This window comes from Pinus tabuliformis, chromosome 4_2 (genome assembly GCF_031772625.1).
Source record: "Pinus tabuliformis cultivar Carrire ecotype Pingquan chromosome 4_2, CPIR1, whole genome shotgun sequence".
Taxonomy (NCBI): Eukaryota; Viridiplantae; Streptophyta; class Pinopsida; order Pinales; family Pinaceae; genus Pinus; species Pinus tabuliformis.
This window is the reverse complement of record NC_142304.1, coordinates 833,125,310-833,269,488: the sequence shown is the minus strand read 5'-3', so window position 1 is coordinate 833,269,488 and position 144,179 is coordinate 833,125,310. Positions and strand designations below refer to the sequence as shown.

General features: G+C 39.1%; 1 protein-coding gene across 1 annotated transcript; it reads left to right on the top strand.

Annotated features, from left to right (window-relative positions):
* Positions 1-47,885: 47,885 nt before the first annotated feature.
* Positions 47,886-110,293, top strand: LOC149172265 (protein GAMETE CELL DEFECTIVE 1, mitochondrial-like). Its single transcript, XM_089424282.1, has 4 exons — positions 47,886-48,884; positions 49,112-49,350; positions 107,549-107,738; positions 109,555-110,293. The coding sequence occupies exons 1-4, from the start codon at positions 48,354-48,356 to the stop codon at positions 109,768-109,770; spliced, it is 1,176 nt and encodes a 391-aa protein (XP_089280408.1). The 5' UTR covers positions 47,886-48,353; the 3' UTR covers positions 109,771-110,293.
* Positions 110,294-144,179: the final 33,886 nt, after the last annotated feature.

Genomic DNA, 144,179 nt, shown 5'->3' with positions numbered 1-144,179 from the left:
CAACCTGCTTAATGAATAGACTAGCACAAGTTCCTCCACTTAACCGTCTCGAGTGAAGAGAACCCCCCAGAAAATCCAAGTGAGTCTAGCCGACGTCTGCTCCAGGTACAGTGGGATCTTCCCATCACTGTCACCTTAGGAAGAATCCTAAAGAATATGGCCACTAAGGTTACCAACTGAAACAAATATACCTGGGGGAACAGTCTACGATCCGATACGCACACAAGGGCAGAGTAGCAAGCTCAATCCCCTTAAAGGCTCCTTGACATAATCCAAGGTTTACCAACAAGTGACCCCAGGCTCCTCGACGATGGTTAATCCGAGGCTTACCGTTTTTAATACGTGAATATCTGGCGTCATTCCCAATGAGGAAGGATTGATTCCCACACTGGTTCGGAAACGATCTCGCGGTTCTCCTTTAAGAGGAGCTTTCCTAGAGCATAAATGCAACAATTGGATTTCTTCCCTACCACAAGATACAGCTACTTGTTTGTTTTTACTGTCTTGGAGAGTTAATTACTCTGCTACTCCAAGACACTAGCCTAAGTTATGTTGGTGTATCAGAGCCCTAGAAATAAAAATGTTGCTAAATGAATTTTACTTTAAGCATTATTTTTATTGGTTTTTTGTTTAAGTCAAAAGGTGCGGAGATGAAACTCATGGTATAAAGACTTGACTCAAAATCACTAAAAATGCACCTAAGATGATTTAAACAATCTTTTCCCTTCGATGAACTTCTAGCTAGGAAAGAGTTTGCGAATGCAAATACTTTGTAAACACAAATCTTTCTTAACAAACAAATTAAAAGAAGAGCTTTTGTCCTTTCCAATGCACTCAAAACGAGACAACTAGTTATTTTCACAAAAATTTTCCCTTTTCTTTTCAAAGCACTCAACCACTACAAAAACAAACTTTTTCCAAAAGAGATTTTTTTATTTTTTATAAAACACTCAAAACTATGCAAACGACTAACTTTGAGATCTATAAATTATAAAAACCTATTTGAAGTCAAAGCCTACAAGATGTCTTTTTTAAGGATGTTTTACTTAGCTAGATGTAAACTAAGGACCAATTTATGCAGAATCACAAATTAGTCAAAAACAACCAATTTTGTTTTCTTTTTAAAAATGAAAATCCAAACTTTTAAGCACAAGCTTTTCGAAGTTTTGTAAAGAGAAAACACAAAGCGGATTCCTCAACAAGGGTAGATTTCATTAATGGTCAGACTCATAAGAAGGCTGGTAGAAACCAAGGTGATCTGAGGTCCCTACAGCTTCTAAGCTCAGAGCTACTACAAGACCAAAATGAAAAAACAAACCCAACAAGCAAAACTCCTAGGAATTTCACCTAAAACCCTAACACCAATGAAATCAACCTAAGGAAAGCTTCTGACAGGTTATATGCAGGTCTGGGCAGTGGATAATAACTTCTAAACAAAAACTAAGCTGACTAACAGAGGAAATCTTAGGTTTTTTCAAAATTTTGACAGGGTCCGCAGGCCCACAGTTAACACAGGTGCGGTACTGCTCTATGCTAAAAGCAAAAGTGCGGATAAGTACGCACTGTGTCAAAATACTAGGGTGCGGTCCTCTCCCAAAGTTATGAAAAACGAAAAATAACCCTAGATCTACAATTTCCACCCAACTCTACACACAACAAGCCAAAAACAGAAACAAAAACACAGTTTCTCAAGTCAAAGTAAAAACAAGGAAAAAATCAAGTCCCCAGTATGGTCGCCATTTTGTCACATGGAATGAGTCGATCTTGCGGACAAGATAGACCTTCCTAGAATCTAAAGAAGACCTAATGACAAGCAAACCAATCACAAACTATCTTTCTCTAAATATGCATTTATAAACAAAGGCAAACAAGTGTTTTAGACCTACCTTGGGTCCAATGCAAGTTTGTGGAAGCCTCGCTCCTTCGATCCAAATGAGCTCCCTTGTCGCGAATCTGCAAACACAAACAAGCAAACAAATCAAATAGCACCTGAAAAGCCAATATCATAAAACATATTTAACATGAAAATCAAGGAATTCATGAAACAAATGACATGAGACAATTTGTTGAGAAAAATGAATATGATTGTATTAATTCAAATCAAAGAAGAACTTTACAACATGTGCCTTGACGCTATACAAGCTCCTCCCAGGGTCCAGCAAGAAGTCTCCTCTACTTTGACAAGTTTCACTCTCTTTCCAATGAAGCCAAAAAGGTATGTGATCTCTCCTCTCAATCTCAACTAGGAAGTCTTAATTTCACCAGCATTTACCCTCAAAAATGTTCAGCTTCTAACCTCTCTAGCAACCAGCCCAATGCCTGAATTTATAGTGCAATGGAGGGAAGTTACTAGGTCCTCCTTCAAAGGGATAAAGCCCTCCTTCAAAGGGATAGCTCCTCTCATCAAGGGATTAGCTCCTTCTCTTTTGGGATGCATGAACCACCTAAGAGCGGCCAATCCACGTCAAAATTCCTTCTAGAATCATCTAGAATTAACCCAAAGTGAGTTTTTTAGAATAAACTTGCGCCTTTTTGACTTTCACAGGGGTCCGCACCCACACCTTTAGGGACAGAGTGGGCAGGTCCGCAGTTTTTGTAAACAGGAGGTGCGGGACCACAGGCAATAGTGAGAGAAAGTGCGGAACCAGAGCTTTGTTGATTTTCAATGTCTTTCTCTCATTTTCAAAGCTTGACTTGAAGAGCTGAGGTCTGAGACTTGCTTAGGAGGTCAGTACAAGTGATGATAGACCCATACTGACTGCAAATAATCATGGTGACGATATTTTTGTGTAACAATGTATTAGTGCACTCAACTAGTGCTACTCGAGTTAATTGAAGATTCCTCATCAGAAACTCATGCATGTCGATTTTGAGAAAGACCCAATTGAGACTAGACTGTAGGGACAATGTATTATTTGTTGTATATTTTTTTGAGTTGTACATATGATGCATGCAATCAAGACTTGAACCTAGAAGGGATTGCACAATTATGGATGAGGAATTTCCCTTATAAACACAGGCTAATTCTCTCAGGAATTGCGTAAAGAATTGGAACCTTGGAGGCTTGGAATTTGGCTAAGTATTGGCCAAAGGAAGTCATCAGGTGGAGGATAGGAAATACCTGTTCAGGTTAAACTCAAGATTAGGCAAGGCATATTGTATTCATCCAAATTATTTGACGAAGGGTGCAAGGAAATATGAGGCTTGGAGAGCAGAGAAGAGGCCTGGATTTGGCTTGAGCTTGCTTGTGAGCTGGGAGATTGATTTTACTAAGTGTTGGGATTGTTCTTATGTTGGACAAGGAAGCCCCCCAAGGCATGTTTTGGGGCTTAAAGCCCAAGTTTTGACCGAATCTTGTTGTAAATATCCACGAATTGTGAGCGGGGGACGCGAAATTATAATAGATTCACATGGTTGTCCACCCTAGTTTTTGTAATGTAATGTCGGTTGGATAGACTTACCCATGGTCTGCAGACCATGGGATTGTATAAATAGATTAAGGCTCTAAGTGTAGAAAGGAGGAACTAATAGAAGCATGAGAAGTCTAAGTGATTGAGTCGAAGTGTAAAGTGTGTCTGTGGGTCGTAGAGTAGGATAAGGCTCTATAGCTGAGTGCGGAGAGGCCTAGTAGTCCACAGGTGAGTGCTTAATTAATACTGGAAGATAAATAAGATCTCGGGTAATAGCACAGAGCGCGGCACAGCCCTTGGTTAGGGTTGCGCGAAGGCAAGGTATCAGGTCGCGAGGAACAGAAGGTGCATGAAGCCACCTGCGCGCACGAACAAACAAAGGACTAATCGAGCCTCTTAGACATCTCAATGGTGCCGAAACCTAGTTCTAGCGCCCTCCGATACTACTTCAGGTGAGACCTCAGTCCACGCTCCGCTAAATATTGCCAAAAGGGCCAGTAGTACTGGGATTTGCTTGGCTAATTAACTCTAAACCTGGGTCAAGCCCCAACAAGCCAACAAATGGTTCCTTTGCCAGGACTGGGATCTTCATAGAGATTTCTGGTGTCATATCACTGGAATCTGACAAAGAAAGGAATTGAAGAGTGGTTGGACAGAAAGATTCACGAGTTCGCAGCACAGGAAAATAGGAATCTGTGACTATCAAAAGAAGAGTGGTTAGATTTTTACTTGTATACGGAGATCCACGAAATTTTCATTGCATCCTTCCCTATTGAGTTGTACGAGTGTATCACAAAGCTAGCAGATAGCCAAGTAAGGTGTAAACTCGACAAACCTATTGTGTGGACTCCTAAATTGGTGCGCAGACTAGAAGCATCAGAAGATAAGATCGCGCGCATTGTCAATCACTGGCTCGATCAAATCATAGGAGGATTCATCACCGAATTCACGGTAAATACTTCTGTCAGCTATAGCGAGGTAGAATGAAGCTTCCTCAAGGGACCGCGAGGTAACTACGTTAAATCTTTGAACACTTGGATTAAAATGCTACTGTGTGAAAAACGGGTTATGCGAATAAATTGATGCTTGGGGCTACGCGGAGTGGGAGAATCTACAAAAACGAAGGTAGCACGGAACTAGAAACTAGCCCCTTTATTTCACCTCCAAGAGGGGGCGAAGAAGAGCTCCCGAAGGTTTCGCCAAGAAGTGCGATCACTCTAATAAGGCAAAGAATTCTGCACATACCACCCCCACCCACACCACCACCAGTTTCACTGTCTTCACCCCCGAATTCGCTCATACCACCTCCGCCACCATCGCGAAGCAGTATGGCCAGCGCAATAAAGCTACCAGTGTTCAAGGGAGTAGGGAATGAAGATCCAGACCAGTTTTTGTTCCTGATAAAAGCTGTATGGGAAGCACAGGGTGTCACGGACGACAACATAAAGAAGGTGACATTGGTTAGTGCTTTGCAGGATCATGCACTGACCTGGTACATTAAGCATTCCAATGATAATCCAAATGCAGGGATAGCAGATATCCAAGCTGCGTTAAACAAAGAATTTAGCAGGCCAAAATTGGAGGCACAGTCGATCATTGGATTCAAGGAAATCACAATGCTACCAGGCGAAACCCTATGGAATTTGGATCAAAGACTGAAGTGCACAATTCACAAAGCGAACATGACATTAATAGATGGGCAACACCGCAAATGGTTTGTAGCATCGTTAACACCGCATCTACGGAACGTGTTGTCGCAACAAAGGCTAACCACTTAGGCTGAGGCTTTGGAGGTCGCAATGAGATTGCACGAGACTCCGATACAAGATCCTAACCTGGGAGTTCAGCAGATTCACGCGCAGTTGAAAAACTTGTGCCTTGAGATGCAGAGTTTGAAACAAGACAGGACGGCTCACCCAGAAGCACGCAATGAGGTATGGTGCGTAAAATTAAAGGGCCAGGGGCACAACAAGGACCACTGCCCGGTGTTCATGAATTACCTTGTGGGAGGAGGGCTAATGCCACTAAGACCGGAGGCACAAGCAGGACCAAGTGCGGTGCCTACGTTATGGTGCGTGATTTGTCAGATAGGAGGAAAGCATGCTACAGATAACTGCCATCTATTACAGAAGTATACGTAGAATTCCCAGCAGTTGTTCTGTAATTTCTGCAGGTCAATAGGACATGATGAGCGCACCTGTAGAAGTTATGAACTAATGATGGATCGAACTCCTACCTACAGAGTTCAGGCCGAAACATAGGCCCTCAATCAAAACACAGGAATGGTACGCACCAGATTTCAGGGGTGCGGACAACGCCGAGGTGGAGAGGGACCAAGAAGGGGTCGTGGATAGCTAATATGTTACAATTGCAGAGGGCCAAGACATTATGCCCGTGATTGTACAAATCCAACGTGGCCATCATGCTTGTATTGTACATTTTTTTATTATAAGATAGAGGATTGTCCAACACTGATAGTGAGGTTGTGTGATAAAGGAGCACTCCAACCTCCCCTGACTCAGAACCTGCAAATGATGAGGTCTGAGCCACACGAGGAAGACCCTAACATAAATATCGTGCTCCGAAGTGGTATTACGACAGGGGATGACAAAGGCAAGTAGCCTGAAGAAAGTACCTGGGTTTGTAAGGCCCCAACAAAGGAACCAGAATTTGATTTGGAGCGCACTAAGGAGACCTTCACAGAAGCTAAGAAGATCTTCATTGATGCCTCCACTTCAAGAAGTAAAGACAGACTGGAGCCAGAAATGGACCCATCGATGCTCACTACGTTCTTGGAGACATGCATGAAGCTGCTGTGTGACAGCAAGGCTGTAAAGGGGCTGCAAGAACTCATAACTAGATGTGTTGGGACCGCGCTAGGAGAACCGCGTGTAGTTTGAAAGCTCGGGAAGCACACGACGCGAATAGGAAGGGAGATGAGATTGACCGCATAGATCGGGGAATATGAGATGGACCAAGTGATTCTGGATCTAGGATTGGACGTGAACGTCCTGCCAAAGCAGACATGGGAGCGCATGGGCAGGCCTATGCTACAATGGTCTCCTATCCAACTGCGAATGGCGAACCAGCAAAAGATCCTACCTATGGGGAGGTTGCAGGGAATCACAGTAGACATCGAAGGAGCAAGCACGCTAGCAAATTTTGAAGTGATAGAGATTGTTGATGATAGCAATCCCTCCCCCGCACTATTGGGAATAGATTGGGCCATTGACATGAATGGAGTAATAAATCTAAAGAAGCGCAACATGATCTTTGAGAAAAAGTCACTATGCGTAGTGGTACCTTTAGACCCTGCAATAGGATCACGCTACAGAGAGCCAGTGTGTGACTACGACAGCGACGATGATTCGGAATGTATCTACAAAATAACTGCGCAGGAGCAGGGCTGGGTAAATCCAACCACGGATGGTTGAATCTCATGGGAGCGCGAAAGCTCCTGCACATCAAATTCTGACAAGGAGACAGAACGATGGCAGAACTGGTTACACGAGGTAACCACGCTCAACTGTAGCATGATGACAAGGTCGTTGTGCTGCGTAGCAATAGAGGTAAGAGATCTGCCAACGTATGACAAGTTGAGCAAGGTGGATGACTTCCTGAACAAATTTCAAAGAGAAGTACCGGAACAACAGCGTTTCGACGCTCTAAAATGGGTACTGCGAGCTACGCCCGCAAGATGGTGGGGTACGCACCAAAGAAGTTTTGAGGATTGGCGCGAATGTAGAAGGATGATGCACATGCGATTTGGGAAGCTTCAGATGCAATTGCAAGACAAGTATGACAAACGAACCAGCTCGCACACCCACCTATCCGGGCGGATACAGACATATGGCGCGAAACTTGCACGAATGCACACCGTCCTCGCGGTAGGAGACACGATCGGTAAGCAGGTGTGGGTAAGGCAATGGCGCGAACGACCTCTCTGGTTGGGACCACAAAGTATGGAAAGTCCAAGTGCGCAGAAGAATATCCACGCAGAAGCTTTTAACAAAGTACACGAAGTGCTGAACAAGGTCCACAATGTGAAGCGACTGATTGGAACATGCGTGTACCAGCGGTTCTCTGGGCTTATAGGACCGCGTGCAAAAACTTGACCACGTAGGCACCACCAACGCTGGAGTATGAAGCAACCATAGTAAGCCCTATAGTACTTGGAGAACTTAGACCACACATGATAGCACCAATAGATACGACGGTTCACGGAACCTTGGAAGCAGAAATTCGACAAGGAAATCTTAGACTCCAAGAACTTGAAGAAGAAAGGATACGATTAAGGAAGAAAACCGCTCTGGTGGACGTGGAAGTCAAGAAGCTGGAAGACGAGATAAAGGAAGATTTTCTCAACAACAACAAAAGAAAACCAGGGTGATAAGGTAGGATGCATACGATCACGATGACAGGTCTAAGGCCTATCACCACGAATTGATCAGTCTGATGCCTTAGCTTGGATTACACATTGCTAAGCGTATTGACCAGGGTAGCGTGTTGCAGATGGTAAAGGGCGCGATGTCGACCGTAACAATAAAAGTTGGTTATTCTCCAGGAAACATGATGGATGACAGGATGAAACTTTTGACGGGTGATGCGACCAACTGACTAGCTGAAGGAAGAACAGTATTAGCACTCCAGGAAGTTGAAAGGGAGCGCGGGACTATAAACTATTATGCCCAAGAGCTGCGCGATGTTGGAGCTGTGCGTAAAAGCAAAGAATCACAAGGTCCGCGATCGCGCACGGGGGGCTGCGCTGCCACGTGGGTTGACTAGAAAGTGATCGTTGAACTCACTATTCATGATGGGATGCTTGACATGAGACCAAATGGAGTGGGCGGCTGGCATTTAAGACATGATTTATGTGCAAGATTTAGGAAAACATGCCACCAAGGGAGCATTGATGAACCAGATTTGGGGGGAATGATCAAATTAAAATTCAAAAAGCACTATAAATTACAAAGCGCTGCCCAGCAAACAACACCTTGTCATTTGTGAATTGAGCTATTGAGCAGAGCCCTGGTTGTTGCGTGTCGAGCATTGATTGAGCCCCTGAGTTCGCGAGTGCTAGATTTCTAGACAGATACGATGGCAACAGTTGAGAATGTTATGGAGATAACAGTAATGACTGCCGAGAAGGCCGCGCAGGCCCTAACTATGGGGGATGCTCCGGAAGGTGCTGAGATTGTGGCAAAAATCCCAAAATCACCGCGCACGCCAAGACCCAAGAAGGACAAACAAGCGATGGTTCCCGTATGAGTGTCCCTGCAGAACCCGCTGCGCACCAAGCTATCAGTGGAGGAGAAGGGAAAGCCATCACCATAGAGACCGATGAAGAAGAGGAAGACCCGGAGGACCTAATCATTGCAAAAGACGAGGATGAAGGCATGGAGGAGGAAACTCAGCCTGCGCAACCCCCGACAAATTTGCTTGCCTATGTCCCCCCGTGAAAAGGGAAGGCTAAAGTGCCCAAGGACCTGGACGAGACCAAGAGCTCACTCCAGACCCCGCTCCTCCCAGACAACATTATGTTTAAGGGCATGCACCTGGGACAGGTGTCGAGCCTAAAATTCGAAGATTGGGACCTCACTGACCACAAGAAGTTCCCTCACCTTGAGACGAGGCACCTCATGAAGCCGAAGCAGAACATCGCAGCGGGGGTTACAGAACTAGAGCCGCGAAAGTGGTTGCGCAAAGTGGAAAAGGCTAGGCTATTGAACCTGCTTTGGGTGCCACATTTCCACCGCGCCCCAATAACCATTTTCGTCATCAGGCAGCTGCCATGCCTAGTGCATGATGGGTGTTTGTGGCTGAAGGAGCCCATCCCCATCACAACAGACTTGATTCACCGCATCTCCTGGCTTCCATGCAAAGGAGAGGACCCCGCAGACATCCCAGAAGGGAAAAGCAATGACTTGGCCATCGCAGAGGCCATGAAGAAAAAGTACAAGTTGGCAAAGAAAAAAAGGGGCTATGCCATATCCAGCATCAGTGAGAAAGCAGTGAAAGTGGCAACCCAAATACTGGCTAGTAAGGTTATGTGCAAGTGCCGTGTAGACGAAGTACCCGCACCGGTGGTCGCACTGGCTGAGCAGTGCGTGGAGGGGGTCCAGTTTAATTGGTCCGAGTTCCTCTGCAAGGAGTTTTTAGAGAATTTCCGTGAAGCTCAGGAACAGGGAAAAACGTTCCACTATGCATGGCTTCTACTGTCCATAGTGCTCGTGGCATGGGAATTACCAGAGGATAGTCAATTCCCCATAATTGACAGGGACCTGCCAAAGGCCGCGAAGTATGCTTCGCTCTAGGCCATAAAGGATGCCAAGAGGATCCGCGATAGTAAAATATTCTGGGTGTTCATGGAGATGAACCTTAGAATTGGGATCAACCGCAAGCCACGGTTGTCGCCCATTGTCTACAACACCCTGTAGAGTTTTGCGGAATTCAAAGCGGACATCCACAACATTTACATCAGAGCGCGCAAGGACCTGACCAAACAGTGGATAAATCTACCCTTCATAGCCATAGACGATGTCATTTTTAACGTACTAGAGGCATGGCCACTGGAGTGGTGCGCCCCAGACATCGCGGAGATAGAGAAGTTGGTGGCACAAAGAAAGAAATACGAGGCCAAGCTGCGCATCGCACAGTTGGCCGAAAAGCGAAGGAAGGAAGCATTGGTAGTAGAAGTGCGGGAGACGTGGGACGCTGCATAGACAACAACTGAGCAGGAAAAGGCCACAGCAGTAGCGCAGGAGGCAGTCGCGACGGCGTGTGAGGGCCAATCGTCACCTTCGCATGGGCAGGAAGCAGAGGAAGAAGAGGAAGGCATGGACCCACGAACCACATCAACACAGTTAAAGCACCAACACCCAGCCGAGCGGGTAGGGTCGTGTAAGAAGGTCAAGGCATCGAAGTTGTCAATTGATTCGATCACCCTAACTGAGGGTGATCTGCATGACATCAGCGAGACAGTGCGTGATGTCACCTCCGAGGCCCTCCAGAATTTCATGCAAGAGAACCAGATTGTGTTGGGGGCCCTCAGAGTGCAGCTACAGGAGTTGCAGGTGCGCCCTCCTCAGGCTAGTACCCTTTCAACCAGCCTCGCAGTCAGCTCAATGGCAGTAGAACAGATGTTGCGCACGCGGATGACGAATACCATAATGTTGCCAAAAGGGGCACTGGTGACAACAAATGAGGCCGACAAATCTACGGTTAGCGCGCTGAAAGGTCTCGGTATCAATATAGTTGCACTCCCACGAGAGACCTTATATGTTTTGCAGGATGGGATAACTGCAGAGCTGCGAGCTAGGGAGAGCCGCGCATTGTAAGTCCTCAATGACTGGTGTATTCGAACGGTACCAAGAATCGCCAAAAGCTAGCTGTTCCAAATCGAAGTAAGTAATGTAATTCATTTTGGCAGAACAAAATTTGGGAATAATGGGGATCCGGCCCTCTACGAAAGCAAGCGTCTCAGAGTGCTTGGTTTACCGCTTCGATGAGTTACTCAAGCTTTGCCCCAGATAGATATAAAGGCTCTTTGAACCGGATGAAGTGAATTGATCGGAGTAAGCTACTGTCTTTGGTCTAGAATCGCGCGGCTCAGGCTGAGACGGGTGAAATTAAGGGACATTATTTGAATGCTACTACAAGTACATGTGAAGAAATGATGAAAAGGGTAGTATTTGCAAGAGAATTGGGAGTTCCTATCGCAGAAAATCAATATGGACAACTGAGCTTGTAGCGCAATGAAGTGGTGTCGTAGAATCAACAGCGGGTATAGGTAATAGATGACGCTTTCCAAAGCGTACCGGAGCTGGCCATCCCAGCAAACATGCCAACAAAGGCGCAGACCCACAAGTTAGTAGTAGGGGTACATGAGGTGAGGGAAGAAATGACAAAGGTTCAGCTAAAGCTGAACCTTCAGATCGCCGAGCTGCGGTTAAAGGCGCAACCATCCACCCCCCGGAAGTCAGAGAACAGCGCGCTAGCGCTATCACAACGGGACTAGAGGAAATTGGCAGTGCAGTGCGAGACTGCACCAGCATGTTGGAAGAATCATTTGAGGTCCTCACAAATCTGTAGGAGGACCCCAACATCCAACACCTAGAGACAGAGGCGCAAGAATTCCAACAGCAGTATGACAGTCTCAAAGGAACTGCACAAACGGTGGCTCTCACTAAGAGGCTTGCGCGGATGTAACAGGCTAAACCGTTGAAAGAACAAGTGGACGCAGCACGACACAAGGAAGCAATCCTGAAGGCGCGCGTTCAGCCTTGGATCGACGAGGCCTTCACCATCACAGCAGAAATTGAAGGCAAGCTCGCACAAATGCAAGGGATGCACGCATTAATGTAGAGAAGCAATTCTGACACAAAGGTCTCGGAACAACGTATGTAGCAGATCCAACAAGTAGCAGCTCAGTGTGCTGCTGACCTTGCCACAGTTCGAGAACAGTTGGAGGGACTTCGCGCAAAGATCTCCGTGCCGACAGAGTGACTCGAGGGCGAGTCACGATGTTTGTGTTGGGGGCCTGTTGGGCATGGAATCCCCCAAGGCATGTTTTGGGGCTTAAAGCCCAAGTTTTGACTGAATCTTGTTGTAAAAGCTCTGCGAAAGTATAATAGAGTCACAAGGTTGTCCACCCTAGTTTTTGTAATGTAATGTCGGTTGGATAGACCTACCCATGGTCCGTGGACCATGGGATTGTATAAATAGAGCAAGGCTCTAAGTGTAGAAAGGAGGAACTAATAGAAGCATGAGAAGTCTAAGTGATTGAGTCAAAGTGTAAAGTGTGTCTGTGGGTCGTAGAGTAGGAGAAGGCTCTGCAGCTGAGTGCACAGAGGCCTAGTAGTCTGCAACTGAGTGCGCGGACCCCTGCAGCTGAGTGCGCAGGGCGGGTCGAGTCTGTAACCGTTGGAGAATCAATAAAGAGAAGTTTTGCTATAATTCTATGTATCTTTTCCTAGTTTAATGCATGATTGGATATAATTTGCAAGTATACTGTTTATTTACTGCGCAAACCTATATGAATGTTTTGTATTATTAAGTATAACTTAAGACATTTAAGTAGGCGAAGGTGCTTAATTAATACTGGAAGATAAATAAGATCTCGGGTAATAACACAAAGCACGGCATAGCCCCTGGTTAGGGTTGCGCGAAGGTAGGGTATCAGGCCGCGAGGAACGGAAAGTGCGCGAAGCCACCTGCATGCAGGAACAAACAAAGGACCAGTCGAGCCTCTCAGACATCTCAAGGGTGCGGAAACCTGGTTCTAACACCCTCCCATATTACTTCGGGTGAGACCTCAGTCCCCACTCTGCGGACTATTATCGAAAGAGCCAGTAGTACAGGGATTTGTTTAGCTAATTAACTCCGAACCTGGGTCAGGCCCCAACAAGCCAACATCTTGTGAGAAAAAACATTGTATTATCGGCGTGGATTTATGATTAATGCAATACAGATAGTGGGGTTTTGAGTTGTTCCTTTCCCCTGGTATTTATTGTGTTATGTGCCATTGATCTGTCTTCCTCTTGTCGATTATTGTTTTGCTCAATCTTTATGGGCTTTCGCTGTAAAGAGTAGAAGTAAATTCTTGTCTCTTACTTTAGTACATTGCATGATCTTGTGAATCTATAGGATATTATACATGGTATCACATCTAGATTTGTAGAAAATTTCTACATGATATCGGAGCTAGATTTGTAGGGATTTTTCTACATGGTATCAGAGATGAGAACAATATTAAGTTTATGAGAGATTCTTCGGCGTAAATCACATGACATTTCATTTGTCGACGCGTTTCGAACCAACCAGTGTGGTTTACCATCAGGACAAGTTGAATGAACAGATCAAGCAAAGCAAGTTAAATAGATAGAGCAGACCTCCAACAGCTATATTCTGATAACGGCTAGATTTGACCAATTAGTTAGGACAGGGAAATAACCATTATTAATAAGATAAGTTACCCCATCTAGTTATAAAATGGACTCCTTCATTTTATTTTATTTATTTATTTATTTATATATATATATTTACCAATTTTAAATATGTATTAAAATAAATTAACTTAGTTAATAAAGATTTTATATCTAAAAATTAGAGTATTAGTTATAAAGGAAATTAAATATATAAAAAAATATAAGTCAAAGGGTTGTTTCGTACCCTTATTTATAAATAAATATTAAAATAAATCAATTCTAAACTAGTTTAATTTAGAATGATCATTAATTTATAAAAGTTAAAAAATATAGAGTAATTTAAGGGTATTATAATAATGATATTATAAATATATAAAATAAAATAATTCAAATTAATGGCAAGTGATCAAAGTTACCCCAGTTATTTATAAAATGGACCCCTTATAAATATGGCATGGCAAGTGATCAAAGTTACCGGAAATATGGCATGGCAAGTGATCAAAGTTGCAAGTGATCAAAGTTACCCCCGGTTATAAGGGGTCCATTTAATAACTAACCGGGGTAACTTTGATCACTTGCCATTAATTTGAATTGTTTTATTTTATATATTTATAATATCATTATTATAATACCCTTAAATTACTCTATATTTTTTAACTTTTATAAATTAATTATCATTCTAAATTTAACTAGTTTAGAATTGATTTATTTTAATATTTATTTATAAATAAGGGTACGAAACAACCCTTTGACTTATATTTTTTATATATTTAATTTCCTTTATAACTAATACTCTAATTTTTAGATATAAAATCTTTATTAACTAAGTTAATTTATTTTAATACATATTTAAAATTGGTAAAAATATATATAAATAAATAAAATAAAATGAAGGGGTCCATTTTATAACTAGATGGGGTAACTTATCTTATTAATAATGATTATTTTCCTGTCCTAACTAATTGGTCAAATCTAGCCGTTGTCAGAATATAGCTGTTGGAGGTCTGCTCTATCTATTTAACTTGCTTTTCTTGTTCTGTTCATTCAACTTGTCTTGATGATGAACCACACTGGTTGGTTCGAAACGCATCGACAAATGAAATATCATGTGATTTACGCCGAAGAATCTCTCATAAACTTGATATGGATCACAGAAGCCTCAATACAACAATGAGAACAATATAATAGAGAATATTTCAAAATTTTGAGTTTTTAGCTATGAATTTGCAAAGTAGATCTGAAATTTTTTGTGAATTTTTTTTGAAAACAAGTAGCAGATTTGGATTCTTTGCGAAAAAATACCCGAATTCAAAAAAAAATGGGTCGAATCAGAGTTCGGATGAGGGATATATATTTGATTTAAAATCAGCTTTTTTTTCTAGAAAATTTCGTTACGGCGGGAGAAAGGAAGATATGGTGAGTCTTGCTCTTCTTAGACTCCAAAAGAGTTGGCATAGTTATCAGGATTCTGTCAATGGTCGGGATAAGTTGCCATATTGGGAACAATTGTGGTCGGATTTGATGTAGGAGGAGATAAGGAGGAACACCAAAGATGGGACCTCTTCCAAGGAAGTGGAAGAGGATTTTGTCTTAGCGAGTAAGGCAAAGTGGGCCGAGGGAAATAAGTCCCAAGGCGAGGAGGGCAGAAAGAAGATTAACTCGACAAAAGTCAAGTGTTTTCACTGTCACAAGCACAGGCACTATGCCAAGAATTGTCCACAGAAGAAAGCAAGCAAGAAGGAGCCGATAGTAGCGGCAACAGGTGAAGATCTAGCTTCACAATTCGAACTTGATTTCACTCTCATTGCATGCATGGTCGGCACTGCCATGGGAGGCATGTGGTATCTTGACAACGGTGTCTCATTCTATATGACGGGGAAGAGAGATCTTTTTAGTGATTTTGAGGAGAAAGACCTAAAGCAGAGCATAGAGTTTGGAGATGAAGAGAGGTATAGAGCTACCGAGATCGATACGATTACCTTTCAGATGGAGTCTGGCTATCCTCTCAAGATCACAGATGTGATGTATGTTCTAGGACTAAATAAGAATCTTATTTCAGTCATGGTATTGGAAGACCGTGGCTATGATGTGGTTTTTGGTAAGGGAAAGGTTTTCCTTAGACACATCACCATAGGACAGGGGACACAGATCGGTGCATGGGTCAAGAACCTGTATGCTCTTGAGGTTCAAGATGCATGCAAATCCTTGAGGAGCAAGACAAAGGTTAGAGACTTGGTGGTTGAGAGGGAGAGTAAATTACCTCTCAACATGCAACCCCAGAAGAAGCCTTTGAAGCAGCTTCAGGAAGTTGTGGAGCAGCCACAACTAGAGACGTTAAGAGGACACCGAGTGGAGAGATCCACTCAAGCAGAGAAGAAGCAGTCTCAGACAATTGTGGAGCAACCACAATTGGAGAAGCTGAGAGGAGACCGAGTGGAGGCATCAAGTCATGCAGAGACCTCCAGTAGGGGCAAATTTCGAGCCAAGTGGGCAAAGGGATCACATGCAGCCATACCTCCAAGTGTGAGGTGGGGTGATGTAAAGTGATAGTCCCAAGAAGGCTGAAATTGAGCAAGGCCCATTGAGTGGTTTTATCTCATGGATCGTACCTTGCTACGGGATCCCAAAGTACATAGTAGCGGGAGGAATCAGTGGGATTGATGCAGTCAGAGATCAGAGTGACAGAGGCTAGAGCAGTCATATACTGAAGAAACGTAGAGAGCATTGACAACAATGCAGAAAGGCAGAGTCAACAAAAGCGCAAAGTTTTCAGTCGACAAAGGTAATAACAATCAAAGACTTTGATGACAGAGGCATCATTCTGATTCAGGTTGGATGTTTTGTTTTGTTTTTTGTTTTGTTTTGTTTTGTTTTGTTTGTTTGTTTGTTTGTTTGTTTGTTTTTTTGTTTTTTGTTTTTTTTTTTTGTTTTTTGTTTTTGTTTTTTTTTTTTTTTTTTTTTTTTTTATTTTTTATTTTTTTTTTTTATTTTTTTTTATGGAGTCGCTGGAGCAACAACACTAGAGAGAAGTTTTGCATGTAGAACATTCCAAAGGTTCAGGATCGAGATCGAGTTGAAATTCTTTCTTGTTGAGAGGGAGTGTTGAAAATAGCAACAAGAAACGATACGAATAGAATCCAAAAATTCCATTTTAATTTGTCCTTGAATTAAACTGAGAATTAAAATCAAATTCTATTCTTATAGCAACTTGTAATAGTTAACTAGAGTGAGTTGACTTAGTTAACTTAAGAATTTCGAGTTGGAAGTCTCTTTGAAGTCGTGTATATGTTCTCCCTATATTATAGGGGTCCAAGATGAGTTAAGTATAAGCGGTAATTAGTTAACTCAGTTTATTGAGTTAAGTCCAGTTAAATTAGTTCCAAATTGTTTGAGGAACTAACAGTGAGTTAACAGTTAGTTGATGCATTAGTGCACTCAACTAGTGCTACTCGAGTTAACTGAAGATTCCCTCATTAGAAACTCATGCATGTCAATTCTGAGAAAGACCCGGTTGAGACTAGAGTGCAGAGACAGTGTACTGTTTGTTGTATAATTTTCTCAGTTGTATAGATGGTGCATGCAATCAGGAATTGAACCTAGAAGGGATTGCGCAGTTATGGATGAGGAATATTCCTTATAAATACAGGTTAATTCTCTCAGGAATTGCGCAAAGAATTGGAAGCTTGGAGGCTTGGAAAATTGGTTAAGTATTGCCCAAAGGAAGTCATCAGGCAGAGGATAGGAAATAATTGTGCAGGTTAAGCTTAGGTTGAGCAAAGCATATTGTATTCATCCAAATTCTTTGACCAAGTGCGCAAGAAAATAGGAGGCTTGAAGAGCAGAGAAGAGGCCTAGATTTGGCTTGAGTTTGCTTGTGAGCTGGGAGATTGATTTTATTGAGTGTTGGGATGGTTCTTATGAGAACAAGCATTGTATTATCATCTTGGATTTCTGATTAATGCAATACAGATAGTGGGGTTTTGAGCTGTGGTTTTCCCTGGATATTTATTGTGTTGTGTCATTGATTTGTCTTCCTCTTGTTGATTATTGTTTTGCTCGATCTTTATGGGCTTCCGCTATAAAAAGTAAAAGTAAATTATTGTCTCTTGGTTTGGTACATTACATGAGCCTATGAATCTACAGGATATTCTACATGGTATCAGAGCTAGATTTGTAGAAGTTTTCTACATGGTATTGGAGCTAGATTTGTAGAGGCTTTTCTACATGGTATCGGAGCTAAGAACAATATACTAGAGGAGATTTCAAAGTTTTGAGTTTTCGGCAGCGAGTTTGCAGAGCAGATCTGATTTTTTTGTGCAAATCTTTTAGAAACAAATAGCAGATTTGGGTTCTTTGCGGAAAAAAAAATAAAATAAAAAATAAATATTTAGATAAATAAAAAATCAATTGAATCGGAGTTCGAATGAAAGAGATATCGTTGATTTAAAATCATCTCTTTTTCTAGAAATTTTTGTGACAGCAAGACAAAGGAAGATATGGTGAGCCTTGCTCTTCTTGGACTCCCAAAGAGTTGGCATAGTTATTAGGACTTTGTCAATGGTTGGGAGAAGTTGCCAGACTGGGAACGACTATGGTCAGATTTGATGCAAGAGGAGATCGGGAGGAACACCAGAGATGGGACCTCTTCCAAGGAAGTGGAAGAGGATTTTGCCTTAATGAGTAAGGCAAAGTGGGCCAAGGGAAAGAAGTCCCAAGGCGAGGAGGGCAAAAAGAAGATAAACTTGACGAAAGTCAAGTATTTTCATTGTCACGAGCATGGGCACCATGCCTAAACCAATTGATTAAATGCTTCTTTTTTCTCAACTTTCTCCCCTTCATAAAGAAATTTTTCGATCTTACTTATAAATCATTCCATGACATTTGTCAATTGAGTTTAGCTGGGTGTTTGGGTGGAATAGTTGTTATACTCCCCACTCAGGTTCAAGTCTTATAAATTTGACATGTTCACACTCTAGAATAGAGTAACTTTATTATGCTCTTAAGTGAGTCTATATTGAGGATTGGCACAATACTAGCAACATCTCTCTTGCCTTCAAGCTAATAGGGAGGTAGTATTTCTTCCTTTGGTGATACCCAATGACCAAAATTTTAAGCCCTGGGGGTTACCTCAAGTGGTGCAAAGCCAGATGTGAAGTTCTTTGATGTTGTTGCTAGTTTTTGTTGATCACGAGTTCGACTCTCTTTGATTCCCTTGGGTAGAGTCCTCGTAATCATGGCCAATGGTTTACCCGGTTTACCATCCACAAAATGTGGGGAAGTACTCCAAGGTTTCTAGTCCTTTCATTCTGAGTAAAACAAAAAACAAAACAAAAAATCATTCCATGACATTCATAGGAGTAAGAAGCACTAAACAATGATAAATAGGAAGGGATGAAAGAATTGAGTTTAAGATAGTAATTTTCCTGGCAAGATTAAACCATCTTGCTCCCCATTGTTGGATTATTTTTCCCATTTTTTCCAATATAGGATTCCATATTTGTGAGAAAGGATTATGAAATGAAATGGTCATTCCCAGGTACCTGAATGATGGTCATTTCTCTACACTTTGAAATTCCATAATTCTTGAAATCTTAACAAGATTATTTGAAGACATATTCCAACCATAGACATGTCTTCTACGACTATTGATCTTCCCCTCATAAGCATTTAAGAACCAATCGGGGATGCTTTTAAATTAGCATGCTATAGTAGTGGAAATCATGCCCAAGAGGGGAGCATAATTTACAAATTAAGAGTGGCTAATTTCTCTAACCCGATTAATTTCACTAACCCGCCAAATAATACTTATACTGTGAATTATGCCCTTAAGTCTTTCCTTTTCTAGTCTTTTGCTTAAGGATCTGACCAAAATTGTATAAAGGAGAAGGGAGAGAGGGAAACCTTGTCTTAAACCCTTATGTGCTTTAAATAAGGCAGAAGGATTCTCATTGACAAGAGGAGATATCCATGGTATTCCATGATTTGGATTGGACATTTATGTTCTTTTTCATCCACATTGATGCTTTTATAGTGGAAAAAGTGGAGGAATCAACTCACATGACCATTTTTACCTATGAGACTTTGTTTGGAAAATTGGGGTTTAAAACCTTCCGGAAGTAGTTTAAGGCATCAAATGATGTTTTTGAGGGTAAAAATTTGTCACTTAAGACCCACACCCATTCGCGTTGTTCTAACTTAACTACCTTTCCAACTACACAAGAATGGCATCAATTGGAGTCCATATGCAAAAGTTATGCCACTCGGAAGCCGATATTCCTATTTTGACCACCATAATTGAAGAGAATGCCACATCAGCACCCACTATTCGTGGAAAAGGGAAAAACCATGCAATGAGGATTAAGAAGAATCTAGAAGAGATGATATTGTAGCTCTAGTTAAGATTTGAATGATTCAAATTTAACCACTATTAGGCTATTATGCTATCAAGTTGTATTGTAACTGGGCCACTACGAGGAAAAAGGGTTCCAATTTATTCTAGTGCATTTTGTTCCGTAGATGAGTAGAGTAGCAGACAATTAATAGGAAGAGAGAAAACAAATAAGATTTTTGCATTGTGTTAATTTGGTAACCCGGTGACAAATTCCAATCATCGGATTAGATTCCTAATTTCTAGAGCACCAAAATTGACCTTTGAAGCACTTGATTTGGACAAGGGAAAGTGTATTAATGAAGTGAAGCTTGCATATGCACAAATGGACTAGTCAACCCTATAATGAAATTGGACACCCTTGGAAGCCTATAAATACAAGTCAAGTGACCCTCATTTGGACATCATCATCAAGCATCTTGTTCTTCTCTCTTCTTTGGTTTGGTTCACATAGGTCTGAAGGTGGCTTGCAGATATTGGTTCGTACAGGTCTGAAATTGCAAGGTCTGAAGCTTGCACGTGTTATTAGGGTTTTTTGGGTCCTAGCCCGAGGATTGACACAATAATTTTTCAGCTACAACCACATGCATCCAAGCCTATCCATGCGACTAGAAAGCTTTAGCCGCACGCATGACCCTCCCTTCGTGCAACTGGGATTTAGGGTTTCATTTTTACAGGTGACCGCAGTTTGGGAAAGTTAACTCTGATCAATATTGTTGTTGGGATCATATGTCTAATTATTGTTTGGGTTTGTATTGGCTCATTGCACTCTGTGCTAAACATTTTATGATAATCTAATAAAAGAAGAAATGCAAAGGGTTTTCCCTCTTGTGGGGGGGTTTTCCTTGGTCATTGACCAAATATTTTGTCTCTTATCTCTTAGTTGTCTTTCATTATGTATTTGTATAATTGTTATAGCTACTATTGCTCTACTATCATTAGTTAATTGAAGAAGTGAAATTGTAATATTGAAATTTAAGAAGTGAAATTGTAATATTGAAATTTTTTGAAGTAATAGTTGCAACATAGAACAATTCTTGATGAAAAAATAATATGGGATCAAATCTAAGGTGAAGACAAGCCCAAGAGAAATCAAACAAGAGCATCCATCCTCTAGCAACTGAATTTTGGTCTAGTAAAAAATGTCTACCTCATACTTCAATTATAATGAAAAGTAGCTAATGCATCTCGCTTTGCAACTTGGAAGACCGAGATCAATGTCACCTTAGATGAGTATGGTGTCATGCAACATGTGGAAGGAAAGATTTCATCACCACCAGAAAATGCATCCCAAGATACCAAGTCCAAGTACAAGAAAGGTGAGATTAAAACTAAGAAGATTATTATTGATTCTTTAAGAGTTCATCTACTTGTTTATGTTTTATCTTTGAATAATTCCAAAGAAAGGTATGATAATATTGTGGGCATGTATGAAGTGAACAATTTGAGCCACTTTATGGATTTGTAAAATCAACTCAAATAATCTAAGATGTGTAAAGGAGAGACTATACAATCATTCTACATGAGAATCACTGAAATTAGAGATCAACTATAGACTGCTCATGAAATCGTACCTGATAGGGAATTAGTGATGACTACCCTTAGTGGTCTTCCTTCATCATGGGACATGTTTATTACTTCTATCAACAATAGAGAAAGGATCCCTACTTTTGATGAGCTACTTGCTCTATGCAATCAAGAGGAAAGATTGATGATATATAGGGGAATAATTTAAAGGCCAAATGAAGGAGATACCACTGCCTTTGTTACTTAAGGGAAGAAGAAAAAAAAGAAGAAAGGAAAGGGAAACCCATCTAATGTAAGAATACCTCAAGCCAACGAAGATTCCAAGGACTCAAGAAGATGAGATAGGGATGTTGAATGCTACAATTGTCATCAAAAGGGCCATTATGCTTGAGATTGACCTAAGAAGAGAGATGTTTCAAGAAGAAACCCTTCAAGGTCCTACAACAATAACTGTGGCTACAACAGAAATAGGTCATATGATAAAAGAGACGAAAGAAGGAATGATAGAAGAAGAAGAGATTGTCCCGACAATAATGAAGAAGGACATCATCCACAAAAGAGGTCAAGAAATTCCAGGTATGAAAGTAATGCAACTAATCAATCTGGATACATTCTTATTTCTCCACTTTCTAGTTCCTCTCCTCCAGATACTTGGGATAGTTGGTTGGTTGATAATGGGGCCTCATTTCTCTGGGTATAAATAATTTCTCTCTAATTTGGTGGAGAGGGAGTCAAGTTTGAAGATTATTCTTGGAGACAACTCCACTCATCCCATTAAAGGTTTTGGGTCTGTTAAATTTCATTTAGACCATGGGGAATATGTTTTGATTCATGATGTGAATATGGTATCTATATCTACTTTAGAAGACATAGGGATGAGGGTTGCCTTCATCAAGGGAACAATAATTACTTGGCCGATGGTATCCCTTATGAGAGATGAATTCACATTGGGATCTAGATTTGAAGGACCCTATAGAGTCACTGGAAGACATCTTCTAACATTAGTCCATGATACTAATCATTAAAGCGAGTTATGACACTGAAGATTGGGCCATCTACGTTATAATGTTCTTCCAAAAATGAAAAATTTAGTCTATGGGATCCTTGATCTTCAAGGTCAACGTGATGAAGTATGTCTAGGGTGTGCCAGTGGAAAGAAGACAAGGGGACCATTCCCCTCTGGCGATAATAAGACAAAAGACATCCTGAATCTCATTCATTTTGATATATGTGGTCCAATGCCCATATGCTCTCTTGGTGGCCATCTCTGTTACATTTTCTTCATTTACGATTTCTCAAGAAAGACTTAGATATATTAATTAAAGCATAGGATGAGGCCTTTGGTTTGTTGAAATACTTGAAGGCTTTGGTGGAAAATCAAACAGGGAAGAAAAATAAGATCGCCAGGTTTGACAATGTTAGGGAATACATCTCAAATGAATTCATGTACTTTTGCAAGAAGGAAAGAATCAAGAAGGAGACGACTATACCATATAATCTCGAACAAAATGGAGTAGCCGAGAGAAAGAACAAGTCCATTATAGAAGTTTCCCATGCCATGCTCCATGGTCAAAAGCTATCGAAGTTTCTTTGGGGAGAAGCTACTAATGCAACTGTATATGTTCAAAACAGGGTTCCTCATCAAGAATTAGACAACAATACCCTCGAAGAAGTGTTCACAGGTGTCAATCCTAACATTGGTCACCTATGCATATTTGGTTGCCCCATATATTTCCATGTGCTGAAGAACAAAAGGAACAAGATGGAAGCCACATGAAGAAAAGGTAGGTTTGTTGGATACTGTGAAAATTATAAAGCATTTAGAATATATATTCCTGGTCAAAGGAAGGTTGAAATTAAAAAGGATGTAACATTTAATGAAGATGTCACCCTTGGAAAAGCAAGGGACCTTCATCCACCTCATCCTCCTAAAAAGAAGAATGATGATATGGATATTTGAGAAGGCTCATCTGTGCCTGAATCTGAGAAAGACATTGTTGATGATCCCATGGAGCCTATGGACCCCTTGGATCCTCCTCCAAGTGACCCCCTGTAACAACCTTGGTAAAAATTTCATGTAATAAAAGTTAAAAGTAATAACTGCAGATGAATGGAACACTTATTCTAAGTTGAATGTTGGGCAAGACATCCTAGGGGGCGCTCATTGGGTTGTTTATGACTAAGAAATTGACAAAGGTAATGGTAAGGCTTTGGAAAGGTAAAATGGCATTTTTGGCACAATTATTTATTAAAATAATGGAAATTAGGAGAAAAAGGAGGTGAAAGGTCACAGGTTGCATGTGAGGAGGAAAATGAAGGAAAATAATGGAAAATGAAGAAAATAGAGGCCTCATTCATAAAAAGGCTTTTGAGGATCAGTTGGTAACCTTTTGTCAGTTTAGCTTTAGAGCCATTTCATTATTCTCTCTCTCTCTCTCATACTCTTGGACACTCAGAGTTTTCTTGGAGCAATTTGGCATTGGAACAAGAAAGGCAAAGAAAGCAAGAGGAAATAAAGATTAAACAGGGAAGGGCAGGATCAAGCCTGTGTATTTTCCTTGCTAGATTTAGCATGCATGGGACTGCATGTGTTTCTTTTCTATCATGGCATGGGTTTTTCCAGGAGTGACAATATTTTCAGCCTAGCCTTGCCATTTCCTTATAGCTTCGATGAGATGGGTTCTCTCATTCGTTTTATGTGGGATGGCTGGATTGGATTTGAAGCTGAGTGGGGTGGATCTCTAAATTGACAAACACATGATGTAGTGGTCCCTGAACTGGGCAAAGGATACACGAAGCCACTGGCCTAGTAACCCCTGAACCAAACTGTGGGTTCCGGTAAAGCTAGATGGTGTGCCTTGGTGGACCTAGGAATCCTTGTCGGTGAATGGCGGGATATACGGTAACGCCAAGAGGTGGATTTTCTCTCCATTGGGCCTAATGATTATGCGATGGAATGCACGGTAAAACCTTGAGATTATGTCTTCGTGTAGGACCTAGTGATCCTCAGATCAGATTGCAGATCCACGGTAAAGCCTAAGAGACTAGGAGGCACCCAAATTCCTCACGATGTAGGCGAAGAACTCTGGTGGCATCCACATTGATTGGTGTTTTTTATGTGTTCTATGAGTCCCACATTCATGCTTGGAATATGGCATGGGGGTGATTACCTGAAGAGAAACTTGGCTCAGCCAATCTATGGTCGGGTGGAACGTGGTAGTCCCATCACCGATTGGTTCATTACATTGATTAATGATAAATTCATTCCATTGATTTTCATATGTAAATGTACTAGTGTATATATGGATTTTGATGGCTGATATGTTTATTGTATTTATATTCCTATTATGTTGGTTATATGTACATTTTATGGCAGCACTATGTTTAGCTCTCAGCATGTTTTTACTTGTATTTGAATGGATATTGTATCTATGACCTAATAAGTGATAACATAGCAAAGACATGAAGAAACAATAATTCATGGCGATTCTCAGATAAGTATGAGATCCTGACACTTAATTATGTTGTTTACACATGTAGGTTACATGTTGACAATATGTGTTGATGATATGCCTTTCATGGCTAGTGGGGGTCTGGTTAAGGTCTTGATCAACTATTTACTTTCGTAGCATTATTTCCCTGTACTTTACTTGATTCTGAGCTTTCATTCCATTATGGGCAGTGGCCAGGGCTTTGGGCCTAAAAAAGTGGCTTAAATCCCAGGGTCGCTGGCACAGAACTGGCAAGTTTGGTTCACAGTCATTGGCATGTAGGCCTATGAGAGAGACTTTAGGTCTATGGTCACTCCCTTGCCCATAGCATGAGAGAAACTATGGCCTCTGAGGTCTAGAACAATAATGGGACCCAAGGACAAGTTGTCTGAGTGGCTGACTTGTCTCCTAGGGGTTTTGTTGATGATGTTGGATGATTGTGTGTGATGTTCCGTCAATTCCATTTCCTTAAGGTCACCTAGGAGGTCGAATCTGATCATGGTAGCCTCTTGTCCCTTGTTTACCTCGGTTGGTATTGTTACTTGGGTGGATGTGAGAGGAGGGCGTCACACACCCCCCCCACTAGGAAGAGGCCACTTTGGCTTTGTGACACATTATAGGATGCCAAGAGACTCATTCCCACCATAAGGTCATTTAGAGAAAGCAAGAAGCCATGCAAATACTAGGGATATGTTGTAGCTATGAGCAACTTGATTCAAGTTTAGCCTCACACCTTTGAAGAAGGCATGAAAGAACAAGTTTGGAAGGATGTTATGGTCGAAGAGTACAAATCAATTATGAAGAATGATGCATGGGATATTGTGCCGAGAATGAAGGGGAAATTTGTCATAACTTCAAAATGGATATTCAAGATCAAACATGGATTCGATGGAAGTGTTGAGAAGTAGAAGGCAAGGTTTGTGGCCCGAGGATTCTCCCATAAAGAGGGAGAATATTACGATGATATATTTGCTCCTGTAGCTCGATACAACACCATTCATTCAATAGTTTCCCTTGTTGCAATTCAAGGATGGACCCCTCATTAGATGGACGTAAAGATAGCATTCCTTCATGGCATGTTATAAGAAGAAGTCTATGTTGAGCAACCATAGGGATTTGAAGTAGAGAACCGAAAGACACATGTTTGCAGGTTAAAGAAGGCATCGTATGGCTTGAAGCAAGCCTTAAGAGCATGGTACACCCGCACAGATGGTTACCTGATGAAGCTTGGATTCACAAGAAGTAGCACCAACCCCAACCTCTACTTTAAATTGGTCCAAGGTATGGCATTGATTTTGGTATTATATTTTGAGGGCTTATTCTTGATAAGTGCAAACGCTCTCATTCTTGAATGTAAGAGGGAGTTGGCTACTAAATTAGATATTAAAGATCTTGGTTTGATGTATTGTTTCCTGGGATTAGAAGTATATCAAAGGTTGGGCGATATTTTCCTTTCACAAGGAAAATATGTTGTGAAATTGTTAGAGAGATTTGGCATTGTAGAATGTAAGTCCCTTCCTACACCTATGGAGATGAATTTCAAGAAGCTATGTGGAGAGGCTGTTTGACCAGACCTAGCAAACCCTTCTGAGTATAGATATCTGGTTGGTGCTATGATGTTTCTTGTGAACACTTTCCTTGACATATGTTTCACAGTCAACACTTTGAGCCAGTTTATGATCGAGCCTCACCACGTATATTGGGTCATTGCCAAGCATGTATTGAGATATATATGGGATTGTAAACATTGGACTAAAATATGTTGTTGGAGATGTTAGACTACATGGATATACAAATGCAGATTGTGTTGGCAGTGTTGTCGACAGGAAGAGTACTGGACACGATAGTTATATATTGCAAAAACAAGAGTGGAATTCATTTGTTAGAGAGTCCTGTGTTCCATGACAAGTCCAATTATAATGAGATCAAATATCATTACATCTGAGACATGGTGCAGAGAGTAGCTATGAGACTCATACACATTTCGATATATGAGAAGATAACCAATATCCTCACTAAGGCTTTGCCAAAAAGGAAGTTCTTGGTCTTCAAAGAGCATCTTGGACTGGTTGAGATGACCCTTTCGGATAAGGGTTCAAGTTGATCAAGAGCACTGAGCAGTGCTCTTCCCCCTTAGTTGAGCTCCAAGGGTGACGAATGGAGATAATGAGCTCTTGGGAATGAGGGACTTTGACTGATAGGGTGTAGAGGCCTGAGATCTCCCTTATTCATAGTATGCCCCAGTTAGTTTCTTGCTCACTTCATGGGATGACCTCCCCATCTGGCCAATGGGATGAGGGAATTGGGATAGAGTGTGATCCCTACCCCTTGTAGTAGTTGTATCTCGCCCAAGTTGGTGGATGCAAGTGTTCTACCATCTGACTCTTTAGGGTTAAGATGGATGACTAGGGACAATAGGGTAGAGTGTGATATTTACCTCCAGTAAGTTGATCTCACCTATTATCAGGGACTTTGGGATAGAGTGTGATCCCCACGCTTTGGCGTAGGTTTTATCTCGACCATTGTCTTTAGTTTAGGGTGGTATCTATGGTTTCCTAATGATGATGATTCTAGGTGGTATTTGAGTCTCCCCGATGGTGATGAGTCAAGATGGTAGCTGGAGCTCCCCTGCAACAATTCTTCTTCTTTAGATTTAAGAATGTTCAACATGAGATGAGCATAGACAAGTAGAGATGAGAAAGAATGCACATGACATGATGTAAAGATATTTATGATGATCACATGGTGCAGTTGGAATTTATCCCTAACTGAGAGGGAGTCTTAATTTTCCAACTCAGTGACAAATTCCAACCATTGGATTAGATTCCTCATTTATGGAGGACTAAAATTGACCTTTGAAGCACTTGATTTGGACAAGGGAAAGTGTATTTTTGAAGTGAAGCCCACATGTGCACAAATGGACAGGTCGACCCTAAACTGAAATTAGACACCCTTGGAAGCCTATAAATACAAGTCAAGTGACCCTCATTTGGACATCATCATCAAGCATCTTCTTCTTCTCTCTTCTTTGGTTTGGCTCACACAGGTCTGAAGGTGGCTCGTAGATATTGGTTCATACAGGTCCAAAATTGTAGGGTCCATAGATCGCACATGTCATAAGGGTTTTTGGGTTCCAGCCGCAGGGTTGACATAAGAAATTTTCAGCTGCAACTGCACGCATCCAGGCCTATCTATGTGACTAGAAAGCTTCAACCACATGCATGACCCTCCCTCTGTGCAGTTGGGATTTAGGGTTTCATTTTTATAGGTGATAGCAGTTGATCATAGGTTGGGAAATTTAACTTTGACCGGTATTGTTGCCGGGGTCATATTTATGAATATTGTTTGGATGATTTTGCTAGATAGTTTTGTATTGGCTCATTGTACTCCCGGTTGAACATTTTATGACAATATAATAGAAGAATAATTGTAAAGGGTTTTCCCCCTTGTGGGGCTTTCCCCTGGTCATTGACAAAATATTGTGCCTCTTGTCTCTTGGTTGTCTTTCATTGTGCAGTTGTATAATTGTTTTGACTACTTTTGCTCTATTGTCATTGGTTAATTGAAGAAGTGAAATTGTAATATTATAAATTTTTGGAGTAATAGTTGCAGCATAGAACAATTAATGATGAAAAAATAACACATTGTAGTAGCTTGCGGGCAACGTGCCTCACTTTTTTGTACTTGCATCCATTTTCCATTAAGAGAAAGAGACCAGAGCAACCTCACCTTCAAGTTGGGTTTTCTCCTGAAATGGTTTCCCATGTTATATCTTGTGTTGGTTTGTGGTTTGTGAGTTTTGTTTTACTCTTCTGTATTATTTGCATAAATTGTAATTTGTATGCATATGCAATAAATAATAATTTACAAATATTTAAATCTAAGGATAAATAAACCATCATAGAGTATATTTTAGATTTTTTAATATATAGTACATTAGTTGTGATGAATTGTCCAATGGAATGTCCATGGAATTCTACATATTATATTGGTGTTAGAGTAGGGTTCTTTGGGTATATTGTGGGGAGTTACAAGGGATTGAGTTTCGTTACGCTGGAAGTCATAAAATTCCAATCATGGTCGATGAATTTGTGATAACCCTCATTATCCCGCATATGAGAGGTTTTCGCTGCTGGCAACACAAGTCACAAATATAAACCATAATGTGAGCGTCCTCATGGCAACCTTGACCCCGTAGAATAGAAGTTTGCATGGCTAGAAGCACAAGTCACATATATAAATCATAATGTGAGCCCCCCCAGGGAAACCCTAACCAATAAGCTTGAGTTATTAAGAAATATGGAGTTTTAGAGTGAAGGTCGCATAAGAGGGGAAATCAACAGACTTGGAAGAACCAAAGAGGGAATATAATCAACCTGATTCAAGTGTCGTGGCCCATTCATAGTTCTTACTCAAAATAGAAGCGATGGTAGAAGTCAAGCCATATCCAGGTAAGACAAACATTATGAAGTTAAATCATTCGTGGTAGCAATTAGAAGTTTATTTTAATGTCCATCACATAGAGGAAGAACAAAATATTTCATTTGCTTGACTAAAATTTGAGGGCCATGCCTTAACCTAGTGGGAAAGCCACACAGAGACCTTGAGGTTGGAGGGTAATCCTCTAGTGAATAAGAGGGAGGATTTCAAAATGATCATAACGTTACAATTTACCCCATTGGTTATATAGAGGACTAGTGGATCTTATGGCACTACTTTAGGTAGAAGCATGGACAAAGTGTATAAGAGTACACTGTGGAATTTAGAAGGATGGTCATAATGTTGGATATCTCCCCAAAGAACTCATATGTACTCCTCAAGTATATGGGGGTTCTACACAACCATTTGCGGAAGCGAGTGATGTTGTTCAAAGCTAGATCGGTGGATGAGGCTTGTGTATAAGCACAATACATGGAAAACATAAGCCAAAAGAAACGAAAATCAAGTGGGTCGAAGCAAAAGGAGCATCGAGACACTTCTAAGGGTGTGGAAAAGATAAAAAAGGCAAAAACAACAATACATAAGTGTAAAAATCCGAACAACCACTGCAACCTTTGCAACATTGTTTGTCATTATAGAGGAGTGGTGTTGAAGTTGCATCCAGAGCTTAAACCATGAACAAAAAGAAAGATTCAATGAAGATGAACCTCAAGGCCTCTGTTTCAAGCAACCAGGGTAAAATTAGCCTGAATGTGAATGAGAATATTGTCTATACCTCAATGTAGAAGGAGGTGAATGTATGCCTTCAACAATAGTAAGAGAACAAAAAGATCAAACTCTTCCATATAAAGATATAGGTCAAGAAACAAAGGTTGATGCTTTGTTTGACGTAGGATCATAGTCGAATCTCATTATAGTAGAGTTGGTCAACAAATTGGGATTGGGAGTTCATGATCATCTAAGCCTATGTCCATTGGGGTGGATAAATAAGGGTGTGGAAATAAAAGTAACCAAATAGAACTAGATGTAGTTCCTCTTGAAGTAGAACTAGATGTAGTTCCCCTTGACGTAGAACTAGATGTAGTTCCTCTTGAAGTAGAACTAGATGTAGTTCCCCTTGAAGTAGAATTAGATGTAGTTCCCCTTGATGCATGTGGAGTGGCATTTGGAAGTCCCTATATGTACATGTGAAATACAATATTTATGCAGAGATCCAATCAATACCACCCCATCAAGGATGGAAATCCTCCACTAGCAACACACACAGGGGAAAATCTAACTTTTTTCTAGTAAGTGCCAATCAAACCAAAAAATTGATCAATTCTAGCAAGAAGTATGTTTCACTAATTTTAGGAGAAAGTCGTATTGTAGAAGAGTCAATGAGAGAAAAGTGATCCTTGGAGGGGTGTGCTAAGAAATAGAAATAATAATTAGAAAAGTTGCTATAGGCATACATGGATTTGTTATTGGATCCTAAAGGGTTATTGTCCAAGAGGGAAGTGGAGCACGAGATTCAATTATTGCCAAATTCCCCATTGCTAAACATTAGGTTGTACAGACAATCCCTTATAAAAGCAAGTGAGGTTAAGAAGCAATTGCAGTAACTACTCTAACAGGGTGTCATTCGACCAAGTACCTCACCATGTGGGTCACCTATCATCATCGTGCAAAAGAAGGATGGGACTTGGAAAATGTGTATCGATTATAGGGTGTTAAACAAAATTACACTCAATAATAGGTATCCTTGGCTATGATAGATGATATGATGGATCAGTTTTAGCAAGCCAAATACTTCACCAAGTTGAACTCAAAGTCTGTATATCACCAGGTTCGAGTTAGAGAAGAAGATACCTAGAAGACCACTTCCAAAATTAGGCAAGGTTTGTACGAGTGGTTAATCATGTTGTTTGGCCTATGCAATGCACCAACTACATTTATGAGGATAATGAATTGTGTATTGCACCCTTTTATAAATTCATTTGTTATTGTCTATTTGGATGATATATTAGTACATAGTGTTACATGGGAGGAGGACATTTCACATTTGATGTAAGTGCTGGAGACATTTAAGAAACACAAACCGGTAGAAAATATCAAGAAGTATGAGTTTGCATAGTAATATTTGGTGTATGTGGGATATGTGATAAGTGGAGGAGAGCTAAAGATAGATCCTACTGAGATGGAGGCCATCATGAAGTGGTGAGTGACTAATGTTTATGAAGGAAGGAGTTTTGTTGGGGCAACAGAGTACTTGAGGAAATCCATGGCCTCATTTTAAACAGTAGTACCACCAATCCATACTATAACAATAAGTGACAAGGGTTTCTAGCAGGGAAAGGGTCAACAAAGAGCATTTGAGGAATTAAGAAGAAGATTAGTCAAGCACAAGTTATGGCATTACTAAATTTGCAATAACACATCGAAGTGGAGAGAGATGCAAGTGGGTTTGCTATGGGAGTAGTCTTGATGCATGGAGGAAGGCTTGTATGGTACCATTTTGAAGTATTTCATGGGGCAATTCTTAAGTACCATTCCTACAACAAGGAGATTTATTCCCCTCACATAAGTTGTGAAGAAGTGGAAACACTATATGATGGGAAAGGATATAATAATCAACACAAATCACCAATCAATACAGTATCTGTAGGCCTAAAGTAATCTACAACAAACTGGGCATTATAAGTGGATGGGGTTTTTACAACAATTTCATTTAGTGATCAAGTATAAGAAGGGTAGCACAAACAAGTTGACCAACATGCTTTCAAGGTCATTCACATCGAAGATCACAGATTTAGGAACTCTAATGCACATGGAGAAATTCACCAATGATGCATAAAAAGAGGCATATTTAGAGGATGAGGACTTCAAGGAGGTTTTTTAGTAGTTGTGGAGACAGAGCCATGTGCACGATGGTGACAACATAGTTGACTACCATCTCCATGACGAGTTACTCTATAGTTTGGATAAGTTATCTATTCCTAAAGGTGAGTGACTGCAACTAATTAGAGAGACTCACACCTCCAAGGTCATAAGGGACTTTGGCGCATGGAAGACAATGACCAATTTGCAAAGGTATGTGTATTGGCCCAAGATGCAAGAACATGTAGTTGGGTTCACAAGAAGATGCACGCTTTATTGCACCAATAAGTCTAGTAACATGAAGCAGGGTCTATATCATCCCTTGCCTATAACCACTCGGCCTTGGGAAATCATTCTCATGGACTTTATGAGAGCTTCACCAATAAATAGGAAGGGACATGACTCCCTACTCGTGATAGTTGACATATTCAACAAGTGTGTGTTCTAATGTCCTATAAAAGGACCATTAACAAGGTAAGAAGTAGTCAACTTGTTCTTTGGGTAGGTATGGGTGCACTTTGGGATACTAAGGAGAATTGATTTATATATGGACACAAGGTTTCTTAGTGCATTTTGGATGACATTGTGCGAGAATATGAACACAAAGTTAAAGAGGTTTATAACACTGCATCCATGGGAAAATGGGTTGACAGAGGTAGTCAATATGACTTTGGTGCAACTTTTGAGGGATTACGATCATAAGCATTTGAAGACCTTGCATGAAAATATGGCATATATACAACACTCTTATAATGATGTATTCCAAACTTCTACTATTAAGTCCCCAATTGAAACTTGTTTTGGATATTTGCCACCTTCACCTTTGGATATTTCATATGGGTAGCAAGGAGGATAAAGGGAGGATCTCACAACGGATGTGTTAGGGCATAAGTATTTGTTAAGAATATCAAGTAGGTCCATATACATGTGCATGAGACACTTTAGAAGTCACAAGAAAAGTACAAAGGCAGACATGATCAACATAGAACATAGAGGTCATTCAAGGTAGGAGACAGAGTATGGTTACAGTTGAACAAGGAGAGGATATAGGGTCTTGGTAAGAAAATCAAGGCTCTATGATATGGTCCCTTTGAGATATTGAAAAGGGTGGGAGATACAACCTATAAATCATTTTACTCCCATACATGCACACTTACTCAGTGGTTAATGTAAAGAACTAAAACTCTATGAGCCTTCAATGGTAGATTAAGAAGAGGAGTGGGTCCTACCTTCTATAGAGGATTTGGCACTGGATGCTCAAGCAAAGTTGAAGAGGATACAATTTTGTAGAAGAGACCCAAAACTAAAAGACAAGGGTATCATTACCTTTGGTAGATTGGGTTGAAAGGATAACTTCCAAGCAAGGCTAAATGGTACTCCCAAGTGAAGCTGGAGGAAAAATTTCCTCACCTCACTCAATAGAAGATTTTAGGGACCAAAACCCTCCCAAAATGGGGATGTGTGATTGGGATTAGATCACTATGTCATTTGTCATCCTTATTGATGCTTTTAGAGCGGAAAAAGTGGAAGAGTAAGCTCGCATAACCCTTTTTACTGATGGGACCCAGTTTGGAAAATTTGGGTTTGAAACCTTCTAGAAGCAGTTTGAGGCATCAAATGTTGTTGTTGTTTTTTTTTTTTTTTTGGGGGGGGGGGGAGGGGGCAAAACTTTTTTCACTTAATATCCACACATTTTTGCACTATCCTACACAAAAATAACTTTCCAACGACGCATGAATCACCTCAATGAGAGTTCGAATGCAAACATTATGCCATTCGAAAGATGATCTTCCTATTTTGACCATCATAATTCAAGAGGATGCCACATTAAAGGAGCTAGCCACATGATCATGATGAAGAAGAATCTAGAATAATTGATATTGTAACTCTTTTAAGAGTTAAAGAAGTCTAACTTAACCACAAGTAGGATATGAGGTTGCGTTATAATCAAGCCACTAGGAGCAAAAGAGGTTCCATTCTATTTGAGTACATTTTGTTCCATAGATGAGAAGAGTAGCCAAGAGTGGACAGGGAGAGATAAAATAGAGCAGAGTTGTGCACTTTAGCAGCCCATGGACCACAAGCCTCACTTCTTTGTACTTGCATCCATTTTCTATTCAGAGAAAGAGAGCACAATTTCCTCATCTTGTAGGTAGGTTTTCTCCCGAAAGGGTTTCCTACGTTATATCTTGTGATGGTTTGTGGTTTGCGAAATTTATTTTGTTGTTCTCTATTTTATGCACAATTATAATTTGCATGCATACAAAATAAACAATAATGTATGGATCCAGAATTCTAAGGAGAAATAAACTCTCGTATAGTATATTTAAGATCTTATAATATATTTTGGTAGATTCGTTGTGACGAATTGTCTAGTGGAATATCCATGGCAGTTTACGGATCATTCTAATACATGCCTTGATCCAATTTATAAACTTTCTACTGAATCCAAACTTCTCCATTACAATAGAGAGGAAGGAACACTTGACTTGATCAAATGCATTTGCCATGTCCATTTTAACTACATTACCTTCTCTTTATTCGTCTTACATGAGTGTATAACTTTATGGGCCAGAATGATGTTGTCAACTATTTTCCTTTTTACAATAAATCCTCTTTGATTTCCTAATATTATCTCGTTAACAACTTTCTTGAGTCTCGAGGTGATCATTTTTATTAGAATTTTGTATGTTATATTACAAAGAGATATAGGCAAAATTTGGCAAGAGAAGAGGGGTTGTGCTCCTTGGGGATGATGGTCAGAAAAGTAGAATTTGTGCCTCCCCCAATTTTTTTCTTCTTAAGAGAGTAGTCAATCATCTTTTCGAGATTTACTTTCACAATGTGCCAAAAAATGCTTTAAAAAGGATTGGAGAACCCATATAGATCGAGAGCCTAATATTTTTCCACACTCCATGTCGCTTGCATGATTTCATTTTCCCTGGTTTCTTTAATTAGTTATTCATTCTCTTCTATAGAGATCAAGGCAAGAATTTTTTCAAGCATTTTGTTGACTTTACAAGGGTTTGCTTCCTCCTCTTCATTGTAGAGTCTTTCAAAGGGTATTCTTGTTGCTTCTTTGATTTCTTCGAAGTTGTCTAGCTTCCTCCCATCCTCAATGTTGATGCTTTTAATATTATTTTGACATGTTCTAGCCTTGAATTGTTTGTGGAAGGAGGTGTTACAACCCTTGATTTTAGCCACAAGCCGCTAGATTTTTAATCATCACTCTTCCTCCTCCTCCCTATATGTTGAATGTACTTTGAAACTAATTTCTTTTTCTTTTTTGATCAAATTCCTCTGTTACATGTCCTTCTTCTAATTGTTTTTGTACTTGTGCCAAGGAGGCTTACTAATCCATTCTTTCTCGACAAGGAGGAACATAAAATTCTCTAGCCAAAAATTAAGGGACCTTTTCATTGCTATAAGCTTTAATTCCCATACAAAGTAGGGTGACCTTGAGACTTGAATATTCCAAGCCTCTTTAACAATATTATAAACATTATGACAATGTAAGCAATTTGTGTCAAACCTGAAATTTATGGGCACATAGTTGAAAGGGACATCTAGAAGTAAGGGAAAAAGCTCATGATTAGATATTGTTGATGGAAGAGTACCGAAGAAGATTATCAAGTCTTGAATAAAATAAATTATTATTAATAAGAAATCTCTCTAACTTTGTTGCTGTGTACCCAAGCTTGACCTTTGTATTGCTCCAAGCGTATTTTCCATTTGAAAATTTGGTGTTGACAAGGTCCCATTCACTAATGATGTCCCCCATCTTCTCTCTCATAGGATCCCTAACATTGGATCCTCTTTTATTTTTGGAGGATGAAATGGTGGCACCAATATATCCTCTAATAATGCAATTCTCAATATTATTAGAAATTGTTATCTTCTGCAAGTAATCCAAAAAACAGATCTTTTATGGATAATGAATAGGGAAGTGAACATTAATTATATGAAATTCTATATGAAGAAATTCACTAATGATCCAATTGTTTAAAGACAAGGAGAATAATCTTTCTAAAAAATGAGAGTCCCATAAGGTCAGTAAACCTTTGGAGGCACCTCTTGATCCCATTATTGTTGCATTACAACTTTTCCAAAATTTTTGTCCCATTGTTATTGCTTCTTATGTACTTGTTTTTGTTTCTTGAATTAAAACTACAATAGGCTTTTCAGTCCTTTATTATATCTTCTTTCATTATACTTTCCATGCCTTTTCAATTCCACCAAGTTATTTTCATAAAAAATGTGACGGGGGAGGATCTCCTCCCATAGTGCTTGCCACAACAATTGAATCATGTTTTTCTCCCTTTCTTGGGGCCCACACATGTGGAAGGGTTCGTTGAGTCTCCAATGCATTGTCTAAATTAGCTACTTCATCGCGTTTATCTCTGTTGGTCCTTCTTCCAACTTTCTTCTCTGATATCTCTTCCTGAATTTCTCCCTTTTCAGTAGTTTGATAAGATTTGCCTCTAGTAGTTATTTGTTAGGTGGGGAAAGATCTTGGATCTATATGAGGGTTGTGTTTGGAAGTTTCATTGAGGGGAGGAGTGTGTCTAATTTCAGCAGTTGAGGAAGGAAGTTTAAGAGGAGGTGGAAGTTGCAAAATAATTATTTCATGGGCCACAAAACAAGTAGGTTGGATTTCGATATCATCAAGAGAGGGATCATTTAGAGCTTTGTATTGATTAACAATATATATGGGAGCTTCGATGGGGGGTCTTGAGGAAGAGGTTGATTGGTTTTTGAAGGACTTTTTTGAGATCGCCTTGGAGCAATGGAGGGGAGAGAGGTGGAGGCTTGGGAGGGCCCTTTTGGATTGCCTTTCTTCTTTAATTGTTGCGAGTGTTCTTCTTGAGCATGCATTGTTTGAGTTTCTTAAGTTTTCTCTAGGTAATTTTTGACAAAATGTCCATATTCATGACAATAACTACAATTAAAAGGGCATTGTTCATAATCCACTTGCTGAATAAAAGTATAATTATCCAATGATAATTTCAGTGCTTTGGGAACTCCTTTCTCTAGTTCTACTTCAACACATATTTTTACACAAGCAAATGGGGGGGTTTTGGCTTAGCCTTATCAATGTATTTACCCATGGAATCACCAATATATTTTAGGGCACAGTCCTTCCAATAGTGAAGTGGGAGGGTGGGGAGCAAACCCAAATAGGAACAACTATAGGAATGCCAACTTCTAGGTCAAAACAAGTGCATTTGTTTAGATATAAACCTTTGAATCCGTAGAAGTAATGCCTCCTTTGGAATATCAAATCCCACTTCTCCTTGAGCTTAAATAATAAGGCAAAGAAACCACACCCACATGAAAATGATTGACTTACCCTTTTATTAGTGGTTGATAGCTTTTGAAGATCCATGAATTGATTTGATCGGGTGAAGCGCAAAGTCCACTAAACTAGCATACGAAGCCCTTCTCTCCAAAGTTAAGAACCTTGCATCCAGTAAAGACCTTAGGTAATTGGACTTAAGGAATTTGATCAAATTTCTTCATGAATTAGTATTAAATAAAACAAATTATGAATTCCAAAAACTATTTAAATATTACTACTATAACTATAAAATTAGGAAGAGACGCCTGTCCTCCCACCATGAAAAACAATAAATATTGTCAAAATTAATATAAAATTAAAATATTGCAAAACAAAAACAATGATGTGACACTGTACTTGAGTGATTACCATCTAAAAAACCATTCTTTTGATAATCTCTATATCAACAAATTATATGTAAAGCCTTTCTCCCATCCCAAAACCCACCATTATGTTCCTGACCAAGAGTGGCCACAAACCTGAAAATGGAGGCCCGCTAGAGGTTCCAATATTGCCATCACAAAGTCCATTAAATTTTGTTTTTGATTAGACTCAATGAGTAGGAGATTAAATTTTGTTTTTGGTAGGTAGGTAGTCTGAGTGAGTTTTCACTATGTCCATGCTCCTGAGCTTTTGCTTAGTCATTCTGTCAATTAAATAAATCCAAGAATGAAGTTACAAAATGTTAAGAAACCAAATGGCAGGGTTTAAGGGCTCGGATCAGGATGTAAAGCTTTAAGCTGAAAGTTTGGTTGCTGGTTCCATTGAAATCAATGCTAAAAACTTCAAAACCTCCCGCAGACATCAACCTCAAACACCCTTGAGAGCAGAGCAACCTCACCTTCTAGTTGGGTTTTCCCCCTTGTGGGGCTTTCCCCTGGTCATTGACAAAATATTGTGCCTCTTGTCTCTTTGTTGTCTTTCATTGTGCAGTTGTATAATTGTTTTAACTACTTTTCTCTATTGTCATTGGTTAATTGAAGAAGTGAAATTGTAATATTATAAATTTTTGAAGTAATAGTTGCAGCATAGAACAATTAATGATGAAAAAATAACACATTGTAGTAGCTTGCGGGCAACGTGCCTCACTTTTTTGTACTTGCATCCATTTTCCATTAAGAGAAAGAGAGCAGAGCAACCTCACCTTCTAGTTGGGCTTTCTCCTGAAATGGTTTCCCATGTTATATCTTATGTTGGATTGTGGTTTGTGAGTTTTGTTTTACTCTTCTGTATTATTTGCATAAATTGTAATTTGTATGCATATGCAATAAATAATAATTTACAGATATTTAAATCTAAGGATAAATAAACCATCATAGAGTATATTTTAGATTTTCTAATATATAGTACGTTGGTTGCGATGAATTTTCCAATGGAATGTCCATGGAATTCTACATATTATATTGGTGTTAGAGTAGGGTTCTTTGGGTATATTGTGGGGAGTTACAAGGGATTGAGTTTCGTTACGCTGGAAGTCATAAAATTCCAATCATGGCGAATGAATTTGTGATAACCCTCATTATCCCGCATATGAGAGGTTTGCAATGCTGGCAACACAAGTCACAAATATAAACCATAATGTGAGCCTCCTCATGGCAACCCTAACCCCGTAGATTAGAAGTTTGCATGGCTAGAAGCACAAGTCACATATATAAATCATAATGTGAGCCCCCTCATGGAAACCCTAACCAATAAGCTTGAGCTATTAAGAAATATGGAGTTTTAGAGTGAAGGTCGCATAAGAGGGGAAATCAACAGACTTGGAGGAACTAAAGAGGGAATCTAATCAACCCAATTCAAGTGCCGTGGCCCATTCATTATTCAAAATAGAAGCGATGGTAGACGTCGAGCCATATCCAGGTGAGACAAACATTATGAATTTAAATCAGTCGTGGTAGCAATTAGAAGTTTATTTTAATGTCCATCATATAGAGGAAGAACAAAATATTTCATTTGCTTGACTAAAATTTGAGGGCCATGCCTTAACCTAGTGGGAAAGCCACACAGAGACCTTGAGGTTGGAGGGTAATCCTCTAGTGAATAAGTGGGAGGATTTCAAAATGATCATAACGTTACAATTTACCCTATTGGTTATGTAGAGGACTAGTGGATCTAATGGCACTACTTTAGGTAGAAGCATGGACAAAGTTTATAAGAGTACATCGTGGAATTTAGAAAGATGGTCATAATGTTGGGTATCTCCCCAAAGAACCCATATGTACTACTCAAATATATGGGGGTTCTACACAACCATTTGCAGAAGCGAGTGATGTTGTTCAAAGCTAGATCGGTGGACGAGGCTTGTGTATAAGCACAATACATGGAAAACATAAGCCAGAAGAAACAAAAATCAAGTGGGTCGAAGCAAAAGGAGCATCGAGACACTTCTAAGGATGTGGAAAAGATAAAAAAGGCAAAAACAACAATACATAAGTGTAAAAATCCGAACAACCACTGCAACCTTTGCAACATTGATTGTCATTATAGAGGAGTGGTGTTGAAGTTGCATCCAGAGCTTAACCTAATGAACAAAAAGAAAGATTCAATGAAGTTGAACCTCAAGGCCTCTGTTTCAAGCAACTAGGGTGAAATTAGCCTGAATGTGAATGAGAATATTGTCTATACCTCAATTAGAACAAGGTGAATGTATGCCTTCAACAATAGTAAGAGAACAAAAAAACCAAACTCTTCCATATAAAGATATAGGTCAAGAAGACAAAGGTTGATGCTTTGTTTGACGTAGGATCACAGTCGAATCTCATTATAGTAGAGTTGGTCAACAAATTGGGATTGGGAGTTCATGATCATCTAAGCGTAAGTCCATTGGGGTGGATAAATAAGGGTGTGGAAATAAAGGTAACCAAATAGTAGAACTAGATCTAGTTCCTCTTGAAGTAGAACTAGATGTAGTTCCCCTTGACGTAGAACTAGATGTAGTTCCTCTTGAAGTAGAACTAGTTGTAGTTCCCCTTGAAGTAGAATTAGATGTAGTTCCCCTTGATGCATGTGGAGTGGCATTTGGAAATCCCTATATGTACATGTGAAATACAATATTTATGCGGAGATCCAATCAATACCACCTCATCAAGGATGGAAATCCTTCACCAGCAACACACACAAGGGCAAATCTAACTTTTTTCTAGTAAGTGTCAATCAAACCAAAAAATTGATCAATTCTAGCAAGAAGTATGTTTCACTAATTTTAGGAGAAAGTCATATTGTAGAAGAGTCAATGAGAGAAAAGTGATCCTTGGAGGGGTGTGTTAAGAAAAAGAAATAATAATTAGAAGAGTTGCTATAGGCATACATGGATTTGTTATTGGATCCTAAAGGGTTATTGTCCAAGAGCGAAGTGGAGCACGAGATTCAATTATTGCCAAATTCCCCATTGCTAAACATTGGGTTGTACAGACAATCCCTTATAAAAGCAAGTGAGGTTAAGAAGCAATTGCAGTAACTACTGTAACAGGGTGTCATTCAACCAAGTACCTCACCATGTGGGTCACCCATCATCATCGTGCCAAAGAAGGATGGGACTTGGAACATGTGTATCGATTATAGGGTGTTAAACAAAATTACACTCAATAATAGGTATCCTTGGCTATGATAGATGATATGATGGATCAGTTTTAGCAAGCCAAATACATCACCAAGTTGAACTCAAAGTCTGTATATCACCAGGTTCGAGTTAGAGAAGAAGATAACTAGAAGACCACTTCCAAAATTAGGCAAGGTTTGTACGAGTGGTTAATCATGTTGTTTGGACTATGCAATGCACCAACTACATTTATGAGGTTAATGAATTGCATATTGCACCCTTTTATAAATTCATTTGTTATTGTCTATTTGGATGATATATTAGTACATAGTGTTACATGGGAGGAGGACATTTCACATTTGATGTAAATGTTGGAGACATTTAAGAAACACAAACTGGTAGAAAATATCAAGAAGTATGAGTTTGCATAGTAATATTTGGTGTATGTGGGATATGTGATAAGTGGAGGAGAGCTAAAGATAGATCCTACTGAGATGGAGGCCATCATGAAGTGGTGAGTGACTAATGTTTATGAAGGAAGGAGTTTTGTTGGGGCAACACAGTACCTGAGGAAATCCATGGCCTCATTTTAAACAATAGTACCACCAATCCATACTATAACAATAAGTGACAAGGGTTTCTAGTAGGGAAAGGGTCAACAAAGAGCATTTGAGGAATTAAAGAAGAAGATTAGTCAAACACAAGTTATGGCATTACTGAATTTGCAACAACACATCGAAGTGGAGAGAGATGCAAGTGGGTATGCTATGGGAGTAGTCTTGATGCATAGAGGAAGGCTTGTATGGTACCATTTTGAAGTATTTCATGGGGCAATTCTTAAGTACCATACCTACAACAAGGAGATTTATGCCCCTCATGTAAGTTGTGAAGAAGTGGAAACACTATATGATGGGAAAGGATATAATAATCGACACAAATCACCAATCAATACAATATTTGTAGGCCTAAAGTAATCTACAACAAACTGGGCATTATAAGTGGATGGGGTTTTTACAACAATTTCATTTAGTGATCAAGTATAAGAAGGGTAGCACAAACAAGTTGACCAACATGCTTTCAAGGTCATTCACATTGAAGATCACAGATTTGGGAACTCTAATGCACAAGGAGAAATTCACCAATGATGCATAAAAAGAGGCATATTTAGAGGATGAGGACTTCAAGGAGGTTTTTTAGTAGTTGTGGAGACAGAGCCATGTGCATGATGGTGACAACATAGTTGACTACCATCTCCATGACGAGTTACTCTATAGGTTGGATAAGTTATCTGTTCCTAAAGGTGAGTGACTGCAACTAATTAGAGAGAGTCATACCTCCAAGGTCATAAGGGACTTTGGTGCATGGAAGATAATGACCAATTTGCAAAGGTATGTGTATTGGCCCAAGATGCAAGAACATGTAGTTGGGTTCATAAGAAGATGCACGGTTTATTGCACCAATAAGCCTAGTAACATGAAGTAGGGTCTATATCATCCCTTGCCTATAACCACTCGGCCTTGGGAAATCATTTTCATGGACTTTATGAGAGGTTTACCAATAAATAGGAAGGGACATGACTCCCTATTCGTGATAGTTGACAGATTCAACAAAGTGTGTGTTCTAATGTCCTATAAAAGGACCATTAACAAGGTAAGAAGTAGTAAACTTGTTCTTTGGGTAGGTATGGGTGCACTTTGGGATACTAAGGAGAATTGATTTAGATATGGACACAAGGTTTCTTAGTGCATTTTGGATGACATTGTGTGAGAATATGAACACAAAGTTAAAGAGGTTTATAACATTGCATCCATAGGAAAATGGGTTGACAGAGGTAGTCAATATGACTTTGGTGCAACTTTTGAGGGATTACGATCATAAGCATTTGAAGACCTTGGATGAAAATATGGCATATATACAACACTCTTATAATGATGCATTCCAAACTTCTACTATTAAATCCCCAATTGAAACTTGTTTTGGATATTTTCCACCTTCACCTTTGGATATTTCATATGAGTAGCAAGGAGGATAAAGGGAGGATCTCACAACGGATGTGTTAAGGGCATAAGTATTTGTTGAGAATATCAAGTAGGTCCATATACATGTGCATGAGACACTTTAGAAGTCACAAAAAAAGTACAAGGGCAAACATGATCAACATAGAACATAGAGGTCATTCAAGGTAGGAGACAGAGTATGGTTACAGTTGAACAAGGAGAGGATATAGGGTCCTGGTAAGAAAATCAAGGCTCTATGATATGGTCCCTTTGAGATATTGAAAAGGGTGGGAGATACAACCTATAAATCATTTTACTCCCATACATGCGCACTTACTCAGTGGTTAATGTAGAGAACTAAAATTCTATGAGCCTTCAATGCTAGATTAGGAAGAGGAGTAGGTCCTACCTTCTATAGAGGATTTGGCACTGGATGCTCAAGCAAAGTTGAAGAGGATACCCAAAACTACAAGACAAGGGTAGCATTACCTTTGGTAGATTGGGTTGAAAGGATAACTTCCAAGCAAGGCTAAATGGTACTCCCAAGTGAAGTTAGAGGAAAAATTTCCTCACCTCACCCAATAAAAGCTTTTAGGGACCAAAACCCTCCCAAAGTGAGGATATGTGTTTTGGATTGGATCACTATGTCATTTGTCATCCTTATTGATGCTTTTATAGCGGAAAAAAGTGGAAGAGTAAGCTCGCATAACCCTTTTTATCGATGGGACCCAGTTTGGAAAATTTGGGTTTGAAACCTTCTAGAAGCAGTTTGAGGCATCAAATGGTTTTTTTTTTTTGGGGGGGGGGTGGGGGTAAAACTTTTTTCACTTAACATCCACACATTTTTGCACTATCCTACACAAAAATAACTTTCCAACAACGCATGAATCACCTCAATCAGAGTTTGAATGCAAACATTATGCCATTCGAAAGATGATCTTCCTATTTTGACCATCATAATTCAAGAGGATGCCACATTAAAGGAGCTATCCACATGATCGTGATGAAGAAGAATCTAGAATAATTGATATTGTAACTCTATTTAAGAGTTAAAGAAGTCTGACTTAACCACTAGTAGGACATGTGGTTGCGTTACAATCAAGCCATTAGGAGCAAAAGAGGTTCCATTCTATTTGAGTACATTTTGTTCCATAGATGAGAAGAGTAGCCAAGAGTGGATAGGGAGAGAGAAAATAGAGCAGTGTTGTGCACTTCAGCAGCCCATGGACCACAAGCCTCACTTCTTTGTACTTGCATCCATTTTCTATTCAGAGAAAGAGAGCACAATTTCCTCATCTTTTAGGTAGGTGTTCTCCCGAAAGGGTTTCCTACGTTATATCTTGTGATGGTTTGTGGTTTGCGAACTTTATTTTGTTGTTCTCTATTTTATGCAGAATTATAATTTGCACACATACAAAAGAAACAATAATGTATGGATCCAGAATTCTAAGGAGAAATAAACTCTCGTATAGTATATTTAAAATCTTATAATATATTTTGGTAGATTTGTTGTGACGAATTGTCTAGTGGAATATCCATGGCAGTTTACGAATCATTCTAATACATGCCTTGATCCAATTTATAAACTTTCTACTGAATCCAAACTTCTCCATTACAATAGAGAGGAAGGAACACTTGACTTGATCAAATGCATTTGCCATGTCCATTTTAACTACATTACCTTCTCTTTATTCGTCTTACCTGAGTGTATAACTTTATGGGCGAGATTGATGTTGTCAAGTATTTTCCTTTTTACAATAAATCCTCTTTGATTTTCTAATATTATCTCGTTAACAACTTTCTTGAGTCGTGAGGTGATCATTTTTGTTAGAATTTTTGTATGTTATATTACAAAGAGATATAGGCAAAATTTGGCAAGAGAAGAGGGGTTATGCTCCTTGGGGATGATGGTCAGAAAAGTAGAATTTGTGCCTCCCCCAATTTTTGTTCTTCTTAAGAGAGTAATCAATCATCTTTTCGAGATTTACTTTCACAATGTGCCAAAAAATGCTTTAAAATGATTGGAGAACCCATATAGATTGAGAGCCTGATATTTTTCCACACTCCATGTGGCTTGCATAATTTCATTTTCCCTGGTTTCTTTAATTAGTTATTCATTCTCTTATATAGAGATCAAGGCAAGAATGTTTTCAAGCATTTTGTTGACTTTACAAGGGTTTGCTTCCTCCTCTTCATTGTAGAGTCTTCCAAAGGGTATTCTTGTTGCTTCTTTGATTTCTTCGAAGTTGTCTAGCTTCCTCCCATCCTCAATGTTGATGCTTTTAATATTATTTTGACATGTTCTAGCCTTGAATTGTTTGTGGAAGGAGGTGTTACAAACCCTTGATTTTAGCCACAAGCTGCTAGATTTTTAATCATCACTCTTCCTCCTCCTCCCTATATGTTGAATGTACTTTGAAACTAATTTCTTTTTCTTTTTTGAGCAAATTCCTCTGTTACATGTCCTTCTTCTAATTGTTTTTGTACTTGTGCCAAGGAGGCTTACTAATGCATTCTTTCTTGACAAGAAGGAACATAAAATTCTCTAGGCAAATTTTAAGGGACCTTTTCATTGCTATAAGCTTTAATTCCCATACAAAGTAGGGTGACCTTGAGACTTGAATATTCCAAGCCTCTTTAACAATATTATAAACATAATGACAATGTAAGCAATTTGTGTCAAACCTGAAAGGTATGGGCACACAGTTGAAAGGGACATCTAGAAGTAAGGGAAAAAGCTCATGATTAGATATTGTCGATGGAAGAGTCTCGAAGAAGATTATCAAGTATTGAATAAAATAAATTATTATTAATAAGAAATATATCTAACTTTGTTGCTGTGTACCCAAGCTTGACCTTTGTATTGCTCCAAGTGTATTTTCCATTTTCCATTTGATGTTGACAAGGTCCCATTCACTAATGATGTCCCCCATCTTGTCTCTCATATGATCCCTAACATTGGATCCTCTTTTATTTTTGGAGGATGAAATGGTGGCACCAAAATATCCTCTAATAATGCAATTCTCAATATTATAAGAAATTGTTATCTTCTACAAGTAATCCAAAAAACAGATCTTTTATGGATAATGAATAGGGAAGTGAACATTAATTATATGAAATTCTAAATGAAGAAATTCACTAATGATCCAATTGTTTAAAGACAAGGAGAATAATCTTTCTAAAAAATGAGAGTCCCATAAGGTCAGTAAACCCTTGGAGGCACCTCTTGATCCCATTATTGTTGCATTACAACTTTTCCAAAGTTTTTGTCCCATTGTTATTGCTTCTTCTGTACTTGTTTTTGTTTCTTGAATTAAAACTACAATAGGCTTTTTAGTTCTTTATTATATCTTCTTTCATTATACTTTCCATGCCTTTTCAATTCCACCAAGTTATTTTCATAAAAAATGTGACGGGGGAGGATCTCCTCCCATAGTGCTTGCCACAACAATTGATTCATGTTTTTCTCCCTTTCTTGGGGCCCACACATGTGGAAGGGATCGTTGAGTCTCCAATGTGTTGTCTAAATTAGCTACTTCATCGCGTTTATCTCTGTTGGTCCTTCTTCCAACTTTCTTCTTTGATCTCTCTTCCCGAATTTCTCCCTTTTCAATAGTTTGATAAGATTTGCCTCTGGTAGTTATTTGTTAGGTGGGGAAAGATCTTGGATCTATATGAGGGTTGTGTTTGGAAGTTTCATTGAGGGGAGGAGTGTGTCTAATTTCAACGGCTCAGGAAGGAAGTTTAAGAGGAGGTGGAAGTTGCAAAATAATTATTTCATGGGCCACAAAACAAGTAGGTTGGATTTCGATATCATCAAGAGAGGGATCATTTAGAGCTTTGTATTGATTAACAATATATATGGGAGCTTCGATGGGGGGTCTTGAGGAGGAGGTTGATTGGTTTTTGAAGGACTTTTTTGAGATCGCCTTGGAGCAGTGGAGGGGAGAGAGGTGGAGGCTTGGGAGGGCCCTTTTGGATTGCCTTTCTTCTTTAATTGTTGCCAGTGTTCTTCTTGAGCATGCGTTGTTTGAGTTTCTTGAGTTTTCGCTAGGTAATTTTTGACAAAATGTCCATATTCATGACAATAACTGCAATTAAAAGGGCATTGTTCATAATCCACTTGCTGAATAAAAGTCTAATTATCCTATGATAATTTCAGTGCTTTGGGAACTCCTTTCTTTAGTTCTACTTCAACACATATTTTTACACAAGCAAATGGGGGGGTTTTGGCTTAGCCTTGTCAATGTATTTGCCCATGGAATCACCAATATATTTTAGGGCACGATCCTTTCAATAGTGAAGTGGGAGGTGGAGGAGGCAAACCCAAATAGGAACAACTATAGGAATGCCAACTTCTAGGTCAAAACAAGTGCATTTGTTTAGATATAAACCTTTGAATCCGTAGAAGTAATGCCTCCTTTGGAATATCAAATCCCACTTCTCCTTGAGCTTAAATAATAAGGCAAAGAAACCACACCCACATGAAAATGATTGACTTACCCTTTTATTAGTGGTTGTTAGCTTTTGAAGATCCATGAATTGATTTGATCGGGTGAAGCGCAAAGTCCACTGAACTAGCATACGAAGCCCTTCTCTCCAAAGTTAAGAACCTTACATCCAGTAAAGACCTTAGGTAATTGGACTTAAGGAATTTGATCAAATTTCTTCATGAATTAGTATTAAATAAAACAAATTATGAATTCCAAAAACTATTTAAATATTACTACAATAACTACAAAATTAGGAAGAGACACCTGTCCTCCCACCACGAAAAACAATAAATGTTGTCAAAATTAAAATATTGCAAAACAAAAACATATTTAATAACAAAAACAATGATGTGACATTGTACTTGAGTGATTACCATCTAAAAAACCATTCTTTTGATAATCTCTATATCAACAAATTACATGTAAAGCCTTTCTCCCATCCCAAAACCCACCATTATGTTCCCAACCAAGAGTGGCCACAAACCTGAAAATGGAGGCCCGCTAGATGTTCCAATATTGCCATCGCAAAGTCCATTAAATTTTGTTTCTGATTAGACTCAACCAGTAGGAGATTAAATTTTGTTTTTGGTAGGTAGGTAGTCCGAGTGAGTTTTCACTATGTCCATGGTCCTCAGCTTTTGCTTAGTCATTCTGTCAATTAAATAAATCCAAGAATAAAGTTACAAAACGTTAAGAAACCAAGTGGCAGCGTTTAAGGGCTCGGATGCAGGATGTAAAGCTTTAAGCTGAAAGTTTGGTTGCTGGTTCCTTTGAAATCAATGCTAAAAACTTCAAAACCTCCCGCAGACATCAACCTCGAACACCCCTGAGAGCGCATTTTAATGAATTAGTCCGAACTGCTGCAGCAGAATGAGCCTAAAAATCGTCGAATCCGACTTAGATTTCGCTCCTTTTTCCTTCTGAAGACATCAAAGGCCACAAAAATATGCAGAGATTGCGCAATCTCGTCCCCGTCACTCGCCTTCTGTCCCCAAAAATTATTCTAGCCAAGGACCACATCCAAACTCGCCAAACCCTCTTATCCTCCTCACGCAATTTCCTGCAAATCTTGGCCTCGGCAAACTACAATACGGGTAGAAACAACGACGGCAAAGACGGAGAATCGGAGCCAAAGGATCCATGGGATCAGGCCTGGGTTGAAAACCCTAGCCCTAGTTCGGCAGGGGAGGGGAAGGGGGAGGAGGAAGATCCATGGGGAATGGACTCTTCCTGGTCGACAGGATTAACTGAAGATCACTTTGAGGGGGAAGCTGTAGGGCGGCCGGTCGCTGAAGGCGAAGTCGTGGGGCCACCGGCCACCGCCGCGGGCGGCAGAAGGCAGCGGGGCCGAGCCGGTGCGGGCACCGATCCTAATGATGAAGAATGGGCGAGGCTCGAAAGGGAATATAAAGAAAACAAAAAATTTGTGGACAGCATCGATCAGAAGAAGACTGAAACCTTTATTTTGTTGAAGCAGGTGAGCAGTGTCGAAATTTGACGTCTGACCCTGCACTTCAAGACAAGAAAAATCCACACGATGCAAAAAACTTGAATCTCACTTCATTTATCTTTACAGTAATTTTCATATATCGACACAGACTGGCAATTTTTTCCCCCTATAAATATATTTCTACTATGTATTTTTATATTTGACAAGAAAACAGGCAGAAATGTTCATACGCCCGTTCAATTTCAAATATGCAGGTGAGGGAGCCGGGGCTCAGGGGTTCTTATTTGAAGGACTCGGAGAAGCAGGAGATGTACAAACTGCACAAGGAGAATCCCGAGGTTTACAATGTGGAAAGGTTGGCAAAGGATTTCAGGATCATGCGCCAGAGGGTCCACGCGATACTGTGGCTGAAGGAGGACGAGGAGGAAATGGAGAAGAGGATGGGCCGTCCACTTGATGATGCCGTGGAGCAGCTGCTGGATACTTGTCCGGAGTAAGTTTTTGCATCCTTCTTGTTATTTGTCATACAATGTGAATTTAATTATTCTATCTATTGACCACACCTAGGGAAGCTAGGTGCATTCATTGGTTCAGGTAAGAGATCATCGCTTTGTATGTGTATGTAAATTTTGTTTAAACAAACGAAAATAATCTGCTGACGAAAGTGGAAATGAATTAAGCACGTAAAATAAAAATCAGCATAGGTCTATGTTATCCTTGGACCTATTGTCAGGCAGGATCACCAAAGCTCAAGGTGCAAACTTTAATGTTGATAAATAGTTTACGAGATGCAAAACATTGAAGCTGGCACTTTGATTTTTGGGTCCCTTGAGACACTGGATATATATGGGGTTAAGATGGATATTTTTCTGCGAAATAGTATCTTGGAAAACCCATTGAGCACTTCTCCTCATTTGAAGGATGGTACACATGGTAAACCAAATTCTTTAGGAATCAAGGTTGATACAACAACATTCTCATTAAGAGCTCAAAGTGCCATTAATGGCGACAACAAGTAGAGAAGATCTGGGCACATGTAGAGAAGGTATGGTGGGAAGTACTCCAACATTGATTTCGGTCAATGGTTTCTGCAACAACTTTAACGACAACAAGAGCAGAATGCCTTTCTTAAATAATTTTTTACAATGGTAATGGGAAATTAGGTTAGTTATGGAGGACAGGGAAATTAAGGGTGTATACATGCCAAAAACTTAGCATGCATGCCCCACCCTAAGTTTAGTTCCAATTTAGCTACTTTTTTATATTTAGTAGTTTAGTTCTATTTCTGATTTTGCAATTAGTGAGAACTTAGTAGTTGCATGCACATTAACTTAGGGTGCTCCACGAGTGGAAAGTTTCCAAGAATAGATAGGGTGCAGATCCCTAGAAGAGAGAGGTGTATGCATACTTGCACTCTCCTCTAGTGGGCACACTTTTGTTGGAATATATCTTTCATGCAAGTTGAGGGTGCTAATTCCAAGGCCATGAATAGATCTAGGGTTTAGGTATATTTAATTGAAGGCATTGTTGTGCATGTGTCCAGGTTCATTGTACCCTCTACTCTACAAAGGAGAAGGCAGAGGTATAGGTTTTTTTCATTTAGTTTTCAAGGTAGCAACAATGGATGAATGGTAGAGTTTGAAGCTTTCAATGTATTTTTTGTTTTTAGGAGTAATAAACTCAAATCTGTGTACTTGTTGTAACTTTCTTTAGTAGAATGTATTTCAATGTCTAGTAGATTTTAGATTGCAATTTCGATAGATATTTTAATTCTCGAATTTCCTAAGTAGGTAGGTTAGAAATCATGCTAGGATTGTTACAATGTGTTGAAGAATTTCAACATGGTGTTTGAGTGGCATATCTCAAGCCTTCTAGAATTTTGTGAATGTAGAGATCAACATGAAGGAAAGAGTTTCAATGGGTAGTATATCTAGGCTTCAATGATTGAAGCAAGTTTGTGCCAGTGGTTAGCACGTGAACTTGTGAGGGATTGTGCTGTGCGATACCCCCCTAGTTGGTTGAGTGAGCTGAGATTGAAGCTTGTTCAATGGAGTTGTAGTAGTGGCCACTCATAGTTTGTTGGACAATCCCTTGTTAGAAGGTGCCTCTAACTTTGTGTCCTAGAAGTGTAGACTACAACAACTCTTGGAAGTAGTGAACTTTTGGTACCTCATGGAGAATGCACTAAACTCAAAGTGAATCCTATTGGATTCGATTAAGGATCATTTGATCCCTCATATCACTGGCAAGAGCATTGCCAAGGAGATGAATGATGCTTTGGTAACTTTGTACTAGAGTGTGAACGAACCAGGAAGATCCTCTCAAGTAACAAGCTCATCATGACCAACATGTGTAAGATAAATACAATAGCTAGTTATCTAATGAAGCTAACGAAGTTGAGAGGCTAGCTTAGTGTAGTGGTGATGAAGTCAGTTGACAAACTAATTTAGTTTGTTTTGAATGGCTTCAATTCATCTTGGCATAACTTTGTCTAGGTTATTTGTGGTTGAGAGAAGCTTCCTTAGTTTGACAAATCATGGGGTGCTTTCATTGGAGAGGAGAGGAGATGCTTTCAACTAGTTACAAGGATGAGGATGATGGATTAGGCTTACCCCTCATTGGTAAGGTGAGGAGAGGAGATGCTTTCAACTGGTTACAAGGATGAGGATGATGGATTAGGCTTACCTCTCATTGGTAAGGTGAGGAGAGGAGATAGGAAGTTAGGACTCACGAGGGGTTAGAAGTACAAGAAGGGAAACTGAGAGTCTATCAAGTACTTTAGGTGTGGCAAGCATGATCACTTTGCCTCTTAGTGATTCTTCTCCTATTGTCTTGAGAGGAAGAAGGGAAAGAGTAAGTAAAACCAACAATAGTAAGAATCTGTAGGGAATATGGATGCTTTCGATGTGGATGATTTGATTGCTAAGCTAGATCCACTTTGCCATGGTGATGGCATGTGGACAATGGAGCTTCAAGGCATATGACTGATGACATAAAGATCATTAGTAGGTTTCAAGAGCAAGAGGGAGGAATGCTTGTGGAGTTGGGTCAGTGCTTCACATATCTTATGAAGGGATTGGATTCTATATCTTTTTAGATGACTTCAAGTGATGTTCTTGAGTTAGATTTTGTCTTATATGTTGCAATTTTAATTTTTAGTTTGCTTTTGGTTTCATGCATGACATATTTACAATATTTGGAGGAGTTTGATGGTCAACAAGTCACCATTAGAGACAAAAACCATGGATCAGAGCGAGTTTTGGCTGGAGGACTATGAGAAGGTGGCCTTTATAGGTTACTCGTAGATCTCGTTGAGTAATTATGGTAAGATTCCATGTTGGAGGAGGGTTTCTCTAGCCTCGAGGAGATAGGGATAGGGTCAACTATGGAATAATTGATTGATTCCTTGATTGCAATTTATGGAAATATGAAGAGTACTAGGATAAGGTTGTTACAAAGGAATTCTCTTAGCAAAAGGACGCTGGGACTCTTACTCTAGTTGTTGGAGGATTCGCATAAGAAAGAGGGAGTTGCCATAGATGGGTTGACTCATGCACCATTAGTTTTGAATATTGATATCAATGAGATTTGTTCAGTCCTTATTTGTCATCAATTGTACCAAGAAACAAACCCTAACCCGTTTTCCTACCTTTAGACCTCAAAAACATCCGTTTTTGACAAATTACTCACCATTTTCAAGGATTGAACCGAAAGATAAACATATGACATATGACATAGATTAAAAGTTGACTACTAAGCAAATAATTATAGGAACATGTTCCTGTAATTTGGTATGTTGCATTGGCTTTTGGGATAGGGGAATGACGGGGATGAGGGGACATATCCCCGAGACGACTGGAGCGCACCCCCAATTTTTTTTTGGGGACAACAAGTTGGGGATGGCAATTATAGAATTCACCACAAACATTTGTAGTTGCTTCAAACTTGTAAGCATAACAAGCTATACTATAATGTATTATGCACAACCCTTACACTTGGGAATCCTAAAAAAGCCCAAGCAATTAAAAAAAGGGTTGAGTGACATTCGATTATTGGCTACTAGACATGAGCAAAATGTGGTTTACTTTTCATGCGATAGAGAGTTGTCTCTATAGCAGAATTTTTCCTCATATTTCTTGATAATGATGCTTATGTTGAAACATAAAAGGTATTCCCTTCTTAATATGTTTTGCAGACTTTCATAGTTGTGTTGAAACCACCATAGAACACTTTGTTTATGTAAAGATATTAGATTCATATATTAGATTAAGAAGGTGATTGAATAGGAATTTATTTAGACATTTAGTACCCAATCTGAGTCACTAATATCTAATTGTTTTCACAATGCTCGAGGTTCAAATAATAGAAGCTTTGGGACTTGAATGATATGGAAACCCATGTACAATATGTGAAAGCTGAGATGACCCAAAAGATGTGAAGAATAAGAGCAATAACCACAAGGATCAACCCTTTTAAATATTGCATTTTCTGTTTTTTAAACTTGAAGGATTTTCTTGTTGTAGTGTTGTTGCTGAAAATACAATATTAACTCATCAGAAACTCAAATTGAAACCCATCATACAAATCCTATGTTTTGAGTTGCAACTTGTACAACAAATTTAGATTCATTGTGACACAAAAATAATGGATGGGAAAATTGATCATATTGTCCAAGTATCAATGTCTATGATTGTTAAAATGGAATATATATGCCCGGTAAATGCTTGAAATCTGCCCGGTGTTGAAAAATGTAATTAGGTTCGGTCTTAATAAAATGTATTTGTTAATATTTTTTTTGTTACAATGACTTATTAAAGCACAGGCTTCATGCTTGGGTCATCATTTTAATCACTCAAAAGACTCAAAGTCCCCATCGTGGACTCCTAGGATTAATAAAGAGTCATTGGAGTCATTGTATGTTTTTTTGAGACCCTTCTTGGGCTTTCGAACGATGTGAATAGAATTATTTTCGAGTCAAAAATCAATTATGTAACCTCCACACTAAGTCAGCCTCAAGGAAGACAACTCAACCTCATTGGAAGGCTATATAGACAACTTACAAGGTAGTTCGACTTCATTTGTAGCATCTTATCTCTCTCTCACATAGTTCGATATCTGAAGCCGGAAGCTGGAAGTTGGGAAAAAGTGTGAAGGTGAAGGAGGCTAAAAGGAGTGCGAGTTTGGTCAAGAAGGAAGGGAAGGACAAAATCAAAGTTTTGGTCTCTCTCTCTCTCTCTCTCTCTCCCTCTCTCTCTCGTGTGGGCTAGTTTAGGAGATCGAAGTCTCCTTGTCAAAGTTGAAGCTGCTGCTGATGCTAGACGCTGCCAAGTTGAAGTTGCTAGGGTTGAAGTCCGAAGCTGTCAAGTCGAAGTTGTGAAGGCCGAAGTGCTGCTGCTACTAGGTCAAAGGTTGGTTCGAAGAGGCTGGCTTGGTGTGGAGGAGGTCTTTGTCTAGGTTGAAGAGTCATAAGGAAAACTATTGATGGAAGAGATTTTGACTGGGTTTTCCACTAGATAGGGGTTTTGCCCTGACAGTGTGCCTACATCTTGTGTCGTGTATTTTTGTTATCTTCATGCACACATAATTTGGTAATTTCTTGATGAAAGATAATATAACAAATAAGTAAAAGAAGCCAACATAATTCACAAGTAATTATCAAGAAAGAGAAATCTAACCCTAATTCTACTAGCATTGGATTTCTCAACACGGTTTCAGAGCTAAGGTCAAAGAAGATTGCAAATCACATTATTGGCTTGAAGGAAATGATTACTCCCTCTATGATAAGAATGGGATTCAATACTGCAGGAAGCTGTATCAAAAAGATGTTCTACTACTTATTCAACAAAGTCAAAAGCCAAGGGTTCTTGGCTGCACTTACAGGTTCACTTAATAATGATAATGCATGGATTATTAACAGTGAAGCATCTAGGCATATGAGAAGAAAGAGTAAACAACCTCACACTCTATCAAAGGAATCATCTTCTCATATAGTGGAATTGGGAGATAACAAAAGCTATTAGAGGCCTGGGATCAACATCATTAAAGTTGGAGAATGGAGCTAAGGTGAAGAAGAAGGAAAAAGATAGTTTAAGGATCTATTGAAATTAATCTAAGGAACCTCAAGAAGTTGATTAAAGAATCACATAAGGAGACCTTATAAGGAAAGAAGCTTACTATCTTCAAGGACAATGTCTAACACAATAAAGGAAGAGAACAAATTAGAAGAATCATTCAATTACAATGCTTGGAAGAAGAGGATAGATCTCATCCCCGAAAAGAATAAAGTCTTAGATCTAGTAAAAGGAAAAGTGAAGAAGTCTGCAAAGAATTCAAGAAGTCTAAAGGGCCAAGAAAGAAGGGACAGGGATCAAGCAAACTTTTCCAAAGAAGTTTCACCAAAGAAGAACATGATGGAAGGACCCGAAGTCAAAGACCTATTTGCTAGGAACTCTTAGGGACTCTATCCCTTGCATATCCTTTTACTATCCCTCAAGCTTGGAAGAAGCCCTTACCAACTCTTAAAGATAAGTATCTTACTCCTTGTATTGTCTTTTATATTTAGTTTCCCTTACTTATCTAAGTTAGTTTATATTAAATATTAATCACATCTAGTCATATTTTTGTCTAGAAAAGACTTGTTGAATACTCAAGGAACACGGAAGAAGGCTTCAAAGGCTTCACAATACAAAGCATTGGAATTACAAGGTTTGTTAAGAAACAAGAGGTATGTTTTGAATTACAAGTTTTGTTCTCTCCATATTCATTCTTGATAAACTATTACTAACATCTTTTTGTCTAGCTTTCTTGAATCTTAAAGATTCTTGATTGGGTGATTCATCATTAGATAAATCTACCCTCCTCATATATTTGATTACTCTTGTGGAACCCTAGAAAGGTTCATTGTGAAAACCCTAACTTAAGGGTATGTCGATGATTATGTGTGAAACCCTAACCTACTTAGGGTTATTGTTGAAAGAAAATGTCTGATGTTTTGATGAAGTCATGTTTGGGGTTTTGGTATGGTTATGGAAACCCTAACTTGTTAGGGTTGAATGGTGATGTTTGAAATCCCAAACCTTTGAAGTATTGATAATTTATGGTTTGCTATGTTTTGTATTGAAACCCTAGATCATTAGGGTTTGGTAGGGTGTATAAGCAAGACCCTTATAATGTCTTAAAAATGAAATCCTTGGCATGTGTGTGTTTGTCTGATAAAACCCTAGTCTGATCAAGTTTGTTATATGTCTAACTCTTATTGATATTTGTGTAGTTGGGTTTGACTAACACATGTTATGATGTGCTTGTGCATGATGATGGAATCCTAGATATATGAGTTGACCTAATTGTTGATGGTCATGAGTCCTAGGGTTTGGAACTAAGCCCTAGTCGAAGTTTGATTCTCTAGGATGATAATATCTGTGAATTTTAGGGTTTTGTAATCAAACCTTAATGGAAGTCCAAATCTCTGATATATGATGTCTATGTGATAATTAGAGATTTGTGTAAGATTGTTGAAATCTAAGTTTTAGTTATCACTAATGTTTGATTGTTTGAGAAAATCTGGGGTTTGCAACAAACCTTAGTGGAATCTAGTCATGTTGTTACTTTGAATTGAGCTGTGATTGGTTGTTAAAAACTCCTATATGAAATCTAGGATCTCACACAAAATCCTAGTGAGAAGTCTAACATATGAATTCTGAAGTTGTTAGATACATTGTAGATCTATATTTGTCTGAATTGTTTCTAGGGTTTGCAATATGATGTAGTAGGGTATGTCATACCTCTAAAAGAAACATTGAAACCCTAGATGTAATGAAAGTTATTATGAAATGCTCAAAGTCTTGATGAAGTAGTCTAGGGTTTATGACGAAAACCTTAGCAAGAAGTTGAAGAGTATGTGTTGTTGTCTGTAATTAAGTTTGGGCATCTGATATATAAAGCTTCATGCTTCCGTGATTTTGATATGGTTAACTTCATGCTTCTGTAGATTTGGTTGTACTTGCTATCTAAGTTGTGTAGGTACACAATCTTCAAGATAGTGAAGATGTTCGTAAAGTAAAGTTGATGTGATAAGCATGATGTGAATAATGATGGTCATGATAACTCTGATAAGAAGGATGGAAGCAATGAAAGATTCTTCGATGCTGTAGAAAAGAAGTTGAGCCCCCTAAGTTAAAGGGGAGCTTGAATAAAAGGAATATCCCTAGGTTAAGAGGGAGCTTCGGTATATTCCTTGTATAGGAATGATTAGATCCTCCTTGGTTAAGAGGGAGTGATGGATATGGTTCTTTACTTCATGTGTCATGCACTAGACCAGGACTAACAATCGTAAGTTTTAGTGAAGGCCATGCGTGAGAGAAGAAAATTGGAGAATATATTTTGAGGGGCTGCTGAGATAAGAAGAGCCAGATCTATTTGTAGAATATGTTGCTACATGAGAAGTAGGAAAGGAAGCTGCATTGTTGAGGAATCTTCTATCAAGATTCATTAGGAAAGCTCTAAGTCCTAATGTGAAAAGTTGAGACGCAACATCATGTTGTCTGGAAGACCCCAGAGGTTTGTATCTATTTATGTACATTTGAACGTTTGTTACTGATTGGGGTTGTGTTTGTACAGGTAAATCTCTCAGAAGTTTGATAGCATGTTTTACATGCTTAGAGTTGTTGATCAGTTTGATTGGGAGAGATTTGGTGCCGATTTGTTTGATCGAGGAGGATTAGTTACTGATTGGAATAATCGAGAAGTTGAGGCTTTGTGTGAGACATTGCCTGGGAGGATATCTGGCCGACACTATGTGTTGATGTCTAGTTCCCGAAGTAGGGAAGGTGGCGTTGGTCGTAGGGCTCCGACCTTGGATACACACCTAAATCCCTGGGTTGATGGTTAGTAAGTAAGCATGATGGTACCTAGAGAGGCTAAAAGCTTTAGTCCATCTTAGTCCCACTTGGATAGATTGCCCTGGTCAGGAATCTAGTCCATGGCATTGCGGTGCCTAAACTATTGAGACACCTTGGATAGATTGCCATGGTTAGGAATCTAGTCCATGGCATTGCGGTGCCTAAACTATTGAGACACCTTGGATAGATTGCCATGGTTAGGAATCTAGTCCATGGCATTACGGTGCCTAAACTCTTCATAGTTCATATAGTTTGAGATCTTCCATATGAATACCTCCCTAGTTAAGAGGAAGTGTGGAAAAATGTAATTAGGTTCGGTCTTCATAAAATGTATTTGTCAATTTTATTATTATTATTGTTACAATGACTTATTAAAGCATGGGTTTCATGCTTGGGTCATCATTTTATTAGTCAAAGTCCCCATTGTGGACTCCTAAGATTAATAAGGAGTCATTAGAGTCATTGTATATTTTATGAGACTCTTCTTGGGCTTTCAAACAATGTAAAAATAATTATTTTTGAGTCAAAAATGAATTATGTAACCTCCACACCAAGTCGGCCTCAAGAAGATCAAACCGGCCTCAAGGAAGGCAACTCGACCTCATTGGAAGGCTATATGTACAAGGCAGTTCGACTTCATTTGTAGCATCCCATCTCTCTCTCACATAGTTCAATATCTGATGTTGGAAGCTGGAAAAAAGTGTGAAGGTGAAGGAGGCTAAAAGGAGCGCGAGTTTGGTCAAGAAGGAAGGGAAGGACAAAATCGAAGTTTTTGTATCTCTCTCTCTCTCTTGTGTGGGCTAGTTTAGGAGATTGAAGTCTCCTTGTCAAAGTCGAAGTTGCTGCTGATGCAGGAAGCCGCTAAGTCGAAGTTGCTAGGGTTGAAGTCTGAAGCTGTCACTGATGCCAAAAGCTGCCAAGTTGAAGTTGCTAGGGTCGAAGGTTGGATTGAAGAGGTTGGCTTGGTGTGGAGGAGATCTTTGTCTACGTTGAAGAGTCTCAAGCAAAACTATTTGTTAATTTTAGGTATGTTCTATGCTTAGAGCAATTTATTTCAATTTTCATAGTTAGCTCAATATCTTTTCCAGATTAGCAATCACATCGGCATTAAAGTAAACTGCAGATAGAACATAAACATAAATCGCAGAAGACAAGCCAAGACAAGAGGACACAAGATGTGGCGCTAGCCAGGGACAAACCCCAATGTGGGGAAACCCTTGATCAATTCTTCTTATATGTTCTTCAATAGTTCAACAGAGAGAGAGAGAGTACGTTTACAACAGAAGTTAACACTTTGACTTATCTAGATAAGGGCATAGATCATCTCTAACAAGATGATACATGAGATCAGTTGAAGACATGCTGCTTCAACTGATTCTCCAAGATGACTCCTTCACCTATTGTTGTGCTGCATTTCGTCATCATGCTGCACCTCATTGCGCTGCACCATGTTGCACACATCATCACTATGCTGCATCTCATCACGCTTCATTAATCATGATTGTACCCATCACTGTACTGCATTATGTGCCATTGCTACACCATGTTGCTGTACTGACCTATGCTCTGGCTGCACCTTGCTTGCTTGTTGTCCCTAGCATGCTTGTTGTCCCTTGCATACTAGCTGTCCCTTGCATGCGAGCTGTCCCTTGCATGCTTGGTGTATTTTTTGCTAAGTACCATACAACTGTCCCAATGTTAGTTAGCTGTCCCTTGCATGCTGCTCTCCTTCGGAGATAGATGCTTCGATAGTTCCTGACAGTTCCAACAGTATCGACTGTTACGGCTGTTCTGGCAGTTCCGGCAGGTCCCGACAGTTCCGGCAGTCCCTGGCTGTTTCGGCTGTTCCGGCTGCTCCGACTGTTCCGGTTGCTCCGGCTGTTCCCGACAGTTCCGACTTCTCTGGCAGTTCCCGGCAGTTCCGCCTGCTCTGGCAGTTCCCGACAATTCCCGCAGTTCCCGACAGTCTCGACATTCCCCGGCAGTTTCGACAGTCCTGGAAGTTTTGGCAGTTCCAACAGTTCCCGACAGTTCCGGCTTCTGTCCTCTACATCAGCTGTTATTGCAGTTCCGGCTTTTTCCCTCTGGATTAGGGTAGTGTTATCGCTTAGGATCTCTCCTCCTACTAAAACCCAAAGACCAGTAGAGAGGAAGAGAAAGTGTGTTGAAATGACTTGAAGCCACCTCTATTTATACTAAAACGTTGAGCATAACTGGGGTTTATTTGGTTGCTGGCCGACCTTGACGAATTGCCCCATAACACAAATAAATTCATATCTCCATGAATACTTATCGGAATTGGATGATCTTTAGATCAATCCTGCACCTCTCGATGAGAGGGATCCAAGAAAAATATCAGCTTCCATTAATAAGATGACCCACATGGAGTTTGGCCCTAGTTGCCAATTTTAACACTCCCTCTCAACTAGGGAGAACTCCATTCGTTGATCCATATGTCCAATTGTACTATCTCTACCATCAGTGCCCTGCACTGCTCTGCTTTGCTCTGTTGAACCATGAAGAAGAAGAATTGATCGAGAATGACTCATACCATTCTCTACTGACCCGAAGTCAGTTTCATCTGAAGAGAGTGTGTCACATCACTCTTATTGCCCGAAGGCAATTTTATTAATTCCAGATCAATATCACAAGAGAGTGTCTCAAACCACTCATACTGATCCTAGATTGGTTTCATTTATCCCAGATAAATGGAGGTCATCCTAGCATAGGGAGTACGATAGATACAATGATGCGTCCATCGATAGTACTACTAGGATCCCTAACCCCATTTCCCTGCACATTGATCAACTGAGAGGTACTTCCCATGAGTCCTAGACTGCATGGGTAGGATGCCTAGACAGGAGAACTAATCATCCTGTCCACAGGAGAATGAATCATCCCGCACCACAGTCGCCACGGGAGAACTAATCATTCCGGCCCACAGGAGAACTAATCAACCTGTTTCACAGTTGCCACGGGAGAACTAATCATCCCGGCCCACAGGAGAACTAATCATCCTGTTTCACAGTTGCCACAGGAGAACTAATCATCCTGGCCCACAAGAGAACTAATCATCCTGTTCCACAATTGCCACGGGAGAACTAATCATCCCGGCCCACAGGAGAACTAATCATCTTGTTTCACAGTTGCCACGGGAGAACTAATCATCCTGTTCCACAATTGCCACGGGAGAACTAATCATCCCGGCCCACAGGCGAACTAATCATCCTGTTTCACAGGTGCCACGAGAGAACTAATCATCCCGACCCACAAGAGAACTAATCATCCTGCTCCACAGTTGCCACGGGAGAACTAATCATCCGGCCCACAGGAGAACTAATCATCCTGTTCCATAGTCGCCACGGGGTATCATAGGGGAAGGTCGAACCTATCATCCTGTACATAGCGCACCACCAGGGGAGGGTGAGTCGCCCTGTGGTCGTATGTTGCTCCAGTAAGTACCCCAAGCCCCCCAGAGCTCCTAGAGCTCAATGCATGCAACATGCAAGACCCTTATAAGAAGGTCTCTCAACGACTCCAAGTCGTTAAGGAAAGTCACAAATTTGACCTTTCCTGAGGCTTTGACAAAATGTCTGTTACTTGTACATCAGTCTCAATGCGATGGAGCCTCCTTGCTCATCGACTTACCATATCCCAGATAAGGCAGTATTTGATGTCTATCTGCTGGAGCAATCATCGAATACAGGATTCCTCAATAATCGAATCCTCCCTCTAGTTGTCATAGAGAATCACAATGGTATTCATCATGTGTACAAATAGCTCACTGAAGAGCTTCCACAACTAGGCAGCTTCATACGAGATCATACTCGTAGCTATGTATTCGGTCTTGGCGGTGCATATAGCAACCGACTTCTACTTCCTACTCATCCATGATATCGAAGTAGAACCCAAAGAGAACCAGAGCTGAGAAGTGCTCTAGTGATCCTCCACACTGCCTGCCCAGTCAACATTCGAATAATCATGCAACTTCATATTTCCGACAGTGTATCTCAATCCATGAGAAATTTTGCCCCGAAGATATCTTAGAAGATTCTTGGCACCAATCCAGTGAGGCTCAACCAAATATGAGCTCACCATGCTAATTGCAAAACATATGTTCGGACGGAAGTTCACCATGAACATCAATGCAAATGAGTTTATGAAACTCAAAGGCATTTCCCAAATCTGGTCCGACGTCATCACCATATAACTTCTGAAAGTTAAGATCCCTCGAGGTAGTCATGGGCTTGCAATTTACCATTCCACATCTGGAATCCAACTCCCTCTTACTTCTGCAAGTGAGAGGGCCTACACCTGTTTGAAATAGGTCGTCCTCATAAGGTGCCGGTATGAGAGGTCTATCATCCACAACCTTCCGGTAATGGTTTGGATCGGTTTCACTCCTAGTGAATCTCAGCTTCATCAGACATCTATCAATCCTCTCATACTACGCCCGGGGTGTTTTGCTTCAAGCCATAGAGGGCTTTCTTCCACATGTATACATGAGATTCCCGATCATGAATCTCAAACTCCTCGGGTTGTCCCAAACCTGTGGACTCGCTGCATGAGGGGAATGGTCCCCTTATAAGATTTTCCTTCGGTATATCTCAGACATATACCTTCATGCTCTTCTTGAATTCAGGCATCCCTATCACCATCTGACTGACATCAGGTAGGGCCCCGTAGGTAGACCTCTGGTGTTATAGATGCGATATGTCAATTGACATGATCCCCAATGGACCATCCTGCAACTTGATACAAATTGCCAACCCTGAACCCATGAGAAAAAGCATCTTTGAAAATTCTACTTTTTAACATGTACCTTTCCATCGATGAATGCCACCCTGAAACCTTTGACTTCCATTTCCGAGATGGACACCAGGTTCTTCTTGCTATTAGGTACATAAAACATATTCTTGTAAATGAATAGAGTTACCCTCATTCAATTGAGGGGTAATATTCCCTACACCCTTTCCGGGATAGGTGACATCGACTCCATGTATAATCCCATAGTTGTTTCTGTCTCTACCAAATTCGAGAGAGCACCCTTCTATCCGATGAGGTGCCTTGAAGCACTACGATCAATAAGCTAGATTCCCAAAGAATCTGAAGGAGAGGGCCAATACAAGATAACGCTTCTTTATCTTATCAAAAACAACATTTGATTCTTCATACCCGGGGTTCCTTGCTTTCTTTGAAGAGTCGGTCGTTTCCTTGATGACCTGCATTACCTGTCATTCCTTTGATCATTGAAGATGTCCCTGGAATGATTGTTATCATCATCAACTGATGTGTCCCTACCTTAGACACTCCTTCGCATAATGGCCAAACTTATTGCAACCAAGACATCTGCCTTTCCTTCCACCCTTAGATCTGGACTTCCCAATGAAGTGATCTTTAGGTAGGCCATCAGAAACTTCTGCTGCACCATTCTGATAATATTCTCTGCTTCGACTTCACCCTCAGTGAATTTGAAGAGGGACGAGGAATCCACTGATCCTTTTGTTCTTTCCCAACTATCTTCGGTGATTGCTCTTTCACTCTTGCTTGGGCATTGTCTTCACCTTAGCTCTGATACCATGTTAATTTTAGGTATGTTCTATGCTTAGAGCCATTTATTTCAATTTTCATAATTAGCTCAATATCTTTTCCAGATTAGCAATCACATTAGCATTAAAGTAAACTGCAGATAGAACATAAACATAAATCGCAGAAGACAAGCCAAGACAAGAGGACACAAGATGTGGCGCTAGCTAGGGACAAACCCCAATATGGGGAAACCCTTGATCAATTCTTCTTATATGTTCTTCAATAGTTCAAAAGAGAGAGAGAGAGTACGTTTACAATAGAAGTCAACACTTTGACTTATCTAGATAAGAGCATAGATCATATCTAAGAAGATGATACATGAGATCAGTTGAAGACATGCTGCTTCAACTGATTCTCCAAGGTGACTCCTTCACCTATTGTTGTGCTGCATTTCGTCATCATGCTGCACCTCACCGCGTTGCACCATGCTGCATCTATCATCACTATGCTGCGTCTCATCACGCTTCATTAATCATGACTGTACCCATCACTGCACTGCATTATATGCCATTGCTACACCATGTTGCCGTACTGACTTATGCTCTGACTGCACCTTGCTTGTTTGTTGTCCCTAGCATGCTTGTTGTCCCTTGCTTGCATGCTAGCTGTCCCTTGCATACTAGCTGTAACATTGCATGCTTGGTGTATTTGCTGCTAAGTACCATACAACTGTCCTAGTGTTAGTTAGCTGTCCCTTGTATGCTGCTCTCCTTCAGAGACAGATGCTTTGACAGCTCCCAGCAGTTCTCGCTGTTCTCGGCAATTCCGATTGTTCCCGGCAGTTCCAACTGTTCTCGGTAGTTCTAGCAGTTCCCACAATAACAGTAGTTCCCAACAGTTCTCGGTAGTTCTGGCAGTTCCTGGCAGTTTCGACAGTTCCCAACAGCTGCGGTAGTTCCCGGCAGTCCCGACAGTTCCAGCAGTTTCAGCAGTTCCCGACAGTTCTAGCAGTTCCGACAGTTCTCGGCAGTTCCGACTTCTGCCATCTGCGTCAGCTTTCCTCACTGTTCCGGCAGTTTCGGCTTTTGCCCTCTGGATTAGGGCAACGTTATCGCTTAGGATCTCTCCTCCTACTAAAACCCAAATACAAGTAGAGAGGAAGAGAAAGTGTGTTGAAATGACTTGAAGGCCACCTCTATATGCTAAAACGTTGAGCACAAGTGGGGTTTATTTGGTTGCTGGCCGACCTTGATGAATTGTCCCATAACACAAATAAATTCATATCTCCATGAATATTTATCGGAATCGGATGATCTTTAGATCAATCCTACACCTCTCGATGAGAGGGATCCAAGAAAAATATCAGCTTCCATTAATAAGATGACCCACTTGGAGTTTGGCCCTAGTTACCAATTTTAACACTATTGAAGGAAGAGATTTTGACTGGGTTTTCCCCTAGATAGGGGTTTTGCTCTGGCATTGTGCCTACATCTTGTGTCTTGTGTTTTTGTGATCTTCATGCACACATAATTTGGTAATTGCTTGATGAAAGATAATATAACAATTAAGTAAAAGAAGCCAACATAATTCACAAGTAATTATTAAGAAAGAGAAATCTAATGCTAATCCTACTAGCATTGATTTCTCAACACTTGGAATGTCTTGTGTACAGATAACAAGTCATTGAGTTCTTGATCAAGTCCCCAACAATTTTGGGACGTTTCCTAAGGGTCCACAAGTCCCCAAAACACAGGTACATGGGTTTTTTTGGGGAGAAGGGCCCCCGTGCAACATAGGAGTGGGTTGTGATCTTCATGACGATGATAAATTTCTATCGAATCATCATAAAGATAGTTGGTCAAAGCAGGATTACGGATCACTATAGCTAGTGAGAACGTGAACTTAATAATGATGTGCAAATCCTGTAATTAGTTTGCAGATATGACAACCCAGTATAGATGATCTAGGAGTATCTCCACAATTGATCAAAATTGATGCCTCAAATGCTAATGGAAAGGTTTCCATGTCAGAGAGCTCATCGAGAGCTTTCCAACACCACTTGAATGGGGTCAAACAAGCATCGTATGAGAAAGTTATGGCCTATTGAAGTTTTGGCCAAACAGGTAGAAAGATGTGCAAGGTTGACACGTGCATCACTAGGGATTGACATGTGTCTATACAAATGTTGATGTGGCGGTATGGAAGTTGACATCGATTCTGATGTGGTGGTACGAAAAGTGACAAGTGGCAATACTTACAATGATGTGGCATAATAGGTGGAAGTATAGATGTTGATGTGGCATTGACATGGCATTGTTGATGTGGCAACTATGTTGATATGGTAGCGTGACATGGCATGATGACAAGGTGACATGTGGCATTGTTGACATCCTTAATGGGAGACTGCCATGCGACACCACATGGACCAATGAGAGATTTCCATGTGGCACCATGTGGACCAATGGGAGACTAGCACATACCAACTATAGGTTGCCACGCAGCACCACGTGGAACAACTACAAACAACCAAGGGTTGCCACATGGGCCAACCACAAGCTGCCATATGGTTGCCACATGGGCCTTCTAGAAGGATTACATGGCGGGCACTTGGTTAGTGGATTTGGTTTGTTGGCAGATTATGATATGGCAAATTTGTTGGTTACGTGAATAATGTAATAAGCCAAAAGTTGTTATGATATATGTCATGGGGGTGGACAATAATAAAGTATGGCAGATCATAACCAAATATTATGCCAAAAAATAATTTTATATCCCAAAAAGGACAATTGAGAATTGAACTCACGACCTATCCTATATTAACTTCATGCCTTACCATTGCACCATGGCTTCAAGTTGTGAAGTATGTTGTGTAGAAATTGTTTTAAGGTGTATTTTCCAGCAGAGTTTTGGAAAATTCAGGCTGAGCATATTTAAACTTGTGACCTGTGTTTTTAAAACACGACGTTCTCACCATTGCACTAGAGGCCAGATTGTTGACAAAACAACACGCATAATTTATTTTTATGTCGAGTTTAAGTTCTGCAATTTTGAAGAAATGAGGCTTTAGAAGCTATTTCATGGAAAACCAAGAGTTGAGAGAGGATTGTGGCAGTCCTACAACCCTCTTATTGTAGGTTGGAGGCCATATGAGATGTAACAAACTACTTAAAGTGTATTTCACATCTTATCAATTGATCAATTGCTCATTGGAAACAGACTTGGAGATGTAACCCAAGAGTGGTTAACTTTGTTATCAACTTGCATTTCTTGTCTTCCTTTTTTTTTTTTTTTTTGTTTTTTTGTTTTTTCTGTTGTTCATTTCTTCTCTGCAGTCTTTTCAATTGTCCATCAAGTTTTAAGAACTAGTTATGGCAGTTTTTGAAGTTAACATTCACATGCAATTCTAGTGTTAATTTCGGATCAAATTTGGTATCAGAGAAGGTATGATTTAGGATTTGCAAAGTGTTCACTGCTTACCAGGTCTAAGCTCAGTCTTGGAGAAGGATTGCTTGAAGAGTTTAATCTTGAGAATGGTAAGAGGCAAACGTTTCCACAACAAGTAATGGAACATGAAGGGGAATAAAGCCTCACGGAGTCTGAAAGGCTGTTTCAACAAGTTTTTCTTGACATGAAAGCCATGGTGGAAGAGTTGTGCAAAGAATAGAGAAAAAGGAGATGACCCTAGTCCAGTTAAAGATGAAGGAGTTGGTGGTGACCCTCCATGAATTCCTCCTTCACCCCCTCCTTTTTCTCCACCTTCATCTCCACTTCTATCTCTACCTCAAAAAAGGGCAACTAGAAAACTGATTCTGAATTGCCTTTATTAAAATTCGATGTGAAATTTGATTTGTGAATGCATAATGGCAAACTTAATGCATAAAAGCTAGATAATTTGATTGTGTAGATTGGAGTCTATTGCAGGGTTCAAAGAATTGTGGATGAAGAAGCCAAGGGTCAACTCGTTAGTCTCTAACTAGGAGGCATAACACTGATATGTTGGGAGAGCAAAGTTCAAGAAGATCTTCATATGAAAGGTAAAATGACATCTTGATATGAATTTACATTTGCATTAAATAAGCAATTATATCCATTAGGATATATGCGACAAGCATTAATGGAATGGCAAAATCTAAGATAAGGTAGAGGACAAAACTTGCAAGATTTTACTCTGAGAGTTCTGAAAAAAGGCTTTAACATTGGGCATTCCTCTTTAAAGTTTATACATAAGAAACTCTATTAAAGTACATTGGCAAGTTACATACTCATTTGAAGCATACTATTCTTATGTTTAATCCGACTAATCTGGATGAAGTTTGTGTACAAGCAACTCACATTGAGTCAGGTAGAAGGAATGTTAATGCTAGTTTCTCCATGGAATTTGTTCAATGAAAGGAAGGCAAGAACAAAGGAAAGGATAAACTTAAATGGATAGCCACAGTAAAGAAAGAACATGAGAAGCCTTTGTATTCCTATTGCAAGAAGGAAGGACATGATGAGGATAAATGTTGGAAACTTCATCTATAACCAAAGCCAAAATGGTTCAGAGATTGGAAGGGTAAATAGAAGAATACAGTCACAATCCTATAGTATCTTAGATCAGATTCAGGTGATGAAACCAAGATCACGGCCATGGGAATACGAGGTATATCTTCCGTTGCTAGTTCTAGTTCCTATGCTTATTCTTCAAAATCTGAAGTGATACATGAGGAAAGGAAACAAAGTGAACCATTTCATATTAGGGTTATCTCAAAACTCACCAAGATTGATACATCTGTTGATAATGGACGACAAATTAATCTTATTTATGAGGAAACTCTTAAGAAATTGGGATTGGATACTAAGCCTCATTAGAAACCATATCCTTTGGGTTGGATATGTGAAAATGCCTTGTTACAGGTGACTAAACAATGTAAGCTAAGATTTGCTAATCACATCCAGTTTCATAGATGAGGTAGAGTTATATGTGGTGCCACTTGACATTTGTGGGATTGTTTTGGGAAGTCCATATTTATATGATAGGAAGACCATCTTTTACAGGGAGGAGAATAAGTATCATCTTATAAAAAATGGGATAGAGTTCATTGTGAGGGCTCATCGGATGAAGACTAATTCATTTCTTGTGAATACAAGACAAATGAAAAGGCTAGTAAATGCAAGCAAGAATTTTTCACTCGTGTTTGTAAAAGTTGAGGATAACGATAAATCCAACGCAATTAAAGAGTGCGATCCTATTTACAGTAATTACAACATGAGGATTTGTTGCATGCAAATGTCAAGGATCCAAGCTTGCAGCATATGGTTGAGAGTGAAATAGATCCATTGGTTAATGTTGTTCCTGTTAAGAAGAGGAAGCATATTGTTGATTCATTCTCATTAGCAACTGTGTTCATTTTTATTGCTAGTCTGTTGTGTATAGTTAGTGTTGAAAATAGTGTAACTAGGTTCAGTCTTCATTATGTTAAATTTTGTAACTATGTATTTTTGTATCAAAGAATTATTTTTTTTGTGCTCTAATTGAGAGCCCTAGACAAGTCATGTAAATGAAGACAATCATGTATTATTGTTCATGTAAATGTAATGAATGTAAGTCCTTCTAGATCATCGATGAAACCCTCCAACATGTACCCACAGATTCATTGCAAGGAAACCGCTCAAAGAAAATTATGGAAGCCTTCCAGATTCACGTCGGCTTAGTTAATTAATTAAAGGGACATGTCGGCCTAATCTAGGCTCACGTCGGCTCAATGGATGAGAAGGTAAGCCTATATATGGGCTACATTTGGCTCCTCCAAAAATGCAATTCATTCACACTCCCTAACAAAGAGGAGTAGTAGTGATAAGGCCGAAAGAAGGAAGAGTAGTCGCAGCAAGTGAGGAGGTCTGTTCCCTCATATGAATATATCAACGAGTCTGCTCTCCCTCACGGCATACAGATCTAGATTAGGGCTTGACATTTCGCAACTGTATGGTTGATTTGAAAGGTTGTTCTAGCTGCAAATACAAGGAGAAGATTGCCATTGAAAAGAGCGAAGGTATCATAGGGCTAGAATATCCCTAACACTATTCTCATATATGATTGCGTTTTGAAATCAAAGGGTTTTGCTCTCGGTGTTTTTGAACAATCAATGTTGTTGCCTTTCCAAGCCTTCTAATCAAGCCTAATCATCGATCTAACAATGTATGGAGGATCTACATAAAGTGCGAGGGTAGAGCGAGGCTGGAAGAGCCTATCCGAAATTGTTGGTGCAGACTGTCATTCACTGGAGAAACGCACAGTATGTTTGGGTACACGTCTGGAGGTATTGTCATTTGATGTTGAAGGCATTTCTGAGTCAATGTTTGGGTCATGTAACTTCTCAATAAAGATTCTATAAGAAAGAGTTCAAAGGGTTTTTCCTCTAAGATTTTTGAGAGGTTTTTGCCCTGGCTTGGTGCCAACATCTTGTGTACTTGTGTATTTTGATTTTCTTGTTTTGGTAACTGTTTGAAGATAACAATAGAAAGAAGAAAATTCTAAAGAAGTGATATCTCAAGCAGCTATCATAATTAAGAGAAATTGAATAATTCAGATTGCCCTTAATTTCTCAACATGGTATCAGAGGGAGGTTCATCAAAGGGCAGAAAGAAGATCAACTCCCTCATGCAGCAGTTGGCAAGTATTGGGCTATGGTTGACAAACCTCATCAATCAAAAGATCAAGCAAGAATAGGTTTATCTAATCTCCAAATCCGACAGATCTACAAAAGCTGATGGTTTATTCTTTGCACTCTCGGGCACATTCCAAGATGAAAACATCTGGGTAATAGATAGTGGAGCTTCAAGGCATATGAAAGGTCACCATCATCAACTCAAGACTCTCTCCAAGGGAAAGTCCTATTCTGTGGAGCTTGGTGACAACAAAAACTATCCAGTGAAAGACATCAGATCTACCTCCATCAAGCTTGATGACAGAAACAACATTCATCTCAACAACATCCTCTCTGTTCCAGGTCTGTGCAAAAATCTTATTTCTATTTCATCTTTAGAAGAAAAGGGTGATAGAATAGCTTTTATAAATGGAAAGGTAGTTGTTTGGGCTAAAGATTCAAGTCTTGAAAAAGCTAGAACCATTGGTGTCCGAGAAGGTAGATTATACAGATTAGCCTCTCCTTCAAATCAAGCACTCGTACATACTAAAATCAGCCCATGTGAATTATGGCATAGAAGGTTGGGTCACTTACATTTCAAAATTCTTCAAACTTTGAACTCCATAGTGAATGGAAACCCAAATCTTAAGGAAGAACATGAAGGTATATGCAAGGGCTGTGCATTGGGCAAGATTTCAAAGAAGCCATTTGGACATAGCACATCCCGTGCTCAAGAAATACTTGATCTTATACATTTTGATGTTTGTGGTCCTATGACCAAATCTCTTGGAGGACATCTATACTATGTCACCTTTATAGATGACCACTCAAAGAAAACTCGGGTTTACCGTCTTAAATCCAAAGATGAAGTCTTTTCAAAATTTCAAGAGTTAAAGCCGAAGTAGAAAATCTCACAAAAAGGAAAGTCAAGATTTTAAGATCTGACAACGGTGGAGAATACACTTCGAAGGAAATTATAGCATACTGCAAGGAGGCTGGGATTAAGAGGGAGCTTATAGTTCCACATAATTCTGAGCAAAATGGAGTAGCTGAACGAAAGAACAGAGCCATAGAAGAAAATGTCAAAGCAATGATTCATTACCAAGATCAACCAAAATTCCTATGGGGGGAAGCAACGAAGACTGTTGTCTATATTCAAAATAGAAGTCCCCATAGGTCTCTGAATAATTGAACACTCGGGGAAGTATTCACTGGAAAGAAGCCTACCGTGGATCATCTTCGAATATTTGGGTGGCTGGTATATATCCACATTCCCAAGGATAAAAGGAAAAAGCTGGATCCAACAAGCAAGAAGGGAATATTTGTGGGATATAGTAATTCATCCAAGGCTTACAGAATCTACATCAAAGAAGGACATCATATAGAGGTAAGCTGAGATGTAATCTTTGATGAAAATATTGCATTCAAAAGGTCAAAAGACATTTCATTTGATTTTGATGAAGAATATCTTCCTATATTTGAGGAAGAAGTCAACAAAGAAGAAGACAATACTCATCAAGAAGATGAAGGTCTGAGCGAACCTGTCACTATCCCTGAAAAGAGGAAGAGACCTAATTGGTTGACCTCCACACTTCAAGAAGTTGAAGGACATCAGGCAAGTGGAAAATTTAGAGAAAGCAAGAAACCCAAAAGGTACTCTAGATATGCAGCCTACATGTCAAAATTGATAGAAAATGAGCCATCCACGTTTGAATAAGCTTCCAAGCATCCTGAGTGGAAGTCTGCCATGAATGAGGAATACCAATCGATAATGAAGAATGAGGTTTGGGAAGTTGTTCCTAGACCAAAAAACAAATCTGTGGTAACTTCGAAATGGATTTACAAGATTAAGCGTGTTGCAGGTGGGAGCATAGACAAATACAAAGCCAAATTTGTGGCTAGGGGTTTCTCACAAGAAGAAGGAATTGACTATGAAGAAACCTTTGCTCCTACAACAAGATATACAACCATTCGTTCATTGATTTCTCTGGCTGCATCCATGAAATGGAAAGTTCATCAAATGGACGTAAAGATTGCATTCCTGAATGGCACCATAGATGAAGAAGTCTACATTGAGAAACCTTTGGGATTCGAAGTCAAAGGTAAAGAAGGCTATGTTTGCAGGTTGAAAAAGGCTCTATATGGCCTCAAGCAAGCACCTAGAGCATGGTACGCCAGGATGGACGCTTATTTGCAAAGACTGGGCTTTACCAAAAGTTCGGCTGATCCTAACCTCTACATCAAAGTGGTAAGAGATGAACTTGTTATCATCTTACTATATGTAGATGATCTTCTACTAACTGGTGTAGAAGAACGTATTCAGGAATGTCAGAAACAACACAAAATTCGATATGAAGGATCTATGATATGTGCACTATTATCTGGGACTGGAAGTATGGCAAGAACCCAATGAGATCTATTTTGGTCAAGGGAAATATGTGATTGAAATTCTCAAAAGGTTTGATATGATGGAATGCAAGCCTATGATGACTCTGATGATCACGAACCTGAGATTGTTGAGAAACTCTGAATCCAGGTTGGTGGATCCCACAAGGTACATGCAATTAATTAGATCCATGATGTACCTGGTAAATACTCGGCCATATATATGTTTTGTAGTGAATGTTCTTAGTCAGTTCTAGATGGAGCCTCGTCATGACCATTGGGTGGCAGCCAAGCATATATTGAGATACTTGCGGGGAACCATACATCACTGCCTAAAATATGAGAAAGGGAAAGATGTATTTCTGACAAGATTTACTAATTCTGATTTGGGAGGCAGCGAGAAGGATGGAAGAAGCACAACCAGAGGATGCTTCAGTCTAGGATCCTCGATGGTCTCTTGGATGAGCAGAAAGCAAGAGACAATTGCCTTTAAGCAGTGCTAATGCCGAGTATGTAGCAGCATGTGAAGTCAGCCGGGAAGCAGTCTGGTTAAGGAAATTGTTATTCGACTTATTTGCAGGATTGTTGGCCCCTACATCATTGCCTAAAATATGAGAAAGGGAAAGATGTATTTCTGACAGGATTTACTGATTCTGATTTGGGAGGTAGCGAGAAGGATGGAAGAAGCACAATCGGAGGATGCTTCAGTCTAGGATCCTCGATGGTCTCTTGGATAAGCAGAAAGCAAGAGACAATTGCCTTAAGCAGTGTTGATGCCGAGTATGTAGCAGCATGTGAAGTCAGCCGGGAAACAGTGTGGTTAAGGAAATTGTTATTCGACTTATTTGCAGGATCGTTGGCCTCTACAATTATTCATTGTGATAATACCAACTGTATAAGATTGTCTGAGGACCTAGTGTTTCATGGGAAGACAAAGCACATAAATAACAAGTATCATTATATTCAGAAGCTGGTGCAGGATGGAGTGTTGAAGTTGGAGTATGTTCCCACAGATGAGCAGACTGTCGACATATTAACGAAATCGCTTCCGAACAAGAAGCTTGTGTACTTTCGAGACAAGCTTGGTTTGGTTGATATGTCGTCCCTATTTGAGCAGGAAAGATAGACACTACATTTCTGTCTTCCGAGAATGAAGAAGAAATGGAGGATTGAGTTATCATCTGGCATTCGACACTCTTTGAGGATGTGGTAGGGCATCCAAGACAAGAGTGGGCAAGAGGACCAATATTCTTGAGGGCTGGGAACCCAAGATGAGAATAGTCCTAGTAGGGCATACTCAGAGAACACTCGGGTGGGTATGTGACCCTAAGAGAGACAATGACGAGTGCGTCTATAAGTCATTGGTCTCACCAACATTATGCTCTAATCTATTTGAGAGATAGAGCGATTAGTCAAGGCCTTGCTATATGAAAACAATGTTGGTTAAAATGATGCTAGAACAGATGGATAACTAATTCGACTCTTTGCTTATGAGAACTCTTGTATTGAGACATGTATGTATGAATACCTCCCTAGTTAAGAGGGAGTGTTGAAAATAGTGTAACTAGGTTCAGTCTTCATTATGTCAAATTTTGTAACTGTCTTTTTGTATCAAAGAATTATTTTTTTTGTGCTCTAATTGAGAGCCCTAGACAAGTCATGTAAATGAAGACAGTCATGTATTATTGTTCATGTAAATGTAATGAATATAAGTCCTAGATCATCAATGAAACCCTCCAATGTGTATCCACAGATTCATTGCAAGGAAACCGCTCAAAGAAAATTATGGAAGCCTTCCAGATTCACGTCAGCTTAATTAATTAATGAAAGGGACATGTCGGCCTAATCTAGGCTAACGTCGGCTCAATGGATGAGAAGGTAAGCCTATATATAGGCTACGTTTGGCTCCTCCAAAAACACAATTCATTGACACTCACTCACGAAGAGGAGCAGCAGTGATAAGGCCGAAAGAAGGAAGAGTAGCCACAGCAAGTGAGGAGGTCTGTTCCCTCATACAAATATATCAACGAGTCTGCTCTCCCTCACGGCATACAGATCTGGATTAGGGTTTGACATTTCGTAACTGTATGGTTGATTTGAAAGGCTGTTCTAGCCGCAAATACAAGGAGAAGATTGCCGTTGAAAAGAGCGAAGGTATCATAGGGCTAGAAGAGCCCTAACACTATTCTCATATACGACTGCGTTCTGAAATCAAAGGGTTCTGCTCTCGCTGTTTTTGAACAGTCAATGTTGTTGCCTTTCAAAGCCTTCTAATCAAGCCTAATCATCGATCTAACAATGTATGGAGGATCTACATAAAGTGCAAGGGTAGAACGAGGCTGGAAGAGCCTATCCAAAATTGTTGGTGCAGACTGTCATTCACTGCAGAAACACACAGTATGTTTGGGTACACATCTGGAGGTATTGTCATTTGATGTTGAAGGCATTTCTGAGTCAATGTTTGGGTCATGTAACTTCTCAATAAAGATTCTATAAGAAAGAGTTCAAAGGGTTTTTCATCTCAGATTTTGGAGAGGTTTTTGCCCTGGCTTGGTGCCAATATCTTGTGTACTTGTGTATTTTGATTTTCTTGTTTTGGTAACTGTTTGAAGATAACAATAGAAAGAAGAAAATTCTAAAGAAGTAATATCTCAAGCAGCTATCATAATTAAGAGAAATTGAATAATTCAGATTGCCTTTAGTTTCTCAACAGTTAGTAGTTGCAACAGTGAATACAAATGTTTGTGAAAGTGGACCAACAAGAAACTGCCATGTGGACCAATGGGGGGGGAGACTGCCTCATGGCACTACATGGAACAATGGGAGACTACCATGTGGCAGTACGTCTAATAATTACAGGCTGCCATGTGGCACAAAGTGGAGCAACCACAAATTGCCACATGGCACCATGTGGAGCAACTATGAACTGCCACATGGGCCAACCATGGCTGCCATGTGGCTTTCGCTGGGCCTTCTAGAAGGATTACGTGGCAGGTGCCTGGTTGGTGGATTTCGTTTGTTGGCAGATTATGATATGGCAAATTTGTTGGTTATGTGAATAATGTGATAAGCCAATGGTTGTTATGATATATGTCACTCAGGTGGACAATAAAGTATGGCGGGTCATAACCAAATGTTATGCCAAAAAATCATTTTATATCCCAAAAACGGTGGACAGTTGAGAATTGAACTTGCGACCTATCCTATATTATCCTCATGCCTTACCATTGCCCCATAGCTTCAAGTTGTGCAGAATTTTTTTTAAGGTGTATAATTTAGCAGAGTTTTGGAAAAATCAGGCCGAGCAGATGCAAACCTGCGACGTGTTTTTAAAACACAGCGTTCTCACCATTGCACCAGAGGCCAGACTTTTGACAGAACAACACGCATAGTTTATTTTTATGCCGATTTTAAGTTCTGTAATTTTGAAGAAATGAGGCTTTAGAAGCCATTTCTTGGCAAACCGAGAGCTGAGAGAGGATTATGGCAGTACTACAGCCTTCTTAGCAGAGCGGAAGACAATGTTTATTGCAGGTTGGAGACCATATGAGATGTAACAAAGTACTTAAAGTGTATTTTGCATCTTATTAATTGATTGGTTTCTCGTTGGAAGCAGACCCGGAGACGTAGCTCAAGAGGTGTGAACTCCTTTATCAACTTGCATTTCTTGTCTTTATTCTTTTCTGCTGTTTATTTCTTCACTGCAGTCTTTTCAGTTGTCCATTAAGTTTTAAGAGCAAGTCAAGGCAATTTTTCAACTTAACATTCACATGCAATTCTAGCATTAATTTCAGATCAATAGAATTGCATAACAACATCGTTTTAAATAGGAGATTACCACCTGGAAACCATTCACGGACTTCACAAGTTGATTCAACATTTATTTGCACCTAGGATCTTTCCTCATCTTCAATGTCAACCTCGCAACTCAAGAATACAATTCAGATTTTAAAGATCAGATCCCATGTTTTAGGCGATAATCTTTAATGTATATGATGGGTCGTAGGCATTATAGGATCAAATGTTGATCATTAGCGATACAATTTTATTTTGTATATTAATTATCAGTTGTAGATAGAAGGCAAGGGAGGTGGAAAAGAAGAGGATTTTATGAACAACAGTTCGTAATCTGAATTCAGTCCTAGTTTGAATACAAAGCTTTTCTTTATTTCATGTGCAGTGTGATCTTTACACAGACTATAGCTACTTCTTGTACACATCTCAAATTAGGAGGGTCCCCTTCTTTGGTATGTGCTACATTGTTTTACAATGTTTTTTTTCCTTCTGCAGATTATTATATGCTGTTTTGTTTAAAAGTGTAGCTGTAAAACACATATAGTTATCACAGCTGAGGACATTGTTAAGTAAGTCAGTTGTTGTCAGTTGAGAGTATTGTGTAATGTCGTAGGGTAATTTTTTTCTTCCTAGGGTTTTCAACAGAACTTAATACATTCACACTACAGCAAGCATTTCTTCATAAAATACACAATTTATTGCAGTAACAATAATGGACAAGTAATTCTCCAAGATTCACAATGAAAAGAATGATGATTCAACAAACCAATACTCAATCAATACTTTACAACTCCAACACGTATCAGATTCTCTGCTTGTTTGAAACCCTACTAACAGTATATGAAACTCTTGCTAATTCCACTGTTGGAGAACTGTCCTCAATATGTCCACTATCTGTAATTTTTAGGAAAAACCCCTCTATCAGAACCACAAATACCTTAATGAGTCTCATCTACTTCAGGGTGGATCAACCTGTTCCCGTAACAAGAAAGAGTCGAACTGCTTCAAGGGTTATTCCACACAGTTCTCCTGCCTCAGGACGTTTGGTCTACTTCAGCGAATTGTTGTAGTATGCCTCAGACAAACTTGCACCACCTCAGAAAGGATTTCGACTACCTTGGCTCAGAAAAACCTTGGTCTGTTTCAGGAGATAACGCTGCCTCAGGAAACAATTCAGTCCAGCCTTAGGAAGGGGGTTCGAGTGCTGCCCAGGGAGGCCGAGCTGCCTCAGGACAGGTACGGTCGTGCCTCAGGGAGGCCGAGCTGCCTTTACCGAAATTACCAGAGTACCTTCACAAATCCGCTGCAGAGGTCAAACTATCACAGCAAATGAATGCACTGAAATATTACCATTGAACAGTCCCACGAGCTTGACTTCTTGCCTTGTCCTGCCACCAAACTTGACAGCTTCAGACATATAGATTTCCTGCTTGTCAGAACAGAACAGAAGTTATAAAGGAGATTTTACTAACTGGGGTGGAATCTTTCACCACCAAAATTAGTAGGATAAAAGGGGCCTTAAAACCCTCAGAGCCACAACTCAAGAAAACAGATGTATTTTTATCCAATGTGATGATGAACATTTGATTCCATCTCCTCTCTATTTATAGACTTGTTCATGGGCTCCCAAATGTGAGTGCAACCCCCAATTTTGGGTCTTTTTGCCCCAGCTGACCCAACTTTTACACAATGTTGCCCTAACATTGGAAAATTTGGGTTTTTACCCCGTTATCAAGACTATAACCTACGGGGTCGGATAGGCTATTTAGTCCTCCTTAGCCCATCAATTTGGAGAGGACATTACATATTGTTACTGAATAATTCAATTTAAATATTGGACAAAATACAATGATCAACATTTCTACTATTATAACTCAAAACAAATTACGTCTTGGAAGAATGAACTCAAAATTGTGTTAGTTATACATGAAACTGTTGCTATTATTCAATTAGTGCTTTTTGTAGAATAATTATCGATTATTTTCAGAGTGTTTGTTGATACAAAAGATTCATTTCTGAATTATACATTCAACTGATCAAAAAATAGATTACCTGTTGCAAGCAGGATTCACCTATCCATAATCGTAACCTGAATTTCCACACTTCTAGATCAGAACAGAACATGAATTGATCCATACATAGAATTTTGATTGAATCAAGGCTGATTCTGCACATATTGTGTATGCATTTCACGAGCTAATGAACTCTAGTTGGTAAGTGAATGTCTAAAACTTATGCAAATAAGTTGCCTGACAAGATTGTACTCGCGTTGGATTGTTAGTGCATATTTCCATTTGTTATTTGACCGATTTGATACTCTTATCTTGCTCCTGTGTATAGATGAAGTCGTTATTGTAGGAAGTCTTGAATAATTCATGATGTAGTGTGAGAAGATTTTGACCAGTGTTACATTTATTGCTTTGGGGAATTTATTGTTGATGGTTCAAAATATAACTTATTGGCAATATTGGGAAAATATCAGAAATTATTGTAAATTATTGAGAAACTTTAAAAAGACGAAAATAATCTTTGTTTTTTCAAAATTTTAAACACATAAATCAATGACAAATAAACTGATTGCTACATAAATATGAAAATAAAACTGATATATAAGATGTCAAGTGGTCTGAATATGATATTTGTCCTGAATCATAAGTCTTGACAGGATAATACAAAATCACATAAAAAAAGAAAATAAATATATCCCATGAGATGATCATCACAAGGCATCTAAATATTATGAGGATAATAATACTCTCTACTGTTGAGAAACCAAGTACAATGTAGTCTAACACTTAATTCCTCTTCTTGATTATTACTTGTGAGAGTTAAATATCTTCTTATTACTTCTTATGTCTCCTTCATCAAACAATTATATGTTTGTTCAATCATTCTAGGAAATAGAGATCACAATGCACAAGAGACGAGACACAATCTACCCTGGGAAAACCCACAATGGAAGAACCCCAGCAATCCTTTCCTTGTAGAATCAGATCAAAATGAGAGATATCCAAGCCAAGAACCAATACCAAACTGTCACCAAGATGCCAAGTCAAACCCTCATCCAAATGCACTTCCAAGTGTTGAAAAGTAACTAGGTTCGGTCTTTATAATGACTTGTGTAATTGTGATTTCATGTAATTGATGAAGAGAAGAAAAATAAAATTATCATTGTAATACTTGTCTCATGGGTTTCATGAGCAAGGAATTTTATTTTTAGTAATGGCTCCCATTGTGAGCCTTTAGGATTTGTCATCTAGTTTTAAAAGTCAAATTGAGTCAATGTCATGTATGAAGGACCCTTCTTGGGTATGTTACATTATGTATGAGTCACTAACTAAGTATGAAAGCCCTCCAAGACAAGCACAAGGCCTCTCCTTCAAGTCGACTACAAGAAGAATAATAATATCTTCACCAAAGGACACGTCAGCTCATCTTCATGTCAAGTTGGCTTATTATCATGGCAAACAACTATAAATAGGCCACTCAGGCTCATTTCAGAGTAAGGATTTTCGGTCAAGGTCTGCAATAAGAAAGAAGTGCGAGAAGCTTAAGAAGGAAGCCTCCTCACCAGCGAAGAAGAAGGGAAGATATCTGAACTATTCCAGATTTGTTTAGGGCTGTCTCTTGTCACTTGTGCGAGGAAGGAAGGCAGGATTTGTTGCAAAAGAAGCCGAGAAGAGTTCTAGAAGGGCCGAGGCTAGTAGGGCCACTTGGGAAGCCAAATCAAGGGAAGATTCATTGAATACATCAATCTGAAGTATGTAAGGAAGTCTCTCCTCCAAACAAAGTGATAACAAGGTACATCATACATTACACGTGTTGCAACTAGGGCTACTGAAGGTGGCAGGTCTAATCTAAGAATCTGAGAACTGAAAGGTAGCAGAGAAGCAAGTAGTTTGACCATTGAAGAAAGGAGTTTAAACTAAGAGGTCTTGTGGCTTGGTCTTGGAGTGGCAAATAGGTCAAGTTTCTTGGTTTTGGTATTTGTTACTTGAAGTCTCTATAGGAAGAAGAATTTATTCGGGTTTTCCTCTCAAGTGGGAGAGGTTTTGGCCCTGGCTGATAGCCTATATTTTATGTCTCTTGTCTCTTTATGGTTTATGCTTGGTAGCTGTTTGATGAAGAATAACATTATAATAACATAAGTAGGAGAAGATCCTAATTAAGAAGTAAAAAGCATTCACAAGTAGTTATTTATCTAAGAGAAATCACCTAATCTCGATGTCTTAGATTTCTCAACACCAAGGTCAAAGTCAACACTAGTCAAACTTCTGGAATTCAGAGCTGCAACAAGGGGCCAAAATGTGGCTTGCTATTGACCTAGAAAAACTTGGCCTCTTTTGCAGAAACAAACTCCTTCACTTGTGCGAGCTATTGCAAATTGTTCTTGGTCAAAGATTTGGTCAATGAGGTATATTCTTCTTATGTTTTGACTTTTTTGTCTCTCCTTTGACTCAAACTTCTTCCTCATTCACTTGGGTGCAAAAGGTACTTGTTTATGTGATGATTGAATTAACTCCAAGTAGGTCGAATAGGTATCCAATATATAGCTGTCCAGGAGTGTCAAATAGGTGCCTTTAGGAGGGCTGTCCAAGGGGGGGTCAACGTGGTCATCTTGTGGGCTTATGACTCATAATAAAATTTCAATTTTTCTTTCTTTTAAATGTCCAAATGGGACATGACAAATAAATTTTCTTTTGAATGGAAAATAAATTCTTTTGACTGTAGCATGAAGAACATGCTTGACAAATCGTACATCAATGATAAATATACATTTTGAAGACTGAACCTAGTTACAATTTCAACATTCCCTCTGAACTAGAGAGGTATTCATAATGACTTATTGGGATATCCTCAAGTTGAAAACTTCTATAGGAAAGGATCCAGATTGATAAGCATCATCAATAACATCATCATAACCAACATTGTCAATTATCAAGGCCTTGTCAATTAGCTCTATCTCTCCACTAGATCAGAGCACAATGCTGGGAGGCATTCAACATGACACCACACAACTGCCTATACTCCACCTAGGTTTCTCAGAGTATGTCCTCCATAGGACCATTTCCTAATTCGGTGTCACCGTACTTGACTTAGGGGTGCTAGTGCTAATCGGTCACAATACTTTACACAAGGAAATGTTGGTCCACTAGACCATTCTTCTTAAACTGAGTCAATGTACTTGACTTAGGGTGTTAATCCTAATCGACCACAGTACATGACACAAGAATGTCAGTCCATGATGCTTATCCAATCTACCATTCTCCCTATTTGGGTCCATGTACTTGACATAGGGTGTTAATCCTAATTGGTCACAGTACATGACACAGGGAGAAAACAGGTGTCCATCCTCACTCCCTCTTAATCTGGGAGGAGTTATCCACAAGTCCAAGCTTGTCTCGGAAATACATTAGCTACTTGTTTGTCAGTGGAGATATACTGTAGCTTTTCGGCTCCATCCTGCACCATGTTTCGAATATAATGATACTTAATCACAATGTGCTTTAACTTTCCATGAAAAACCAAGTTCTCTGATAACTATATACAACTTTGATCATCATAGTTGAATCTAGCACACCATCGAACAATCCATCCAACAAATTTCGGAGCCAATTCACTGCATATGTTCATCTTTTGCAATGTCCAGTGCAACAGAATTCTGCTTCTTGCTTATCTAAGAAACCATAGCCAATCTCAAATAGAAACAACCACTATTAATGACTTATATTTTTCATCAACAACACTGCCTACCTAGTCAAAATCAGTGTAATCAAATACATTAGAAAACTAATTAGCTACCGGTACAATGCTAGATCAACAATATCGGAAATTCTGCAAATAGGTATACAATCCATCATCCAAACTTGGAGGATCTTTCCTTTTATAGAAGAAGATTTCATCTGGTTTTTTCCAAATCTCAAGTCCCAAGCAGCAGTCCATCAAATTGAGATCCTTCATGTCAAATACTATTGCTAGTTCCCTCTTAAATTGAGATGCTCTGCAGTAGTCAACATCTATATAATGTAGTAGGATCATTGGCTCATTCTTTACAACTTTTATGTACAAGTTGAATCGGCTTCACCTTTCATGGAACTAGGCTTTGTCAAGTAAGCATCAATATGAGAGTACCATATACCATTCTCTTTAATCTGCAATCGCGGGGTTCTTTTCCATGAACCTTAAACCCTGGCTGTACACCTCTTCATTGATTACCCTATCCAAAAAGTATATATCTTTTCATGGAGACTATGATAGGAACAAAAGACCCAATTGTAGTGTACTTGGAAGTTGGAGCAAATGTCTCAAAAATCAACTCCTTTTGGTTGGAAGAATCTTCATAAATTTTGCTTTGAATTTCTATCTTGCTGCAAGCTAGATCTTGACTTTTCTTAGGCATAATCAACACATACTTCAAAATTCATCTCAGAACAAATAGACCATCGATTTAGAGATAGGCTTCTTAACGCATTCTTTGCTTTGCTTCTATCTAGAAAAGCCTTGGCTGCCTTCATTATATACCTGTAATCCTTACTTCTTTTCTTGGAGACACAAGAGTTTCTACAATATTAGAGTCTGTGGGAACATTTTTGGATTTTTGTATACAAATGCTTACTTCAATCAATAGATGTTTTTATTAGACCTTTGAGAAAACTTTTATGTTGACAACAGTCAAAGAGGCTTCTTCTCATAAGAATATATACACACTTCAAAGGATTGATTCTTTCTTCAATATAGATGACCATGAGCTCCCTCTTAATTTCAATCCCCTTGAACTAGTCTAGACAAACTCCTTTCTGTGAATCCCAAATATACTAGCCTTCATAGGTCACGTAACTATCTTGCCATTAATAAGTTCTACTTTAGTTATCATCTTCTAAACACAAAATGGAAAGTAAACTTTTACTTCAAACTTGGTACAAAAGTGGATGAAGGATTATTGCTATGTACACCTGCCATGTTCTTCATTATCTTCAATAGTAGAGATCCTTGTGATTTTCTTCCTTGGGTTTCTTTAGAGTTTCTTCATCTTCAACTATTGATGCTTGATGCCTTTCCTTCCTCTTTTTGTTCCTAGGGTTTTTAGGACAATCTCTTTTTGTAGTGCCCATATTCATCAATGTTGTTAAAAGCGCGAGCGGGATTAAATCGGCGCCGGGAATGAAGCGGAAAAAATCGGAAAAAGCGGGAAAAAAGCATTTGGTACAAAAATATTCATTTTTTTTCATTTTTTTTTCAAATTTCATTATAAATCGCGCTGCCAGGGACCCCCGAGCTTTTTTACGAAAAAAGTGGGTTTTTTTCGAAAAAAGCGGACTTTTGTCAAAAAAGCGCGCTTTTTTCGAAAAAAGCAGACTTTTTTCAAAAAAGCGCGCTTTTTTCGAAAAAAGAGGCAAAAAAATTTTTAGGCGCTTTTTTCCCATAAAAAGCGCGATTAAATCGGCTTAGGGAAAAAAGCGCGATTTAATCGCGCTTTTAACAACACTGATATTCATAACACTCACAGCATTGGACTTTGGACATATCTTTATTTTCTTGAGATTTGTTACCAACATTTTTATTTTGAAATCCAAATTTCTTCTTTACCAACCTCCACCTTGACTTAGCTGCAAAAGGTTGAGAATCTTCATTATGAGTTTGAGTATTGCTTTTAGCCTTCAGTCTTGCTTCCTCTAAAGTACAAGCATCCCATAACTCTTCAAAAGTAGGAGTCTCCTTTCTAGCATAAATGCCTAAATGCCTCCCGCAAAACCGTCCCAAGTTTCAGGTAAAGCATTGATTATAATGGTGATCAATTCAGAATTAGATATAGTTTCACCAACCCCTTGAAGTTGATCTCTAATTTTTTATATCTTCATAAAATATGAAGCCACGATGTCATCCTTTGTCACCACGATGTCATCCTTTGTCATCCTTGTTCCATAGAGTTGATTCCTCAGAGATATCTTATGACCTGTTGTGTTGATAGAGTACTATCTCACCAATGTATCATAAACTTCCTTGGATGTAGACAATTCTGAAACAAAAGTAATGAGGTGGTCTTTGATGGATTCAAAGATAATCCTTTGTGCTTTGATTTCACCCTTATTATACTTGGCCACTTCTTGAGCATTGTCTTTATCTGGTAGTGGAACTTTGCCTTCAACAAATTGCACGACTTCATTTTTTATAAGAACTAGGTCAGTCCTCTTCTTCCAAGCTTTGAAATTGGATGCACCTTCAAGCTTGTTGCCTCTTTGCAGATATATGCCATTGGATCAGAAGTCATAGACATAGATAATAGAAGAGTGCTTACTTTGAAGTGATAGAGAGATGCTACAAGGTTGTCTTCAAACAATGTTGCCAACAAGGTGTGATAAGGTGTGATCTTCAAGCTTCCTTTCTTCACCAAAGCTCTGGTACCATGTTGAGAAACCAAGTGCAATGTAGTCTAACACTTTATTCCTCTTCTATATAATTACTTGTGAGAGTTAGTTGTCTTCTTCATCAAACAATTATACATTTGTTCAATCATTCAAGGAAATAAAGATCACAATGCACAAGAAACAAGACACAATTTACCTTGGGAAAACCCACAATGGGAAAAACCCAACAATCCTTTCCTTATAGAATCAGATCAAAATGAGAGATATCTAATCCAAGAACCAATGCCAAACTACCACCAAGATGCCAAGTCAAACCCTCCTCCAAATGCCCTTTTAAGGTCAAAGTCAACGTTGTTCAAACTATTCCAAATCTGGTCAAACTGATGGAATTTAGACCTACAACAGGGGGCCGAAATTTGGCCTGCTATTGACTTAGAAAAAATCGGCCTCTTCCACATAAATGGATTCCTTCACATGTGCGAGCTACTGCAAATTGTTCTGGGTCAAAGATTTGGTTAACAAGGTATATTCTTCTTATGTGTCAACTTTCTTCTCTCTCCTTTGAATCAACCTTCTCCTTCTTGCGCTTTGGTGTAGAAGATACTCTTTTATGTGATGATCAGTGTTCCATGGGGACGCGCCGCGCCCCCTAGGGTGGGGGATGTGCTTCCTCGCTCCCCCACTCTCTCGTGATGGGGAAACTCTTGGGGAAACGTTTCCCCACGTCCCCTTTTTTGGGGAAACTCAGGGAAACTTTGGGGGGGGGGACTTTTTCCTAGTGACGAAAAGCGTCCCCTCGCATCCCCCCAAATGTTTTTGGTCATAACAATTAAAAACATAAAAGATTACAAAAATTACAAATTTTAATATAGTTAAAAAATGAAAATAAAAACTAAGGATAAATTAAAACCTTAAAACATAATCATTCACATTTCTCATTAACCCTACGATTTTACCTTGCCGCTTGACATTTTCCTTCTACTGTTGCTTGACATTTTACCTTTCTTCTCGAGATTTTCCTACTATTACGCTCAACATGTTAGCAAATTAGTTATTAATTCTAGGATCAAATATAATTGAGAATAAAGAAGCCCCTTATTTCGAAGCATAATACAAGATTAAAAACTAGTGAATAATAATTGATGATTATGAGTGTGTCTCAATTTGATGTAGCAAATATGTTTAACGAAGAGATTGACATAATTTTTGGGTTACCTTGGTTTAAAGAATTGGGGATATTCCTTCTAAACATGGAGAAAAATTTCTGATGTTTCCTTATAAGAAGAAAAATATTACATTTTAAAACATGACAATGAAGTCATAATCGATATTACATTCATCAGAAGACTTAAGGATATTTTGAAACTAACGCTTCAAAAGAATAAAAAAGCAATATCAAAGAGGCGGAAGGAGCTTGAAGAAGTCATATCCAATAAAAACAAAGAAAATTCTCGTTTTAAGGATCATAGCTAGAACTACTTGCACAAGTCAGAGAGTGTAAAGCTTCGAAGCATAAATTAGAACAAGAAAATGAAAGTTCCGAGAAGAAACTCAATGAGTCTATTAGAGAAAGAAGAAAATTTGTGCTTAAAAAACCTTAATCAGAAGTTATTAGAACAAATCAGAAATTTAAAAAATGAGAAGAGTAAGTGTCAAAATGAAGTTGAATCATAAGCTGAAGATATTTCATGTTTAAAAAATGAAAATCATAATCAAAATCTTCTTACTCAGATTAAGTAACTTAAAGATGATAAGAAATCATTGAAGAAGAAATTTCAAGAATTTATTGCAAAAGAAGCATCAAAATCGCTAGACATATTAGTCCAAATTGGAAAAAAAGGAATACACATTGATCCAAATAATACCACAATTAAAAAATATCCCAATCCAATTGAAGTCAAGAGGTACTCAAAAGCTGCAATTGAAATGGCAGAAATTTCATGTGAAGATCCAACAATTAACCAAGCGACTTCTTTACTTGAAAGAAATTAGATACCTCCTCCAGTGAGTCAAAAAATCGCCACAAACATGATAAGGGGAAATCAAGTCACAAGAACTCCTTATCGACACCCAAATCATAAAAGCAGACATCTCAACCAATCGACAAATCCATATCACTTAGACAAGAGACAAGTGACTTATGTTCCAAAGAATATCGATGTCACTATAATTCAGTCTTATGATAACTATTCATCCCAAGTTTCTAGTAATCACAAGATTACACAAAAGATTAGTTTTGGATGGCTAGATAATTTCACAGTATGATAATTCTATACGACACTCATAAGTTCATATCGTTTTGTATCATCGAAGATGACAATTCGAGAATTGAGAAGATGCGAAGACATGATGAGGCTTTTAAAGATATCGAACATTGCCATCAATAAGCTTCGAGGACAAAGCTTATCTAAAGGGGAAAATAATGTTATGAAATAAATAATAATCATAATAATAATTAATTAAATAATAATTACTTGCTGAAGAGCATGTCTCTAAGGACATGACCATTCATGAAGGGGCACCTCCCTAGGTATATAAGCGGACCCTCATTTGTAACAATCTCATCATCATATTCTCATTCATACATTTTATATATATACTTGTACTCTCAATGGAGATCTTCATATTCCAAGTTTTTTGAAGTATTCAACTCGTGTATGTACGAACTTTGTTTGTAACAAAAAAGAATTTAATTATTTTTGAGACATGTAGGTTCAAGTTGGAAATCAAGGCCAAGGGACATGACTGTTGGGGTTTCACACCCCATGGACCAGTATATATAGAAGCCAAATGATAGGCCTAGTTATAAGTGTGATGGACTACATTTGTGCAGGGTGATCTACCTTAGAGAAAGACACAACTTAGAGAAGGAGAGCGAGTATCTTTTGTTCAAGAGTCCAAGTTAAGAAAGGGCCCGAGTTCTGTTGAGTTCTGGGTTGAGGAAAAAGCATGCCGCAAGCTGCAGCGCTTGCTTGGGCATCCACTGTAAGAGGAATAGGTAGGGCCGAGGGGTTGTTGCTATTGAAGAATGTAACTAGGTTCGGTCTTCATAATTGTATGATGTAATATATTTGTCAAAAGAAATTTTATTATTAATAAAATGACTTATTAAAGCATGGGTTTCATGCTTGGGTCATCATTTTTAGGTCAAAGCCTCCATTGTAGGCTTCTAGGTTTTATATTGAGTCAATAGAGTCATTGTCATTTTTATTAGACCCTTCTTGGGCTTTTGTATCATGTAAAAAGAATTATTTTTGAGTCAAATAGGTCATTTGACACCTCCACACCAAGTCAACCCTGTCCCTATGAAGTCGGCCTACATTAGGGCAATTTGACCCACAAAAAGGCTATATATAGAGAGGCAGTTCGATCCATTTGGGACATTCACTCAACAAGTTCGATATACAAGCAAGAGAGGTAGAAAAAGTGCGAAGTAGCTGGAGAAGGACGAAGTTTGCTGGGAAGGATCTAAATCTAAGTTTTGGGCTATCTATCTCTCTCACGTGCGAAGTTACTGGGCATTTGTTGGGGCCAAAATTATGAAATCTACTGCAGGTCGAAGTTCTGCTGGGGGGACGTGTTGAAAAGTATAACTAGGTTTTGTCTTCATAATGGCATGTAATTGTGACTTTTGTAAAAAGATGTAATGAAGAAAATAAAGTTATTATTGTAAGCCTTGCTTCATGGGTTTCATGAGCAAGTGATTTTATTTTAGATGGCTCCCATTGAGAGCCTTGAGATTGGTCATTAAAAGTCAAAGAGTCTATGTCATGTATGAAGAACCCTTCTTGGGCATGTGTCAATTATATATAAGTCTAAATAGTCCTCTAACGACAAGCACACAATCCCCCCTTCCTATGTCGGCCTCAAGATGTATTAAGGAACTCATGTCGGCTCACATTAAGGAGACACATCCATCCGAATGTTCATGTTGGCTAAATTATATGGACGAATTACTATATATAGGAGGCTGGGCTCTTCGTATTAGCCCAGTTCAGACTTCACATTCCTCTGAGATTTTCGCAGAGCAAAAGTTCGGAATATACTCTAAATTCGGATGGGGAGTCACAGTATATAATTCAGATGATAGTGCAGAAGAAAGTTCAGAGAGAAGAGGAAGGTACAACAAGGAAGAAGTGAGGAGCTGATCTCAGTCAATAGAATTCAGATCTCTCTCTCTCTCTGTATTTCGGATGGGCAGAGACACATAAGAGAACAAATTGGAATGGAAAAGTGTTGAAGGGAATTCAGATCCCTCTGATAGCAAGACCAAAGCTCGGATCACAGTGGCAGTGAAGAGGTTCGAATGAATTAGTTGAAGGAAGATAAAGGGACAACTCGATGCTACCTTACAGTGATATGTACCTTTGTCTCGGTGTCTTATCAAAGTGCAGCTAGGAATCATTAATGACATAATAGATCATTGGAGATACTATTATGGTAAAGTATCATCTCTGTGATAAGAGGCTCGTAAAGGAAACAATGTTAAGGCAGTGATGAAGATCTCAGTATCATAGCAATAATGAAGATCTCAGTGGAAGAGGAGTCAAGAAGAGGTTTGACTAGAGAACATGTGTCTTGGTCTTGGAGTGGCTCTAGGTCAGGGGTCTTGGTCTTGGTATTCGTCAATTGGAATCTCTATAAGAAGAATTTGTGCGGGCTTTCCTCTCAAAGAGTGAGAGGTTTTGGCCCTGATTCATAGCCTACATGCTGTGTCTCTTGTTTATTTATGTTCATGCATTGGTTATTGTTTGATGAAGAAGAAAACTAATAATCTAACATAAACAAGATCCCAATCTAAACAAGTAAAAAGTATTCACAAGCAGTCACTAATAGAAGAGAAATCACCTAGTGCTAATGCCCTAGATTTCTCAACAGGCTAAAATTCTGCTGCTGGAAGGTCGAATTTCTAGGTCGAAGTTGTTGCTGGGAAGCTGTCACTTGGAGAAGAAGGAAGCGTTGACTTGGTGATTGGAGGAAGTCTGTGTCTAGGTCAAAACAATTTTGGATTGTCTCATCTTGTTCTTGAAACAACTAAAGGAAAAGTTCTGACTAGGTTTTCCCCTTATAGGGGTTTCGCCTATATCTTGTGTCCATTATTCTTGTGATCTTCACATACATCTAATTTTGATAATTGCTTGATGAAACATAATCTAATAAAGAAGTAAAAGAAGCCAACATAATTCACAAGTAATTATCAAGAAGAGGAATCAAAACCCTAATTCCTACAAACATTGATTTCTAGACAGTTGTGGGGGTGCTGTTAGCTTAAAACAACTGATTGAGGGCATGTGTAGGGCATTTTGAGGTAGCTGTGGCTGAGAAGAGCTAGACTAAGGAGGATTCAGGCTACTGTAGCAACCAGTATGGTGTTTGGTTATCTGCCAGAGAAATCAAAGGTGGCCGTTGCTTGGAGAAGGGTTGGACAGTGGTCTAGTAGCCTTGGTTTAGGGTAGGCTGCAACAACACTAGTGCCAAGGAGAGTAAGCCAAAGCCTACAACTAGACAATTAAGGTTATAACAGTGCTGGAATGGAACCCGAGGCTTGTTGAGGAGGATGCTGAGGTCAAGAGAAGGACCTGTGTTTGGACAGTGAAGAACTGGTTGCCAAGGAGCGTTGATACAATGTTGGCTTAAAGGTATAAGTGCTAAAAGGGAATTTTGTGAGGCAAAGGAAAGACCCAACAACAAGGTAACAAGTGGCTGTTATGAGTAGCAGACTGAAGGAATAGTTGTTGGAAGCTACAACTTGTTGGATAGAGTCTAAAGGAGCAAATTTCTATGGACAAAGTGGACTAAAAGGGCTGACTACAAAGGTCTACCATCAACAAGTAAGTTGAGTTATTTTGTCTCTGTTTTTTCATGGGCAGATGAGGGCCTGAAGGATTAGACCTCAACCCTAATTATAAAAGTCAAAGATTTGACTGTGTATGCTAGCATTGTATCAAGGTTTGTAAAGGGTCCGTTGCCACAAAATCTAGTAGGGGTCCTAGGAGGGGAACCTATGGGACAACTACTAGACCAAATGACAACAATAAGACAAAGACCCATTGTCACCTCAGTGAATGTCCCATGCTCTTTATGAACTTTCACCGATGGGAGGAGCTCCTCCAATGTGTTCTCTAGATTAAGATAGGATAGGGAAAGGGTCAAGAATGATCAATTCCTTTGAATTGTATGTGCAAATGACCCTCAATAAGACCACCAACCTAAGACGTTCAAGATGGGCTTCCAAAGATGCAACTAGGGCTCGAGTTTTCTTGCAAACCAACCATGGAAATTGCTCCAAAAATGGAGAATCATTAGAGGAGACACCAAACTTTTGCAAGATCCTTCCTCTAATGCAATTCACAGGAGCCCTAGTTGGCCGTCTAGGAGGGGCCAAAAATTTTTGGAGAGAGAAAAAGAAGGGTAAGGAGGGGGTGACTACCAATTTTACTTGGATTAGTGCCTAATTCTTGAGCTTATGAAGTCTATGATGATTTGAAATTTTGCCAAAATCGTCTTCAAGGAGGCTAAAAAGCGAGGCCCTAGCAACCACTCTTTAACATTTACCCACCCAAGATTATATGGATTTTCATGGAAGAAAATAAATTCTATTCCACTAGGAACATTCATGTACTTGCCATACAGTAATGTGCAATTGCCAATCAAATAATCTTTTACAATGATATTCAATAAAACTAGGACAAAAAAGACATTAATTAATTGCAACAATTCCACACATTAGACATTATTCAAGATAGATCTTCAACAAAATATAACACTTACAAGATGACAAGAGATATATCCAACCATAAAACAAGTAGTAGCTCCACGATAGAACGAAAATTTCATCTCCCAAATATATTGAAATGTATCAATAGATCTCCAATAGACCTCCAAGAAGAAGTGTGAAGTCCGTACAAGAGAAAGAATCCAAGAAGTGATGGTGATGCTCTCACAAATGAGAGTCTCATCTATTTATATGATCCTCTAATAATTTGAATTAGCCGAATAGCCCCAACAATTCTAAAATAATGTGCAAATAACATGTCCTTGGTGACAAGCCCACCAAGTAGCTCATAAAGTGATGAAGAAGCCATCCATAAGTGAGCCGAAATGATGAAGCGATGGTGCAAAAGGGCCATTGGAAGGCCGAAATGAGTCCTCAAGGTGCCATAATGAGGGTGAGGGCTCCATGAATCATGAACAAGGGGTTGGCCCCTTAATCTCTGTCCAAATGATCATGTAGTGCTCCAAAGTGGCTCTGCGACACAAGTAATGGTCTCGTGGGTCTCTTGATGAAAAATAAGCTTGTAGATTACTCTAAATGAGGGCACGGAAGATGGTGCTTGCCCTCACATGTCTCAAGGATGAGACATACCTCCTCTGGGTCTCAGATCAACTACCAAACCCTGTATATACTGATAAGCCGACTGGGGGCACTACTGGTCCAAGTGCATCATCTCGCATATAATGTGGGGCAATGGACAAGTTGTTGAAGGTGCTGAGGGTGCCCATAAGATGAGGCCATGCTATATCACATGATGGAGTCCCTTGGCTCTCAACGCATCCTTACACATGTTAATATGATCCTCTGGTGGGCTTTGGCCCCAATTAAGTTGCCCAACCCATGATGAAACCACTTGCTGATCCTGTATAAGATCTAATGCGTCTTCTCACCTTTAGGTAAAATAATTCATTAGTGCATCTAGGTGAATCAAGCTTGTTAGTCAAGGGCACAAATGAGACTTCATAATGGGTTTCCCTTTCAAATTTGGGGCTTTGAGCGTGTAATGGTGTTACCTCCCTAGGTAGGAGTGGTTAATAAACAACCCTATTAGGTGTTCCCAACCCTTAAAGGGCAAGGCATGTCCAAGGTACATCCTTTAAGTGGTAGGTGTCATGTGGATGATGATGAGGTGGATTGGGACACAAGGGTCTCAAGGCCAAATGCCATGGGCTCAAGGGATGAGGGATGTCCACATATTTGGGTGTATGGATGTGGGAGGAAGTAATCCTGGTACACAACTTACCCTGACCTTTGTTTTTCCACCCTTCTTTAGTTTTGTTTTGCCTTTTATTGATTTTTCTTTTATTTTACTGCTTGGGGCTCCTAGGGATGAGAGCATGCTGTGTATGATATAACAGTGATTCCCCCTTTAGGTGGAGCAGTTCATCACCCACTAGGAGTTTGGACATGCATGGGTTCCTTAATGATGCTAAGGGAACTCATAAGGGGCGCCCTAGGAACTTGGGTGATGGCTATAATAATAAGGGTAGAGCTCATGTTTGGCTTTTGCCCACGTGCTAATTTTTTTTTTTGTATCGACCATCTTTTGCATTTTGTGGTATCATTTCCTTTTGTATGTGACCATGACATGCTTTTATCTTTTCTTTTTTAGCCGCATCAACCTTCGAGCATTTTTCTAAGCTTGACCCAGACATGTTGACAAGGGGAGGGGGAGTACCAGAGCCTTGTGGACCCGATGGTCATGTGGACCTAGATAAGGAAGATGATGAAATAGGGCGGGCATGTAATGTGCGGAGGGGAATGAAAAATGTTGAACGGGAAAATGGGATCGTGCTACCAAAATCAGGGTTTCTCAAGTAGTGCCCATCCTAAAGCTATAAAGCTACTAGGGGAGATCCCATGGGACTAGGGTTGAGGATTAACCCCCGCATTTAAGGTGAGGGAACAAGATTACAGTTGAAACTCTTCCAAGTCACCCAATAATCCATACCAAAGTGTGCACAAGAAAAACAAGCCTAAGCACTCGATTGCACAATGAAAGACATACCTTGAGGATTGGATGGCCCACCTTCAAACATACGCTCTCAACAAATGGATGAAGGGACTGGTTGAGGGAGCGGAGGTTAGCAGGCACAATATCGACTACACTAGTGGCTAAGCACGACTGTCGGCTGGAGCCAAATCTAGGAGAAAAATTCCCCTATGGGGTCACGCACTAGTGGTGGGCAACATCTGGCTCCAACTGGGACATGAGCTCTGAAGGTCAGTGGGCACAATATCAACTACACTAGGGCTAGCGTGGCTGCCTGCTGAAGCCAAATCTAGGAGAAAAATTCCCCTATGGGGTCAGCCACTAGTATTGGCTAAATTTGACTCCAACTAGGACATGAGCTCTCTGTAGAGAGCACGAACCATGTACTCGAATGGGGAGGTCATGAGATCACTAACAATCCTTTGGGACTGTAGACTTGTTGTCCTACACATCACAGACAATTGCTTGAAGCTCTGTCCTGGGTGTACTTTTATTGCCCATGTTTTCATCAAATGATAATAAAACAATACAGTAAGATCAAATCTATTCTAAAGTGCAAGTTTACTCTAAATGCATTTATTCTAGCATGAGAACATGATATGATGATGTTAGATATGCAAAAATCAACATGCAATGCATCCTACCCTAACATGCATGGATACATTATGCAAATGCTAGGTATAGTCATATAGTCAATTGATTCGGACTTATGTAGGTACGCAACAAAATACAGATATACACATAAACACAGAGGTGCAATAGAAACAAAACTTCATTTCATTAATATCAAAGAACTGGAATATGCTTACATCTAAGTTGCACGAAGTGCCGAAATGTTTCTGAATTTCTGAAACATGTACGTTTAGAAACGTCACCACCCAAAAATGGAAACGTCAGTCGAAACATCGACTAGAAATTTATAAATAAGTGAAAAACGCATTATCTTGCAAGAAAAAAGGGAATAAGTCCCATACATGACAATTTAGAAGGAAAGCAAAGTCTATTTTAACTCTCATAGATGATTACATGACGGTCGAGTTTCCGTTGAGTTTTGGAGTTTTGGGTACGGGTATGTCCCGAAACATTGAGTTCCTTGAAGTTTCATGCAACAGAGACCTACATACAGAAATGGAAATAAACTAGCTTGGGCCATGGTAGTTTATCTCTGAGAAGAGGTGGCAGTTACATGCCTTTGAACTGTGTTACAATGAGGCTCGAAGGCCTATTTTTTAGTGAGAAACAATGGAAAACCCTAGACATCCAAAAACCTAACCCTAGGAGATGAAGCGCCAAAACTATGGGTCTCGTTGGGGGAAATTGGTACATCAACTTCTCGGGGTCGTAACATTTGCATACGATCTCTGTTTGATGCGCATGATACCTCATTAGAAAGATCTATTCGAGGACTATAACTTTTGATTGCAAACATCGTCAGAGACTCACGTTTGCCCGTTTTCCAAAAAAACTTTGTTTAAGGCCTCAAAACGGTTTTGAAAGTTTAGGACCCAAAAAGTTGCTAAAAATAGTAAATTGTGCTACAATTAAGGAAACTGGAAAACTGAAAGAAACAATGGTGGGGGTATAAGTGGAATAGGCGGGCGGCCACCAATATCCACCTGGATCAATCCTACCCCCTTAGGAAGCAATGGCCCCCATTGCGTTGAGTGCCTCCATGAGATGTGGAAACTTTTGTTGAACCTGGTCCCTGGTGAACCACTTGCCCTGGTGAAGGAGTTGGCCTGCTTTGACAACTCAATATAGCTGGATCCTCTGTTGGTGAGTGTTCTTGATCTGCGTGTCCATGATCTGATCAGTGGTGGCTTGTTCCATGGAGTCTAGGTTTAACTCTGTTGGTGTGAGTTGTTCTGCAATGTCGAATGTGTCCAACAATGGTGGAAAGTATGGCCGAAGGTGGTCCACATTGAATACTGGGTGCAGGCCAAAGAATGGTGGAATGTTGAGCTCGAAGGCATTGTCCCCTATAGCCTTGGTGATGGTGTATGGCCCATATTGGAGCAGGCGAAGCTTGTGGTGGGACCCAACGAGGCGTTCCTTTTGCAAATGTAGCCAAACTTTGTCGCCTACCTGGAACTTGTGTGGCACTCGATGCTGATCATGTTGTCGCTTGTACTTAGCATTGACTTTGTCCAATATGTCATGGACTTGCTGGCGGATGTGTTGAATGCGCTCAGTGAAGTTGTTAGCCTTGTCAGCATCAGACTGGACACGAGTTGAATCTACCTGAGTAGTTGCAATCGTATGGCCACATCAATGAGACATAGTGGCTGGAATCCCAATCCCCCTGAAAGGGGCTATGGCCAGTTGAGCTACAGAGAGTTCTATTGTAACTGTGCTAGACATAAGGGAGGCTTTCATCCCATTTGTGTGGATGCTTCGAGTTGTACATGCGCAAAATATGTACAATCATCCTGTTGACAACCTCTGTTTGGCCATCAGTTTGGGGGTGGAAAGCTGCAGACTTAGTGAGCTTGGTATCCAACATCGACCAGAGACTTGACCAAAATGTACTTAGGAACTTGCTGTCCCAATCTGAGATAATGGACTGTGGGGTCCCAAAGTGTACCCACACTCGTTCAAAGAAGAGCTTAACAATGGCTTCTATAGTGATACTCTTCTTGTAGGTTGCCATAATGGCCATCTTAGAGAATTTGTCGACGACCACGAAAACACAGTCGTTGCCATGCTTAGTAGAAGGAAGGCCCAACATGTAATCCATGGAGATGGATTCCCAAGGTCGACTAGGAATAGGCAGAGGAGTATATAGGCCTTGCTTCTTGATAGTCGGTTTGGCAATGACACAGGTAGTGCAGGATCTGATTTACTTCACAACAAGTTCGGTTAATAAATACTTCTGCAGCATTGCCACTATTTTTTCTAACACGAAATGTTCAACGACCCGACTGTAATGCGCCTGCCAAATCATCTTGGCACTCTCGCTTGAACAAACACATAGGTGTCTCAGGGGGCATAACAGTGCATCCTGGAGGTGAAAATTTGGAACTTGCTTTCCTTTCAGGAGTGTTTGGTATGTGTTGTTGAATTCTGGATCACTCTTGTAAAGATGCAACCACTCCGCAGTCTCGCGCCCACAAGAGTCGAGCACAGTGGTTAGCAGCATGACTGACGGTCGGCTGAGGTGGTCTGCAACATTGTTGGTGCTGCCCTTATTGTACTTAATATTCAAATAGAATTGTTGCAGTTATGTGGACCAATTTTGATGGCGATCATTTTGCAAATTCCCCTGTGTCTGTATGAATTGTAGGGGTTGGTGGTTTGTGTGGATGACCGTTTCCTTCCCCAGAATGTAATGCTTCCATTGTCGGCAGGCTTGCACAATGGAATACATCTCTGTCATAGGTGGGATACTTTCGGACTGTGTCAAAAAGTGTCTCACTGTGATATGCCACTAGATGCCCCTGCTGAATAAGAACTACACCATTAGCATAGTCAGAGGCATCTGTCTCGATCTCAAATGGTTGCTGCGGGTCTGGTAATGTGAGCATTGGTGTAGAGTAGAGTTGGTGCTTCAACTCAACAAACGTCTTCTGTTGGGATTCAAACCATAAGAACGTTGCTCTCGCTCCTCCCTCGGTGACTTGACTCAAAGCCCAAGTGATATGAGAGAACCCCAACACGAACCTGCGATAGAAGTTGGCAAGACCCAGAAAGCTGTGGAGCTTTGTTAGAGTGGTTGGGGCTGGCCAATCTCGAATGAGTTGTATCTTGGCTGGGTCCACATGCACACCCTGCTCATTAATGATGTACCCCAGATATTGAACCTGGGTCATACCAAAAGTGCATTTTTCCAAATTGGCACACAACTTGTGTTGCCACAGGGTTTGGAGGACCTGTCAAATATGGTGGAGGTGCTCTTCCCAACTCTGGTTGAAGATCAGAATGTCATCCAAATACACCACCATGAATGAGTTGGTGAAGGGTCGTAAGATGTCGTCCATCAGCCTCATGAAGGTTGCGGGGGCATTCGTCAACCCGAAAGGCATGACCAGCCATTTGAAAAGGCCCTCCTTGGATTTGAAGGCAGTCTTCCACACATTAGAGGGTTAGTACCTGGTGATAACCGGACTTCAAGTCAATCTTGTTGAAATACTTGGCCCCCTTGCGCTGGTCCAGAAGGTCATTATTTTGTGGGATTGGATACCTATTTCAGACAATGATCTTGTTCAACATCCGATAGTCAATACAAAGTCTCCAGGTCCCGTCCTTATTCTGTACCAACACGACTGGCCCCCACAGGGTGATGAACTTGGCCTAATGTGCCCTTTCTGCAACAACTCTTGAATCTACCTCTTGATTTCATCATTCTTCAAAACAGAGTGTCGATAGATAAGCCCATTGGGTAGTGGCGTGCTCGGGGTCAGATCGATGGAGTGCTTGACTTGACAGTGTAGAAATACCCCCGAGGGTGAGGTGAAGATTTCCTTGTACTCCTCCACAACCTTGTCCATCTGTTGCTGCCATGCGGAGGAACCCTGTTTGGAGGTCGTCGCCACAATCTTGTTCTTGCCCTGAGGGCGAATCATCAGGAAAACAAATTTCCCGGTCTGGGAAACGATCTTACTGCATTGCTTTCCAGTGATCAAAGAAATGGCGGTAGGCGGTGCTACCTCCGGTATCTTGTACAACTTATTGCCCAAAGTCATAATAACAGTGTGAGGCATGACTCATACACAACATGCCGCTTCCACCAATATGGTTGGTTTAATAATACATCCCAAACTTCAAGAGGAACAACATCACATAGTACCTCATCTGTGAAGGGCTTGATGGTGTAGGGAAGGCGACACTGTTGGCTAACGTGGAGATCTTGCCCTTGGTGAAGCCACTTGATGGTGTACGATTGCGGGTGTGGTGTGGTTAGTAGGCCCAACCGCTCTGCAGAAATGAGGTTTTTAGGCTCTCGCTGTCGACAATGAACTGCAACGGAGAACCCTTCATCGACATCTGTGAGTGGAAGAGTCGCTCCCCCTCTGGATCTTCGGGCTCATCCTTTTGGATCTTGGAGGTGGCAATGGTGGCACTAGGCTCCGCATCGATAATCTACTTACCTTTGTCAATCCCCTTGTCAGTTTCTGACTCAGAGTCAGAACATGCATCTGATTCAGAAGCCTTCAGCGCGGCCAACAGTGACTGCTTGGCTCGACGCTCACTTGTGTTGTGAGTGGGGCTCTTATGGAACTCGCACCACTTCCCCGTGTCCTTTGTCTTTGTGGTGTTGTTCTTTGCTTGCGGCTTCGGCGGGTTGTCCTGGGTTGCGCCGCCTTGGCTTGGTCCTTCTTGAGTACCAAATGCTGCTCAGAATCCTTGATACACAGCTTCGTGTGAAGGATATGAAAAACATTTGTGAATTTGACGCATCTTGGTCCCTTCCCTGCCCAGCGTGGTCCACTTTATGCATTTAACTTCATAGCCCCCGACAGGGTAATATTATTCCTTGATGGTGTCTCGGAAAGAATTCCAAGTGGGTGTGGCTGAAAATAGTGAGGATTCCCTCTCGTCCTTTTGTTCATAGTAGGTTTCCCACCAGTCCTTGACATGTGGGGCAACTTTGAGTGAAAAAGTAATATTTTCCTGATTGGAAAATTAATGAACTGAAAAATATCCTTTCAATAGATTTAACCATTTATCTACGACATCTGCATCTATCTGGCCTTCAAATATGGGAATGTCAAAGTTAACTGGTAACTTAAAAGGAGTGTGCCTCCAGAGTTGTTGTTGGATGAAGATGCGTTCCCTGTGGGTAGTCGCCGAAGGATCTGGGCAAAGTTATCCATCATCGTGTTCCTTTGTCGCTCGAGCAATATTTTGAAAGGATCTTTTGCCCGTTCGTCTTTCTTTTCTTTTGCCATGGGAGGCCGTAGAGGTTTGCGGGGCTGGCCTTGCAAAGGTTCAACCGGTTCGAGCCCTAACTCGTTATACCTTGACCTCGTTGGGGACATGCAAAGAAAAACAGAGAAAGATCATACCACTCTGATACCACTGATCCAGACTTGTGCAAGAAGTCAACAAAATACAAATATACACATAAACACAGAGGTGCAACAGAAATAAAACTTCATTTCAGTGATATCAAAGAACTGAAATATTCTTACATACAGAAATGAAAATAAACTAGCGCGGGCGATGGTAGCTTATCTCTGAGAAGAGATGTGGCGGCTACATGCCTCTGAATTGTTTTACAATGAGGCTCGAAGGCCTATTTATTATTGAAAAAAATGGAAAACCCTAAACATCCAAAAACCTAACCCTAGGGGCCCCGTTGGGGGAAATTGTTACATCAACTTCTCGGGGTTGTAACTTTTGCATACGATCTTTGTGTGACGCGCACGATACTTCGTTAGAAAGATCTAACCGAGGACTATAACTTTAGACTGCAAACGTCAATCAAAGACTCACGTTTGCCCGTTTTCCAAAAAAATATCGTTTAGTGCCTCAAAACAACTTCGGAAGTTCATGACCCAAAAAACTACCAAAAATAGTAAATTGTGCTACAATTAAGGAAATTGAAAAACTGGAAGAAACAATGGTGGGGGTCCAAGTGGAATAGGTAGGTGGCCACCAATCTCCACCTGGATCACCAATGTAACCAACATAATAGTAGATCAATACGAAAACACTTAACCCTATGATGACTCATGCAATAATTGAGGGAGCAATGATAAGAATAATCATATGCAGGATCACGGGGGTGGGAGGTGGGAAAATAAGAGATCCATACATCATAGAAGGGACTAATGGATGAAGGGAAGGACACCAATTTGCATAATAAGATCGTTTCTTGTAAATAGAGAATGTATGATTTGATAATCGAATTCATGAACTCCCTATCAAGATCCTTCTTAATGATGTCAAGGTTCATGGTTGCCTTAAGGTCATGATGAGAGGGAAAAGAAGGCAACTAACACAAAGGATCGGGGCCACTGAGTTGTTTTTTATCAAGATCATACTAAGTGGGGGGGGGGGAGGCTCATCATCATCAGTGACCGTGTAAAACGGGGTGAAGAAAGGGTCCACAGGTTACTTGAATATATCCCCAAGATCATAAGGGAGGTAGGGAAAGATAGGGCCCCTATTGATGTCATCATCGATGTCATAGATAGGGTTCTTATCAAAACAATAACCTTCAATTTCCCACTTCCCCTTTCTGATATGAAGTCATCATTAATGTTAATGCTTGAAGGGTCAATGGGGGAACCTTCTTCAGGGTTTTCAATTAAGACTTTGTTAGTGGCCTCGTCCTTGCAGAAGATAAGGCTTGCAATATTGCTTCCTTGAGGCACCTTCCTTATCAACATTTTCATCATGCCTCCTTTCAGAATCAACCTCTTCATCATCTGTTTTACGTTGATCAGGTATAGGAGGCTCTTCTTGGTTTCTTTTTTCCTTATTATCTTCATTCTTGACGCCATTTTGATGATCTAGAAATGGCACCTGTTCCTCCTTTTCTTGGCTACCATTATAATCACTATTGCTGTCTTGATGATCATCCCATCTTTTCCGGAAGACAAATTGATCAAAATTGACAATGCTTCCTGGATGGATGTTAGTATACCAATCTCTAACCTTTCCTTCAAATGTTGAAGCAAAGAGCATCAAAATTACGTCTACTTTATCTTCATTAGGAATCCTAAAATAAGTGCCCACATAAAATCCTCCACATGCTGTCTTGCACTAGTAGTACCATTTCCATCAAACTTAGGCGACCACTGATGATATTTTTCAGGTAGTTGGTCAGGGGTACTAAGGAATTCATCAGAGTTTAATGGTTCAAATGAAAGAAGTTCATGATGACCATTGGCACCGTGACCCTTTTCGCTATTGTTGGATGGAATTAGTTCTCTCTTGGTACATGTATCTAGGCTTTGGTTTACATCCTCGACTGATTTAAGTCTTTTAGTCTTTTGTGTGCCAGAATGTGCTCTACCAATATAGTGAAGGAAGGAATACTTTTGGGCTTGCGTGAACTCTCGAGCCAATTATTCCTAATAGAGATGATAAACAAATAAATGAGAACATCTTCATGGATCACGTTGGCATCTGAAGTATACGTTTTGAACATAACCACATGATCAGTTGTTGAGTATGGATCACCATCAAACATTGGTAGAAAGATTATATGATTCCACTCAATTTTATTTTGGATATCTCAGAATCCATCTAATATCCAATGCTGGGTGTAAATGCTCCCAATCATCCATCGTTTCAGGTATTGCATGCTAACTTTAATGGGGGTCGCTAGGGTGAATTCAAAAAACCTAAAGCAATGCTTGCTTCACCCTACAAGTATTTAACCTTGAATCTCAACAGAGAATAAGGGCTTCGTTTCCCCACTGGAGTCTCTAGAAGAGGATCTATATTGTCTTCAAAGGAATCACTTTTTCAATTATTTGACCGAGGAGGTAAACCTATTGCGGTCTCTGGCAATGATGCCAAAATGTTGCCAGACAATCTAGTAGGGGTCCTAGGAGGGGAACTTATGGGACAACTATTAGACCAATTGAAAACAATGGGACAAAGACCCACTGTCACTTTAGTTAGTATCCCCTACTCTTTACGAAATTTCACCAACGGGACGAGTGCCAATATGGAGGAAATAACTTGTAATGATATGAAGTGATTCCCAAGGCCCATTCAATGAGAGACTCAGTTATGGCTCAATGCTTCAAAAAAAGCTAAAGGCTCTCTAAGAAAGGCCTAGGAGGAAGATCTAGACCTAGGGTTAAAGATATTCAATGATGGTGAGTATGCCTAGGGTCAAGACTTCCAATGTGAAATATGATCTCTTTAGAAGCGTTACAAGATGATTTGCCACTTGAAAGAGGAATTTTGCTCCACTAGAGAGACCTAGAAAGAAGCATATGCGAGACCTAGAGTTTAAGAATGATCGTGGGAGGAGCTCCTCCAATGTGCTCTCTAGGGTCAGGAACAAGGTTGTGGGGGAGTGCGGTGCCCACCCCCCCCCCCCCCCTCCCCTTAAACACGCTCCTGAAGCTTGCTCCCTAAAAAAAATTCGCTCCCTTGATTTTTTCACGGTTTTTTTTTTGCAAACACTTTACAAACACAATTTGTTTTCAAAGAAACAATTTTTTTTGAGTTTGGCAGCGTAATGATCAAGCCTATAGCCTTAGTATTGATATGCAATTCATGATAATGTTAAATTCTTGATAAAAGTGACATTCTCCTTTATCTTTCATTTTCATCCTTATACTTAAAATTTTAACATTACCATGAAATGACTTGGGATGTTTGAAAGTGGTTCCGACCTCATTGGATTTTATATGGAGAAAGTGGAATTTTAGATCTTACTCAAAATCCAATAGACTTGTCAATTTTTTAGGATTTCAAGATTGGGGGAATTGGAATGTTTTCATTTGATTTTGTCATGTACTAGGGTATGGAACTCGTATTTAATCAAGAACACCAATCCCTCTATGTACCTTGATGTTAGTGACATTGGTTGTCAAACTCCTCCATCATGACCCTACTAAAAATGTACCCATCACTCAAACAAATTTTGACTTGAATGCTATATTTTTCTATCTTATGTTAATGTTTAGAGAGTGATATTAATGACAAAGACCCCAAGTTAGACAATGATTTTGATGATATGTAGGTATTTGTTGTAGCATGATTTTTTTGGATGCTAAAGGCCATCTAGAGCCTATTTGTTGATGTATTTTCGGTTTAGAGATGGATTGCACTCGATGCTATTTTTGTTATGTGCACCCCCTTACATGTTATATAAATCAAAACTTGTAACTTGTGGACTTGTGGTTGATGAAGATTGTAGCTACTAGATGATTGATGTTATATTGTTTAATCCATGTTTTTATGGTTTTTATAACTAATTCATATATGCATCAAAATATATAAAAATAGATATTATATAAAATTTGCTCTCAATTCTCTCCTCCCCTAGGAGCTTTTGAAAATGTCGCTCCCCGCTCCCACTCCCCGCTCCCGCTCCCAAGCAACTTTGGTCAAGAATGATCAATTCCTTTGAATTCTATGTGCAAATGACCCTCAATAACACTGCTAACCCAAGACATTCAAGATAGGATTCCAAAGATGCAACTAGGGCTTGAGTTTTCTTGCAAACCAACTGTGGGAATTGCACCAAACTTGGAGAGTCACTAGAGTAGACACCAACAAAGATTCTTATTTAATTACTTTTGCAAGACACTTCCTCTAATGCAATTTACAGGAGGGGCCGAAAATTTTTGGAGAGAAAAAAAGAAGGCTAAGAAGGGGGTGACCACCAATTTGACTTGGATTAGTGCCTTATCCTTGGGCCATGAAGTCTAATGATGATTTGAAATTTTGCCAAAATCGTCTTCAAGGAGGCTAAAAGCGAGGCCCTAGGAACAACTCTTTAACATATACCCATCCAAGCTCTATGGATTTTCATGGAAGAAAATAAATTCTAATCCATTAGGAACATTCATCTACTTGCCATACAATGAATAACATTTTCAATTGCCAATAAAATGACCTTTTACAATGATGTTCAATAAAACCAGGGCAAAAAAGACATTAATTAATTGCAACAATTCCACACATTAGACATTATTCAAGATAGGTCTTCAACAAAATATAACACTTACAAGATGGCAAAAGATATATCCAACCATAGAACAAGAAATAGCCCCAAGATAGAATGAAAATTTCAACTCCCAAATATATCAAAATGCATCAATAGATCTCCAATAGATCTCCAATAGATCTCCATGAAGAACTGCGAAGTTCGTACAAGAGAAAAAATCCAAGAAGTGATGATGGTGCTTTCTCACAAATGAGTCTCATCTATTTATATGATCCTCTAATAGTTCGAATTAGCCTAATAGACCCAACAATAATAAAATAATGTGCAAATAACATGTCCATGATGACAAGCCCACCAAGTAGCTCATCAAGTGATGAAGAAGCCATCCATAAGTGAGCCAAAATGATGAAATGATGGTGTAGAAGGGCTGTTGGAAGGCCGAAATGAGTCCTTAAGGTGCCATAATGAGGGTGAGGCCTCCATGATTGATGAACAAGGGGTTGATCCCTTAATCTATGTTCAAATGATCACATGGTGCTCCAAAGTGGCTTTGCGATACAAGTAATGGTCTCATGGGTCTCATGATGAAAAATAAGCCTATAGATTGCTCTAAGTGAGGGCACGGAAGATGGTGCTTTCCCTTCCAAGTCTCAAGGATTAGACATACCTCCTATGGGCCTCGGATCAACAGCCAAACCATATATATACTGCTAAGTTGGCTGGGGGCACTGTTGGTCCAAGTGCATCATCTTGCATATAACGCGGGGCAATGGACAAGTTGCTGAAGGTGCTAAGGGCGCCCATAAGATGAGGCCATGTTATATCACATGACAGAGTCCCATGGCTCTCAACTCATCCCCTACAAGTGTCAATATGATTCTTTGGTGGACTTGGGCACCAATTAACTTGCTCAACCCATGATGAAACCACCTGCCAATCTTGTATAAGATCCAATGCGTCTCCTCACCTTTAGGTACAATAATTCATTAGTGAATCTAAGTGAATCAAGCTTGTTAGTCTATGGTACAAATGATATTTCATAATTGGTTTTCCTTCCAAATTTGGGGCTTTGAGCATGTAATGGTGTTACCTCCCTAGGTAGGAGTGGTTAACAAACAACCCTATTAGGTGTTCCAAGCTCCTAAAGGGAAATACATGTCCAAGATACATCCTTCAAATGATAGGTATCATGTGGATGATGATGATGATGATGTGGATTGAAACACAAGGGTCTCAAGGCCAAATGCCATGGGCTCAAGGGTGGTAATGATGAGGGATGTCCACATATTTGGGTGTATGAATGTAGCAGGGAGCAATTGTGGAACATGAGTTACCTCGACCTTTGTTTTTCCACCCTTCTTCATTTGCCTTTTGCCTTTTATTGATTGTTTTTTTATTTTACTGCTCGGGGCTCCTGGGGATGAGAGCATGCTGTGTATGATATATCATTGATTACCCCCTTAAGGTGGATCAGTGCATCGCCCACCAGGGGTTGGGACATGCATGCGTTCCTTAATGATGCAAGGCACTCATAGGGGACTCTAGGAACAAGGGTGATGGTCATAATGATAAGGGGTAGAACTCATGTTTGGCTTTTGCCCACGTGTTCATTTTATTTTCATCCCAGCCATATTTTGCATTTTGTGTTATCATTTATTTTTGTATTTGGTTGTGATATGCTTTTATCTTTTTTTTTTTTAAGCTACATCAACCTCCGGGCATCAATCCAGGGCTGGCCCAGATATGTGGACAAGGGGAGGGGGAGTACCAGAGCCATGTGGACCCCTTGGTCACATGGACCTAGAGAAGGAAGATGTTGAAATAGGGCATGTAATGTGTGGAGGAGAGTGACAAATGTGGAACATGAAAACAAGATTGCACTACCAAAATCGGGGTTTCCCAAGTAGTGCCCATCTTGAAGCTATAAGCCAATAGGGAGATCACACGAGACTAGGGTTGAGGATTAACGCCCCCATTTAAGGTGAGGAAACAAGACTATAGTTGAAACCCTTCCTTCTTCCAAGTCACCCAATCATCCATACCCAAGTGTGCTCAAGAAAAACAAGCATAAGCACCCAATTGCACAATAAAAGACATACTTTGAGGATTGGATGGCCCACCTTCAAACATGCGCTCTCGACAAATGGGCATGGGGTCATATGACTAGCTGAGTGAACCGAGATCAACTAGCATGATATCGACTACACTCGTGGTTGTCGGGGCTGCCGGCTGAAGACAAATCTAGGAGGTGTTCTATCATGTATGAGGGTATGGAACTAGCATCTAATCAAGAGCGCCAAGTCCTTTTTGTACCTGGACATTGGTGACATTGATTGTTGAACTCCTCTTTCATGACCCTAGTAAAAATGTACCCATCACTTTGACAAAATCTCGATATGACATGTTAAGTTTTTTCTATCTTATTTTAATGCTTAGAGGGTGATATTGATGATGAAGATTCCAATATACGCAATGATTTTGATGATATGTAAATATTTGTTGTAGCATGATTTTTTTGAACTATAGAGGCCATCTAGAGCCTCTTTGTTGATGTACTTTTTATTGAAAGATGGATTGCTCTCAGTGCTTTTTTGCTTATATGCACCCTTGTTACATAGACGAGAAACTTTGCATATTTGTGTATAATGGTTTGGATTCAAATGGATGCACATGAAAATATAATGAAACTATAACAAATTGTTTGGTTGATCAATTTTTTGGTTTCTTTATTTTTATTTTTATTTTTTTACTTTCCGGTTTCTGGTTTTGGGGTCGACTGGTTCTTTTTCAGTTTTAGCTTTTAAGTCTTTGACTTGTCATTTTTTTTCTATTTTTGAGTTTGCGTAATTTCAATTTACTATTTTAGTCTTCAGACTTTAGTATCCACTATCTTGCTTACTACTAATCAGATTCCAGGATAATGAATGATAAATTTAAATCAATGTGGATTCTATAATGATGAATATAAATCAATGTATACAAAATTTTATTATTTTTATCTCATTGAATAATTTATAATGATGACTATTAATTTTAATCATGTTTATATATATATATATATATATATATATGCCCTGAGGCCCTTGACCTTTCCCCCTCCCCCCAAACTTAGTGGAACATTGTAAAATATATAGAGCAATTTTGTCAATATAAAACAATTTCATCAATATAAAACAGGTCAAAGTACATAAATTATAGAACAATTTCATCAATATAAAACAGGTCAAAGTACATAAATTATGATTCCCTTGATGTTACAGGAACCAAACTTATCTGAGGCAAGATCATAGAGAATCCATTATGTTGTGTTTTATATGGCCAATCAACCGGTGTTTATCTTAGGACAAATCAAAACTGTATAAATCCTACGGTTATTTTAGTTATTTAAATTTTTTACAGCTTTTGATTGGAGTTTTCTGAAATAACTGCATGCAAAGAGATGTAGTTGCGTCAGGAGTGCACATGCTTACAGGGACATCTTTTTTCTCCAGGCTTGCATAGAAATAATTTACAAATTACGCTGGTCAATTAATAGTGTTTGTAATCTCATCACTTGGCCAATAAAATTATTGGTGATATTATTTTCTGTCCCCTTGTATCTTTATTTCCCTGTACTTGGGAGTCTTGGTTGAAGTCCTGGTTTTTTCTTAAAAGAAAAAGTTCAAATAGGACTGCAAACTACAGTTCCACCATGTTACCTGTGTACAAACTCACAAAGTTTTATGTTTCTTTGTGACATGCAGATTATTTAAATCTGCAGATCGCGAATTTCATGTAGCAGAGCTTCCTCTTCGTCCAGATTTCAAAGTTATGCCTGAGGACTGGGATGGCACTGCAAAAGATCCCGATGAAAAGTTGTGGGAGATATCTCAGAGGGAGGACGAAATGCTCTATCAGGAATTTGTGCAGCGTATGAATTTCAACAAAGCACAGGTATTTTCAGTATGACTTTACCGCCAACTATTTTTTTTTTCTGAATATGACTACTTCTATTGACTGTGTAAAACATATATACAAAAAGATTACATAGGGCAAGGTTTAAGATTTCTCAGTCTCTTTGGCCTTGCCCACATTGCAGCACCCGCGAGCTCTATTACATGACACTGATAAACTGTCCATGGCTGGATTGAACAGAAGAAACACATAAACATATTGACACTTGGACACAGACATATAACACTGAACACATACATTGGACATTTGGACAGGAAGGCCGACATATGGAAATTGAGACAAAAATCCAAAAATACCATAGCAACATCATTCTTCATTCGTAGACTGGAGCTGCTCTTTAATTCGGCATCCGAAGTGAAGCGTGTTCTCAGAATCCGAGAGCTGGATGATTTTGTGAGGACTGTCATTTCTGGCAAGTTCCCTTGGACCTGGCCAGGGAGCCGCATGCACCAGGGAATCAGCAACATAATCCAAATTGAAATCTAAGTCCTCCATTTTCTGTTTTCCTTTGCTCAAATCCGGCGGATGAAGGTTTACGGGAACCGAGGGGCCTGCGTCTGGATTCATATGGAGGCCTGGTCTTTCCAGTTTCCTCTCTCCTGCAGTATACGGAACAGACCATCCCATCCCCGGTACAAGCACAGGCTGAACTCCTCCGCTCTCTCCACCCATGGGCAGGCAGGCAATAGGGGATTCATCCCTGCTGTTGTGCTGCTTTTGTTGCTGAGGCTCCAAATCATGTTCAACTTCAATTGTCACAATCAGAGAGGAATTAACATGCGGACAGGGGAGGCGATACCTGAGAATTGGAAGCTCCCTGCGACTGTCTCCCTCAGCTGGGCTACTCTCCCTCTGCCCTCCCACTTCGTCGTTGCTGTCCTGAAACCAACGAGGATGGGAGGTGACCTCAATTGAGGAAGAGGGGGAGTGATGGTCATCTCTCGGCGGAGCGCGTCCCTGAATTCCTCCTCTCCTGCTACCCATTCGCAGCCTGTCTCGCGGCATGCTGTCACCGTCAATGCTCTGGATAGTCGCCCAAATCAACGCTGCTCCCAGTGGCAGGTCCGAATGCGGCCTCCAATCTCGCTCAGGAACCAGAACCAGTCCTGAGGGCTCGTTCCACGAGCGGGCGACCAGTGCCCCTTGCCAGAACGCACTCCTAATTCCTAAATCTTCCTCACAGACCTTACCAACCCAGTGACAAAGCAAATGCATCTGGCGTACCCAATGACCCTGCAAATTCACCTCGCTAACAGCAAGGAATGTCAACCAAACGTTCAACAGAGAACTCACCGTCGTTTTCCCTGTGCTCTCCGCCGTCTCACCTTTGCCAGGTTCCCACCTCGGCTCTGCTTTCACCTTGCGGCGAGCACAGAGGAGGGTCACAGAACCAGACGCGCTTGTAACCTGCAAACCCGCCATACTCTTCCACTTAACCTCCTTCCTCCCTCGCATGCTTACCTGCTTCCCTCGAGCCGAGAGGACTGGCATTAATGCCATCCCCTTGCCAGCCTCCGCCTTATTTACTCCCCTTGAATTTCTTGCAACGTGGTACCGTCCCACCTTGAGGTCTTGACACCCGGCCACGTGATGGCCCGTGCCACTCTTGCTTGTCTTAATCACCCGCATCCGGGTGACTTTACCGCCAACTATTACAACCCTTATTTCTATGGAATGAATTTCAGTGATGTGCAGATATTTCTGGCAAGTATCAATAGCATTCTGATGGTTTTATTTGTATATTTGGAATAACTGTGCATCTGACTTCATTCATGTTTACTTTTTTTCTTTTCAGATTGCTGGTAAGGTTAAATGTCATAAATATAGTCGAAGGAGACCCCCAGAAGGATGGAAGTTCACAATAGAGGAGCTAGGTCCAAAAGGTAAACGTGGAAGAGGTGGTGGGCGGAGGTTTGTTGGTTTACCTGATGGGTCACGAAGACCTCTTAATGATTTGGAAAAGATGTTTTTGAAAAGAGAAACAAATCGGCCTCGACGAAAAATTGTATAACTGATGCTATGATATGCTCAAGTAAGACTTCATCCAATTTCCAGTAGGGTCAGATCTGCATAAGCTAGCAAAGAACCTGTACAGAATGAATGCCGATGGGTATATTTCAGAAACTTTGAATAATCAAATTTTGTTGACCTGTAGAGATGCATTGCTTTTTAATTCTCATCAATGGTGGGCTGTGATAGCGAGATGCACAAATATTTTTCAATAATGTGCTAAACATTAAATATGTTTGGAGATATATGCAGCTGCTTATTTCCAACTCTAGGATTTTAGATTTCCCATTTGACATGGACTCGGGACGCTGCATCGCTATCCCCTTGGCGTGTTGCTCAGATGGAGGTTCCCACAATTTTGGCGTTTGTATTACTGCGAAACTGAAAGGCTGGCCAATAGACAAACCTGAACTTTTAGAGAAAGTGGGTAATAATTCTCTTTGGCTAGATTTCGTATGGATCAGGTTGTGCTGTTTTTAAGAGGTGTTCACCCATTCAAAAACTTAACAATGAACATTCAGACACATTATAGATAGCACAAATCCATTATCTTGTTTTACAGCATCTATGATTGTTAAGTGAATCCTGTCACAGGAGTGGTAATTTCTACAAAGGTGAGGTTAGATAATAAACAAAAAACCAAACATGAGAAGTAGAAAGATCTTCAGATGAATTCGAAGGGTTTTATCAAGCGAGCTTCTTCTGCCAGCTGTTTTCCTTCCATTCATCATCTTATATTACCTATTATCTTCTGCTCTCTGCAGTAACTTTTCATTATCATATATTACCTATTATCTGCTTTCTGACCTTCCGTTCATCATCATTACCTCTGTTGTAGTGAATCGTAGTCAACAAAGTAAAGGGGCATCGATATAACATTTTTAACATTCAGCAGATTGGCAAAAACTATTTTTAAGGATTAACATCCGGCAGATGGACAACACCTATTTGTAAGGATCAAGTTTCAGCAGATAGGCGAAACTATTTTGAAGGGACATAGAGGGCAAATATACAAGGGTTTGTGATTTTGAAAGAATTGGGTATTTTTATACAGGTTACACCATTCGAAATAAGTTACACAGGTGGCATCTACTATTTTCCATGCTATATCTATTCTTTTCATCAATTTGTTAGATTGGGTGATTTATTCTCTTTAACATTTTCTCATTATTTTTTTATCGAATTAATCAAGTAGAATGTTTCATCATGGGAAGACAATTTGTGAAGCATCCCTCTTAATTTTTAACCTTGTTAATGAGCACAGACGAGCTCCACAAGTGGATTAAGAGGATCCATTGTCAAGAATCTAACAATACTATCCGAAAACGTGTTATTTTTTCCATGCCAAAAATGAGTAGGATATGCCACCGGTTTCTTTGTATGGAATAAAAGGGATTGACAATCCTCGTTTGTGGAGGATATTATTTGTCATTCCGTTGGTTTTTTAAATGGAGTTGTTTATAGTGCGACTTTTTGGACTTTCTAGTGCCAGAATCCGACAAGAATTTGAGGTGAAATCTTGATTTGTGGTATTTAAACTTGTTTTTTGACTGTATATATGGATTCAACACCATGAAAAACCCCTAGGGCACTTCGATTGCATAGGGGTTACCCATCAAACTTGTGATTTCAATAAATTCCTGTCAGATTTTGGAGAAATTAGACCAAAAAAACTCACCTGAAAAGCTTCCAAAAAGTCGCACTAAAGACAACTCGTTTTTAAATTGCTCTTAGAAATAATTCACTGTCGCAAAATAAATATTCACAAAAATTGCCGTTTTATTCTATAATATATTTCATCGCACTCTGAAATTTAGAAAAATAAATTGTGAAGTTTGACCAAATCTTTATAGTTGAACATTTAGCATTCATGATTGTTTGTGGACTCTGTACTTCATCAAAGATCAACAAAGGTGTACCTCAAAGTTCTCTGTTATTTTGGAGATAGTATAATGTTTACTGTTTTGGGATAGTGAAAATGTTTAGAGACACATGGAGATAACTCTATCAAAGGTTTAGAGATATGGAGTGACACTATATTATTATTATTATCCAATTTTAAGGTCACGGCCAAGCCAGACACCATATTGGTGTATGAGACCAGTTTGCTTGCGAGACAAGGGACCCAAATTCTGGACTTCATCAAAGATCAACAAAGGTGTACCTTAAAGTTCTCTGTTATTTTGGAGATAGTAGAATGTTTACTGTTTTGGGATAGTGAAAATGTTTAGGACTCATGGAGATAACTCTATCGAAGGTTTAGAGATATGGCGGAGTGACGCTATATTATTATTATTATTATCCAATTTTAAGGTCACGACCTAGCCAGACACCATATTGGTGTATGAGACTAGTTTGTTTGTGGGACAAGGGACCCACCTTCGTGTAGTGATTTCACTGCTAACTCTACGAAGACATACATACTCTACCCCTCTGGTTTTGTACCTGTGACCTCGTAGGAAGAAACACATGCTCTTAACCATTAGGTCCACTAGATAAATTTGGAAAAAGTTATTAATTAAACGATTTTTCAATTCTCATTTTATATCAGTATATACTACCTATTATCTCTTGCTATCCGTTTAACTTGCATAATATTATATTATCTATTATCTATTGGCCACTGTTTCTAACTTTCCGTTTATCAACTTATATTACTTACGCTGTACGTAATTAGTTGTCAACAAAGTAAGAAGCGTCCATAAGTTATATGCAATAATGAGCTGATGGGCAAAAATTAATTGCGCCAAGCGCTGCTCTACAACCCAGTATAGGGTATTATGCAATAATGAGCGGATGGACATAAACTAATTGCGCAGAGGTGCTCTACAGCGTAGTATAGGGTATATGTGTGGGCTTTAGATGTGAGATGTGAACTATTTTTTAAGTTCTTTTATTTTATATTATAATTGTTTTTTATTAATTAAAATACAAACAAATTTTTAGATAAAAAATAATAACATACACATCACATTAAAATATATAATATATAAATAGTACTTATAAATTAACATCTATTTTACCATATAAATTAAAATAATGATTCCATAACCCTCTTTAAATTTAATTAATAAGTGGATAAAAATTTAATATTTACAATATAACAAAATTTTTAATCATGAATATTTTTAGCTTTTAAATAGGTTTTGCCAATACCATAGCTTATCAATACCACATGTCAAAAAACTATAATTTATTTCAAAATCAAAATATTTTATAAATACTGTGTTTTAATTTAATTTTATCACATTTTAAAACTAAATCTAAAAACAAAAACAAAAATGTTATAATTACGTTTGAGGTTTATCTAAAAGCTCCATCCTTAGTGACCAATAAAAATATTCCCATAGGGATTAAAGCTATGTTTTAATAAATTAAAAATGAGAATACTTTTATATGTACATATGTGAAATTTATATAATATAAACAATATTATATTAAAGTTATGTTTTAATAAATTAAAAATGAGAATATTTTCATATATACATGTGAAATTTATATAATATAAACAATATTATACAGAACCAAGATAGATGCATCTTAACCAAGGATCCAAGTGAAGAGAGAAAGCAAAGTGACTAACAATTATAGAGGAAAGATAGTGCATGATTCTTTTAAGTTTTTTATTATTGTATTTTCTGACATGATTGATCCAAAATATAGGTTAAATATTTTACAACTAATTATGCTTTTTTCAATTTAGATACTTTATTAAATACAATATAATGAGATCATATTTAATAGAGAGATTGAGATGGAGGGGGAATGAGACATAGGGGTGGGAGAGATAGGGAGAGAGAGGAGGGGGGAGAGAGGAGGAGAGAGGGAGAGAGGAGACAAGGGAAGAGAGAAAATAGGGGAGGATAGAGATAAAAAAGAAGGAAAAGAGAGCGACAGGGAGACATAAATATGGAGGTGGGAGAACGAGAAGGATAGAGGGATGGAGATAGTGACAGAGTTGGAGGGTGGAGAGAGAGAGAGTGTGTGTGTGATGGAGGTGGTAGAGAAAGGGGGAGAGAGGAAGGAAGAGAGAGAGAGGATAGAGAGATGGAGTTGGAAGGGGAAGAAAGACATATAGAGGGAAAGGTGGAGAGGGAGAGGGAGTGATAAGGGAGAGATGGAGAGACAATGAGGGAGAGAGGACATCAAGAGGGCAGAGAGAGAGGGGGGGAAGAGAGAGAGGGAGAGGAAGAGGGACAGAGGGAGGGAGAGAGAGATAGATAGGGAGAGAGAGATAAAGAAGGAGAGACAGAGGGAGATAGAGATATAGATGGAGGGGGTGAGAGGGAAGAAGAAAGAGACAAAGAGAGGGAGGAAGAGAGATATATATGTAGAGGGAGAGAGAGAGAGAACATGACATGTGTTTAGGGGATGAGATAGAGAGACAAATAAGGAGAGATGGAGGGAGGTATAGGTATAGATGGCAGGGTGAGAGAGGGAAGAAGAGAAAGAGAAAGGAAGGCGAGAGGCAGTCAGAGAGAGACGAGGCAGAGAGGGAAGGGGATAGATAGGAGAGAGGGAACGAGATAAACACATAATGGAAGGTGGAGAGGGAAGAAGAAAGAGAGACACAGACAAATACAAACATAGAAGCTAGATTTAGAAAGTCATGCATATTTTGTTTTTTCACTAAAATAGATGTATTGATTTTAGTGTAGTTGTTGATTTCTAATCCTATTTGATCGCTTGCATTAAATGCATTGATTTTAGTGTAGATGTTGATTTATAATCCTATTTAATCCCTTACACTAAATGCGTTGATTTCAATGTAGATGTTGATTTCTACTCTTATTTGATTGTTTGTACTGAATGCATGGTTTCCGTGTAGATATTAATTTCTAATCCTATTTGATTGCTTGCACCAGATGCATTGATTTCAATATAGATGTCGATTTATAGTCCTATTTAATACCTTACACTAGATGCATTGATTTCAGTGTAGATGTTGATTTCTACTCCTATTTGATTGCTTGCACTAGATGCATTGGTTTCAATGTAGATATTGATTTATAATCCCATTTGATTGCTTGCACTAGATGCATTGGTTTCAATGTAGATGTTGATTTTTACCTATTTTTGATTGCTTGCACTGGATGCATTGGTTTCAATGTAGATATTGATTTCTAATCCTATTTGATCGCTTGCACTAGATGCATTGATTTTAGTGTAGATGTCGATTTTTAATCCTATTTGATCGCTTGCACTAGATACGTTGATTTCAGTGTAGATGTTGATTTCTACTCCTATTTGATTGCTTGCACTGGATACATTAGTTTCAATGTAGATATTGATTTCTAATCCTATTTGATTGCTTGCACTAGATGTATTGATTTCAGTGTAGATGTTGATTTCTAATCCTATTTGATTGTTTGCACTAGATGCATTGATTTCAGTGTAAATGTTGATTTCTGATTTGATGCAACTAGATGTATGATGTACATTAATTTTAAAGTAAATAGATTAATAGTGTGCATTGATTTCAGTGTAAACACATCTCTGCCCTTTCCATCTATATCTTTGTCTCCCATTGTCTCTCCTTCTTTATCTCTATCTCACCCCACAAACATATTATCTCTCTATCTCACCCACAAACATATACACTCTCTCCATATCTATCTATCTATCTATCTCCCATCCTCCGTCCCCTTTCCCTTCCCCCCTCTCTCCTCCCATTCCCTCTCTCTCTAACACTTCTCTCACCATCTCATCTCTCTCTCCCTCCTTGTTTTTTCCTTTCTCCTCTTTCCTCCTCCCTTTCATCTATATCTCTATCTCCCCATGTCTATCCTTCTCACCCCCAAAACATACACTCTCTGTGTAAGCACATAAAAATTATTCATGACGTGCATTGACTTTTGTGTTACAATAATTCAACCATAAATACAATACTTGAATTTTCATCCTAGATGAAATGTTCACTTACCCAAATGTTTGATTCTTGAAGTTGTAAACTATTTGTAATTGGCTACATTCTTATTATTCCCATTTTCCATAATTGAACATTGTTAATCACTTTGCATTCAAACACAATAATAGAAAATACTACCATTGAAAATTATTTGGGGTTTAACACTCTACAAATCACAATGATTGACTTTGAAGAAAACTACTATTAATATTGGAGAACAACAGAGACAAGGTATGATGTTTACTACAGTAGCTCGAGTTAAATATTTGAATGGTCTATGATTTCAATTGCCCTTTTCATATGATTGATATGAGAAAATGGAAAAACTAATAGGTGTGACAATAAGAAAAATAGAAGAAAATAGTTTCAGATTGATTGCAATGAAGATTTTTTGTAATTGATTATATTCTTATTATTCACATTTTATATCATTCAACATTGTTACATTGTCACTTTGCACTCAAAAGTTTTATTTCATCATTCAAGTTACTAACAGTTTCTCTCATCTCAACAAACTGAGGTAACTAAGCAAATTTAAAATTAAATTGATCAAATTAATGTTAGACATATTTAGCATATTTAAAATGATCAAAATAATTAGATGTTCAACAAATTTTGTATGTGCGCACACGACTCAAACCAACCTAAATTCATCTTAACCCCAGATCGATCAAGCACCGAGAGGGATCAAATCTCTCGAGGTGCAAACATTTTCTCAAGTTTGACACTAAAAAAGGTTTGCACCAAGAGAAATTTGATCCCTCTCAGCGCTTGATAGATTTGGAGTTAAGATGAATCTAGGCTGGTTTAAAATGATGCATCAATATGTAATAATCTACGGGTAAAAAGTAGTAAGTAAAGTCAGTAGATGTATAAAAACTAATTTAAATGTGTAATTGTAGATGGGCAAATACTCTTTTTATGGTACATAAAGTGGAGGGACCCTGATTTTGATAGGGCTGGTTTTGTTCTAAGTTTTATACTGTCTCCCAATATTATTTGGGGGGGTAATATGCATTTCATCATTGTCAGATTAGGTGATTTAATTTCTCGTTTAATGCTCTTTTGTTTTTCTTATCCGGAAGGTAATTTGTGAGGCATGGCTATTAATTTTTGAAGTCGTTAATTGGATTGACTGAGTTCCATTGGTGCGTTTATTTTAAAAAAATGCATTATCAAGAAGCTCAAAATGTTTGAGCAATGAGGGATAATTATCATTTGATATGGTCACAGTCTGACTAAGTTCCATTGGTGCGATTATTTTAAAAAATGCATTATCAAGAAGCTCAAAATGTTTGATCAGTTAGGGATAATTATCATTTGATATGGTCATAATTGAACATAGATGATTAGACGTGGTAGTGTTCACTTGAGTGTTATATTGGGTGTGTTTACGTGGTAATTTATTTTGGTGATAGTCTCGAGTTGGAATGTCACTGTCATGTTAGTGAATGCAAAAGCACGATGAAGTTGTGAAAATTTTATCACTCCAGCAACTGATTTACTTTTACTACGTATTTCACCATAAGTTATTCGTGAAATTACTTCAACAAACATTAAAATAAATACTGCTACAGTTATCACACCGTAATACAAAAACAAACATATGCACAAGAATCAAAACATTGACACAGTTATTTTGGACTAATGTCCCCGGAAAAACCCAATGTGGGAAAACCGATGCAGCAAGGGAGGATTTTATTATTCAACAATTTTCTAGTACAACAGGGTGCCAAACTAGCTTACCCACTGATAGACAAATTCTCCATCACTTCTACTGAACCTGATGTAGGCCCTACCGACCTTTGTGTTAGCCTGAAACCCTTTGCGTCAGCCTTCTGAGGCTCTGCGTAGCTTCTCTGGCCTTTTGCGTCACTCCTGCAGCCTCCGCATGGATGATGCAGACCTTGCTGGCTCTGCACAGTCTCTGCTGCCTCTGCATGACTTCCTCTAGCCCTTGCGTCTGCCTCTTCTGCCTTTGCGCTGATCTCCCGTCTCTCTGTTCCATACTTGCTGCCTCCTGACTGCTCTCCAGACCCCTGGTTCAATTTTTCAGCTAACCTCGCTCCAGAAATTGAACTGACTGGTCTTATACTTTTCTTGTTAACAAATCAACGACTGAGATTAAGTCCCTAATCAATTGCTAAGATTAGATCTGACTTGATCCATGTCTTTTGGACCATTCTAACACAGTTTCATATTAATACACATTAATATTTTATTTTCCTTAAGTTTAGACTTAGAGACTCCATTAAAAATATTAATTATTTTAATATCTCCTGAACTGCTTAGAATCTGCCCAAACCCTTTCTCGGTATTGGAGATCTCATGTGCCCCAACCTCTCCACCAAATTTCGTGGCTAGAGCACATCCGATGCTATCCCAAATCAACACTCCCTCTTAGCGAGGACTGTGCTCTAGTAATACTCATCACTGAGTATCACCCTGATCATTCGGCATCGGTCCCTGTGCTGGTGTTAAGCCTCCTTGCCCAACACCTTCTACACTGCTGCACCCTGTACTGCTGCCCATGACTCTGCTACTGCCACTGTTGCATCTCTACGACAACTCCCTCTACATCCGTGTTGCTTCTGGTCCTTTCTCCCAACACTGCATCCACACTGCAACTCCCTCTGCATCTGTGCCGCTGCAGGTCCTTTCTCCCAAAACTGCATCTGCACTGCAACTCCCTCTTCATTCATGCTTCTAACACACTACTTCTGAAAGGGGTTCTTTACCATCCCCATCTTTTCCCTGAAGTAGTCAAATTTTGACTTTCCAAGGGCCTTGGTGAGGATATCTACCACTTGTTCTCCTATGCGAGTGTAGCTCAATTGTACAGCTCCTCGTTGGACATAGTCTATGACAAAGTGACACCGGATATCAATATACTTCGACCTATCATGAAATACTAGATTCTTAGAGAGTTTGATGCAACTCTGATTATCACACATGGTCCTGGTCGCCTCCATGTTTCTTCTGAATAGGCTCACCAGCAATTTTCGAAGCCATATGGCCTCACACGAAGTTGTGCTTGCTGCCATATATTCTGCCTCAGATGAACTTAGAGCCACGAACTTCTATTTTCTACTGCACCAGGAGGTCATTCCTGATCCAATGTTGAAACAGTACCAAGAGGTACTTTTTCGATTCACTGAACTTCCTGCCCAATCTGCATCAGTAAATCCACTCAACCTGATATCCTTCCCCTTGGTGTATAAGAGCCCATAATCAAATGTTCCCTGTAAATACCTGAGAACATGTTTGGCTACTGCCCAATGTGCCCCCTTTAGTTCCACCATGCACTGACTGAGGGTGTTGACAACGTAGCAAATATCTGGCCTGGTATTGACCAGATGCATCAGGGACCCTATGAGCTGTCGGTATAGGGTGGGATCGACATCCTTGTCTTCTAATGCATCAATCTTCTTCCAGTTGGTGATCATTGGCATAGCCATAGGTCTACAGTCTCCCATCCTAAACCTTTTCAGGATCTCTATAGCATACCTCCCTTGCCCAAGGAAGATATCTCCTTTCTGTTGCTAAACTTCCAACCCTAGGAAGTAGTGCATTCGTCCCTGATCCTTCATATCAAACTCTGTGGCTAGATTCTTCTTTCAGTCCTCAATGAGTCTGGATGATCCTGATAGAAAGAGATAATCCACATATAATACTAAGATAAGTGGCTCGTTCTCTACGACCAGATAGTAGAGATTTGAATCCGCGTCACTTTTGACAAACCCCATCTTCTGCAAGTAGCCATCTATTCGACCATACCACGCTCTCGGTGCCTGCTTCAGCCCATACAAGTCTTTCTTTAGTTTGCATACATGAGACTTCTTTTCATGAGTTTCAAAGCCCTCTCGTTGTTCAATGTATACCTCTTCTTCTATTACCCCGTTTAGAAACGCCGTCTTGACATCCCTCTGATGGATCTCCCATCCCATTTGTGCTGTAAGAGATATCACGATCTTAATAGATGTATACCTGGCTACCGGGGCGAAGGTTTCCTCATAGTCAATCCCTTCCTTTTGAGCATACCCCTTAGCCACAAACCTAGCCTTGTATTTTCTCAACGCTGCCGTCCGCAACATACTTGATCTTGTAGATCCATCTTGAACCCATCTGTCTTGAGGTCTTGAAACCACCTCCCAGAAATTGTTCACCATTATGGAGTTATACTCCTTCACCATCGCAACTAGCCGGACCTGATGTTGAGCTGCCTCCTTGAAACTGGCAGGCTCCCCATCTTGAGCTATTAACGCCTGATACCTGTCTGGCTGTTTTCGCTCCCTCTTACTGTTCCTTGGCTCACCTATGAAGCATCACGCAAAACCTGACGAAGTTCTTTGCTAGTTTTTCCTCTGCCAACAGGTGCTTTTGTTCGCTCTTCCTCCTCATCCTGAAAATCTTCCTGACCTGAGGAAGGATTCTTTACTTCGGTTGGTTGAAGATGCATGACCAATGGATCCTCTTTTGACTGTTCCTCGGAAGGCATTTCACGAGATCTTTTGAAAGCTCTGTCCTCCATGAACTTTACATCTCGTCGTACTACTACCTTCCTGCTCCCTGGAAGATAGATTTAGTATGCCTTAGCGTTCTCGCTATATCCCACCAGATACCCCTTTTTTGCAGTCTGATCCAACTTCTTCCTCTTTTCTTCGGGTATGTGGCAATATGCTAAACTCCCAAATATCTTGAAATCACTGACTTTAGGCGTCTTCCCAGTGAAGACTTTCTTTGGAGTAATCTTGCCCAATGCTCGATGAGGAGTCCTGTTCTGAACGTAGACAACTTTGTTGCGTGCTTCCGCCCATAGGAGTTTTGGCATGTCTTGATCATACAACATGGCCCTAACTGCTTCTACAATGGTTCTGTTTTTCCTTTCTGCTACCCCATTCTACTCCGGATTGTAGGGAGATGTCCACTACTTTCTGATGCCCTCCTTAGTGCAATGATCAGTGAAGTCCTTATTGACATACTCTCCACCATTATTTGAGCGCAAGACTTTTATTTTCTTACCAGTCAGATTCTCCACTAGAGCCTTGAACTCTTTGAATGACCGAAAACCTCATCCTTGGTTTTTAGAAAATAGATCCAAGTTTTCCTCGAGTGGTCATCAATGAAGGTAAGGAAATACTCGACACCAATGAGAGATTTGATGGACACAGGTCTGTAGATATCTGAGTGTATCATTCCTAGTACACTCTTGGCTCTGTGTTTATTTCTAGGAAATGTCGCCTGGCATACTTCCCTAGAGCACATCCCTTGCATACATCATCTCGTTCTTTACTGAGATCCAAAACTCCTGTTACAGTGCTCCTGAGAATGCTCAGAGCTCCATGGTGCAAGTGACCCATCCTTCTATTCCATAGTTCATTCAAGTCCTTGTCCCCATGACTGCCTATTAGTGCCATTGGAGATTCTAGTTGTAACCTATACAACCGATTACTTTTGATCCCGATCTGCACTTTCTTTTTCCAGCTTGGGTGTTTGACGTATACCTTTTCCTTGATGAAGTAGACGTCATAGCCCTTGCCTTGTAGTTGTGACATAGAAAGTAAGTTCATCTCCAATCCTAGTACATGCAACACATTTGTGGCACGGAACTGCTCTCCCGATTCTGTCTGAAAAACTATGGTACCCTTTCCTATTGGAGTACACTTTGCCTTGTTCCCCATGGTGATTTGAAAGTTCATCATCTCTTCTCGATATTTTGAGAAACGCTCCCTGATTCCCGTAATATGCCACGAGGCTCCACTATCTATATACCATACTTATGATGATGCAACACTAGTCATGCACACCACTTCTTCTTCCAACCTGGAAGCCAACATAGAGAAATCGAAATATCTCTCTTGTGCAATCATCTGAAAATATGCGTGAGTCCCCTAAGGTAGATGCCTCTTCATCGTGGTCTCGACCCATAACTGATTTTCCCTTTCTGTCTCTGATTACTTGCTTTGATACCATGTGAAAATTTTATTACTGTAGCAATTGATTTACTTTTCCTACTTATTTCACCATAAGTTATTCATGGAATTACTTCAACAAACATTAGAATAAATACTGTTGCAGATATCGCACCATAGTACAGAAACAAACATATGCACAAGAATCAAAACATTGAAACAATTATTTTGGACTAATGTCCCTGGAAAACCCAATGTGGGAAAACTGGTGCAGCAAGGAAGGATTTTATTATTCAACAATTTTCTAGTACAACAGGGTGTCAAATTGGCTTACCCACAGATAGACAAATTCTCCAGCGCTTCTACTGAACCCGACATAGGCCCTACTAACCTCTGCGTCAGCTTGAAACCCTTTGCGTCAGAAGGCTCATGTTAGTGAATGCAAAAGCAGGATGAAGTTGTGAAAATTTTATCACTGCAGCAACTGATTTACTTTTCCTACTTATTTCACCATAAGTTATTCATGAAATTACTTAAAAACACATTAAAATAAATACTGCTGCAGATATCACACAGTAATACAAAAACAAACTTATGCACAAGAATCAACACATTGACATAGTCATTTTGGACTAATGTCCCCGGAAAAACCCAATGTGGGAAAACCGACGCAGCAAGGGAGGATTTTAGTATTCAACATTTTTCTAGTACAACAGGGTGCCAAACTGGCTTACCCACAGATAGAAAAATTCTCGAGCACTTATATTGAACCTGGTGTAGGCCCTACTGACCTTTGCGTTAGCCTTCTGAGGATCTGTGCAGCCTCTCTGGCCTTCTGCGTCACTCCTGCAGCCTCTGCGTGGATGACACAGGGCTTGCTGGCTTTGTGCAGTCTCTGCTACCTCTGCGTGGCTTTCTCTGGCCCCTGTGTCTGCCTCTTCTGCTTGTGCACTGATCTCCCGTCTCTCTGTTCAATACTTGCTGCCTCCTCACTACTCTTCAAACCATTGGTTCAGTTTCTCAGCTAACCTCGCTCCAGAAATTGAACAGACCAGTCTCTTTCAGTGTGTTCTCTAAGTGACCCTCAAGCCTCATCTTATACTTTTCTCATTAACAAATCAACGACTGAGATTAAGTCCTTAATCAATCACTAAGATTAGATCTGGTTTGATCCATGTCTTTTGGACCATTCTAACACAGTTTCATATTAATACACATTAATATTTTATTTTCCTTAAGTTTAGACTTAGGGATTCCGTTACAAATATTAATTATTTTAATATCTCTTGAACTGTTTAGAATCTGCCCAAACCTTTTCTGGGTATTGAAGATCTCATGTGCCCCAACCTCTCCACAAAATTTCGTGGCTAGAGCACATCCGATACTACCCCAAATCAATAGTTGTCATACGTTGCAAGTGTACGTAAGAAAATGTATCATAGGGTGTGATGAAATATTCTAAACATGGAATGAGGATTGCACCAAAATCATTAAATTGATAAAATCATAGTTTTCTTTTTAACTATTTATAAATAATATTTTTATGCTTTTAGTGGTAATTTAATTAATGAATATGATGTGCAATGGCAATTCAATTATGGATATGATGTTTGATGATGTGCCGTGGCAATTCAATTATGGATATGGTGTAGGAAGGTTTTTTTTATTTTTATTTTTATTTTATTGTTTATGTTATAAGATTGGTATATACATGGAAAAATTTAGTGTTTTAACTAAGTAATATTTTTATGTTTTTTTTTTTTACAATAATTTAATTAATATTTTTTATGTTTTTAGTAGTAATTTAATTAATGGCTATGGTGTGTAGTGGTAATTTAATTATGGATTTGGTGTGTGAAGGTTGTTCTCTTCTCATATTATTATGCCATGATATTGGCACCATAATGTAATGTGAAGAATATTGTAGTATTAGATTTATTGTAGAATAATGTTCAAAATTTGAGGAATTGGTGCTATAATGTAAAGAATAATTTGGTATTAGATCCATTGGAGAGTAGTTTTTGAAATTTGAGTGCAGGTTATGAAAATGTCACCACATATGCTTTGCGAGTGCAATAATATAAGCCATCAATGTAAAATAATATAATTAGGGGAATGATGGAGATCTTTGAAAGTTAGGTGATTGTGTGCTTATTGAGCTCTAGTTGAGGCTTAAGAGTCATAGAAGATTGTGTGGTTTGCTATGTGAGTATGTGGTTGTTATGTAGATGAGAAGAATATGGAATTACATGAGCATCGTGAAATGGGCATTTTGCCTATGTTGATGCACTGTTTGGCCATTATTGCATACATGGGTAGTGTTGTTGGAAAGTAGAGTGAAGCTTGATATAGAATATTGGACAAAGATAGCAAAGTGTGGGGCACTATCATTGGTGAGAAGATTTCCAATTTGGGATATTTGTTATATAGATTTAGAGGAAGCATAGGAATTTTAGAGGAGTGGTGTAGGCCATGAGAAGCAAAGAATATGGGATGTGCAGATAAATTATTGGTCAAAGATGGAAAAGTGTGGGGCATTATCATTGATGAGAAGATTGCTGGTTTATGACATTGTCACAGAGATTTAGAGGAAGCATAGGAATTGTAAAGGAAGAGTGGTGTGGGCCATGAAAAGTAAAGAATATGGGTTGTACATAAAGGCAACCATTATGCAAAAATTTGAGTGTTGTAAAATGCATTTTTCTTGTGTTTGACAATGAGAGGAATTAGGTCCATGAAATATAACCCCTGTATGAAAACACTTGGCATTGATGCCACTAAATGATAGCAACGTGTTTTTCGTGATGAATGACATGGAAATGAGAATGAAATATTATTTGAGAAACATGCAAATTTTAGTGGAGATGGCTTATGGCCATAATGATATGGAGAAGGTATGTAAGTTGACTTGACAACTACCCATAATAGTGGTTAGTAACTTTGAGGGACTCGAACTGGGTTTGAATTTCTGAGCTATTGCCTCCTTGTTGACAACATGTCTTGGATGATTCAACTGAATGAAAACCTTATGGAGTAACCTAGTGGATGCTTTCCCACATTTGTGAATGGTTTCCATACTAAATCGTTAACACAAAGTATTGTGCCTCACCCTAGGGGATTCAGATTGAGCCATTGCAGACACAAGACAAGCCAAATGCCTTGTAACATTGATGTAAACTAGTTTAGCTAACCTCATGGATACATAAAATAATGTTAGAGGCAATTTTAGCCTTTGGACAATGGGTCTAGAAGAGAATGTGCCATATACTTGAGCTTTAACAGTTTTTTGGCTTATCTCCCCCAATGAGGAGATACATATTTTCTTTAGGAAACAAATTGCAACCTATACTTTTGAGGTGCAAAAGAGTTACATTTTGAGAATGCTTCAAGCATGAGTCCAAATTGGATCATCAAATGTGCATTAAGGAGAAAGATAAAGTTTATATGTATTCTATGGTATTAAAAATATGCCTAGCTATTATTACTTTACAAATTTATTAAAAAACCTTGAATCAAAGGATGAAAAAACGCTAGGAAAAATGCTTACCACAAAGCTTGCGCTGTTGCCATAAGTATAAAGAAGTTAAAACACTTCGTAACTAAAAGTAAACAATGATAGGAAAAAACATCATGCCCCCCATTGGTTAAAAAACAATGTAGTATCATATAAAGAAGAACATATGGCCCCTCCCCACTTAAAAAAAAAACAATAATCATATGAGGAAGAATATGGGCTCTCGACAAAATCCATTCTATATCGTATAAGAAATAATATGGGATTTTGAGGGAATCCACTATGTATCATATACGAAATAATACGGGCTCTTGAGGGAATCCCCTCGAAGCCTTGCCATCTTTAGTAAACCTTAGACTTGGACCTCTTGCATATCTTATTTCATTAAACTGTCTAGAAATATGAGTGAAATATATGTTGTTGAAGTCTTCCTTCATCACCACGTCCATAATTAGCTATTGAAATATGTTGTTCATTCAATCTCCCAAAACTCGAACACCACAGATCCCTTTCTCTAATGTGATTCTTGGTAGAACTACAAGAACCCTTAAACCTTTGCCCCAAACCTAGTTCAAAGGAATAATCTAGTGAGTGAGACATGCAAATTATTCCCCTAGTTCTACACACCCAAAGGTTGCCTTGGCTTGCACCATCAAAATAATGTTGGAGGGTGTTTATCAATTTCAATAGTCCCTCACTGTGTCGCAACTTTAGGCGTTGGGGCAACTTTTAATTCATCATAAACAAATTTAATTATGAAAAGAAAAAGAGGAGTAAAAGACTTATGCTGAAAAATAAATGAGTTTTGGTAAGCCATATTTCCCACGACGCAATAAGCGGAAGGCTCGATGATTTGCCAAAGGGAAATTTTCCATTCACAATTTAAGCTTGCCAATCAAGTAATTTTCTTTCCATTTTCCTTTGCTTCTATATAGAGAATTGATTTATTTCCATATCTCCAATAGTGAATGAGAAATCCATTAGGATATGTCAAGTGGATTCTTCATCACTCTCACACAAATGACAGAAACTTGGACCTTGCCAAGAGATTTGGATAACATCCTAGGTCAAGATATAGTTTTATTGGGTGTCTTTTGCAAGTTCAATTAAAGCTTTATTGTAACATGATATGGAACCACATTTATTTATGTACAAAAATTATTTTTCGTTACCTATATATTAAATTATGTTAATACAATATGTAAGAAAATAAACAAAAGATCAACGGTTTTAATATTAATATTAAAACAAACAAATATTTTTACATATCAATTCTCCTACATTCTATTACAATGTATTCCTACACGCATGGGTTTTGGTGATTAGAATCCTAGTGATTATATGAATTGTGCTAATTAATAATTAGTTATTAATCATTGTGGGATTGTTCAATTTGCGATATTTTTCTTTTCATGATTTTTTCCTTTGAATCTTGATAAATCCCCATCTACAAATTCACACTTTTCACCTTGGCTTTTTAGTATGTTTTAAACCATACAATGAACACAAAAATAGAGATAAAAATAACACAACAAACACATAGGTCATGCACAAATAAACACCATCATTTACCCTGAAAACCTTTAATTGGGAAAACAAACAAATGTTTAGAATTGGACTTCTTTTACTGTATTAACTTCATCATTTACAATATAATATATATGATTCCATGTCCTCCAAAACCTTAATCCATTATCCTGGATTAGATTACTTAGGTTGTCATTCAAATTATTCAAACATATAGACCAACACTGTTGTACTTGGGTATTTTTAAGCATCATCAATGATTTCAAACAATAAAGGGGGCATATTTCCCATAGTTGTAAAAAGATTTAAACGCAGTGATAGTTGACTCCAAGGCAATAGTAGAACATTGTTAGAGCCACTTCAACTCTTAAGAAATATTTGCAATCATGTCAACTAGTTTAGAGGAGTTACTTATTTCCTTGTCCACTCTTGTGGACTATAGAGAGATCAATATAAAGCTTTCAAGGATCAATTTCATGTGAAATGGGCCATACGTTTTAAAGATGATGTACTAATGTTTTTGGAGGAGGTTGCAACGATTTTGTCACTACCATTTGATTTATATATGGAAGTATGTTGTCCTTTAGATCAATAAGTAATGTTTCTAACATGAGAAGATAAAATAGAGTGTGAGATAAATGAGTTGCATTGGTTGGTAAGAGTTTTGTGGCTCTACTTTATGATAGTTCAAGGGGCTAGTTTTGTTTTGTTTTGTTTTTTTTTTTAATTTTTAACCTAACAACTTGGAAATTTAATTCTTGGCAGATTTATCACAATCACAAATCCACTGAATAAAAGCACAAATGGGATATTAAACATAAGTTATTTAGCGAAATAAAGTAAAATAATCAATCTCACACATGCACATTACAAAAAAGTATTCTGCCCAATCAAATTGATTCATTAAAATGATCATAACCTACTATGGATCACTTACTGAGAAAATGGCCCAAATTGAGGAAAATACATACAATAATAAATCTAGACATGATCCAACTGATCAAGCCCTAGATCTATCCTTGATATGTCTTGGCTAATTTGAATAGCCTTTGTTGCACCCTTTGCACCTTCCTTTGACCTGACATCATTGGATGTAACTCCTCCACCCAATCACTTAGATCTCCTCTCAGGTCATTTTCCTGCTCATTGTGTTGTTATTTTCTCCCTTAGCCTAGCCTTTCTTTTATATGATTGAGTTATGACCGGATTGCTAACCTCTAATCTCCAGAGTGATTGATCGTTGAGATTATATATCAACGCCAATTGAGATTGAAGTTTGAGATTACATCTAATTTGCTAATGCGAAAAACTTTGTATTGCATTATATTGAATCACTTTGGTGTATTAGGTATTTTTTGCGTATTAGGTGACTTCTACATGCTTAGACACTTAGCCATGTATCCATGCGTAGAAGTACCTACTCGAGCTATAAACATCAACACTCCCACTTATTGAGGTAGGTACTTCATGAAGAGCCACCTAGAATTGGCTGTCCATCCAATCCCGATATAGTTTCCCATGCACCATCTTCTACCATGGCTCTCCTCCAAAATTCTTGGTTTGCTGCCCCTTCAAGGACCCTACTCGGTAGTGCCACATAATTCAAAAACTTATTTGAAGGCCTCCTCTCCCTGAATGTGCTCCTAGGATCCTCCACACACACTTGAGCATCCTTTAATATTTTCTCAGACCATTGATTCTCCTGATAGAACTAGAAGGATCTATTGAATCCTCCCTACCTGAAGGTTGACTCCTTGAACTAGAAGACTTTACATGTTGTTCTACCATCGAAGCCTCATGTTGCTTTTCTTTTATCACTGTTGAGAGAATCTCGTGAGACTTCTTAGAGGCCAATCTCTCCTCAAACCTAACAACCTTGCTCATTATGGTCCTCTTCCCTAGAATGAAAATCCTATATGCCACAAAATTTCCCCTCCACTTAGGGCTCTAACTTTGTCCTCTTCTCTGTTGGTACATCGACATATACTAGATGAATGAAAATGCGAAAGTGGTCAATCTCCCATTTCACTCCTAAGAAAGCCTCCTTTGGAATCTTTTCCCCTAGGACCTTATGAGGACTTATGTTTTGCACATACACTATTGTATTGCATGCCTTGGCTCAAAGAAACATGGGCACATCCTTGTCATGAATCATCACCTTGATAAATCTGATTATGGATTGACTATTCCTCTCAACAACCCCATTTTTTGTGGGTTATAAGGTACTGTCAACTCCCTCTTGATATTTCCCCCCTTGAAAAAATATTTGAAGCCATTGGAGGTATACTCACCCCCATTATCTCGCCTCAAGACTAATGTTTCTTCCTATATGATTTTCCACAAGAGCCTTAAATTTCTAGAATCGACTAAAGACCTCATCCTTGGTCCTCATGAAGTAGATCCATGTCCTATAGAAATCATTGATGAAGGCCACATAGTAACTAGAACCCTTCATTGATTCTACTTGCATTAGAACACATACATTTATATGTACTAGATCAAATATACCCTTGGACCTACTTTCACTACTTGGAAAAGAAACCTTAGCATATTTCCAAGTGCACATCCCTTGCACATTCCTTGTTGCTCTAACCTGAATTGGAGAAGACTAGTGACAATCTTCCTCAGTATGGGCAATGCTCAGTGACGCAGGTGACCCATCCTACTATGCCAAATCTTGCTTAGGTTGTCATTGGCATAAACTAGGGCTCACATATGTTGAGCCTTCACATGTGTTGAGCCTTCAGCAAGTTCCAGATGCATATCTAAGTTATTTCTCAAAAAACTAGTGAACACTTCCTATGATCCTTTCATGTGATGAGAAGCACCATTTTCCATGAACCAGGTACCCTTCGAAATTGTGCTAGAAAGGAAAGATTCCAGTGAGAACTCGAACTTTGTAGCAAAATCACTGACTTGATACTGTCATATGGCCCGATTTATCAGCCTTCAAATTGCGGCCTGTGCTCATATGAATTCCACTCAAACCCTACTCACATTAGAGAAATTTTGAGGCATAAAATGGGCCTCCTAAGGAATATTATAAAATAATAGTGGAAATAATAAAATAAGGTTAGATTACATCATCAAATTTTAGATGGAAAAAAGAAAAAACTACTTTTTCAACTCGCATTTTCAACTTATCTCCCTATAGTTTTACTCAAAATTTGAGCGGGAGCACTCATTGGATGCAAAATTTGATTCCTCATCCAAGGACTACCCATGTTTCATACTTTAGATGGACCTTGCTACACGAAAAATGATAAATACATAAAAAAAAGGTGATTGCAATCACATTTTTCATATATTTTTCATTTTCGTGTAGAAAGGCCCATTGAAAGTATGCAACATGGGTACTCATTGGATGAGGAATTAAATTCTGCATCCAATGAGTGATCCCAATCGAAGTTTGAGTAAAACCGCAAGGAGATAAGTTGAAAATACGAGTTGAAAAAGTAGTTTTTTTTAATCTTTTTACTTTTTTAGTCCAAAAATGGTGAATCATCCCCCATGGATGACATCATCAACTTGAATCCTATTTGTTCTTATAGCGTTGATTTTGGTTGTACATTTTTTCTGAGACCCATTTTATACCTCAAAATTCCTCTAATGCAACTGAACACTTGCGCACAATGTATAAGCTCGATCTATACGTCTTCATGTTTGCAAAAATATACTTGGATTGTATGCGTGATTTTGAGATTTGTTTTAAGAGTTTACGCTTTGATAACAAGTTTTTTGTATGTGATTTTTAGATTCATTTTTAGAGTTTACACTTTGATACCTAGTTGAACCCAACAACCTAAAAATTGATTTCCTAGTGTATTTATCATAGATCCACTGAATAAAATCATGACTAGTATCTTAACATAAATTATTCAGTAGAAGAAAGTAAAACAACTAGTCTCATACATGCACATCACACATAAATTTTCCACCCATTGAAATTGGTTCTTCATTAAAATGGTCAGAACCTACTTGGGATCCCTTACAGGGAAAATGACCCAAACTGAGGAAAATACATACAATAATAAATCTATATCTGATCCAACTAATCAACCCCTAGAGCTTTCCCTAATTTGTCTTGGCTAATTTTAATATCTTTTGCTGCACCCTTGCATTTTCCTCAAACTTGACAACTTAGATGAAACTCCTTGACTCAATCATTGAGATCTCCTTTCAAGTCTCTTGTTCACTCATTGTGTTTCTATTTTCTCCCTTAGCCTAACCTTTCTTTTATAAGATTGCATTATAATTGAATCCATAATCTGTTAAGTTGTAGCAAGAAAAGGCTTCATTTGACTTGTGCCTTAGTCAAATCTAGAAATTCAAATTTCCACATCAACAGGCTGACTTGAGTTGTAGTTATTAGGAGTGACATGGCGAAGTCACTTATTTAAGTTAGTCAATTCGATTTTGTGGGCAAGAAGTAGAGTCGTGCATGAGTTGATTGCTAATATCTAGTAATCTAGTGGTGTTATAGTTATCGAAAAATCAATTATCTGAGCTCTAAACATGAATAGAGTTAGTATGAGTTTAGTTGGGTAGTTGTAACTATTGTTAACTCACTGGTCTCTCAATTAACTAGTCAATTTACTAAAAAATGACCTTTGTCATGCATGAAATTGAAATTGCCTAGTGAAGTTGGACATAAAATACATATTGTAATTATTATTGTATATTAGTGAGTGTACAAAGTTTGCATGTAGCAGGTGAGAAATTATCTTAGGATTGCGCAAAAAAATAGGGGCTCTTCCTATTCTTTAGGATCTAAATTGCGCAAGGAAATAGGAGAAGCAAGAGGCATAGTTTGGTTAAGTATTTTCCAGAGAAAACTCAGGAGGAGATCCATATTGTAGTGCAGGTTGAGCTTTAAGGATTGCAAATGTCATTGTAATAGATCATTGTCTTATCTAATATAATGTTAAAAAAGGAGGGGTTTTTCCCAGTTGGATTCCCCAGTAAAAATACTTTGTTCACTGTGATTAAATGATTGCATGTGTTTCTGTTATATGTTTTCCCTTCTGCAAATTGAGTACAATAAATTTGTCTCTACTGATTTTACTCTGATTTCATTAGAAACTAAAAATTTCAAGTTATTTCTACACGGTATCAGAGCTATTGTAAGCTACATAGAAACTAGGTTCCCAATCTTCTCTCAGAGAAATTTGGAATAACAGATTTGTGGTGCAAGAATTTTTCTTCAGTGTAGGAAAAATGTCCAATGGATTGAGGCTTGAGTATGCATTGGAGGGAACTTCGAATTTCATAGCTTAGAAATACATAATGGAAGTTGTTCTGGATGACAATGGAGTATTGGAGTACACACAAATTGATATTCCAAAACCAACATCATCATATGCACAACAACTGGCTCAGTGGAAGAAAGACAACAAAATCCAGGAGGATTATCCTGGAGAGAGTCAAAGACCATGTGGTTTCAAGTTTGCATGGAAAGCAGACTACTTATGCAATATGGAAAACCATCACAAAGCTATTCAAAAGAAACCATTATGCTAGGAAATTGGCATTGAAAAATAAGTTCAGGAACATTCAAATGCAAAAAAATTAAACCATTGTTCAATACCTATCCAAATTCACTTAGCTCAAAGATGAACTTGGATGAGTAGGAGAGACTATGCCACCATCTGATCTTGTGAGCATAACACTCCTTGGTATTCCAAAGTCCTGGCACAACTATCGAGATTCAGTTAATGGAAGAGACAAGCTCCCAAATTGGAAGAGACTTTGGTCTAACTTGGTGCAAGAGGAGATTAGAAGAAACACTAGAGATGGAGTCTCATCTAGATCTGATGAGGAAGAAGACTGTTCTCTAGTTGGAAAATGAAAGATTTCCAAAATCAAGAAGGCCCAAGGCAAGGCAGAATCTAGCTAGAACCATGGCAAGAAGAAAGACCTCAGTAAAATTAATTTTTTTCACTGCCATTAATATGGACACTATGCAACCAAGTGTCCACATAGGAGATCTAGTAAGGAGGCTGCAACAACAACAGGAGGAGATTCTCTCACATCATAATTTGAGTTGGATTTCACCCTCATTGCTCGCATGGAAAGCAGAGTAAAAAGGAGTGAGTGGTACCTAGACTTTGGTCCTTCATATCATATGACATGAAATAAGGAGTTCTTCAGTAGGTTAGAGGAGAAGGACCTACAATTACACACAGAGATTGGAGATGATGTAAGGTATAATACCAAAGGGATTGGAACTGTCACCTTCAAGAGGGATTCAGGCTCCCATCTTCACCTAAAGGATGTAATGTATGTGCATGGCCTGAAGAAAAATATAGTTTCTATAGCTGTCCTTGAGGACATAGGATATGATGTGGTGTTCAGTAAAGCGAAATCTTATCTGAAGCATGTTTCTACTGGAAAAGTAAAACAAATAGTTGTTCAAGTTAAAAATATCTACAACTAGAGGTATATTTCGCTATGCATGCAACTATACCTCTAGGAATGAGGTGGGGCGATGTAGAGCCTTAGTCTAAGAGTTTCAAAGATTTGGGTAGGGTCCGTAGGAGAGCAGCAACAATTCCAATATAATCTTCTCATGGATCATTACCCTTACTTCAGGGGCCCACAATATTTAGTATTAGAAGGATCAATGTAAGTTGATGTCGTTAGATCTTGGGATACAAAAGCAAGCTAGTAGCAATTAGATACTTAGGAGAGAGTTGCAACTCAAAGACACTATTGATTCAATATTTTGGATGTTTCCCAGTTGTAGTAGCAATAGAAAAAGTGAGAGGGAGTGTTAATTGTGTTACAAAACATTCCTATAGAGAAGCATGATTTCAGATCCATTTTTTGGTAAGAGGGAGTGTTAAATAGTAGCAAGAAAAAGGCTTCATTTGACTTTTGCCTTAGTCAAATGGAGAAATTCAAATTTCCACATCAACAAGATGACTTGAGTTGCAGTTATCAGGAGTGACAGGGCCAAGTCACTTAATTAAGTCAGTCAATTCGATTTTGTGGGAATAAAGTAGAGTTGTGCATGAGTTAATTGCTAATATATGGAAATATACTGGAGTTATAGTTATCAGAAACTCAATTATTTGAGCTCTAGTCATGAATAGAGTCAATATGCGTTCAATTGAGTAGTTGAAACTATTTTTAATTCATTGATATCTCAGTTAACTAGTCAATGTACTAAAAATAACCCTAGTTATGCATGCAATTCAAATTGCCTAGTGAAGTTGGAGAGAAAAGGCATATTGTACTCATTGTTGTATACTAGTGACAGTACAAAGTTTTCATGTAGCAGGCGGGGAATTATCCTGGGATTTCACAAGAAAATAGGGGCTCTTCCTATTCTTTAGGAGCTGAATTGCATAAGGAAATAGGGGGAGTAGGAGGCCTAGATTGGATAAGTATTTTCCAGAGTAGACTCATGAGGAGATTAGTATTATAGTGCAAATTGAGCTTCAAGGATTGAAGCTATCGTTGTAATAGATGATTTTCTCATCTGATATAATACAAACAGAGGAGGGATTTTTCCCAATTGAGTTCCCCAGTAAAAATACCGTGTTCATTGTGATTGAATGATTGCACGTGTTTCTATTGTATGTTTTCCCTTCCACAAATTGAGTAGAATAATTTTATGTCTATTTATTTCATTTTGATTTCATTAGCAACTGCAAATTTTGAGTTATTTCTACATAATCCTAATCTCCAAAGTTATTGACAATTGAGATTAGATCTCAACATCACTTGAGATCGCCGGTTGAGATTACATCTAATTCACTAATGCACAAACCTTTGCATTTCATTAGATTGTCTCACTTTATCTTATAATAATAAATTACTTTAGTCACTAAAGTAATTTACGAAGGTTCATGGTGTATTGGGTGACTTCTGCACGCATGGACACTCAGGCCTGTGCAAAAGTACCCACTTGAGCTACAAACATGAACATTTTTCTTATAAGACAATATGTAGTATTCTTTTTTTTTTAATTACTTTAAGTGATTTCTATATTTCATTTTATATCTTATATAACAAAGTTTTATCTTTGGAAGAATACTCATAAATGTTGAAATATTAAATTCATTAATCATTTTATTTCTCTTTCATTTATTTAGATTTCTAGTATTTGGTTATAGCTTGAAAAATTGTCCACGAGGGACATGAACTTGAAACCGTGGCATTGATAATAACATCAATAAAGGGAAGGAAGAAATGCAATTAGGGTAGGATGTGCGGATGTCACAAAATTCATATAATTATCAATCACCATTGTCTTTATAAGAAAAACAATTCATGTTAGAAAACCATTTACAGTAATGACTTAAATAAGCTCCATTTTTTTGAGCTTGTGAATATCCATCTTCATGAGCTAGGTAGTTTTACTAGCCATGGGGCGTTGCTTCTAGTTAAAAAACCTAGCTCCATAGTTCATTACACTATTATGGAGGATCACAGAGGAGTCCATCCATTGAATGTTCTCTCCTAAAACAAATTTGTAGGCACAATTGTGGAGAAGGGAGGTAAATGTGTATATCTCAAAATAGGACAAGGTGGTCAATGCCTTTATTAGAAAATATGATAGGAATATGCTAAGATCTAGAAGCATGGATAAGTCTATAGAGTTTATGTCAATCGTGGCATCAACAACCTTGATATTACTTTATTTAAAGAAAAAGGGAGCAGCAAGTGAATCCTTGCCCCGGTGTGCATTGAAAGGGGAGTTGTTAAGGGAAAAGGCATCATCATGATGCAAAGGGATGGATAAATCCAATCAATGATGGGTCCGAGGAATAAATTATTCTTGGGTATGTAATATCTCAAGGATTTACTGATCATATTATAAGTGATCAAATGAAAGGTAAGATTCGAAGAACATGTGTATCATCATGGCTTGAACCTCAATAGGGGTGATGGAGATCTTCATGGTGGATTTTTGAAAATAGAATAGACCAAAGGAGAGATATGGAGTCTTTGACTTGGAATTGTTAAATATATCATTTAAAGAGAGCTTGACATGTTAGGGATAAGTTGATCATATGGAAGGTAAATAAAGGATAAATAATTTTTCCTCCAAATTTAGTATCGGGGACATGAGAAAATGAGGTAAGATCATGCTGAATAGAGTGAGTTTTACCTTGTAAAATGAAGATTAAATCTCTTATGGAGGTGTAAGGGAGGGTGGCATAAAACACATCCAATGTATATAGAGGATAAAGTTATATTATTTGTGATGATATTTGGCCCTTCAAATTGAATAACAAATAATACATCGACAAATAAATATAAATTCCCCTTTACTTCATAAAATCAAAACACGCTAATGTATGGAAATACCATACAATGATCCTTATATGAATGGATCAATTCCTATTCAATTGCCTCTTGGAGGGGAAAACCACTTACTAAGCTAAGTTCCAATACAATATACTCTAGTTGATAAATGATTCTTGAGGATGACTCCATCCTTATTTATAACTTTCTAGAAAACCATAATTATAAGCAAATTCTCATTATGTAGTGTATCTTATTTAATGAGACTACATTACACTTATTCAATGCTAACTATGTAGTGATATTTTTTAATAACAAAAAAACATAGTGGACATAATCTACCTTATATTAAATGGCCACCATACCTTCACTAATATTAACTATAGAATGACCCCTTTGTCCCCCACTATACCTCTATGGAGGATCCTACCACTCCATCCTCTTTCAGTAGGAATTGTTGTCCATGCTTGGAGTAATGATGTATGACTATAAAATGGGATCCCATGTACCAATGTCATTTACAACTTTGAAGTATTCCAAAGAATCACATTTCCATGTATAAGTGTTGGCATTAATGCCAAAATAGTCATGAAGTTCATAAATTTAGCTCCCATGTCTTGGTTCTCATGATAACTCCAAAATAATGAGACTTGAGCTTAACAAATGACAGAGCACTATGCTCCAAATTCTCTCCATGATCACATGGATCCAAATAAGTAGACTCTCCATGTTCAAAAGATCATTTTCATAGCTTCAAAAGATCGGTTATGGATTTAGGACTACTACCACTAGATAATATGCAAGAAATATTTTTAGAGTCATAATTCCCTTGACTTCCCTTAGTGATATTCTCATGATATGGTGGAGTAGAGTAATCAAAGAGAAGCTAGAAGTAGCTATGTTCCCCAAAATGAAAACAATTCTTATGCCAGTCATCACAAGCCTCTAAATCACACTTGGTACATATGGCTCTTATATACCCTCCTATGATGAAAGTATACATCTAGTGAAATGATAAGGTTCACGTTACCTTATTACAAAATTTGTTGAGCCTCTTGAACTTGCTGCGAATTACTTGAGTATATTGCGAGGTTCTTAACATTGGCATTTAATACTCCAACAACATGTTTCTCAATGTTCCCATTTTTTGGTTCCACTAGGGTTTTGTGGCTATAAATTTTAAATGGACTTAACTTAATATTGATGAGAAGCTATTATGACAACAATCTAGAAATGACATGACCACTTTTATTCTAATGACATTAGTCATGTAACAAACAAGTTCTTAAACAAAACGGTAATTGCACTGCATGATTTTTCCATTGAGGCTTTTGAGGCTCCGACTTGAAATAAGTATCACTTCTATGAGACTTCTTTGAATTTATCTTATGACCCTAATTTTGAAATGTTTTAGTTTCTCAACTTCTTCTAGCATTGGTCTGGTTTCTATTTTTATTCTATGTCAAAAGATATTTGTCTTGCGATACTAAAATAAGTAATTTCAAATTCATGATATGTTCTCTTCCAGAGTTCAATTAGAGTGATTTGTTTTTTGAAAATGTGATTTTTTCTAAGAGGAATTCAGATATGCATTTGCTTTCTTCATATTTTGGATAGAAAGCTTAAAAAATGAATATGAGTGTAACAAACACAATTTCCTTGTTAAAATTTATGAAAGCAAACAAAAGAAATATAAATTCTTTCCCTTTTTGCCTAAGAAAGAGTTCTAATACAATTTTTATGATCCTCAACCCTTAAAATTGAATAAAAAATAATATATCCATGAAAGAAATATATTTTTCTTTTTACCTCATATATAAAAAACCCTTAAGTATGGAAACACCATAGAATGGTCATTTTATGAATGGATCAATCCATGTTCACTTGCCTCTTTGAAGGGAAAATTGTTCCCTAGCCTAAGCTCTAATAGAATATCCTCCAATCGATACATGTTTCACAAGGACTCCACTCTTATTTATATCTAGTTAGAAAACCCTAACTATAACCAAATTCCAACTACTTAGCGGGCCTTCTTTTATGCATCCACATCATATATATTTACTACATGTTATCACCCCAATAAACTCTCCTAGGTTGTATCTCAGAGATGCTCAGGAACATTACAAACTCAACAAAAATGTTGGAAATAGGTGGATGAATGGAAGGAATGATGCATATTCAAGCCAGATAACCACTTCTACTATGTTTAACCCCAGACATGGGTGAACACCCCCAGACTACAAGGATTTAGACCACCAATTACTCACAGTTTGAGGATTAAGTGAACATGGAGAATACTGACCACACCAGCAGATGCACAAGACCATGTGATGGCCGGCTGCAACCAGTAAAGAGGTCTGCAAATCTATTTCCTAAAGCACAGAGAGGATGACAGCTCTCTGGCACTAAGTAAACAGAAACATGCATAACATATTCAATGAAACATACCAGATTCTAACATAGAGGTGGGATGACAGCCCCTCTAATGCTAAACATCAAGAGCACATGAAAAATGCATAATAGGGACAACCTAGAACATATCAGAAATGGAAAGTGAGCAATTAACAATAAAAGAAGTTTGTATTAGCTGAAAATGAAGATCAGACATTGCAGGTATCACAGTGGTTACAATCTTTAGAAGTTGAACCTTACATCAAAACTACAACCATCAACCCTGATTACATCTCTCTTATGGGTATATATAGAGTTTGTTTACAAAGATATTGTGCTGTTCTATGCGTGGAGGGGTCATAATGGACCACCAACCACCTTAACTCTTTGATGGAGTCTCTGCTACAATCAGTGTGCTTTAATGAACAAGATTTGATCTTTCTGCTGCTCGGCCGTCCTTCTCGGGCAGGTAGAGTGTAATATGTATAAAGCTCCATGACTGATTAATGCTTTGATCTGCTCGAGGCCGTCCTTCCCTTCTCGGCCATGCTTTCTTGTTAAATGTAGTTGTTGAGGATTTATTACACCGAGAGCTGAAAAACTGGCCACCTTCTTCCTTCGGAAGTAGAGAACAGTCGAGGGTGGTACAGATAGTATGGCAGAGGTGTGAATATGACGGGAACAATTATTGGCTGTCGGATCACACGGATGAACGGTTGAGATTGAATTGGAGGGAGCTATCGAGAGGAAGCATGGACGGACAAATGTGGGCCGTCGGATCGCAGTCGGGCAGATCTGATGGTGATTGGAGGTCGAAAGTACGCGAGGGCTAACGAGCGGGAGATGGGCGGGACGATGGTAAGCAGTATTCCCCGCACCGCCTTTGGAGTTTCAGCAGTTTCCGTATAAATCCATGCGATCCCACTCAACGCGTGACACATGGCTTCCGTGACGTGCGGGGAACCGCTTTCCCTATGCGTTAACGAGTGGACAACTCGCGCGATCGGGAGGAGCGACTGTCGTCCGTTTGCGCGAGGGATGGTCGGATGACAAGGAAAGCGCACGAGGTTTAAGTTGCGGAAAAAGGGCTGTGGTGGCGGGGACTGTTGGATCAGGACGATCAACGGTGGGGATTAAGGCGAAGGGTTATATGGGTGCAGGTTCGTGTGTTAAGCGCCCAGGGCTAAAGAAATATGGGTTATGCAGAGTTTAGAAGAATAAAACAGAGGCAACGGGGTAAAAGGAATTAAGCGGGGAAATAGGGAAAGGTGAGGAATGAAGAGGTTTTAGGAGAAAAACAGAGATACAGAGGGCTAAGGGAGTATGAGGAAGTTGAAGGAGAAGAAGGTAAATGACTGCTGCGAGCTCCCTTTTCTGCATAAACACATGGCCGAGCTGATATTTGGTCCTCCAAATGCTGAAGTTTGTAGCAGAGCTAACACTGGCTCCTTCTGGGGATGAGATCCTCCTTGTGAGGTCTCAAGAACTGCAGACCAATGCCTTCATACAAAACAAGCTTAAAAACAGTGCCTAGTATCCATTGGGCATGGAGTCAAACTAAGTCTACACTAAAACCTGTAAAAGAAAATGCTTACAATCATTAAGGCCTGAGGACCTTAAACAACATAAATATTCAAAAACTGGCCAACTGATGGGCCATCAAAATTGTTTCTCCTCCTCTCGGCCGGTTCATCATAGAGTTGCAAAATTGGATTTATTTGATCATCTACCTCAAAAATTTTAGGACATTTGAGCTTAATAGGTAGATATGGATCAAATTTCATCCCCTCTCTATATGCTCTCCTCCTTGGATGTTCTTCATGGGAGCTTTTGTACACCTGCTGAATAACAATGAATGCAGTGTACTCCTCTGTGTCATCTGTGGCCTGCACAATTAATATAAAAGGTGTACCAATGTGTTCTTGTGCAGGGGACATCGAGACATCACCTTCTCCTGCATCTTTCTTAGAACAATTCTCATCCAAGGAGGAGTCCCAAAACTGTGCACCCTCTTCCTCTGTCATCTGGCAAGCTTCCCTTTCAATCTGTGTGGAGGCCACCTGAGCAGGATTTAGAATATGAAGACTGAGGTGATCAGTATCAGCCTTGGGCTTTGAATCATGATCTGCCTCAGTATTCAGGGGGAAACTTTGAGGGATTGTCTTCTGAGCAGACAAAGAAACATAAGAAGATGGAGAGCTTTCTTCTCCCTTTCTGATCATTGGGCTGGGGATATGAGCAGGCTGGTCAACTTGCAGATCTGCGTAGTCATGGGAAGATGGGCTGGCTTCAGGCTCTTCGAGGATGGTGGGACCTGCTGCTGGTTGCTTCTGCTGATGAGCTTGTTGTTCTGCAGCTACAAAAAACTCACAAGCAGTGCCTTTGGATAATGCTTCTTCATATGCAGCTCTAGTTAGGAAAGGGGCACTGCCCTTATCTTCCAAACCATGGACGTCCTCCTCTTCTTCATATTGCTCTTCCTCCATGACTGTAGTTTGAAAAAGGGTCTTCACCCTTTTGTCTTCGTTTGTATCTCTGCTTCTTTGCAGAATCTGCAACTACTCCTCTCCTGAATGCTGCTCAACTCTTAACTTGGAAACTTCAAAGGCCAATGACTCAATCATTCTGGCCATTTCGTCGATCTTATGATCTGAGGATGATAAGAGCCCATCCCTCTGTAAGTTCCCAAACTCAGTATGATCATAGAGCAGATCTTCCTTATTCCCCCAATGCTTTAGGAACACATCATCTAAAGCCTCAATGTCTGCTATGGACCTAGGGGCTAATTTTCTGAACCATTTTCTAGCTTCTCCCTCTAGGCTTTGGATAAAAACCCTCATCCATACATCCTCTTCATAGATATCTAGGTTATCAGTGTAGCTATAAAAGGACTCTAGATGCTCTTCAACTGTTACTCCTTTTGTACCAGTAAACTTAGGCATATATTCTCGATAATCCCCTGCAGGCATGGCATTCAAAGGGCTAGGCAAGACCAAAGGTCCATACCTAGCAACAACGATGCTTTCTATCTTTGTGAGAGCTTGCTGACCTGCCATGACTGAGGTATATGAAAGGATACTGTTAGGCCCCTATACTACTAGTGTAACCCCTTATTGTTATTAGTACAACCCACTTATTATGTTGATGTACCCATGTAGTGCCCATATTATTACTATTGTGCCAAATAGAAGCCCACTATTGTTATTATTGTGCCCTTACATTATTATTTTTATGTCGGCTCTGATTATGTTATGACCCCTTAGACTCCTATATATAGAAAGGAGGTCTTTTCATTTGTATCATCGAAGAATTGTTCATTTATGTAATGTAAAGGAGGTTTCCTCCTCGAAGAGGCTGAATTCTAAGGCGTTGATCTTAAGAGTGGAGCAAAGTATTTTACAAAACTAGATCTTAAGAGTGGGTATCATCAGATAAGGATAAGAGAAGGGGATGAGTGGAAAACTGCTTTTAAGACAAATGAAGGATTGTATGAATGGAGAGTAATGCCTTTTGGGTTGTCAAATGCACCAAGTACGTTTATGAGACTCATGAATGAAGTTCTTAAAGAGTTTATTGGTAAATTTGTAATAGTATATCTGGACGATATATTAGTTTACAATAGGTCTAAGGAGGAGCACATGAGACATCTGAATTATGTCTTACAAAGGTTACAACAAGAGAAATTATTGCTGAATTTGAAGAAATGTTCATTCATGAAAGAGGAATTAGTGTATTTGGGTTTTGTTATTTCCGCTGAAGGGTTGAAGATGGATCCAGAGAAGATCAAGGCAATCATGGAGTGGCCTTCACCTAAAAGTGTTTTTAAGGTAATAAGTTTTCCTGGTCTTGCTAGTTTTTATAGGAAGTTCATAAAGAATTTTAGTAAGATCAATGATCCTATTCTTGAGGCTATAAAGAAGGATAAGAAACCATTTAGATGGACTGCTGAAGCAGAAAAGAATTTCCAGCTGCTAAAGAAGAAGATCACTGAAAAACCTATTTTGGTTCTACCTGATTTTAGTAAACCTTTCCAAGTGAAATGTGATGCCAATGGAGAAGCTATTGGAGGTGTTTTAAGTCAGGAAGACAGACCTATAGCTTATTTTAGTGAAAAGCTGAATGATTCAAAGAAGAAGTATTCTTCTTATGATAAATAGTTTTATGCATTTGTGCATTCATTGAAGAAGTGGAGACATTATCTAATGTCAAAGGAGTTCATACTTTATTCAGATAACCATGCATTGCAGTATATTATGCAGTAGTGAAAGCTTAACCAGAAACATGCTAAATGGTAGAGTATCTTTAGGGTTTCCACTTTGTCTTGAAGCACATAAATGGCCAACCAAACAAAGTTGTAGATGCCTTAAGTAGAAGAAATGTATTACTTCAACCGAGTCAAATTTAAGTGCTGGTTTTGATTTTCTTAAAGAATTGTATGAGATAGATTCAAATTTTAAAGAGGCATTTGAAGCTTGTAATAATCCTGTTTTAATGGATAGGAATAAATGGTTGGATTATTTCATACAAGATGGACTGTTGTTTAAGAGAAATTAGCTGTGCATACCAAACTGTTCTATGAGGGAGAACTTAATCAAAGATAAACATAGTGGTGGACTTGCAGGACACTTTGGTATAGATTAGACTTATGAATAGTTGAACAGATTTTATTTTTGGCCGAAAATGAGATATGAAGTGGAAAAGTATGTGAAAACTTGAAAATTCTGTCAATATGCAAAGGGAAGAAGCCAAAACATAGGTTTGTATGCTCCATTACCAATTCCAGATAGGCCTTGGGATATGGTAATTATGGATTTTGTTTTGGGCTTACCAAAGACTCAAAGAGGAAATGATTCAATTTTTGTTGTAGTGGACAGATTTTCAAAAATGGCACATTTTATTCCATGTTATAAAACTAGTGATGCTACTCACATTGCTAATTTGTTTTTCAAGGAGATTGTAAGATTGCATGGGTTGCCTAAGAGTATTGTCTCAGACAGGGATTCCAAATTTGTTGGACATTTCTGGAGGACATTATGGAAGAAGTTGGGAACTAAACTGAGTTTCAGTTCTGCCTATCATCCACAAACTGATGGACAGATTGAAGTTGTGAATAGGAGTTTGGGTAATCTTTTAAGGAGTCTTACTGCAAAAAATCCAAAGCAGTGGGATCAAGTATTGGCATAGGTTGAATATGCATATAATGACTCACCTAATAGGAGTACAGGGCAGAGTCCATTCCATATAGTTTATGGAATGCATCCAAGAGGAGTGTTTGAGTTAAGAAACTTGGGAAAAGATGAGATGAGAAGTGCAGAGGGAGAATATTTTGCTTTAGAAATGCAAGCAATACATGAACAAGTGAAACAACAACTACAAGATAACAACATCAAGTACAAAACCAGAGCAGACATGAGAAGGATAGAAGTGAACTTTAAAGTTGGAGATTTGGTTTTAGCACACCTAAGGAAGGAAAGATTTCCAAAGAGGGAGTATAACAAATTGAAGTTCAAGAAAATTGGACCATGTAGAGTATTAAGGAAATTTTCTACAAATGCATATGAAATTGAATTACCCCCTGATGTTGGAATATCTCCAACTTTCAATGTTGCTGATCTGTACAAGTATGAAGGTGAAATTGCAGATGATACAAAAGAAGACCAAGAGACACAAGAAATTGATTGGGTAAAATAGTTACCTACAACAAAGGAATTACAACCAGAAAGGATTTTGGACAAGAAAGTGTTCAAGAAAACCAGAGGATAGGAGTAATTTCAGTATTTGGTCAAATGGAAGGATAAGCCAATTCCTGAAGCTACTTGGGTAATAGAAAACATGCTACATAAGCTGGGTAGTTCTGTAGAAGAGCTCATGGACAGGAGCCCATGAAGAATTTTGTCCTTAGG

Excerpts from the sequence above, each read along its gene's own strand:
- LOC149172265 (XM_089424282.1), top strand. The coding sequence starts at position 48,354 with ATGCAGAGATTGCGCAATCTCGTCCCCGTCACTCGCCTTCTGTCCCCA. Across the intron at positions 49,351-107,548 it reads CTGCTGGATACTTGTCCGGA|ATTATTTAAATCTGCAGATC; the intron begins GTAAGTTTTTGC and ends TGTGACATGCAG. Across the intron at positions 107,739-109,554 it reads TGAATTTCAACAAAGCACAG|ATTGCTGGTAAGGTTAAATG; the intron begins GTATTTTCAGTA and ends TTTTCTTTTCAG.